This window comes from Taudactylus pleione, unplaced genomic scaffold (assembly GCF_031769625.1).
Source record: "Taudactylus pleione unplaced genomic scaffold, aTauple2 ptg000987l, whole genome shotgun sequence".
Lineage (NCBI taxonomy): Eukaryota > Metazoa > Chordata > Amphibia > Anura > Myobatrachidae > Taudactylus > Taudactylus pleione.
In genome coordinates, this window is record NW_028285388.1 from 2610655 (window position 1) to 2754833 (window position 144179).

Consider the following 144179-nt stretch of genomic DNA (forward strand, 5'->3'; position numbering starts at 1 on the left):
GTGGCTGATGCCCAGACGTGTACCATATGGAGATTCCAGCACATCTGAACGCCAACGCTTCATGTGCGGACAGATAACTTTACAAAGAATAAAAATATAACTAAACTGTTTAATTCCAAGACCAAAGAAAGTTGGGAGTTCTGCTACAGTGCCCATCGTTATGCCAACATGACTGCTGGAGAAAACCCGGAGCGCTCAGTGATGGTAGCAGCCGCTGTTTCTGCATGGCGGACAGGACTGTGTCGTCCCAGTGCTGGGCATCTTCATTATACAAAATGTTACAGTTTATACTTCTAAGGGCCGTATTCAATTAGTTTCGCACCCACAGTACTTTTCCGCCTGCTGCACTTTTCGCCTACTTATAGTGTTTTGTACGCGAAAACTTTTCGTGCACGCCCCCGCTATTCGCCGTATTCAATTCCAAAGGACGCGAAAACGCATCCCGGCGAGACTCAAACATGCAAAAAGTGCTGTCAAAAATGGGGAAATCAGCCTGACACCCCCCAAAAGATGCACTAACATTGGGGATCAGTATAGATGTCCCCGATTAGCCCCCCTGAAGCTATTTGGGGTACTTAAGTGCTTTCAATTGCCTCTATATAGCGTCTTTGAACAAGTGGTGAAGAATAGCATTAAGCAGTTTTTTTTCGTAAAAATAAGTAGTCCTGTCAAATTTGGGGTACTTGAAAATTGGTGCTAGCATGGTTTAAATTCGCTAAAGTGAAGTGACGTCAAAAACGCACCTGCAATAAAAAAAAACACCTCCCCCATACTTGCAGACCCCCCAAAAGTCAATTTCGCTACTTTTTGTGTGTGTACCTCCACTTTGTACTTTTTCGCCCCCATTTTCAAATTTTTTGGGGTGTTCCTCTTTTTATATTTAGTTTTTTTTATGCAGTTGTCCTTTGTGGGACTGTCCCAAGGGTGCAGAGTGGTTTCCGCACCTTTGCACCCCAAACTGCAATTCTGCACTTTTTTCCGCGTGCTATTCATAGGCAAAACTTTTTCACCTATTACGTTGACTTTCCGCGTATGCGAAAATTCTTTGCAATTGAATACGACAAAAAGCTTCCACCTGGCGAAATGACAATCCGCGATACTTTTTCACAGATTACGGCTTTTCGCCTCTAATTGAATGCGGCCCTAAGTAGGAAACTTTCCACACATTTCCAGAAAATTCATATTAGTTGGTAATGGAAAATAAATTGTATGTTAAAACTGTTTATAACCAATCTACTTGTGAGCTGGAGCTTTCAGCCGATGTTTATAAAGTGAAAGTCAAAAGAAATAGGTCCCCAATCACTGTATTAGAAGCAGGCAGCAATAATGTCACACTCTCTGTAAAACCTTTGGTCATTACCTGCCAAATCATCACAGCTTCCAAACCGACCGTCTAAGATTTTCGTGAAATTTGGTAGGATGATAGACGGTATAAAGTAACTTTCATATGTAGAATTTTAGCCCTCGGTGATGCTACAGGATTGCAAACATTGCAAAAAATTATGCTTGCAAGGTCAACAAAAACGAATCATAACTTTGCTTCTAATTGTGGTAGAACCACAGTTTTTATAAAAAAATTGTTTTATATTTAAATATTGACTTTTACATTTCAAGGTCACATGTGACCTTTGACCTTGAATATCTAAAAAAAAAAGTGTATGTTTCATTTTTTTTGTACATAAAGTATGTTATACACTTAAATACAATCTCTCTTTGGTATAAGTTTTATTTTGGGAAGCCTTGGGGAACAGGAGTAAAAAAAAAAAAAAGTATTAAGTACAGCAGTTGAACCCTTGCACTAACCATGCATCTGGCAAGTTCAGACCATACTTACCGTATTTTAGCTCGTTCCTTCCTGGATGGAGCTGTCGGTCTTTCACAGCGGGGGGCTTGTCGTGTCAAAAGGGGCGGGTCATGGGGTGGAGCCGCACAATCATGTCATCGTAGCCGCACCCCTTTTCACAATGCCGCGATTAACGGCAATGCAAAGGGGGCACGATTCAGCGCGAACCGTGTCACCGGTCTCTCCTGCTGCCGAGGTTATTGTGGAAGCGCAGGGGGAGGGGGGGGGGGGCGCGCCGGTGGCCAGGAGGCTTGCCTGCCTTTCCGGGGGGAGGGGGGGAGCGGCCGAATCGGGAGGGTAGGCAAGTACGGTTCAGACTGTCTTGTAGTGTGTCTCTCTGTGTTCTAGGGGTGGACATCGGTGGGTTTCCATCGATGGTCACCATCAATGACGCTATCGGTGATAACCATCTATGGTACAATATCAGTCTATGGTGAACCATTGATGGTTTGCACCACTTAGTCTGGCTGCAGCTTCTGCATTGAGAACTAGCGATACGGATCGATAAGTACATTAGGACTCAGTGTTGTAGCCCATTTGATATTAAAGGACACAGCAGCAGTATAAAACAATTAAGGAAGATGCTACCATGGATGATTCAAATACAGTCACATGTGATCAAATGATTTGTGATAACTGTAGGAAACCAATTAAAAAGTATTATTTAACTGCTGAGGAAGGACCAAGCACATCAATTGATGAGGAAAGGGAGACAGAAGTGACAACATGCAGGACCGAGTCATTAAATGAAAGTGTAAGCAGTGAGGGAGCATCACCTATCAAGAGGAAAAGAATGAAAGAAGAAAACTATTGCAACAGGAAAGCTGTAAAAATTGCAAAAGTTCTAAAAAAAGGATATATTCCATATTCCAGCTGATGAACCTGTGCCTGATAATGGTTCCTACTACTGCTGTGTCCTTTAATATCAAATTGGTTGCAGCACTGAGTCTTAAAGGCCCCAAACACGGTGCGATATGCACCTTGCGATGCGTTGGCCGATATAATGGGCGATCCTCACACACGGAGCGATAATGGCCGAACGCCCGATATGCCGACACCCCCCTCCCCCACCGAGCTGCATGAGATCGTTAGTCGATCCCCCAGATCAATTGAACAAACAGAAAGATCTGGAGGAGCGACGGATGACCCCACGGGAGCACGCAGCGGGCGATGTCATGCCCACACACGGAACGATATAGCGGCGATATCGTTCAAAAGCGTCGGATCGGCCGCTATATCGCTCCGTGTGTGGGGGCCTTTAATGTACTTTTTATCCATTTGTCACGCTCTTGATCTAACTACCACTATTCACTGATAAACTGTATTAGGGCCTGATTCAGAGATGGTCGGAATTACACAGCCACACACAAGTGCCTCTGCGATTCCGTCCATTTAAAACGCAAATGCAGGAGGCGTCACACACCTCCTTGCTGCATCTGATTGGTTGCAGCCTGGGGTCACCATCAGAACAATCGCGATCATCGGTCGCGATTGTTGTCGATGTCCCTTTGGCAAGGCTACGGGAGCTAAAGTTTCCCTGGAAGCTTGCAAGGCCATGAAGTCTGTGTGCACATACGCCAGGCTTGCCTACCCTTCCGATGTGGTCGGGAGCCTCCCGAATAATCGGGTGCCGCTCCCGACCCCCCAGAAAGGCAGGCAAGCCTCCCAGCTGCCGCCTGCCCCCCCCCCCGACTACAGCTAGAATCCCCCGCAGCGGGGGGGCCCGAAGACGCGATTCGCGCTAAATCGCGTCATCGTGGCTCTGCCCCCTGCTTCACAATGCCTTTTTTTCCGGCATTGTGAAGAGGGGGCGGGGCCACGATGACGCAGTCACGCCCTGGCCCCACGCCCATGTGGAGTCAGTGCACGGCCACGCCCTCCGGTGTGTGCAGGCATTCAGCTCCCGGAAGGAGGGAGGGAGCTGAATGTCGGCACCTATGACCTACACAGACTCTGGCCTTGCCCCTCATGGAAAATGGGGGCGATACGCCCCAGTTTCCGGGAACGCTGCCAGGGAACGCCCCCACTCCGCCTCCCAAATACCGCAGCCTACCAATCAGGCTGAGGCTGGGAGACACTGCGAGCGGACTTGCAGACAGAGGTCTGCACATGCACAGTACACCACCTGCGCATACACAGTCCTCCCACCATCGGAGATGTGCGCTAACCATCGGGTTAGCGTACATCTCTGAATAAGGCCCTTAGTCCCTTCTATCACTAGTTCTCAATGCAGAAGCTGCAGCCAGACTGAGAAGAACACAGCAGGGATGGCCGTCGATCATCAATAGTTTACAAATATCGATGGTTTACTACCAGTGGTCGATGGTCTTGCCATTGATGGCAGAGAGCCAGTTATTTTATGCCATCGATGGTAAAGTGGAACCCGATGAGCTTTTTTTCAGTTCATGACACAGAACTTAGCCCTGTCCCCTGGCTGTCTGCTAAGCCCCGCCCGCAGTTTTTTGATTAGCACGCAGTTTGCCAGACACCCGGCAAAGGTGGCCATCGAGTGGCGGAAACCATGGATGGTTCACCATAGATTGATATTGCACCATCGATGATTCTCACCGATGGTGCAATTGATAGTGACCATCGATGGAAAATCACTGATGGCCATCCCTAGAACACAGAGAGACCATAGTTGCCAAGTCCGCTTATAACAAGCAGAATTGGTCTTCTTTTTTTGGAAGTAGCTTGTTTTTGGACTTATTTTTTTGTGTGCATTGCCGAGGCAACCCTAGAGGTAAGTAAATGTCTGTGTGTGTGTGTACGTGTGTTTTGCACTGGTAGTGACTGAGGGAGGGGGGAGGCTGTGTCTGGGGAATAGAGGGCAGTGGACAAGGTGAAGTTGGAGGGGGCAAGGAGGAGAGGAAAACTAGATGATAGAAATGAGGCAGGTACATGGGGGCGAGTTAAAATTACTGAGGCTGTTAAAAAGAGGAGATAATGGAATTAGACAGGTGTCAGGAATGAAGGAGGTAAGGAAGGGGTGAGAGGAATGGGGAGAAGAAGAGTCAGGTAAAGGAAAGTTGGGTACACACTAGACTATATGTCGCCTGATCCTGCTGATTGGGCTGACATATCCTTCACATCAGCTAGTGTGTACCCACTATGCGTGACCCTGCGCACTCCTGTGGGTCGTCCATCGGGGTCGTTCCATCGGCCTGCATGTAGGGCCGATGGAACGACCCAGATGCCGACGCTGGCATAGTGGATGGAGCCGGTGCCCGACATATCAGACGTTTGGACACCACATCGTGCAGTATGTATTGACCGCCCGATATATATTGCATACTTGCCTACTCTCAGGGGCTGGCTGGCAACTTTCAGCCTGGGGGGCAACACAAGCAAGTGGCCCTGGTGTTGTTAACCCTGACTAGAGGTTGCACTTAAAACACAATAGCCCTCACAGGAAAAGAATAAAACACATTGGGGCAGATGTATGAAGCTCTGGGAAGTGATAAAGTGGAGAGTGATAAACGACCAGCCACTCAGCTCCTAACTGTCATTTTGCAAACACAGCCTGTAACATGACAGTTAGGAGCTGAGTTGCTGGACATTTATCACTCTGCACTTTATCACTTTCCAGAGCTTCATACATCTGCCCCATTGTCCCCTACAGGAAAAACAAATCAAACGCAATGGCCCTCACAGGAAAAAAAATAAAACACATATTCATTGCCCATGCCGCCCTACAAAAGTTTGACCTGACCTGTCAGACTCACACAGCGGAACTACCAGTTGCTGCCACTTCAACTTGCAGGCGCTGAAGAGCGGAATAGAGAGAGGAGCTCCCAGTCTCCCCCTTGCCCTCAGCCGCGGGCAGCACCGGCACACAGCAGCATCAGTGACTATCAGTCACTGCAAATCACAATGCACAGTACTAAGCACTGGAGAGAGTTAAAGTGAATGAAGATAAAGTACCAACCAATCAGCTCCTGTCATTTCAAACACAGCCTGTAAAATGACAGGAGCGGATTGGCTGGTACTTTATCTCAATCCACTTTATATCTCTTTAAGGCTTAGTACATAGACCCCTTAGTGTTGATCTTGCGTGTGTGTATGTGTATCCGCCTTCAGTATACTTAGAATGGATTCGGCTATTATACTCTTCCAAAAATACAACATTACATGAAAAACAATATCCACAAAAGGACTGACATTTAAAAACATACTGCACATAATATATACACTGTATTTACACACACTAGATATAATGTCCGGCGTTGCCTGGCTTTCTTTTTAATTCTTATAAACTCTCTTTCTTCTCTCTCTTCCACCCCCGTTTCTTCTCCCCACTTTTCCCTTCTTATTCCATCTTTCACTTCCCGCTCTGTCTCTTCTCCATATCTCCCTTCACTATTTATTTTTCTCCGATCCCACTACTTTGTCTCTCTCTCTTCAATCCCATCTTGGTCTTTTTCCCCTCTTGCTCTCCTGCCCTTCTCTGCCTGTCTTTCCTGCTCGTTCTGTGTGATGGAAAACATCGAGAGTGATTTTACAGTGTGTTACTATTGCTGGGCATGCACTGCCAGATAAAATGTCTGTCAGACCGATAGACAGTGTATCTGGCAGCCTGACAACCAGCAGATATCGCAGGTTTACACTGTAGACATCTCACAGGGTATTGGCCCGAGATCTGCGCTCTGCCCCTGGAGATGCGACATTTCCTTGTTCCTTCACTGGGAAGGAACAGGGGAAATGTCTGTCAGTCGGCCATGGCTGGGCATACACTGCCTAATGCAGCCGACATTTAACCTACAAAATATCACATTGGAAGGGCATGCTGGACGATCTGGCATGCCCGACCGATCAATATTTTACTCTCGGTTGCCCGCACACACAGTACAATTATTAGGGTGATCCGCTGATATCAAGTGGATTGCCCCAATAATTGTATAGTGTATTCCCAGCATTAGCACCAGTGTTAGTGTGTGACAGTAACATTTTGGGTAATTGTGTGGTGCTTAGCATTAGGGAAAGGGCGAGTGTATGGTGCTTAGCATTAGGGAAAGGGTGAGTGTGTGTTGCTTAGTGTTAGGACCAGGGTGAGTGTGTGGTGCTTAGCGTTAGGACCAGGGTGAGTGTATGGTGCTTAGCATTAGGGAAAGGGTGAGTGTGTGGTGCTTAGCGTTAGGGCCAGGGTGAGTGTGTGGTGCTTAGCGTTAGGGCCAGAGTGAGTGTGTGGTGCTTAGCGTTAGGGCCAGGGTGACTGTGGTGCTTAGCGTTAGGGCCAGGGTAAGTGGGTGTTGCTTAGCGTTAGGGCCAGGGTGAGTGGGTGTTGCTTAGCGTTAGGGCCAGGGTGAGTGGGTGTTGCTTAGCGTTAGGGCCAGGGTGAGTGGGTGTTGCTTAGCGTTAGGGCCAGGGTGAGTGGGTGTTGCTTAGCGCTAGGGCCAGGGTGAGTGGGTGTTGCTTAGTGTGAGTGATAGTGTGCCTGGCAGGAATACAGTAAATGATGAGTGTAGGCAATATGAGGATCAGTGAGAGTTATACAAGGGTGAATGTGACTGAGTGACAGGGAAATGAGAAGCAATGACAGTGACAGGCAGTATAAGTGGTAGGAATATTGAGTGTGTGTTACAGAGGGGCTGATGGCAGGGACAATAAAGGGAAGTTACAGCCACTCGCTGCTTTGAAAAAAAGTCAAACTGTATTGAAATATATATATAATAGTCAATGTTTTGGGTCCCACACACCCCTAAACAAAACAATTGGTGTGTGTATGTGTATATATATATATATATATATATATATATATATATATATGGGATCTACAGGTATCTAGGACTTTAGATGGCCACCTGAGAAAATTTGCCCCTGTCTATGAATGCCCGCAGATTGTGGATTTCTCTCTCTCCCTCCACATTTTTTTTATTTATTTATACACACACATATATATATATATATATATATATATATATATATATATATATATATATATATTATACAGACCACAGTATTCACTCTAATATATTTATGTATATATAACTGCTTCCAAAAATGTTTCTGTCGGTGCTTGCTTACCTTTTGGAGTTTAGAGAAGCACTGCCTGAGGCTCAGTGTTAAGCAACAGCCAACAGCATGCAGGAGGTGACATCCAGACAACATCAGTCAGCCCCGAACAGCCTACACGGAGCTGAGCTCCGAGTGGGGTCAGCACCTATGTGACGTCATGAGAGGTGCCACAGCCAAGATGCTAGTATTCGGCGCAGGGAGAGGGCTACCAGGGACTGGCAGCAGTTAGATGCACTTCAGCAAGCGGCTTTGCACTGTGCGCCGCACCTTTGTCCTCCCCAGGGCTGAAGGTGTTCCTGCTGCTACGGCTGCTGCATGTGCTCCCGATCACTTGCAGTACTGACAGCGGCCACTAGGTGGCGCTGTGCTGCTATAGTCAGTAAAAAAGAAAAATGCATTGATGGCCCTGAATTGAACCGGCCCGGGGGGCAGATGGCACCCTGCCCCAGCCCGCCACTGCCTACTCTCCCGGGACTGTACGGAGCCTCCCGAAAATCGACTAGACTAGACAAGTCTCCCGGAATGGATGCCGGCACCCCTCTGTCCCCCGCGCCATCCGCAAAAGTGGGCGGTGCGGGGGTGTGATGACACGATTCGCGCTGAATCGCGTCATCGTAGCCCCGCCCCCTGCCTTATAATGCCAGTAATATTGGCATTAAAAAGCGGGGGGCGGGGCCACGATGACGCGGTCGCGACGGCACGCCCCCGCTCCGCCTCTTAGACCCGCCCCCATCCTCCCTGGACGGACCTGCCAGCCCCCTCCCGGATTCCCCTGCCAAAATGTCGGCAAGTATGATATATTGTGTGGTCGGGCGTCACATCGCTGGGTACACACATCGGTAAGTGTGTACCCAGCTGAAGACTGGCAAGGGAATGAGGTATGAAAAGAGGAGGTAAAAATATGGCGGCTGGTGTAGAGGGAGAAAAGCAATTCAGGCAGATAAGGCTGTGCATACACTAACATATTTAGGTTAGAGAAGAGGAGGAATAAGGGAAGTCAACCAGGTAGAGAGTGAGGAGAAAGAGACACCCCCATAAATTGAGCTTTTTAGGATTGGGTTGGGCTTGTTTTTTGCTTATAGGTTGCTTGTTTTCCATTTCAGAGTTGGCAACACTGAGAGAGACATGCTACAAGACAAGTCTGAACTTGCCAGTTGCATGGTTAGTGCAAAGGGTTCAACTGCCGTACTTAATATTTTTTTTTTTACTCCTGTTCCCAAAATTAAACTTATACCAAAGAGAGATTGTATTTAAGTGCATCATATTTTATGTACAAAAAAATTACATTCAAGGTCAAAGGTCAGATCATGTGACCTTGAAATGTAAACGTCAATATTTAAATATAATTTTTTTAATGAAAACTGTGGTCCCTCAGCTTCAATACAAGACCAACGTGAAAGTTCTAACACAATTAGAAGCAAAGTTATGATTTGTTTTATGTAACCTTGCAAGCATAAATGTAACATTTTTTTTGTCATGTTTGCACCCCTGTAGCATGAACACAGTGTATCACTGAGGGCTAAAATGTTATATATGAAAGTTACTTTATGCCATCTATCATCCTACCAAATTTCATGAAAATCTGAGATGTTCCGGTTAAAATGTTACTTTTTATGTGATGATTTGGCATGGAATGACCCCTTTATTGCTGCACAGTGTGTCTCGTTTTCAAGCATCAGGTAACAGCAAATGAATGAAAATCACCTTAGTAGCGATTGCAAGGTAGAGAAAAAAAATCAGACAAGTGAATGTTTCCTTTAGTAAACTTGTCACCTACACAAAGCTCCAGACCAGCTCCATATTCCACAAAAGATGCTCATTTAGCTCAAATACAAAGACAGGACGGTCTTAGCTAGGAGATCCCCAGACATCTGTACAGTAATAGAAGGGACCGTCCACTGACACCCATCTGTGTTCTTCAGCCAGGTTTAGGTAAAGAGGCCAGGGAGAGACATGGGAATATCACAGATGATTAGCACCATAAGGGGGCATGTCTATATGCGGTGTTCAGATACTATTTCTGCTGAAGGAGTAAGTAGGAATATTGGGTCTCATTCAGACCTGGTCGCAAGCGCCGATGCGCTCGCAACCGGGTCGATGGTGGTCGTAGCTGGGCGCGTGCCCGACCAAACGGAGGCGTTCCAGTCGGAACGCTTGCCGTTTGGGGGCGACCCCACTGACGATGTCAGTGGGCAACTTCCTGCTCAAACAGAGCAGGAAGTTCTCTGGGGCTTACGAGAGCCCAGACCCAACCTTAGGGTCTGGTCGTAAGCCCCAATGGTCGCGATGGTGATGACCATCGCGACCATCACTCTGGTCGGTCGCTAGAGCTGTGGGTGGTAACCCACAGCCTAGCGATCGACCAGAAGGCGGCACTTAAAAAAGTAAGTGGCCGCCCTCATTCAGAGCGATCGCTTGCAGCAAGCGATCGCTCTGAATGAGGTCCATAGTACACCTTCAACAAATATCATGTACTTGGAGATAACAGGTCATGTAAAATTGTAGTGAAATAGAACTACCATTGTTGAATCCACCTACATCGCTCATAAGTATCGGTATCAGCAGCACCGGTGGGCTGACTCTGTACTGCCTCCCTTGTAACCAGAAGGGAATTACTCAGTAATTCAGGGGGGCTGCAACTAGGAGTGGGGGATAAGGGGGCATATGCCCTGGGCGCTGGACTTGCGGGGGTGACGAGGAGAGGCTGCCAAGGTGGGGTAGGCCCAGGGTTTGGGCCGCACACCGGAAACCTGCAGGCAGTTGCCTGCAGCCCGGCCTTGAGAGACACAGTGCAGCCATCAGTCTGATATGACGCCGGTCGCAAGCCAAGCAGAGTTTGCGGAACAGCAGTCAATCAGCAGTGGCTGCCGGTCCGCGAGCTCCAATCGGTTTGCAACCGGCGCCACATTAGAATGACAGTGGCGCTGACCGATCCCCAGCATGTGGCATCTCCGACCCGTCCCAAGCCACCCGAGCTCACCCACCACGCAGCCCCGGAGGGTAAAAGGAGGGAGCTGGCTTACTGGGAGATCCCATTTTAGTATGAAAGTCCAATTTAAATAGTGTTTCATCTGTCAGGTCTGGGGGCGGCTGCTGTCACTGGGGGGCATGCGGCATAATGTGTAAAGGGGCACTACTGTGACAATGTGTTGTAAGGGGCATTACTGTGTCACAAAACCACACATCCTTTTTGTGCTGTTTTTTTTTTTTTTTTATTGGGAGGGGCGCCAAATTACTGTCTTGCCCGGGTGACAGAAATCCTAGTTTCGCCCCTGATTACTGATCATATTCAGAAAACACAACCCTGGTGCTCTCTGTATAGGACAACTCACACTGCGGTACAGACATCAACATCCAGCACGGATCCCGAACACATTGTCACACTGCGCTGTATACACATTCATAACTACTATGCACTGCTCCAGCCTTATGTCTGGTGTAAACATCTTACTGTAAGTACCGGACTCACAGCAACGACAGAGTCATGAGCGAAGGTGCCAATCATCACACTGAATTGTTAAGAGTTCATCCATTTTGTGGACTGAAGCCAGAGAGAAGAATGCAGGCTATCAATTCGGGGAACGAATGACATCACTGAGGCATGCGACAATGAGGTCACTACTTCATTGAAATACTGATCATTGACTCAGCAGACAATACGGCTGCTTCCACAGAGGGCAAAAGACAGGTGCAGAAAAACATCAAAATTAAAAATAGGAGGAGCAGCACAGTACTGCATGGCGCGACGCACAGTTGAATGCAAGTCAGGCGTATCTGCACGGAACTAAACGCGCATATGCGCCCGTATGTACAGTTGTACACATACCTGAAGCCAAATGACCCCATCCACGCTTTTTATTGTTTATTTAGTGTGCGCTTATACCAGCACCTATGCCTGGCGCAAAATATCTGAAAACAGGTTTAATTACGTGCAGGTCTGGCTCCAGGGGTCTGAGCACCCTGTGCTGGCCCGGTACGTGCAGCAAAGCAGCCAAAATTGGAGGTGTGGCCTCATTACCATAGGCCACGCCACTAAGTGACGTTATTTGGAGGCGTGCCTGCATGGCACACCGCCAAATAGCGTCAGGTTTGGGGTAAAGCCCTGCCCTCCGTCACTGGCTGGGCTTCCCCCAGCACTCTCCTGTCAGTGAATGGATGCCGCGCTCGAATCCATTCACATTTCATGGGTCCGGGAACCACCGCACAGCTGCGGCGGTGGGGGTCCCCAACCTCCCGATTTGACCACCCGAAGACCACTTCGGCCCACGAGTGGAACAGCCAGCAGGATAGTAGTGTCCCGCTGAAATCGGGATGTTGGGGAGGGGTGCGCCCTCTATGGGTGGCGCCCCTGTTCGACCGCACTGGTCGAACACCTCTAGAGCCGGCTCTGATTAAGTGTACTCAGAACTCCTCAACACGCAGCCTGGCTAAATCTAGCATATGTGCACACGCCCCGTAACAGCCTGAGGAAACAGTCAGCTGACTGTGACATGTGCTGATGGGCAGATGGGACACATTCTAGATCAAAGGTATTCAACATGTGGCCTTCCAGCTGTTGTAGGACTAGTTCCACGACAGCTGGAGAGGCTCATGTTGAATACCCCCCTTCTAAATAGTATTTCCTGGACTCTGCTTCAGTTACCTGCTTTCCACTTCATTACACACATCTCTCCTTTATCTTCAATTTTCTCCAGGGGGGGCTGATTCTAAGTCACAGGCCAAGCGACTGGGGGGGGGGGGGGAGACAAGTGCTGTAGCCTGATTTACCATCTTGTGCTAATGTGAAAATTGATAGGGCTACTGCGGTGGTCCATGCATCTGCGAGTGGAAACCAGCTCTGCCCATTCATTAGATGCCAGATGCTGCAGCCGTTACCATCAGTATTGGCACTTGCACGAGCTGGGAGCAGGAGGTACGTCACAGAGGCTTCACTACAGTGTACGAGCAAATCAGAAGCGTACAGAGCATTAGATACACGCCCATGTCACTCCCAGAAGGATTACATGCGATCGGATTGTCACCAATCACTTCCCGCCCCAAAACGCCTTATTTCCCGAAAAGACAGATCAAGCCACGTTCTGTCCGATTCAGAATAGGATGGAGGAGATACTTAAATAAGTGCATCAATTTGCATCTGTGCATATGTTGTATGCAAAAACTCACTATTTGCGTCTGTAAACAGAGACCCATCTGAGTAAGAAATCAGACCCTTGGCATCACTCGCTCTCATCACATGCTTGGTAGGTCTTCTCCACAAACTTCCACTGACCTGCGTTTGAAACATTTACTCCCACAATCCCATTTCTCAATATCTCCAAGTCCGAAACTTCGTTACCTCATCTCTTCCATCCCTCGTTTCTCTACGCAATCCCACAGCGATGGAATGCCTTTGTATCTATGCGCCTGCAGATAAATGTGGGAGGTGGTGACTCTATCTCACTATTCTAACCCAGGACCACCCATATCGGGGCTAATTGGATAACCCCCATAGAATAGTGACAACTGAAACACACTTGATTCCTAAAAATAAAAAGGAGAGTTAAGGCTCTTTCTTCAAAGTCCATAGGGTCCACAGTGGAGACAATGGGGTCTAGGTGGGACCTGGAGGACCATACACCAACAGAAAAGCTTTTCAATCCCAGAATGCTTCGGTCCTTCCCCCTATACCCACCCACAGCCTGAGGGCAACTCAGTTTTGATAACAAGCCCAAGGCAGGAGCAGGATAGGAGAGAAGGAAGACTGGTACACTGAGGAATCACACTCTCACACAGAAAAGGAAACACGTGAACAAGAGAAGAAACCCATAGAAGCCAGGTGCATCAGGGCAGGTGCCCTGTGGACCCTATGGACTTCGAAGAAAGAGTTAACAAGGGTACGTTTTACCATAACTCTCCTTTTCTTCTTCAGGGTCCATAGGGCTCCACAATGAGACATTGGGGTGTTTCACAGCAGTTGTTCAAGAGCAGGAACACTCCTGAGCTGAGAGGAGAACCCTACGCCTGAAGGAAGCATCCTGAGAGGCAATTGTATCAAAGGCATTAAACCTAAGAAAGGTGTGCACAGAAGACCATGTAGCCACCTTGCATAGTTGTTCAGCAGAGGTGCCACGCCAGGCTGCACACGAGGGACCCACAGAGCGAGTAGAATGAGCAGATACTGTAGCCAGCACAGGAAGGCCGGTCTGAGTGTAAGCCTGTGAGACAGTTTTGCAAATCCATCTGGCCAGAGTCTGTTTGTTAGCTGGCCATCCCTTCTTGTGGAATCCATATAGGACAAAGAGGGAGTCCGATTTCCTGACAGAAGTAGTACAGTTCAAGTAGATCTTCAGAGATCGGACGACATCCAAAGGGGCCTCACCTGCCGAGAGGTCTGGTGATTGAAAAGCCGGAACCACAATTTCCTCATTTAGGTGAAAAATAGAAACCACCGTGGGAAGGAAGCCCAGCCGCGTTCTTAGAACAGTCCTGTCTTGATGAAAGATTAAAAAAGGGGGAGCTACATGAAAGCGCCCCTAAATCAGATACCCTACGGGCAGATGCTATAGCCAGAAGAAACAGTCTTCGCAGTGAGCCACTTGACATCCGCTGACTCCAAGGGTTCGAATGGAGGTTCCTGAATGCATGGAGCACCACTGACAAATCCCATGGAGCCACAGCAGGAACAAAGGGAGGTTGTATACATAGAACACCTTGCTGGAAGGTGTGAACATCTGGTAGAGGAGCAATTCTGCGCTGGAACCAGATGGACAAAGCAGAGGCCTGCACTTTCAGCGATGATAGGTGAAGGCCTAGATCCAATCCAGTCTGAAGAAAGGCAAGTATTCTAGAAACTTTAAAAACTTGAGGGTCATAGTTTCTCGAAGCACACCATTGGAAATATGTATGCCAAATTCGGTGATAACTTCTGGCTGAGGCCGGTTTATGCGCTCTGAGCATGGTCTGGACCACAGAGCTGGAAAATACCCCGTTAGGAGGGATTAAAGACAGACTGGCTAGGTTCAGGTGTAGACATGGACCCTGACACAACAGGTCTACTGGAAGGAGTGCTGGCCAGTCACTGCGCCCCACCCTCAGAGACTTGCATCCATGGTGAGGAAAGCTCAGTCCAGGAACCAAAAAGAGCGACCCTTGTCTAAATGGGATGTCTGTAGCCACCAGGCTAGGGACAGGAGAACCTCCTGGGAGAGGCCCATCATCTGGGATCTGAGCAGATGGGGTAGTCCATTCCACCTGGAGAGGATCATGTGTTGTAGGGGCCTGGAGTGAAACTGAGCGAACTCCACCATGTTGAAGGTGGACACTACTGATCCTAAGGTCTGCATGGCAGAGTGAATTGACACTTGGCAACTGCGGAGCAGTCTGTGCACTCGGTGCTGTATTATTGAGATCTTATCTGGTGTGAGGAAGATTCTCTGAACCTGCAAGTCCAGGAGGGCTCCCAAATATACCATTCTCTGAGAAGGTGTCAGGCAAGATTGTTTCCAGTTGATCAGCCAACCATGCTTTTGAAGAAAGGCAATGGTTACTTGCAGATGGCAGTGAAGAATCTCTGGGGAGCTGGCCAACAGCAAGAGATCGTCCAAGTATGGAGCAGTCTGATCCCTTGACGATGAAGAGAGGCTGCCATAACTGCAATGATCTAGGTAAAGACCCGGGGGGCCGTTGAAAGGCCGAACAGCAGAGCCTGAAATAGTTAATGTTGCTGTAGTATAGCAAACAGGAGATATTGTTGATGAGAAGGCACTATAGGTACAAGTAGGTATACGTCTTGAATGTCTATGAGACACCATAAAATCCCCAGTCTCCATATATAGGATAATAGAGCGGAGCGTTTCCTAACCTGGGCACCCCGATAAACTTGTTCAGAGATTTGAGGTTGATAGGCAAATGAGACCCATTGGGCTTCTGAACCAAGAAGAGGGTAGAATAATAGCCCTTGCCTCGCTGTGAGGAGGGGACCGGAATTATTACTCCTGAGAGCAGTGAGTCGTCAATGGCCTTCTGGAGCAGCCGGGTCTTGCTTGGATCCAATGTAGGTCCTGTGCAAAAGAACTACTGGGGGGGGGGGTCGCTTCAGGAAGGAGAGGCCATATCTGTGGGAAACCACTTCTCTTACCCAGGTGTCTGATATGGTCCTTCGCCAAAACTGGGCGAATTGAAGAAGTCGGCCTCCCTCGCTGGGAGCCCGCAGGGAGAGGCCCGCCCAGTCAGGCTGAAAGCTTGTCCTCAGATTTGGTAGGTGGACGTCTAGAACCCCAGGTCTGTTTGGTCCTAGACTTGGAGGCCTTAGCTGATGCCTTCAGCTTTTCCTTGAGGACGAAAGGCTGACGTCCGAGGTTTTGCATTATATGCAGGAACACTGTTTTGGAAGATGCAAATGTAGTCACAATTTTATCCAATTCTGGGCCAAACAGGATATTCCCAGAATCAGGCAGAGACTCCAGAGCCCTTTGAGAGTCCGAATCTGACTTCCGGGACTGGAGTCAAACAATATGCGGGCTATTACAGAAGTGCCAGATGGCTTGGAGGCTAATTGAGCCGTATATATAGCTGTTTCACCTAAGCAGGAGGCTGCATCTCTAATGTTAGATATGCAGGACAGATGTGAAAAGGTAGCCCAGGGTGGGTCCTGAGGACAAGACACAGGGGCTGATGGGGCAGTATAACAAGTTGTACAAAGACCATCCTGAATGAGGTCCTCTGGAGCTAAGCCCGCTGAGCGGGACTTACAAGACACCAGAGTAGGAGCAGCAGCATCAGGCTGCTTGTTATTCTTTCCTCTGCCAGACATAGCCACAAGAATACTACAATACACAATCTGACACAGTGCAGTGGACAACCCAGATTTATGTGTAATATGGCAGTGTAGTGTGTATAGTATGTGATAGCCCTCACAAATATAGGGAGATGTGAGGTGCAATGAACCCCCTATAACCATACTTGCCTTCTTTTAAAAAAGCATTTCAGGGAGATTGTGAAAGCAGCACCTATGAGCACGTGTTACAGTGGGCGTGTACTGATAAATCTGAGAGGCGTTTCCTAAACCTGACTTACATCCAAATGTAAACCAGCCCAAAAGCAGTTAGTAAGATCTTTGCAGAAATTCATAGGGATCATTGTGCCTTATAATAACCAATCAAGGAAATGACACTAATGATCCCATTTGAATGTCTAGATCTCTGTTTTTTAATATAACAGCTTCATAATGGGGGTAAGGATGAAATGAGGGAGATTGCTAGACTCTTCAGGGAGACTGGGAGATTGCTACTATTTCAGGGAGTCTCCCTGACAATGAGGGAGAGTTGGCAAGTATGCCTATAACTTAGTATGATGCCAGGATATAGTAGAATAAAGGAAAGGTATACGCTGGACAGTATAAAAATTAGAGATAAGCGCTAGCACAAGTCACATACAAACGCAGAAAAAAAACAAAGCTGTAGTGGGCACTTAAATCTACTACACAGACCGCAGTGGCTGGTAGGATATAGCGCTGTATAACCTGGCCCTTGGGAGAGGTATACAGGGAGACTGGACCCAACGTTCCCGGAGACCTGCTTGCAGAAAATGGCTGCCACGTGTCTCTCAGGGTTCGGAGGGTGAGGGAGGAGCAGCTCAGGGTACGGCGCCCTGAGCTCGGGCAGCAGGGAGAGCGCCTTCTCCGCCTTGCTGACGTTAACCACCGGGTCCCCTGTCCTGTAAAATATGCCCCGGTAGTCTAATGGAGTCCTGGGCAAACCAGTGTCCACATCAGCGCCTCCGGTCTGTCTCCTGAGACCGGAGGCAAGACTGCACAAACGCGGGTCCCCGCAAGCGGGGATCCACCTTACCTGTCCCCTGGATTCCGGGCTGCAGTCTGGGAAGCCTGCTAGCTAGTCCCCCTCAGAGACCCACCGGGAGTAAATTAACTAGAAATTAAAATAAATCAAAATAATAAGCTTGGGCTGCTTAAAGCAGCCCCACTGTTAAAAATGGTGATCCAAGCTCCTGCCGGACACCAACCAAACTGAGTTGCCCTCAGGCTGAGGGCGGGGTATAGGGGGAAGGACCAGAGCATCCTTGGACTGAAAAGCTTTGCTGTTGGTGTCCGATCCTCCATGTCCCACCTACACCCCATTGTCTCCCCTGTGGAGCCCTATGGACCCTGTAGAAGAGGAGTACCCTTACCCTGGATACAACACATTATTATGCAGGTACACAACACGTTGGCTCAATCCTCTCTGAGTGATGAAACTGGAGTACGCACAGGAGCAAGTCCATTTGCTGACATACATCTGCCGCAGGACGACGGCTATGAATTGTCCAACGATAATATTTTGTCACATTTCTCTCTTCTGGAGTACCCTTTAATGACCCTCAGAGGGAGAACATACAGGTTATAGAAGCGGTTTCACCAACCCTAAAAAGCAAGCAGTTACATATTAGGGAAAGCCCCAGGTCATCCAGCATATCTCTCACCTACGCAGCGGAGGCGTTGTAGCCCGGATCACCACCGGTATACCGTTACTATCCAGTTACATCCCTTCTGTCCCAAGCGTAGATGCGAGAGAGCTGCCCATGACTCAGCATTACCATATCTGCATATGCTCAGCTACACAGCGGGGAAAGCCAACTTACGTTCAACTCTGGATCAGCGCCCTAATCGCTAAGTGAAAATAAAATAAAATAAAAAATCAGGACTATGACACAGTCACATCAAGTGTACCTTTTAATATCCACATGGTTGGATGTAAAGAGTTGCCTAATGGGATATGTAGGAGTATAATAATTCCCATTTGTACAGTTATATTGTAATCCACAATTCTGTCTCTGTAAGGTCCTCAGCTCATTAGTGCAAAGTGTTACTTCTGCAGATTTCGTCTGACCATCCCATTTCGGAATAAAAAAAGGTTTCTCTCTACCCCCCAACTCCCCTCAGTCCATGTCAAGAACTGGCTTGCAGGGAACCATTACAACATGTCTTTCCTTTCTCCGACATCACTGGGTCTCAGTAATCCCTACCGCTCAGGAACGGCAGAAAGTCTGCAACAACACGAGCAGCGATAGTGTGTGTGGAATGTCTGACTGTGTTACTAAATCATCCATTCAAAGATGTAATCCAGTAACGGGAGCTGAACCAGCTTCACACGTCAATCTCCTTGAGGGGCACGTTACATCCCGCCAATGACTCCTGCAACAACTGCCAGTCCTCTGGGTTATTGCCACTGATGGCCTTGGTGTATAGCGCCACCTGCTCCTGCAGTCTCTCCAGCTGGACCTGTGTGGCTTGGTTGAGCCTTGCCAGTTCTTTAGTCTTCATGGCAATGCTAAACAGGCCTGAGCGGTGCAGAACATCCAGGGTGTTGTGGAAACGGCGGCTTCTGTTCTGCGGCGGTGGAACAGACAGTTCAGAGCTGTGCGAGACGTCATGTAAGAAAGTCGCTCTGGGTTCGCCTACATTTGTGCTTAAATTCTCACTAGGTCCGGTGTCATTTTGCAGGGGGTTCAGCTGTGGCTCGGAGAAAGCTGCCACCACGCTGAGCACCTGTCCCTCCCGTTCTTTCGTTTCTTGACCAACTAAGGGTATTTTTTTCTTGGCATCGGAGCCTTGTATCTCTGAAAGAAGCCTCTTTGCCTGGCTGTGGCGTAATTTATCAGCCCTTCTCTTGTTTCCATGTGGAAAGATGGAGCCGGCGGTCAGCGGAGATGGATACGGTGCTATCTTGGTATAAGAGTTCAGGATGGGCAGGTACTTGGTAAGAGGAGGCTTAGTAGAAGGTATGGATGGAGGGAATACCAGCACTTGAGAAGATGATGGAAACAACTGAAAGGAAGGGTGAACGTTCCAGGAGTGGACATGTGGGTCCGGGACGGACTTCTGGGAAATATAAGAAAACAAGAGTCAGTAGTGGCCCCCTCTTATTATGTCCGCGTGACTGGAACTGTCTCTCAGCACTGTGAGCACAGAGAAGACTAATAAGCAGAAGAGACCGCTTGGGATGTGACAGTAACTGCGGCTGACAGGTGGATTACGCAACGTGTGCTGGGATTTACCAGACCTGGAGACAACACTGAGAACGGAAAGCTTTCTAGTCTCTTTCCAGTCACATCTCCGCATACACAATATAAACTGCTCTTCCTAATCCCCTGCCTGCAAAAGGTCTCACTCGCTCTATATTCAGGGACTGAAATAGCAAAAAAACAAACCAAAACACAATACTGTGTTCTTTTATAATGTACTTCTGGTTTCTTTATAAATGCTGAAGACAAACCGCAACTAAATATATGAGCAATCCGCATGCAAAGTGTATGGAGACAGTGGTGAGCTGGAATGAGGATCATAGAATCTATATTTTCTAGATACCCCAGGCTATAATACGCTGTCACTTTGATATATGGGAACAAAGCAATAATGCTGCCAACGTGGGAGTTCTCATTTGGAACCTGGGATAAACACACATACATGGTCCAAACACAATCCCATTATGGGGTCAATTTACTAAGCTGTGTTAGGAGACAGAGTGAAAAGTGATAAGGTGCCAGCCAATCAGCTCCTAACGGTCATCTCACAGGCTGTGTTTGAAAAAACAAGAGATATGGTAAGAACTTACCTTTGTTATCTCTGTTTCTACAAAGTGCATTGTGTCAGCAGGGTTGACCTTGGGGTACAGGTTGGGAACCAAATCCGGGCACCACGCAGTTAAAGCTTTTAGCTCCCAGGATGCACTTGGGTCCACTCTCCCTATAACCCCACCCCCAAGCCAGAGGCACCTTAGTTTGTAAGTAGCCAAAGGCCGGAGGAGTAGAGAAAAAGAGAGAGAAAACTGGAGCACTCAATAACCATACTCACAGAAATGGGAGACGGAAAACCGGTGACCAGCCACACAGCCCATATGAAGCCAGGTGCGTCAGGGCAGGCGCTCTGTGGACCCTATGGACTTCGTAGAAACAGAGATAACAAAGGTAAGTTCTTACCATATCTCTTGTTTTCTACTTCAGGGTCCATAGGGGGTCCACAGGGTTGACCTTGGGGATGTCCCAAAGCAGTTCAACCAAGGGTGGGACGCTCCTGTGCTGAGAGGAGAATCCGTCGCCAAAAAGGAAGCATCCTGAAAGGCAAAGGAAACCAATGCCTAGAACCTTAAAAAGGTGTGGACAGAAGACCACGTGGTCACCTAGCAAGGCAAAACAGCCGAGCGAGCCGCCCACGAGGGTTACATGGCCCGAGAAAAAACAAGCCTCAACGACAAAAAGGCCTACCCCCATGGGTAGGCCCCTGAGGAAGACATACGAGGCCATCCAGCCAACATTTGATTATAGGCCGGCCATCCCTTCCTGTGAAAACCAGAAATCGCAGACCACCAATAAGGAGTCCGATTTCCGTAAGGAACTTGAACGGATCACATAAATCCAAAGAGGCCGGACCACAGTCAATGAGGCCACACCAACCGAGAGGACTGGGGACTGAATGGCCGTACCATAAGTTCCAGAAGAATATGGAACCTAAAAACCACTTTAAGAAGAAACACAGGGCGAGAGCAACTCACACCCTGACATGATGCCCTCCAGAAGAGGGAGCCACATGAGAACGCTCCCAATTCAGACACTCTCCTGGTTGATGGAACCACCCTGAGAGAAAGAGAGAGCCTAAACAATAGACCTTGTAATGGCTATCACAACCAGCGGTTCCATTGACTGTCCCTGGAGGGAACGAAGAACCACTACTAACTCCCAAGGAGTCCCTAGAGAGGACAAGAGGAGGCATAATCCATAAAACACTCCAAAGGATGAACTGGATACCAGAGTGGAGCAATTCCATATCTTAACCATACTGACAATGTAGAGATCCGCACTGTCAGGAAGGCCAGGCCGAGGGAGAAACCCAAGCCAGCCGAAGGAATGCCAGAATATCTTGAGATCCTGGACACCGGAGGATCGTATCGACTGGTACAATACCATAAGAATTATGGCTGCCACAGTTTGTGGTAGGTCCCAGCAAAAGCTGATCTATATGCTCTAATCATTCCAACGATGACAAAGCCAGGGAAGCCATAAGACCACTGTAGGGACGCAGTCAAAGACAAACGACCCAGGTCCAAGGCAAAACCAAGGACCCTGAGACAACAGGTCCGGGCAGTGAAGCATCAGGAATGGAGTATCGATGTAGAGACTCCGAAAATCCAAGTACCCCTGACATCTGGGGCAATCAGGAGCCACCAGCAGGAAAGCATCTCCGTCTCGATTGAAACACTTCCCTCGAGGAAGAAGGGAGACCGGAGAACACAGGTACGCAAAGTGGAAGGACCACTTCACCGACAAAGAGTCACTGAAAGATGCTTCAGAATCCCGAGAGCTGGACTGTAACACCATAGTGTGATAAAGTCAGAAGGCCATGAGGGTCACCTCAGGGGCCCCCCCTGCTCACCAGGAGATGAAACCTCTCTTGGGAAAGAGACTAGTCCCCGGGATGCACGTCTTGACGGCTGAGGACTCCCGCTTCCCAATGGAGAGCTCCTGAAATGAACGTTGCCGAGATGGTCGGGAGGAGACCCTCGGACTATGGGGGTCATTCAGACCCGCTCACGAGCGGCAGTACGCTCGCAAGCGGGTCGATGTTCCCCACTGCGCATGCGCGAGACCCGGGGAGCAACAGGCTTTCCATCGCTCCGGGCCTCGCACCAAAGGGGGCGTGCTGTCGATGTTGATTGACAGCACGCCCCCTTTGGTGGGCGTGCCTGCCAGACGGAGGCGTTCCCATGGGAACGCCTACCGTCTGAAGCCGGCCCCACTGACATCACTAGTTATGTCAGTGGGAGTGATTTTGGCTCTGATAGAGCCAAATTCACTCCAGGGCTTGTGGCAGGGAGACCCTACTGCAGGGTCTCCGTCGCAAGTCCGATGGTCAAGACCATCGCGACCATCTTTTTGGCCGCTCGCATATGCTGTGGGTGGTCACCCACAGCTATACGAGCGGCCAGGAGGCCGCTCCATTTTCATGGAGGAGGGCCCTGATTCAGAGCGTTCAGCTCTGAATCAGGCCCTATGTCCGAATGTGTGACATACCGGTCATTGCCACCCAATGAACAGTGTTGCTAAAAAGGAAGCCACTGTCCTGACCCTGTCGGACTGAAGCTTTTCAGGTTCACCGGGAAACAAGAGTTATGCCAGAGTGAGGCCCAAGACAGGCTAAAGTTCCAACAAGTTAATTGACAGGGTGAAATCGACAGACGTCCAACTGCACTGAAATGGATGCGAACCAGACACTGTTCATAGCAAAGAATACCCTGGACGAGATGGCCATAGCCACCCGGAAAGGGACCGACGCCTCCGGAGAGAGCACATCGTTTGAACAGTGATCAGAAAGAAAAAACTCGTTCCATCTGGAGATAAGCCAATTATGGAAAGGCTTGGAATGGAACTGAGCCCATTCCACCCTTCCAAAGGCAGACACTGAATATTTGACCATGCATCCCAGAGTGTAAAGACATATGTCGACTGCGTAGACATCCATGTACTCCTAATGGAAGAGTGGAGAATCCGTCTTATGTCAGAAGAATTCTCAGATTCTGAGAATCCAGCAGGGCTCCTAGATGAAGAATACCCAGAGAGGGATGCAGGGAGGAATTATGCCCCGTTGATTAAACGTCTGCAACCTGAAGAAGCCACGGTCATCCTGACCTGGCTGTAAAGTACCCCGGTGATCCTGCTAAGAGCAGGAGGCTGTCCAGGTACAGGAGCATTGGGATATACTGAACAGGAGAACTGTCAGAAAAACCAAAACGCTGGTAAACCCCTGTGGGGCTGAGGACAGTCCCAACAGGCAGAGCCCGAAAAATTGGATACAGCAAGCCTCAGTCCATGCTGAGGAAAGGTCTCTGGAAGTACCCGTAGGCAAGCGTCCTGTATATCCAGTGATACCATAAAGTCCCCAGGTTCCAAACATAGTATGATGGAGCATAAGGATTGCCTCCTGAGCCCAGGTAGCTTTAGGAACTGGTTCAGGGAATTGAGACAGAGAATAGGCCAAAGAGCCGGACTCTGCGGGCGCCCAGGACTTTTGTCCAGGAATGATGATGTTCATCCATGCAAGATGACGTTTTGCCTCTTTCTGAGTTCCGTTTTTTGGGAGGGAAAAATCCGAACTCCACGTGCAAACTCGAACCTATCCGAGCCTGCACATCCTTAATAATATGAGATATGGTAAGAACTTACCCTTGTTATCTCTATTTCTACGAAGTCCATAGGGTTCCACAGGATACCTTGGGGTATAGGTGTGACGTCAGTCGCAGGGCACCAAAGAGTTAAGCTTTCAGCCTCCCAGGATGCACTAGGTCCCCCTCCTATACCCCGCCCCCGGGCCAAGGCACCTCAGTTAGTTACCAAGCCATAGGCCGGAGGAGGAGAAGGAAGAGAGAGAACAAAGATCTGGACACATACAAGAATCACATTCTCACCAGAGGGAGACGGAAAACCGGTGACCAGAGCAAAGCCCATCTGCAGCACAGGTGCGACAGGGCGGGAGTCCTGTGGAACCCTATGGACTTCGTAGAAATAGAGATAACAAGGGTAAGTTCTTACCATATCTCATATTTTCTACTTCAGGGTCCATAGGGTATCCACAGGATACCTTGGGGATGTCCCAAAGCAGTATCCTTTAAGGGTGGGGACGCTCCTGTGCAGAAAGGAGAATCCGCCGCCCGAAGGAAGCATCCTGAGAGGCGAAGGTGTCAAACCTGTAATACCTCACGAAGGTATGGACAGAAGACCACGTAGCAGCCTTGCAGATCTGAACTGCCGAGGCACCACGTCGAGCTGCCCACGAAGGACCCACAGACCTAGTGGAATGAGCCTTCAGAGAAGGAGGGACCGGTAGGCCTTCATGAAGATAAGCTTCAGAAATAGCCATACGGATCCAGGCTGCCAAAGTTTGCTTTGAAGCAGGCCAACCCTTTTTACGGAAGCCAAAGAGGACAAACAAAGCGTCCGACTTCCTAAACGAAGAAGTGCGGTCAACATAAGTCCTTAAGGCCCGCACAACATCCAAAGAGGCCTCACCCACGGAAAGACCCGGTGAGTTAAAGGCCGGAACAACTATTTCCTCGTTAATATGAAACTGGGAAACAACTTTGGGAAGAAACTCGGGCCGAGTGCGGAGCACTGCCTTGTTCCCATAAAAAACCAAGAAAGGGGGTCTACAAGAAAGAGCCCCTAACTCAGAAACACGTCTGGCCGAAGCAATAGCCAGAAGGAAAACAGTCTTAGCTGTTAGCCATTTAAGATCCACTGAGCCCAGTGGTTCAAACGGCGGTCCTTGGAGAGCCCTCAGGACCACAGCCAAATCCCAAGGCGCCACAGGTGGAACAAAGGGCGGCTGAATGCGGAGAACACCCTGCATAAAGGTGCGCACATCCGGGATTGTAGCAATCCTACGGTGAAACCAGACAGATAGGGCCGAAACCTGTACCTTCAAAGAAGCAAGGCGAAGCCCATGATCTAGTCCCGCTTGCAGGAAGGCGAGAATCCGAGACAGACGAAACTCCCGCGGTGCATAACCTCTCGGTCGACACCACTGGAAGAACGTATGCCACACGCGATGGTATATCCTCGCGGAAGACGGTTTCCGAGCTCGTAACATGGTACGCACCACAGAGCTGGAAAACCCCCGGGACCTCAGCATGGCCGTCTCAACAGCCACGCCGTCAAAGACAGCCGAGTCAGGTCCGGGTGAAGGCAAGGACCCTGAGACAGAAGGTCCGGTCGTAGCGGCAACCGCAGAGGAATGTCCACGGACAGACCCTGAAGGTCTGAGAACCAGTGCCGTCTGGGCCACGCGGGAGCTATCAACAGGAGCGTCCCTCCTTCCTGTTTGAATTTCCGGATTACCCGTGGAAGAAGGGAGACCGGAGGGAACAGGTATGCGTACCGTAACGTCCACCGGACGGACAGAGCATCCACCAGAGACGCCCCTTCGTCTCTTGTGCGAGACCCGTACACTGGCAACTTGTTGTTGTGCCGGGACGCCATGAGGTCGATTTCTGGAAGACCCCACCTGTCCACCAGTAGTTGAAAAACGTCCGGGTGCAGGGACCATTCCCCCGGATGAACGTCCTGGCGACTTAGAAAGTCCGCCTCCCAATTGAGCACTCCCGGGATGAAGACCGCTGATATGGCCGGAAGATTGCGCTCCGCCCAAACCAGGATCCGAGAGACCTCTACGAGAGCCGCCCGACTGCGAGTTCCTCCTTGCCTGTTTATGTAGGCCACGGTGGTAGCGTTGTCCGACTGGACCTGCACCGGGCGACCCTGGAGAAACCGCTGTGCCTGCTGGAGAGCATTGAAGACCGCACGGAGTTCCAAGATATTTATTGGAAGCTCCGCTTCTGTCGGCGTCCACCTGCCCTGGAACAAGTGTGGACCCGAAACTGCTCCCCAGCCCCGAAGACTGGCGTCCGTTGTCAACAGGACCCAATTTGGAACCCAGAACGGACGTCCCTTGTTGAGGTGGGTCGTCTGTAACCACCACGTAAGGGACAGGCGAACCTCCTGGGTGAGCACAATCGTCTGGGACTTCAGAGACTGAGTCAGCCCGTTCCACTTGGACAGGATCAGGTGCTGCAGAGGTCTGGAGTGAAACTGGGCGTATTCCACCATGTCGAACACCGACACCATGGAGCCCAGTAACCTCATCGCCGAGTGTAAGGACACCCGGCGGCTGTGCAGACAACTGCGCACCCTTGACTGTAAAGCAGAGATCTTGTCCTCCGTCACGAAGATCCTTTGCTGTCCCGAGTCCAATAAGGCTCCAAGATGCAGAATCCTCCGAGACGGGATTAGAGTGGACTTCTGCCAGTTGATTAGCCAGCCGTGCCGTTGCAGCAGTGCAATGGTCAGGTCCAAGTGGCGTAACAGGAGCTCTGGAGATCCTGCCACCAATAACAGGTCGTCCAAATACGGCAACATGCGGACTCCCTGCAGCCGCAGAGAAGCCGCCATGACCGCCATCACCTTGGTGAAAACACGTGGTGCTGTTGCCAGGCCAAAAGGTAACGCCCGAAACTGGAAGTGGTCGCTGCTGATTGCAAACCTGAGGAACTGTTGATGGCGCCAAAGAATAGGGACATGCAGGTAAGCGTCCTGTATGTCCAATGACACCAAGTAGTCCCCAGGTTCCAGCGCCAGAATGATGGACCGTAGGGTCTCCATCCGAAACTTCGGGACCCGCAAAGACTTGTTGAGTGCTTTGAGGTTGAGAATCGGACGATATGACCCATTGGGTTTCTGTACCAAAAATAGATTTGAATAGAAACCCTGGCCCCTCTGGGAGAATGGAACCGCCACTATAACTCCAGCCTGGAGCATAGTGTGCAATACCTTCCGCAGCTCCGTAGCCTTGTTCCGGTCTGATGGGAGACCCGTGGTGAAGAAGCGAGCCGGGGGTCTGTGCCGGAAGGAGAGGGCGTATCCGTGGGAAACCACCTCCAGAACCCAAGTGTCTGTCGTAGTGGTCGACCAACACTGGGCGAACTGTAGCAGGCGGCCTCCCACCCTGGGATCCCCCAAAGGGAGGCCCGGACCGTCAGGCCGCAGGCTTGTCATCTGGCTTGGGGGCCGGACGTCTGGTACTCCATGCCTGCTTCCGGGGCTTGACCGATTTCTTAGGGCCAGCCTGTCGAGGAAACGACTGTGGTTTGGGCCTGCCCTGGGCCCTAGATGACCGAAAGGACGATGGTCCCGAACCAGAAGGAGCAGCGGCCGACGGGAGACAGGCAGATTTGGCTGCCGCCAGCGTGGCCACAATCTTATCCAGATCCGGACCGAAGAGAACTTCTCCGGTAAACGGCAACGCTTCCAGACCTTTCTTGGAATCTGCGTCCGCCTTCCAGGATCGCAGCCACAAGGTGCGACGAGCAGCTACCGCTGCTGAAGAAATTCTAGACACCAGAGTACTAATGTCTAGAGCCGCCTCGTTGATGTAGGTGGCCGAATCACGGAGATTGCCAATCAACTCCGCCTGATCGGCCGGACAATCGGATTCAAAAGAAGCCTCTAATGAATCCGCCCAGCGCTCCATCGCTCTGGCAACCCAGCAAATGGCCATAGCCGGCCGTGCTGCCCCCCCTGCAAGGGAATAAGCGGACTTCAGGCAGATTTCTACCTTGCGGTCCGTAGCATCCTTAAGGGAGGACATGGATGGCATCGGCAATGTGGCACTACGGACAAGACGGGTCACGTGAGAATCCACCTGTGGAGGGGATTCCCACTTCGCAAAATAATTATCCGCGAACGGATAAGCCACCGCCAGGCGTCTCTGCGGCTGGTATCTTTTGCCAGGTTGTTTCCACGCCTCCTCTAAATGGTCCACTAACTGACCCGAAAGAGGAAAGACTGTGGCATCGCCCTTCACATCTTTGAAAAAGGCATACTTAGATTTAGCCGCTGGGGGAACTTCGTCCTCAATCACCAAGGCTGTGCGGACCGCCCGAATAAGTCCAGGAATATATACTTTGGACTTAGCATCAGCGTCCTTAGTATGGAGAGGTTCCTGATCGTCAGGATCTAGAATCTCCCCATCATCAGACGTCCCTTCGTCATCCTCATAAGGAGCGGACAGAGACGCCACCGGCCTTTTATGAGACCGCATCACAGACTCCCCTTGCAACACATCCGACAAGTGCTGTAAAGAACTCGTCAGGGAGTTAACCCACGCTGGCTCCTGAGAACCCGGGAGCGGGGAAATAGGGAGACTGTGGGGTACCACCAATTGTCGTGGGAACCCCTGCATGGGTGACGACACCACAGACTGCTGGGACAAACCCATCGGAGTAAACGCGGGCTGCGGAGCTAACTGGCCCACTAAAGCTGTTAACGCCTGAGCGAAACAAGCCCAGGGCGGCTCCTGTACCGGTGCTGTAACCGTAATAGGCCGCGCCATGGACAAACACTGCCGGCAAAGGCCCTCCGCGCTACCCTCCCCCTCCGCTAACGGTACTTTGCACGTGGTACACTGTAGCCGGAGGGGAAAATCACTTTCAGACATGATGGCACCACGTATGTGACCTCTCTCACCAATTAAGTATTAAATAGGCGAGAGACCACCCTGCAGCACCGCACCGCAAGGGCTTTAGCAGAAAGAACAGGGACAGTAATAAAGCTGACAGTTTAGAGAAGAAAAGATTACAGGCAGCAGCGCTAGCACAGTCACATACAATGCAGAAAAATAACAATTCCTGCACTAACAGCGCTGATCACTCAACTACACAGACACAGGGCCTGGTAGGACACAGCGCTGCATACACAGACCTGACCACAGCGGAGGAGAGGTATGCGGGGGGACCCAGACCACGATGCTTCCGTCCAGCGCTTCCAGCAGCGTTCACCATGCGTTCTGGAGAAGATGGCCGCCGAGGAGCAGAGAGGAGGCTGGCCTGGGGGAGGAGCGCTGACACAGGACCAGTCGGCAGCATGCAGAGAGGGCTGTGTGCAGCGGGGGAGGCGCCGGCTGTGAGACAGGGAAGGCGCGCTCCCCTGGCATGCATTTAACCCCTGGGACGCCGCAGCGCTACCGCTCTGCTGCGGTCCGCTGTCCCAGGGGGTAGTGGAAGCGCAGGTTGGTCGCCTGGCTCCACGCTGCAGCCAGTCCCCAGGGAGCCCCCTGCCTGGGGACTTAGGACCATGTGATCAGCGGGGACCCACCGCGGGACCCCGCTGCTTACCTCTGTCCCCCTTGAATCCGGCCATGGTCCGGAGCATCTGGGGTCACCGCTAGCTGTGACCCCAGACGCCCACCAGCATCCCCGGATCAGTACCGGCGTTCTGGTACCGGCGGGGTGTAGGGAAGACAGCATGGACGTCAGGACTGACTGTCCATGCTGTTCATCCAGTTGTGCAGCCACAGCTGCATGAAGAATAAGCTTCAGGGGCTCTTCTAGCCCCCACTCCAACAGGTGCACCCGACTCCGGCCGGGCACCAAACTAAACTGAGGTGCCTTGGCCCGGGGGCGGGGTATAGGAGGGGGACCTAGTGCATCCTGGGAGGCTGAAAGCTTAACTCTTTGGTGCCCTGCGACTGACGTCACACCTATACCCCAAGGTATCCTGTGGATACCCTATGGACCCTGAAGTAGAAATATATATATATATATATATATATATATATATATATATTAGGGATGAGCGGGTTCGGTTCCCTGAGAACCGAACCCACCCGAACTTCGGGGATCCGGGGCGATCCGAGCCCAAGCTCGGATCTCCCTGTCTGCCCCGGATCCCTCTCCCGAGGCAAAACCTCGAGATCTGCTGTCGGATCTCGAGGTTTTGCCTCGAGCGGCCATTTAAAAAAAAATGCCTTTGCCTTTAATGGGCAAAGTGCTGATTGGCTGACAGAGCCGTCTGTCACGGCTCTCAGCCAATCAGCATTATGGTGCTCATTTGCATGTAGCACGGACTCGTGAGATCCGTGCTACATGCATCTGTGTGATTGACAGTGACACAGAGCACAGATGGGTCAGTGAGACCCGTCTGTGCTGCTGTGTATTTCAATGACACAGATGCACGCACGGACCAGGAGATCCGTGCTACTTGCATCTGTGTCATTGACACAGAGCACTAACGGGTCCGTGAGACCCGTCTGTGCTGCTGTGGTAAAAAAAAAAAAAAAACCTGTGTAAAAAGAGAAAAAAATGGCGTCCTCCCCCCCAAAAAAAGAGCAACCAGCCCCGGGCATTAGTGACCCAGTGCTGGGTGTGCTTAAATACAGGGGACAAACGACATAGGGGTCCCCTGTACTTAAACACAACCAGCACCGGGCTAGTCAGAACCAGAGCTGGTTGCCAAAATACGGGGGACAAACGACGTAGGGGTCCCCCGTATTCTGCGCAACCAGCTCTGGGCTCTGATCCGGTCCTGGTTCTGGAAATACAGGGGAAAAAAATGAGTAGGGTTCCCCTGTATGTTCCAGAACCAGCACTGGACTTTTTCTAGCGGGGGGCTGATGCCACAGCCAGGGGAGCCCTTTCACCGGGCCCCCCAGCCGCAGCATCAGCCCTGACCGCTAGTCAGCCCAGGCCGGGGATCCCTGGAGAGCTGGGGACCCCCCCAATAAAGGGGTCACCCTCTCCAGGGCACCCCAGGCCCAGGCTGATAGCCCGGGGCTATCCCCGCCACCCCTGGTGGCGGTGGGTGGCGGGTTGATTGTGTGGTGTGGTGTAAATAAAGAATATCAAACATTGTCTTTACAAGTAGAACTGCAAGTCCCAGCAAGCCTGCCCCGCATGCTGGTACTTGGAGAACCACAAGTACCAGCATGCAGGGCATTAAGGGCCCACTAGTACCTGTAGTTCACCTGTAAAAAAATGTTTAAAAAAAACACAGGACACACACACCGTGACAGTATAAGTTTATTAAACATACATACACACACACACATGTACACATACTCACCTATGTAACCTGTAGCATCGGTCCACTTGTCCGGTAAAGTATCCCTAGGGGACCTGTGAAAAAAAACATACTCACCATCTCCTATGCGAGGTTCTGTCCTCTTCGTTCCAAAGTAGGCATCCCCGGACTTGGCAAAAAAAAAAAAACGAAAACGCGATCCACGAACTTAGTACCGTTCTATAGAACGGTACTTCCCGAATGAGAGCTTAGCGGCGGGGTATCACCATGGAAACCCCGCTGCTAAGCGTTCATTGGCTGAGAGAGGCCATCTCCCGTCTCTCAGCCAATGAACGGCTCCCTCCATTGTAGTCAATGCTGGGAGCCGCAAGGTTATTAAAGTTTACCCTGCGGTTCCCACCATTGACTACAATGGAGGGAGCCGTTCATTGGCTGAGAGACGGGAGATGGCCTCTCTCAGCCAATGAACGCTTAGCAGCGGGGTTTCCATGGTGATACCCCGCCGCTAAGCTCTCATTCGGGAAGTACCGTTCTATAGAACGGTACTAAGTTCGTGGATCGCGTTTTCGTTTTTTTTTTTTGCCAAGTCCGGGGATGCCTACTTTGGAACGAAGAGGACAGAACCTCGCATAGGAGATGGTGAGTATGTTTTTTTTCACAGGTCCCCTAGGGATACTTTACCGGACAAGTGGACCGATGCTACAGGTTACATAGGTGAGTATGTGTACATGTGTGTGTGTGTATGTATGTTTAATAAACTTATACTGTCACGGTGTGTGTGTCCTGTGTTTTTTTAAACATTTTTTTTACAGGTGAACTACAGGTACTAGTGGGCCCTTAATGCCCTGCATGCTGGTACTTGTGGTTCTCCAAGTACCAGCATGCGGGGCAGGCTAGCTGGGACTTGCAGTTCTACTTGTAAAGACAATGTTTGATATTCTTTATTTACACCACACCACACAATCAACCCGCCACCCACCGCCACCAGGGGTGGCGGGGATAGCCCCGGGCTATCAGCCTGGGCCTGGGGTGCCCTGGAGAGGGTGACCCCTTTATTGGGGGGGTCCCCAGCTCTCCAGGGATCCCCGGCCTGGGCTGACTAGCGGTCAGGGTTGATGCTGCGGCTGGGGGGCCCGGTGAAAGGGCTCCCCTGGCTGTGGCATCAGCCCCCCGCTAGAAAAAGTCCAGTGCTGGTTCTGGAACATACAGGGGAACCCTACTCACTTTTTGTCCCCTATATTTCCAGAACCAGGACCGGATCAGAGCCCAGAGCTGGTTGCGCAGAATACAGGGGACCCCTACGTCGTTTGTCCCCCGTATTTTGGCAACCAGCGCTGGTTCTGACTAGCCCGGTGCTGGTTGTGCTTAAGTACAGGGGACCCCTACGTCGTTTGTCCCCTGTATTTAAGCACACCCAGCACTGGGTTACTAATGCCCGGGGCTGGTTGCTCTTTTTTGGGGGGGTGCACGCCATTTTTTTCTTTTTTTACACAGGTTTTTTTTTTTTTTTTTTTACCACAGCAGCACAGACGGGTCTCACGGACCTGTCATTGCTCTGTGCCAATCACACAGATGCATGTAGCACGGATCTCCCGGGTTCGTGCTACATGCAAATGGGCACCATAACGCTGATTGGCTTCCTGTCTGCCACTGCAGTGCCACTCCTAGATGGGCCACGTGTTTGTGCCGCCCCCTTGTGTCGCTTAGCATAGTCATCCAGCTTCCTCGGTACAACCTTTTGGCCTAAAAACAATATTGTGAGGTGTGAGGTGTTCAGAATAGAGTGGAAATGAGTGGAAATTAATGTTATTGGGGTTATTAATAGCGTAGGAACAAAAAAAGGCCCATTTATGTGATTTTAGCGTTTTTTTTTTATTTTTTAAGAAAAAATCCAGATCCAAAACACAAAACCCAGAACCCAAAACACGGAAGGGTGGTTTTGGCAAAACCAATCCAGATCCAAAACACGAAGAAAGATCCAGATCCAAAACCAAAACACAAAACACGAAAAGTGTCCGGTGCACACCCCTAATATATATATATATATATATATACACACACACACACACACACGTCATATAATATACTGCACTGTGTCACTGCATTCAACTGCCCAGATTCAGTGTCTGGGAAGGCTACAGCGCTGTATACACTGACCTGATGGTGAGGTACGCAGGGGGACTGCACCAACTGCCATCCTGAGAGATTTCTGCTGCACCACAGAGATAAAATGGCCGCTGGAGACCTCAGAAGAAGCGTGGCCCACGGAGGAATGCAGCTCAGCGACGCTAGACTATGGATACTGAAAGGCGCGCTGAGCTGAGGGGAGGAGCCGCTGTAACAGGGAAGGCTGCCTCCCCTGGCCCGCTATTAATCCCGGGACGCCAGCTCCCTGCGCCGATCGCTAAGTCCCTGGTGGTCTAGTGGACACATGGAGTATGGGGGGCCCGCCGCCACTGCCGGCGCCTCCGATCTGTCCCCAGACACCGGAGGCACAGGACTGAATTTCAAATGCGTGGATCACTGCAAGCGGTGAAACGCGAACTTACCTGCTCCCCGTGAATCCGGCAGCAGTCCTGGGCGCCCGCAGAGTCCGGCTAGTACAGACTCTGGGGTCCCGCTGAGATCCCCAGATCTGTACTGGCGTCTCAGCGCCAGCGGGGTGACGGAGCGGCAGCTTAGACGTCCTATGGACAGTCTGACGCTGCCGCTCTGAAGAGTCCAAAGTAAATATAAAAACTTTGTCCTTAAAGCTTAGGGGCTGCTAATCAGCCCCCACTGCACTAAACGGTGACCCGACTCCGGCCGGGCACCAACTTAAACTAAGGTGCCTCTGGCTTGGGGGTGGGGTTATAGGGAGAGTGGACCCAAGTGCATTCTGGGAGCTAAAAGCTTTAACTGCGTGGTGCCCGGATTTGGTTCCCAATCTATACCCCAAGGTTAACTCTGTGGACCCCCTATGGACCCTGAAGTAGAAATGACAGACGGGAGCTGATTGGCTGGTACCTTATCACTTTTCACTCTGTCTCCTAACACTGTTTAGTAAATAGACCCCTTTGTATTGTACCAGCTATGCTAAAACATTTTCGATTATGTTTAAGATTGTTATTGAGCATTATGTTAATGAGAATATATGTCATGCTAGCCGAAGCTCCGCATGTTCATGTAATATATCCTAATCTAAGTATCATCGTCCCTGTAATATGTTTTATGGTTATTCACTGGTATAAATATATATCAGAGCTGTGTGTACCTGACATATGATAGAAACTGTATGCAGTCGGGATGCCGACGGTCTAAATGCCGACCGTCGGCATCCCGACTTTCTAATACCGGCAAGGGTCTAATGACAGGCGTTGAAATCCCGATGCCTGTCATTTTACCTACACCGGGTGCCCGACGCCAGGAATCCCGATCGAAGGTAAGCCCGGGAGGGGACTTGGGGTTAGGCACCCCCCAGGAGGGTTAGGCACCCCCCAGGAGGGTTAGGGTTAGGCACCTCCCCCGGGAGACTTGGGTTTAGGCTGTGGGGAAGGGGGGTTAGGGTTAGGCACCCCTAAGGGAGGGTTAGGGTTAGTTAGTACTTACCTTAGCTGCTGTCGGGATCTTCGCTGGTGCCGGTCTTCCGGCGTTGGGATTTGAACAGCCGGACGTACGTCCGGCTGTAAATCATACCGATCCCAATAGAAACATCTGCTGTGGTGTGTATGTGACTAGTATATATGTAGTGACACGTGTCTGGTGCAAAGAGCACAACAGGAGTAGTATTAATGGGTAAGCTGGACAGTACCTTTGTGTAATTAGATTATGTGTTAACTGGTAATTAAGTATTTGCCTTAACATTAGTCCTACGTCAGACACACTGACAGGTCCAGCACAGAACAGACTCTGCAGGACACAAAGGGAAACATAAGATTGTTTAAGTTATGTCTATGTATTGGCCTAACATACTAAATAGAGAGAAGGAGAGACCTGGCACTGTGACTTGTACCAGTAAGAGATAACTGGAACTGTGACTTGTACCAGTAAGCCATACCTGATCAGCAAGCAAATTCTTCAGGACAAGAACCGGGGCAGGGCAAGGCTGGGTACACCCTGGAGGGTTCTCTCCTGTGTTCCAGGGCGATGTTGGGGGGCCCTCCTCTGTATCAGTCTGCTCCACAAAGCTCAGGCACTCCGATGCCACATCTAAGGGACAGAGCACACAGTATGACAGTAATGGCTTCACAGGTTCCTCCTACATATGCTCCATAAACATTTCTGCTTTTACAACTATTTGCTAGCTAAGTAACTGCAAACCAACGTTAAGGGCAATATTATATTATATTTGCTGCAGTTTGTCAAACTTGCTGACAGTTTTAAAATGACAATAGCAATGAATGCTAAACCGTGCTGTGACAAATCGCAGAACAGTAAATATAACCCTAAACCTTACAGTAGCAATATGCGTTTCACATTAGAGCCATCCACATATACTGTATCAAACATATCAAATGTGTGCAGCAAGGTTATATACAAACACTGCACATAACATAATAAATGTAATCAGTACACACACTGTCAGAGATGGGGATTATGTGGAGTTATAGACGTGCGCAGGATATAATAAATGTAATCAGTACACACACTGCACACTGTCAGAGATGGGGATTATGTGGAGGAGTTCTAGACGTGCGCAGGATATAATAAATGTAATCAGTACACACACTGTACACTGTCAGAGATGGGGATTATGTGGAGGAGTTATAGACGTGCGCAGGATATAATAAATGTAATCAGTACACACACTGTACACTGTCAGAGATGGGGATTATGTGGAGGAGTTCTAGACGTGCGCAGGATATAATAAATGTAATCAGTACACACACTGTACACTGTCAGAGATGGGGATTATGTGGAGGAGTTATAGACGTGCGGAGGATATAATAAATGTAATCAGTACACACACTGTACACTGTCAGAGATAGGGATTATGTGGAGGAGTTATAGACGTGCGGAGGATATAATAAATGTAATCAGTACACACTGTCAGAGATGGGGATTATGTGGAGGAGTTATAGACGTGCGCAGGATATAATAAATGTAATCAGTACACACACTGTATACTGTCAGAGATGGGGATTATGTGGAGGAGGTATAGACGTGCGCAGGATATAATAAATGTAATCAGTACACACACTGTACACTGTCAGAGATGGGGATTATGTGGAGGAGTTATAGACGTGCGGAGGATATAATAAATGTAATCAGTACACACACTGTACACTGTCAGAGATGGGGATTATGTGGAGGAGTTATAGACGTGCGCAGGATATAATAAATGTAATCAGTACACACACTGTACACTGTCAGAGATGGGGATTATGTGGAGGAGTTATAGACGTGCGCAGGATATAATCCATGTAATCAGTACACACTGTACACTGTCAGAGATAGGGATTATGTGGAGGAGTTATAGACGTGCGGAGGATATAATGTAATCAGTACACACTGTCAGAGATGGGGATTATGTGGAGGAGTTATAGACGTGCGGAGGATATAATAAATGTAATCAGTACACACGCTGTACACTGTCAGAGATAGGAATTATGTGGAGGAGTTATAGACGTGCGGAGGATATAATAAATGTAATCAGTACACACGCTGTACACTGTCAGAGATAGGAATTATGTGGAGGAGTTATAGACGTGCGGAGGATATAATAAATGTAATCAGTACACACACTGTACACTGTCAGAGATGGGGATTATGTGGAGGAGTTATAGACATGCGGAGGATATAATAAATGTAATCTGTACACTGTCAGAGATGGGGATTATGTGGAGAAGTTCTAGACGTGCGGAGAATATAATAAATGTAATCAGTACACACACTGTACACTGTCAGAGATGGGGATTATGTGGAGGAGTTCAAGACGTGCGCAGAATATAATACATGTAGTCAGTACACACTGTACACTGTCAGAGATAGGGATTATGTGGAGGAGTTCTAGACGTGCGGAGGATATAATAAATGTAATCAGTACACACACTGTACACTGTCAGAGATAGGGATTATGTGGAGGAGTTCTAGACGTGCGGAGGATATAATAAATGTAATCAGTACACACTGTACACTGTCAGAGATGGGGATTATGTGGAGGAGGTATAGACGTGCGCAGGATATAATAAATGTAATCAGTACACACGCTGTACACTGTCAGAGATGGGGATTATGTGGAGGAGTTATAGACGTGCGCAGGATATAATACATGTAATCAGTACACACTGTCAGAGATAGGGATTATGTGGAGGAATTATAGATGTGCGGAGGATATAATGTAATCAGTACACACTGTCAGAGATGGGGATTATGTGGGGGATTATGTGGAGGAGTTCTAGATGTGCGGAGGATATAATAAATGTAATCAGTACACACACTGTACACTGTCAGAGATGGGGATTATGTGGAGGAGTTATAGACGTGCGGAGGATATAATACATGTAATCAGTACACACTGTACACTGTCAGAGATGGGTATTATGTGGAGGAGTTATAGACATGCGGAGGATATAATAAATGTAATCTGTACACTGTCAGAGATGGGGATAATGTGGAGAAGTTCTAGACGTGCGGAGGATATAATACATGTAATCAGTACACACACTGTACACTGTCAGAGATAGGGATTATGTGGAGGAGTTCTAGACGTGCGGAGGATATAATGTAATCAGTACACACTGTCAGAGATGGGGATTATGTGGAGGAGTTATAGACGTGCGGAGGATATAATAAATGTAATCAGTACACACACTGTACACTGTCAGAGATGGGGATTATGTGGAGGAGTTATAGACGTGCGGAGGATATAATACATGTAATCAGTACACACTGTACACTGTCAGAGATGGGGATTATGTGGAGGAGTTCTAGACGTGCGCAGGATATAATACATGTAATCAGTACACACTGCCAGAGATGGGGATTATGTCCATAAAAACAAGAGATATGGTAAGAATTTACCTTTGTTATCTCTGTTTCTACGAAGTCCATAGGGTCCACAGGGTTGACCTTGGGGGTTATAGCTGGAACAGGATCCATGGGCACCACACAGTTAAGCTTTTAGCTCCCAGGATGCACTTGGGTCCTCCTCTATACCCCGCCCCCGAGCCACAGGCACCTCAGTTGGTAAGCAGCCTAGGCCGGAGGAGAATATGGAACAGAGAGAAGGAAGACTGGAACACACAAGAAACCATACTCACAGAAATGGGAGACGGAAAACCGGTGACCAGCCACACAGCCCATTTGAAGCCAGGTGCGTCAGGGCGGGCGCCCTGTGGACCCTATGGACTTCGTAGAAACAGAGATAACAAAGGTAAGTTCTTACCATATCTCTTGTTTTCCACTTCAGGGTCCATAGGGGGTCCACAGGGTTGACCTTGGGGATGTCCCAAAGCAGTTCAACTAAGGGCGGGGACGCTCCTGTGCTGAAAGGAGCACCCGGCGCCCAAAGGATGCATCCTGAGAGACGAAGGTGTCAAACGCATAGAACCTCAAATACGTTTGAATAGAAGACCAAGTGGCCGCCTTACACAGCTGAACAGCAGAAGCGCCACGTCTAGCAGCCCAAGAGGGACCCACAGAACGAGGGGAATGAGCCTTAACAGAGGCTGGCACAGGTAAACCCTCCTGTGCATAAGCCTCACAAATAACGGAACAACGCCAACGGGCTAACGTTTGTTTGTTGGCAGGCCAACCCCTCTTGTGAAAACCAAAGAGGATAAACAAGGAATCAGACTTCCTAACCGAAGCCGTCCGGTCCACATAGATTCTAAGCGCCCGGACCACATCTAAGGAAGTCTCACCAGCTGAAATATCAGGGGACTGAAAAGATGGCACAACAAGTTCCTGATTAATGTGGAACTTCGAGACCACTTTGGGCAAAAACTCAGGACGAGTGCGGAGCACCGCTCTATCCTGGTGAAAAATCAGGAAAGGAGGGCGACAGGAAAGCGCCCCCAATTCAGACACCCTCCTGGCCGAAGCAATTGCCAGGAGAAAGACGGTCTTAAATGTCAGCCACTTGAGCTCCACCGACTCAAGAGGCTCAAACGGAGGACCCTGCAGGACCCGTAGAATCACCGCCAAGTCCCAAGGAGCCACAGGAGGCACAAAGGGAGGCTGGATCCTGAGAACACCTTGGAAAAAGGTGTGAACGTCCGGCAGCATTGCAATCCGCCGTTGAAACCACACAGACAAGGCGGAAACCTGAACCTTCAGAGATGCAAGGCATAAGCCGAGGTCCAATCCTGATTGAAGAAATTCCAAGACCCTAGAAACTCGGAACACCTGAGGATCATAATTTCTGGACTCACACCACTGAAAGTAAGTGTGCCACACCCTGTGATAAATCCGTGCTGAAGCAGGCTTGCGTGCCCTGAGCATGGTACCAATAACCGAACTGGAGAAGCCCCGAGACCTCAAGACGGCTGTCTCAAGAGCCACGCCGTCAAAGACAGCCGACCCAGATCCGGGTAAAGACAGGGCCCTTGAGACAACAGGTCCCGACGCTGAGGAAGAAGGTACGGAGCGTCGATGGAGAGGCTCCTGAGATCGGAGTACCAAGGACGTCTGGGCCACGCCGGAGCTACCAGCACTAGCGTGCCGCCGTCCTGCTTGAATTTCCGCAGAACCCGAGGAAGTAGGGATATCGGAGGAAACAGATACGCCAGGTGAAACGTCCATTGCACCGACAGCGCGTCCACCAGACTTGCGCCTGCGTCTCTTGTCCTTGACCCGTAAACGGGCAACTTGTGATTGTGACGGGAGGCCATCAAGTCCAGCTCCGGCAGTCCCCACCTGTCCACGAGTAGCTGAAACACCTCTGGGTGAAGCGACCATTCCCCGGGATGCACGTCGTGACGGCTGAGGAAGTCCGCTTCCCAATTGAGGACTCCGGGGATGAAGACCGCCGAGATCGCTGGAATGTGACCCTCCGCCCAAGTCAGGATGCGAGACACCTCCGACATCGCTGCCCGACTGCGAGTTCCTCCTTGGTGGTTGATATACGCCACCGTGGTGGCGTTGTCGGACTGCACCTGTACCGCCCTTCCGTGAAGAGCGGGGCCGGACGACTGCAGGGCCCTGTATACAGCCCTCAGTTCCAGGATGTTGATGGGAAGAAGAGTTTCTTCCGCAGACCAACGACCCTGGAGAGACAATGAGCCGGTCACTGCCCCCCAACCCAGGAGACTGGCATCCGTCGTGAGCAGGACCCAGTCCGGGATCCAAAAGGGGCGCCCCTCGACCAGATGAGCTGTCTGAAGCCACCAAGCCAAAGATTGCCGAACGTCCGGAGACAACACCAGCACCTGAGAGCGGATCCGGTGAGGTAACCCGTTCCATTCCGATAGAATCAGCCCCTGCAGGGGCCGGGAATGGAACTGGGCAAATTCCACCATGTCGAATGTCGACACCATGGACCCCAGAACTCTCATAGCCGAATGGACCGACAGGCGGCAACGGCTCAGGCAACTGCGTATCCGCAGCTGTAGGGAGGCGACCTTCTCCGGAGTCAGGAAGATCCTTTGCTGACGCGAATCCAGCAGGGCTCCCAAATGAACCATCCGCTGTGATGGAATCAGGGAGGACTTTTTCCAATTTATCAACCACCCGTGTGCTTGCAGGCAAGCGATCGTCAGGTGGAGATGTTGAAGCAGTACCTCCGGGGAGCTCGCCAGCAACAGGAGGTCGTCCAGATACGGCAGCAGCCGTACATTCTGGTTCCGAAGATGTGCGGCCATGACCGCCATAATCTTCGTGAACACCCTCGGCGCCGTGGAGAGACCAAAGGGTAGCGCCCGGAACTGATAGTGGTGTTGAAGGATAGCGAACCTCAGATACCGCTGGTGCGAAGGTGCTATCGGAACATGGAAGTAGGCGTCCTGGATATCCAGGGACACCATGTAATCCCCCGGTTCCATCGCCAGAATGATGGAACGTAACGTCTCCATCCTGAACTTGGGAACCCTGAGGAATTTGTTCAGAGACTTCAAGTTGAGGATAGGGCGATGAGAACCATTGGGTTTCTGCACAAGAAACAGAGACGAATAATACCCCGTCCCTCGTTGTGATTGAGGAACGGGAACAATGACCCCTGCTTTCAGCAAGGACTCTATAGCCTCCTGAATCCGTAACGCCTTGGTCTTGTCCTGAGAAGGACTCATGCAGAAAAACTGGTGGGGTGGTCTGTGCCGAAAAGACAGTGGGAGACCACTTCTCGAACCCAGGCATCCGTGGTGGTATTGTGCCAGCACTGGGCAAATAGAAGAAGTCGGCCTCCCACTCTGAGGTCCCCCAGAGGGAGGCCCGTCCCATCAGGCCGCAGGTTTATCTTCCTGCTTGGAAGAAGGGCGCCGTGCACTCCAGGCTTGCTTCTTGGGCTTAGAGGCAGTCTTACTCGCAGATTGTCTCGGGAAGGACTGACCTTTCGCCTTCCCCTGAACCCGAAAGGAACGAAAAGCCGAACTCCGAACCTTAGCAGGCAGTGCCGCCGAAGGGAGGAAGGCTGACTTGGATTTAGCCAGGGTATCCACAATTTTGTCCAAGTCCGGACCAAATAGTAATTCCCCATTGAAAGGTAAGGCCTCCAGGCCCTTCTTTGAATCAGAGTCCGCTCTCCAGGACCGCAACCATAAGGATCGGCGGGCAGACACCGCTGCAGCCGATACCCGCGAAGTCAGCAGACTAGCATCTAAAGAAGCTTCTCCAATGTAAGAAGCAGCGTCCCTCATCTGTCCCAACAACGCCCGCTGGACATCCGGAGCGTCATCCGAGAAGGTATCTTCCAATGCATTGGCCCACCCCTCAATGGCCTTGGCCACCCAGGAGATGGCCATGGACGGTCGGGCCACCGCCCCGTAGAGGGAGTAAATAGACTTTAAACAAGTCTCAACTTTCCTGTCCGTGGGATCCTTCAGCCAGGATATCGACGGTAATGGTAAAGTAGCGCCCCGAGTTAAACGGGTGACATGGGAATCCACCGCCGGTGGAGTTTCCCATTTTTTACAATGTGCCTCAGGGAAGGGATAATTAGAAGCCAACCGCTTCTGAGGAAGGAATCTCTTACTGGGCGCCTGCCAAGCTACCGCCATATGATCTGTCAACTGATCCGACAGGGGAAACACCGCAGAAGCCACCCTAGTTTTTTTGAAACTAGGAAACTTCGACTTAGGAACCGGTGCCTCATCCTCTAGAAGAAGAATAGCTCGCACCGCCCTAACCAGTGCTCGCACATTAATGGACGACTTGGTATCCATTTCCTGGACCGAGGCGTCCGAGTCAGTGTCATCAGGGACCTCCCCATCATCTGAGGAACCCTCTGAGTCCGATACCTGAGCAGCCCGTGCCATGAGTGAGTGTTTTGAAACCCTCGGAGGCATGTCAGTCTGCAACATTGACTGAAAAACCGAGGAAGCGGCCGCCAAATTTTGTATTGAGTTGGAGAGCACATCCACCCAGGGTGGAGGAGTCACCATAGGGGCCTGAAAAGGTACCACAGGCTGCTGCGGCACAGGGGAAGCCTGTATATGCATAGGCAACCCTGCATAGGGACCCACCGACTGAGACCCAGGAGGACTCCGCAATAACTGCGGGACACCCGGGGAATGGGGGATGGTCAGCTGGGGTAACGCCCTAGTAGGGAGAGCAGTCGGGACCGATAGACGGTCCGCAATAGACACCAGCACTTGAGAAAACATCGCCCACGGTGGTTCCTGCGTCAGAGAAGGTCTGGATGGGCCAGGAGCCACCTGGCACCGACTACACAGACCCTCCTGTGACAAATCCTCCCTATCCACTCCTGCAGAACAGCGTCCGCAGGAGGCCAACATCGGAGCCACTGAGCGCTCAACCTCCTCGTCTGACATGACAGAATATATTATATATCTGGCACCAGGGTAGAAGTAAAACGCACTCACCGGTGTGCTGAACAACAGCCCACAATATGGCACTGAGTAGCACACAACTGTATGTGACGGACCTCACAAATACGTGATCTATATAAGTGAGGTCAGTAGAAACGCCCCTCCCCCGCACACCTGTAGGGCTTGTAGGAGAAGTAAAGGGATAGGTATAAGCTGACAGTAAGCGGTAAATAAGCACAGACAGGCAGCACTAGCAAAAGTCACATACCATGCAGAAGTAATACTCACTGCACCTTTACACTACAATCAACCTGCCCAGATTCAGTGTCTGGGAGGGCTATAGTGCTGTGTACACTGTCCTTAATCAGGGGAGAGGTACACAGGGGGACCGGTCCGCATGCTCCCTGAGAGATCTGCGCTGCCACTGTGAGAAAATGGCCGCTGGAGACCTCAGAGGAGGAGTGGCCGAAGAGTCTGCAGCTCAGCGACGCCAGACTGCGTGCTGAAAGGCGCGCTGAGCTGAGGGGAGGAGCCGCTGAACAGGGAAGGCTTCCTCCCCTGGCTGGCCATAACCCCAGGGATGCTGGCTTCCCGCTTGCCCCTTTATCCCTGGTGGTCTAGTGGTCCCATGGGTTATGGGGGGGGCCCGCCGCCACTGCCAGCAGCCTCCGGTCTGCCCCCAGGACCGGAGGCTAAAGGACTGCATTTAAGGCATTCCGCGCGCCGCCGCTAGCCAGCGACGCGCGGCTCACCTGCATCCCCGGCGACTCCGGCAGCAGTCCTGGGAGGTAGACAGAGTCCGGCTAGTACGGACTCTGCCCTCCCGCCGCGATCCCCAGATCAGTACTGGCGTCGCGGCGCCAGTCGGGGATCAGAGCGGCAGCGTGGGCGTCTGTACAGACAGCCCTTCGCTGCCGTCTGTAGTAAAAGAAACTAAAATAAATAAATAAATAAAAAAGCTTCTGGGGGCTGCTCCTGCAGCCCCCCTGCGCGGTGACCGACTCCGGCCGGGCACCAGCTTACACTGGGGTGCCTGTGGCTCGGGGGCGGGGTATAGAGGAGGACCCAAGTGCATCCTGGGAGCTAAAAGCTTAACTGTGTGGTGCCCATGGATCCTGTTCCAGCTATAACCCCCAAGGTCAACCCTGTGGACCCCCTATGGACCCTGAAGTAGAAATATAGGACACAATTATTATTTTTAAAATGTTGAATTCATTTTTGTGTGTGGTGCATTTAAATTTCTAAAACTTAACATGAAATGTAACATGAGTCACATGGAATAACCCAAATATGTATGTATACAAACACTCACACAAACTCCTAGGTCAGTCAGATCTCTCACTAATACCATGTAAATGCAGCTGACAAATGGGCAGTATAAAAAGAAACAGAAAGTAAACAAAAAACTTGTTTTGTGTCTTTACCTGATGAAGAATTTGCGTCGCAGACCATTTTGGAACTTCTGTGCTTACATTCCTTTAACCACTTTATTCTTGAAATTTTATTTAACAAATGCCCTTTAAAATGTCTTATAAAAAAATATGTAATCAGGTTAAAAATATATTTTTAAAAATTAAGTAAAAAGGGGAAAAAAAAAAAATGTGCCTAGGGAATATCTTACACCTCCCTTACCCCCCACTGTAACATTATCTCCCACCATTTCTGAGTGACTGCTATAATCAATTTTACTATTATACACCCTCCTCTCCTACAAGCTCCAGTGCCAAATGACCTTAATGAGCAATTAACCCCTCGGGGGTATTATGCCCCCATCCTCATGGGGCATTACCGTTTCCAGCATATGCAAAGCGCAGCAGAGCATGTGTCAGTGGGGACAGATGATCAGTTCCCCCCCCATGCTGCGGATGATCTCTGCACTTGCAGAGATCGGCCAAATGGTGCTCCGAGGAGAACTAAGGGGGCGATTCAGACCCTGACGCAAAGCAGCGCACTTTCGCTGCCGTCATGGGCAGAGTATGCAAATTTTGCGATTGCACGGCCAGGCATAAGGACGGCCCCTATGTCTTACAGAGCGACGGCAGAGTGAACGCACGCCGGTATAAAGACGTCCACTTTTCTTTCTTAGCACACGTCATCTCCAGGAAGTGTGTGATTAATCAGTAACATCGAGAGCCATCGGAGCTGCATGCAGCGCTTGAGGTAGACCCTACCTCGCCGCAAGCACTGCGATCACTGCAGGCTGAAATCTAACCAGGTGACGTATACAATGACGCTTCCATGCTAAATCATGGACGCCCATTAAACGCTGTTCTGACGTCCAGACACGCCTGCGTTCGCAGCACCGCTCCCCCGTTCACAAGCACCTTCCCCTGTTACCACCCACAAATGGCGCTGTCACTCAAAGTAGCGTCCAGTCTGTGTACTACGAGTGCGCGATTCCCAAGTGCAGTGAGTGACTTGCACATGCGCATATTGACGCATACGTAGACGAGCAACAATTGCCCGCAGTGAGCGAACGCGGCTTAGCGTCCGGGTCTAAATCAGGTCCTAAGTGTCTCTCCTCGCACTTTTGTCCCTGGCGCATTCGCTCCAGAATGCCATTCACTTGGCATGCTAGGGTGTGAGACATCACTGCCTGGGGAGCCAGAGGAAATCCGTTATCGACATGTGCAGAATGGATTTCCTTTTTAAAAGGCGGAAGCAGCGTGTTGGCACGGTAGTATCGGATTAAGAGGTGAAAGGCAGCGCATAAACCTGGCACTAATTTTTCCTATACACCAGAACGATATAGTTCCAGCCAAATAGTTAGCTGGTTGGAACGATAATCTATTAGTGTATGGGAGCCAACAATTTGCCCTTTGCTCCCAAATGCTAAAAAAAAGATGTCCGAATGAAGTCGCGCCAACCAGCTGGAAAAACCAAATCGTCTGATATTTCCCAACTAGCTGGACAATTATAAAATGTCAGTGTAGAAGGAAAGTTGGACACACTCCCCTCAACTGAATGATTAGCTATCAGAACCAAGTGAACAAGGGGCCTGAATAATTACGGATCGCTATTGCGATTACGCGCGCAGACGGCAGATTGTCTGCATGTGATTGACAGGAAGTGAGCGTTTGGGGGATGTTGACGGGGGGAGGGGGTGGTCAGCGAAACGTTGGCGTGTCAGTATGTTTGAACACAGTTACAGGGGCGTGCATAAATTAGCCACTGCCACGGTAGTACTGACTGCGTGCAACGATGTTAGCAATTTCTGTGTAAAGACATACCTGTTGTAATCATGCGTGAGGGGCCGATGTTACTGGATGTTCCAGATGTATATACACAGGATTGCAAAGTATTACGGATGTGCGAAAGCGGTAGTGGGTGTCTCTATGTTGGCCTTGGGCGTCTCTATAATAGCTTTGCGAATGCAGTCATTAGCATATTTTCGTAATGGACCTGCATGTGTCATCGCAGCTGCGATCTGTGAATCATGGGCGCCCCCCACAATGATTCCAGATAGCCATAGGCCAGATGGCACCATGGATGGCTTGCCCAGAGGAGTAGAGCCCGCAAAAAACCCCAATATGTTGACCTGAACAAAGCAAAAAGCTAGGTTATACAGGATTGTGTGATTTTATCTATCTGGAATACAAGCCAAAAATGTCTTCATAAATATTCAGAGTGCCGCTTGTGTTATATCTTGAAACCTGTATATTTATGTACACGGGTGTTTTAAGAGAGGAGATGGCTGTGTGCAAACTCCGTGTGGGCACCATCCTCTCAGGCTTTGTGCCAGAGTCTACCTCGCATGACCAAGACACCGGGAACTACTTATGCCCCAGGTTTTTAGCTTCTGTCTGGCAGACAGAAGCTGATTAGCAACCTTGAATACCACCTGTGAGAGAGGCTGATAAAGGGTGTGTCAGTCTGTAGTCAGTCTCTCATTGCCAGGGGAACAGATCAGATGCCTGATGAGACATTGTGATTACTGAAAATAAGTGCTGTGCTAAAGAATCTGTTTTGTGAGAGGGATGTTCAGTCCCTCCACTCTGAGAGGGATTCATTTTGTTTTTCTCTGCCCGATGTGAACGCAAAAATATATGTTAGTAGTGCCTATCCGTCGTTAGTGAGTATTACTTTTATTCATTGACAAGGGACAGCACCCCTGGCACTCCTGATATCTGCTCCTCTCTGCATGGTCTGATGTTTCCAGTAAAGTTTCCTGAGTAAGTTTCAGATAATGGGATTTTGGTAACTACCGGTAAATCCTTTTCTCCGATTCCACAGGGGACACTGGAGGTGCTTACGCTGGGGTATAGAGGCGTGGATAGCTGGAGCCGGCACTTTAAATTATTTAGAAGTGTGAAGCTCCTCCCCCTCTATGCCCCATCAGCCCTCAGTTTAGAAAATGAAGACCGAGAGGAGATGGAGAACAAGTGGAGTGAAACGGAGAGAAGAACACAGAATAATCAAAACATACAACATATGGAACAAACCGAACAGGCAGGCTAAGAGCGATGAGGTGGGCGTCCAGTGTCCCCTGTGGAATCAGAGAAAAGGATTTACCGGTAGCTACCAAAATCCCATTTTCTCTTTCATCCACTAGGGGACACTGGAGGTGCTTACGCTGGGGACGTCCCAAAGTTTTCCCCACGGATGGGAGCGTTCTGCGGCACCTGCAGAACTAGGTGGCCAAAATGGGATGCCGAAATAGCCAACGTATCAAATTTGTAAAACTTGACAAACGTGTGAACTGAAGACCAAGTGGCTGCACAGCACAACTGTGACGTAGTGGCTCCCCTACCGGCCGCCCATGACGCACCCACAGAACGTGTGGAATGAGCCGAAATGGATGAAGGAGGCCGGCGGTCGGCACTAACATAAGCCTGCTGAATAGTCAGCCGAATCCAACGTGCCAAAGTCTGCTTAGACGCTGGCCAACCCCTCCGAACCGCATCATAGAGGACAAAAAGCGACTCAGACTTACGGAGGGAAGCAGTCCTGTCAACATAGATGCGGAGAGCTCAAACCACATCCAAGGTAGAAGAACCACCAGAATCCTCCACCAAAGACGGTACCACAATAGGCTGAATAATATGAAAAGCCGACACTACCTTGGGAAGGAAGGCGGCTACCGTCCGGAGTTCCGCCCTATCAGCATGAAACACAAGGTAAGGTGGCTTATAGGACAGAGCACTCAATTCTGAAACTCTACGAGCCAATGCTAGAGCCAGGAGGAGGACCGTCTTCCAAGACAAGTACTTAATATCAACCTCTTCCAAAGGTTCAAACATGGACGACTGAAGAAACAGAAACACCAAGTTGAAGTCCCAGGGCGCTATCGGAGGTACAAAAGGAGGCTGCACACGCAAGACCCCCTGAAGAAACGTCTGCACCTCAGGAATGAGGGTCAATTTCCGTTGAAAGAAAATGGAAAGGGCAGAAACCTGCATCTTTAAAGTTCCAAGACGAAGGCCAGAATCCAGACCCGTCTGAAGAAAAAACAGAAACCGGGACAACCGAAAAGTCCTAGAGGGAAGATCCCGACTGGAACACCATGAGAACGCCAGATGCGATGATAATGCGCAGCCGAAAATGGTTTCCTGGCGCGTAGCATGGTGGGAATAACAGAGTCTGGGATTCCTCTGCGTCTTAGGATATCGGGTTCAAGAGCCACCCCGTTAAACGCAGTTGCGCTAGGTTGGAGTGTATGAAAAGACCCTGCTGTATCAGATCCGGGCGCAGAGGAAAGAGCCATGGATCGTCTGCCAATAGGCACCGAAGGTCCGAGAACCAACTTCTGCGAGGCCAGTTCGGAGCCACGAGAATGACAGAAACTGACTCGTGTTTTATCCTTTTTAGCAGTCGAGGAAGAAATGGAATCGGAGAAAAAAGGTAAACGAAGTTGTAGATCCACAGAACTGTCAGAGCATCCACTGCCTCTGCCTGCGGATCTCGAGTTCTTGACACATATACCGGGAGCTGACGATTCAATAGTGATGCCATGAGGTCCACCTGAGGACATCCCCATCGACGTATCAGCGCGTTGAATACGTCTGGATGAAGCTTCCATTCCCCAGGATGGATATCCTGGCGGCTTAGGTAATCCGCTTCCCAGTTGTCCACACCAGGGATGAATACCGCCGACAGGATTGCTGACTGGCTCTCGGCCCACCGGAGTATCTGAATTACTTCTCGCATGGCCATGCGACTCAGAGTCCCTCCTTGGCGGTTGATGTACGCGACGGCCATCGCATTGTCGGACTGAACTCTTACCGGACGAGTCCTTAGAAACCCTGTTGCTTCTATTAGAGCATTGTAATTGCTCTGAGTTCCAACACATTTATTGGCCACTTTTGTTCTAGAGGGGACCATCGACCCTGAAAGTGATAATCGAGGACTACTGCTCCCCATCCTCGAAGGCTGGCATCCGTTGTTACGATGGTCCAGTCCCACACTCCGAATCTTCGGCCCGCTATAAGATTGTTGGATTGTGTGCATCAGAGAAGGGCCACTCTGGTAGCTGGGCTCAGACAGATCTGTCGATGTAGAAGCAGATGAGACCCAGAGCCCTGTGATAGTGGGTCCAGCTGAAACACCCTTGAGTGGAACCGGCCGAACTGTAGTGCCTCGGAAGCAGCTACCATCTTCCCCAGGAGACGCAGACAAAGAAGTATAGACCTTCCTTGGTCTGAGTACCAGCCGAACTAACAACCGGATATCCCAGGCTTTGTCTATTGGAAGAAAGATCCTCTGTGATGCCGTATCTAAGATCATGCCCAGAAGCAGGAGCTTCTGGGAGGGACTGAGATTTGATTTCTTGAAGTTGATTATCCAACCGTGTTGGATTAGAGTCTGATATGTCAGTAAGGCATGACTTGTTAGAAGAGATACCGATTACGCTTTGAGTAACAGGTCGTCCAAATAAGAGACTATGTTCACTCCCGATGACCGAAGGAGAGCAATCAAGACTGACATGAGTCTGGTGAAGATACGGGGAGCCGAGGCAATGCCCGAAACTGATAATGATCTTTCAATATGGCGAAACGCAGAAAGACTTCGTGTGGTTCCCAGATGGGAACATGGAGATAGGCATCCTTGATATCCATGGATAATAGGAACTCTCCTGGTTCCAAGCTCGGAATAACGGACTGCAGAGACTCCATTTTGAACAGATACATCTTCAGATACAGGTTCAATGACTTGAGGTTCAAGATGGGCCTCACCGATCCATCCTGTTTGGGTACTACAAATAGATTTGAGTAAAACCCCATACCTCGTTGATGTTCTGGAACCGGAAATAGCACAGATGATATTACTAGAGACTGGATAGCCTCCTGTAGAACCATGGCCTTGTCTGCAGATATTGGCAGACTTGTAGTGAAGAACCGAGCTGGAGGGGGGACCTCAAAGTCTAATCGGTACCCCAGGGAAATTAGTCTGCGGATCCACGGTTCTGGAGAGGTCTGGTTCCAAACCTGTTGAAATCCTTGCAGGCGGGCTCCCACTGTAGGTGGTCCCAGGTGGGACGGAAGACAGTCATGCCACCTGTTTCTCAGTTGGTTTAGGCTCCTTTCTACGTGCAACCGTGTGTGGGCGACCTCTACCTCTGCCGCCTCTTGCTTGTGAGGGAGCACCTCTGGCTCTACCACGAAAGGAATTTGGCGCACGAAAGGAATGAAACGAAGGTCCAGTGTAAGATCTTCTGGGAGCCGGTGCAGTTGACGGGAGAAAGGAAGACTTACCCCCCGTGACCTGGGATATCCATTTGTCTAATTCCGGGCCAAACAGCATGTCGCCATTGAATGGTAAACCCTCCACCGCATGTTTGGATTCTGCGTCCGCATGCCAGGCACGTAACCAGAGGGCTCTGCGGCCCGAAATAGCAGAAGCAGATATGCGAGCACTAAGCTGACTGATATCTTTTAACGTTTCTCCCAGGTAAACTGCAGACTCACGGATGTGTTCCCCCAAGCAATAACAAGGGTGGGCCTAAGTTGAGCACCCGTTGCGGTATAAATAGATCTTAGCGTTGTCTCCAATTTACGAATCCGAAGGATCCTTTAGTACTATAGCGCACGGTACTGGGAGTGCTGTTTTCTTAGAGAGACGGGAGACAGACGCATCTACTGGAGGGGGCGTTTCCCACTTTTCCCTCATGGATGATGGAAAAGGGTAGCTAGACTGAAATCGGCGTGGAATTTGGAACAGTTTATTCGGTTGTTTCCAGACCACTGATAGTTGCTGTTGAAGATGCAGTGAGAACGGAAAAACCGCTTAGCTCTTTGGTTGTTCACGAAATAATTCACACTCCTGGGATGCAGTAATTACATTCTCAGGTAAGTTAAGGATTTTTCTGACCGCCAAAATTAGAGATTCCACCCCAGGAGAGGTGGACTCTAACTCTAGAGGGGTCTCGTCCTCTAACGCTTCCTCCAATTCCCCTTTGTCAGTCCTTGTAAGGAAGTGGAGGGTGTGGACACAGCTGTACCCATTACCTGTATCAGGGTGTCTAGAGACTTGGTTAGCCCAGCAACCCAGGGAGGCTGAGACTTACGTGCCTCTGCCAACTCAGACGTTAAATCCGTCATTACTCCTACCATGTCAGCGGCCCATGTAGGCGCAGGTGAGGCAGTAATAGCCATAGGTGGATGAATTGCTATACAAGCATCACATAACGTGGACCCAGTGGCATGAGGCTTAAGGGGGGTATCCACTAGACGATAAAGTTGAACGATTGAACGATAATGATAAAATCGTTCGATAATCGTTCAAACATCGTTTGAACATCGTTTGCAAATCGTGCAGTAATTGTTTCTAACGATGTACGATGCGCGCTCCCGCTGGTCGTTTGATCGTCTCCTCCATCGACTGAACATGCAGGTCAATTTCACTTGATTGCTTACAAATCGTTTACACATCGTTTACACATCGTTCACACTGAACGATCAAACGATGAACCACTATCTGCCCACTATAGCTGAAAGCTCTCAATCACAGATTAAAACAACATAGTTTATTGTTAGATCTTTTGCAAATCGTTTGCATATCTTTTGCAAATCTTTTGCAAATTGTTCAGAGTGGAAGATCATATTTCAAGGGAAACTTCAAGGGAAAATCGTTAAGAGGTTGGACAGGAATAAAATCGTCTAGTGGATGCCCCCCATTAGATAGTTTGTTGTTACACCTAGAACAGACAAACATCTTTTGAGCAGCTTTTGTTCTGTTTGACATGGATACACACAGTCACCACACACAGAGGGACAGAGTATAAACAGAAATAACGAAAACAGAAGGCTGGCTTGGGACACAGAGGAGGAGATACACCCCACTCCCTTCCCACAGATCAGATTCCCTGCACCCCCAATGTATTATGCACAGCCTCTGTACCAGAGCCTTCTGTACCTAATTTGTATCTGCACACTGTAGCCAAGTTGGGGAGCAAGAGAATCCAGCCCCTGTAGCTCTGCTGCTCACTTCCTGAATAAGGGAGAGATGCAGTGTATTAGTTAAAAAATGGCAGCCACGCTGTTTAACACAGCCGCTTGCCGCGTATAGAAGAGAGAGAGCCCGCGCTGATTAGGCTCCGCCCCCTTCTTCATGCCCTAAGGGCTCCAATTATGGCTGCTATGTGGCCATTACCTCCCCCTCCGCACTACACCACGTGTATCAGCGGGGAGAGGGGAGCCGCGTGTAGCGCTGTGTACATGCAGCTTCCCTAACACAGCGCAGTGTAGCGCCTACAGCGGGACAGGAGCCACGTGTAGCGCTTGTTAAACTGCGCTATGTACACACCAGCACAGCGCAGACATGCTGTGTTAGTGCTGTTGGCAGCGGGGCAGGAGCCGGGGGATGCGCAGCATGTTACTCACTGCGTGTCCCCGAAGGTCTCTCTCGGCAGGTCAGCAGAGTCTTCTCTTCTTGTGTGTGAAGACTCTGTTGCGGCGATGAGGAGCTGTCAGGAGCTCTTTTGGAATGAGCCCTGCGCACTCCTTCCTGATGTTCTAAAACACCAGGGCGCCAGGTACCTTTTAGATAGGTGGCGAAGGTTACCTATAGGAATGTAAAAGATGTATAAAATAAAAAATAAAGAAGTGTCTTGCTGGAGCACAGCATAATGTGACCAGCTCCTAGAGGCACATTTTCTAAACAGAGGGCTGATAGGGCATAGAGGGGGAGGAGCTTCACACTTCTAAATTATTTAAAGTGCCGGCTCCAGTTATCCACGCCTCTATACCCCAGCGTAAGCACCTCCAGTGTCCCCTAGTGGATGAGAGAGAAACAGAAGTTTCCCCGGATATGCTAAGCAGGTAGAGCTCAGTGGCGGCGATGTGTCTGTTGCTCAGAGCGGCTCACTCTCCAACCAGCAGATGGGGAATCAGCAGCAGCAGTGGCGGTCCCGGGGACTTATGCTTGGTGGGAGGGAAGGACGGTACACATGGGTGGGGGCTGGGTTGATGCAGTTCCATCAGCGGTCTGTAAACATCCAGATAGAAAAGGCTGATGGGGGGCACAGATCTTGGGCGGCCGGCACCAGGAATGAAACAGTCAAAAGTGATATAATGAGACCGCTGAGCACCAGGAGCACCCCTCCTCCGCCTCCTTGGGCACAGAGAACCAGAGCCAAGCAGCGCAAACTTCTCCCACCACAAAGTGGTGTCATATATTTGTAGTATATGACGGACACTAATGCTGTCTGTATTATATGGCTGCCATTAATGCATGTAGTTTACGGCGGTCACTGATGCTGCCTGCCCTATACGGCTGTCACTGATATGTGTAGTATATGGGAATCACTGATGTTGTGTGTAGTATATGGGGGTCACTGATGTGGTGTGTAGTATATGGGGGGGGTCACTGATGTGTGTAGTATATGGGGGGGGTCACTGATGTGTGTAGTATATGGGGGGGGTCACTGATGTGTGTAGTATATGGGGGGGGGTCACTGATGTGTGTAGTATATGGGGGGGGTCACTGATGTGTGTAGTATATGGGGGGGGGGTCACTGATGTGTGTAGTATATGGGGGGGGTCACTGATGTGTGTAGTATATGGGGGGGTCACTGATGTGTGTAGTATATGGGGGGGGGGGTCACTGATGTGTGTAGTATATGGGGGGGTCACTGATGTGTGTAGTATATGGGGGGGGTCACTGATGTGTGTAGTATATGGGGGGGGTCACTGATGTGTGTAGCATATGGGGGGGTCACTGATGTTGTGTGTAGTATATGGGGGTCACTGATGTTGTGTGTAGTATATGGGGGTCACTGATGTTGTGTGTAGTATATGGGGGTCAATGATGTTGTGTGTAGTATATGGGGGTCAATGATGTTGTGTGTAGTATATGGGGGTCAATGATGTTGTGTGTAGTATATGGGGGTCACTGATGTTGTGTGTAGTATATGGGGGTCAATGATGTGTGTGTAGTATATGGGGGTCAATGATGTGTGTGTAGTATATGGGGGTCACTGATGTGTGTAGTATATGGGGGGTCACTGATGTGTGTAGTATATGGGGGGGGTCACTGATGTGTGTAGTATATGGGGGGTCACTGATGTGTGAAGTATATGGGGGGGTCACTGATGTGTGAAGTATATGGGGGGTCACTGATGTGTGCAGTATATGGGAATCACTGATGTGTGCAGTATATGGGAATCACTGATGTGTGTAGTATATGGGAATCACTGATGTTGTGTGTAGTATATGGGAACCACTGATGATGTGTGTAGTATATGGGGGTCACTGATGTTGTGTGTAGTATATGGGGGTCACTGATGTTGTGTGTAGTATATGGGGGTCAATGATGTGTGTGTAGTATATGGGGGTCAATGATGTGTGTGTAGTATATGGGGGTCACTGATGTGTGTAGTATATGGGGGGTCACTGATGTGTGTAGTATATGGGGGGGGGTCACTGATGTGTGTAGTATATGGGGGGGTCACTGATGTGTGTAGTATATGGGGGGTCACTGATGTGTGAAGTATATGGGGGGGTCACTGATGTGTGAAGTATATGGGGGGTCACTGATGTGTGCAGTATATGGGAATCACTGATGTGTGCAGTATATGGGAATCACTGATGTGTGTAGTATATGGGAATCACTGATGTTGTGTGTAGTATATGGGGGTCACTGATGTTGTGTGTAGTATATGGGGGTCAATGATGTTGTGTGTAGTATATGGGGGTCAATGATGTTGTGTGTAGTATATGGGGGTCAATGATGTTGTGTGTAGTATATGGGGGTCAATGATGTTGTGTGTAGTATATGGGGGTCAATGATGTTGTGTGTAGTATATGGGGGTCAATGATGTTGTGTGTAGTATATGGGGGTCAATGATGTTGTGTGTAGTATATGGGGGTCAATGATGTTGTGTGTAGTATATGGGGGTCAATGATGTGTGTAGTATATGGGGGTCACTGATGAGTGTAGTATATGGGGGTCACTGATGTGTGAAGTATATGGGGGTCACTGATGTGTGAAGTATATGGGGGTCACTGATGTGTGAAGTATATGGGGGACACTGATGTGTGAAGTATATGGGGACACTGATGTGTGAAGTATATGGGGACACTGATGCTGTCTGTAGTATGAGGGAGTCACTGATGCTGTCTGTAGTATGAGGGAGTCACTGATGCTGTCTGTAGTATATGGTGGTTATATAGGTAAGGCGTGACTACTATCTACTGGGGGGGGTGTCACAATGAGTCTTTGCCCTGGGTGACAGAAAGACTAGCTTCACCCTTGATGGGGGATGCGGTTAACATACCGCTGCCCGGAATGCCGCCCTTCGGAATCCCGATGCTGGAAGCTCAACCAGGGACTAAAGATGGGCTTGGGGATTTAGACACCTATCTTTAGCCCCATGCTGAAATCCCGACATCCTGAACGAAGGTAAGCCGGGGCTTTCTAGTTGTTAGCCACTGGGAGGGGGGGGGGCAGGGTTAAGTTTAGGCACTCCCGGGGGGACTTACGGTTAAGCCCCTGGAGAGGGTTAGGCTAGGGAAAGGGGGGGTTAGGGTTAGGCACCACTGGGGGGTAAGTTAGGGTTAGGCACCCCCCTTGGTGGGTTGGGTTTAGGGTGCGGGAAAGGGGTGGGGGGTGAGGTTAGGGTTAGGCACCAAGGGAAGGTTAGGGGGTGGTTAGGGTACTTACCAGCCCTAGTCGGGCTCTTCATTGTTTGGGCTTCTGGCGTCGGTATTTGGTCCGCCGGGAATAGATCCGGCGGTATTACATACCGATTCCCTTGAAAGGTAGGGGATATTACTAGACTTACACAAAACAATCTATATGCCAAAATATTTTATTCCATATGGTTAGAAGACATTCAGCCACAATTAATAAATAATTTGTGTAGCAATGCAAATTGTATCATTCCTTCCAATTTTGAAGTTCGTCCCCACCTGACCGGAGGTTGTAATATATCTCACAGTGTGCGCCATACCGTATGCCGCTGCGGGTAATCGCATGGCACGATGCGCGCGCACGTTTGTAGCGCGATCGGCAAGGATGCAAGAGGACACATCTGTACATTAATGGTATCTGTGTAAGTTACACAGTCTGCACTACAATAGGCCACTTAGGGCTGTATTCAATTAGAAGTGAAAAGTCCGTTTTGGTGATACTTTTTCGCCGATGATGTCACTTTCGCCGGTTTCAACTTATGTACAGCGCTGCGGAATATGTGTGCGCTATATAAATAACTGGTAATAATAATAATAAATCCCCGTATTATATTGTAGCATCTTCTCACCGGCGCCTATTAATACCCGGCGGAAAAAAGTGCAGAATTGGGGTTTTGGGGTACAATGTTTCAGGAACCACCCTGCACCCTTTGGACACCTCCCCTGACGCTAACCGTCAAAGAATGCAAAAAAACCCCACAAAGGACACCCCAAACAAGCAAACATAGGCGAAAAAAATCACAGTGGGGGTACACATTCAAAAACTAGCGAAATAGCCTTTTGGGGGGGGGGGTTTGGAGGGTGCAAGTATGGGGGAGGTGTATTCTTGTTACAGGTGTTTGCAGAAAGTGCGTTTTTGGCGTTTTTTAATCCTTGACTTTAGCAACTTTATAACATGCTTGCACCCATTTTCATTTACCCCAAATTTGATGGGAATACCTATTTTCCCCCCAAAAAGTAGCAAAATGCTATTCCTCACCACTTGCTGGAAGATGCTAAATATCGCCTATTGAGACCATTTAAAAACCCCAAATACCTTTAGCAGGGCTATTTGGGGGTATCCATAGTGATCTCCCATGTCAGTACATCTTCTGGGTGGTGTCAGGCTGATTTCCCCAAAACTGACAGAACTTTTCACTGGATTTCATTTTCGCTGGGTTCCGTTTTCGCCGACTTGGAATTGAATACGGGGATAAGCGGGGACGAGCGTGATACTTTTTCGCACCCTAAACCAGCGATGACGGCAAAAGGTCCGGCAACGGGCTTTTTGCTTCTAATTGAATACGGCCCATAGTGCGGTAACACAGCCTTCTCTACAATATACCACATAATGAGGTCACACATCCTTCTCTACAATACACCACATAATGAGGTCACACATCCTTCTCTACAATATACCACATAATAAGGTCACACATCCTTCTCTACAATATACCACATAATGAGGTCACACAGGCTGCGCTACAATATACCACATAATAAGGTCACACAGCCTTCTCTACAATATACCACATAATGAGGTCACACAGGCTGCGCTACAATATACCACATAATAAGGTCACACAGCCTTCTCTACAATATACCACATAATAAGGTCACACATCCTTCTCTACAATATACCACATAATAAGGTCACACAGCCTTCTCTACAATACACCACATAATAAGGTCACACAGCCTTCTCTACAATATACCACATAATAAGGTCACACAGCCTTCTCTACAATATACCACATAATAAGGTCACAGCCTTCTCTACAATATACCACATAATAAGGTCACACAGCCTTCTCTACAATATACCACATAATAAGGTCACACAGCCTTCTCTACAATATACCACATAATGAGGTCACACATCCTTCTCTACAATATACCACATAATAAGGTCACACATCCTTCTCTACAATACACCACATAATGAGGTCACACAGCCTTCTCTACAATACACCACATAATGAGGTCACACATCCTTCTCTACAATATACCACATAATAAGGTCACACAGCCTTCTCTACAATATACCACATAATAAGGTCACACATCCTTCTCTACAATATACCACATAATACGGTCACACAGGCTGCGCTACAATATACCACATAATAAGGTCACACAGCCTTCTCTACAATACACCACATAATGAGGTCACAGCCTTCTCTACAGTATACCACATAATGAGGTCACACAGGCTGCGCTACAATATACAACATAATAAGGTCACACAGCCTTCTCTACAATACACCACATAATGAGGTCACACAGCCTTCTCTACAATATACCACATAATGAGGTCACACAGGCTGCGCTACAATATACAACATAATAAGGTCACACAGCCTTCTCTACAATACACCACATAATAAGGTCACACATCCTTCTCTACAATATACCATATAATAAGGTCACACATCCTTCTCTACAATACACCACATAATGAGGTCACACAGCGTTCTCTGCAATATACCACATAATAAGGTCACACATCCTTCTCTACAATATACCACATAATAAGGTCACACAGCCTTCTCTACAATATACCACATAATAAGGTCACACAGCCTTCTCTACAATATACCACATAATAAGGTCACACAGCCTTCTCTGCAATATACCACATAATAAGGTCACACAGCCTTCTCTGCAATATACCACATAATGAGGTCACACAGCCTTCTCTACAATATACCACATAATAAGGTCACACAGCCTTCTCTACAATATACCACATAATAAGGTCACACAGCCTTCTCTACAATATACCACATAATAAGGTCACACAGCCTTCTCTGCAATATACCACATAATAAGGTCACACAGCCTTCTCTGCAATATACCACATAATAAGGTCACACAGCCTTCTCTACAATATACCACATAATGAGGTCACACTGCCTTCTCTACAATATACCACATAATAAGGTCACACATCCTTCTCTGCAATATACCACATAATAAGGTCACACATCCTTCTCTACAATATACCACATAATGAGGTCACACAGCCTTCTCTACAGTATACCACATAATGAGGTCACACATCCTTCTCTACAATATACCACATAATAAGGTCACACATCCTTCTCTACAATATACCACATAATAAGGTCACACAGCCTTCTCTACAATATACCACATAATAAGGTCACACAGCCTTCTCTACAATATACCACATAATAAGGTCACACAGCCTTCTCTACAATATACCACATAATAAGGTCACACATCCTTCTCTACAATACACCACATAATGAGGTCACACAGCCTTCTCTACAATATACCACATAATAAGGTCACACAGCCTTCTCTACAATATACCACATAATGAGGTCACACAGCCTTCTCTACAATATACCACATAATAAGGTCACACAGCCTTCTCTACAATATACCACATAATAAGGTCACACAGCCTTCTCTGCAATATACCACATAATAAGGTCACACAGCCTTCTCTGAAATATACCACATAATAAGGTCACACAGCCTTCTCTGCAATATACCACATAATAAGGTCACACATCCTTCTCTACAATATACCACATAATAAGGTCACACAGCCTTCTCTGCAATATACCACATAATAAGGTCACACAGCCTTCTCTGCAATATACCACATAATAAGGTCACACAGCCTTCTCTACAATATACCACATAATGAGGTCACACTGGCTGCGCTACAATATACCACATAATAAGGTCACACATCCTTCTCTACAATATACCACATAATAAGGTCACACATCCTTCTCTACAATATACCACATAAGGTCACACATCCTTCTCTACAGTATACCACATAATGAGGTCACACAGGCTGCGCTACAATATACCACATAATGAGGTCACACAGCCTTCTCTACAATATACCACATAATGAGGTCACACAGGCTGCGCTACAATATACCACATAATTAGGTCACACAGCCTTCTCTACAATATACCACATAATGAGGTCACACAGGCTGCGCTACAATACGAAATGTAATGCGGTCACACATCCTTCTCTACAATACACCACATAATGAGGTCACACAGGCTGCGCTATAATACAATACGAAATGTAATGTGGTCACAGTCTGCCCTATAATACAATATGTAATGAGGTCACACAGTCTGCGCTATAATACAATATGTAATGAGGTCACACAGTCTGCGCTATAATACAATATGTAATGAGGTCACACAGTCTGCGCTATAATACGATATGTAATGAGGTCACACAGTCTGCGCTATAATACGATATGTAATGAGGTCACACAGTCTGCGCTATAATACGATATGTAATGAGGTCACACAGTCTGCGCTATAATACGATATGTAATGAGGTCACACAGTCTGCGCTATAATACGATATGTAATGAGGTCACACAGTCTGCGCTATAATACGATATGTAATGAGGTCACACAGTCTGCGCTATAATACAATATGTAATGAGATTACAGTGTCTGCACTACGATATCTTATACATGGACTGTACCTGAATATCCAGAGTCCTTGTCGGATTCCACAGTCGTGTGCGAGTTCCTCGGCTGGGCTCTTTGTGCTGAACCCCGGCATGTTGTGGCCGGCTGCCTCCCCTGAGCGGCCATGTCTGTACATCGATTCCCTGGAAAGGAAAAATGAATAAACCAATTATTGTTCAGAGACCTGTGAAAGTGATACGTTCCCTAAAGGAAGCAGCAGATGTAACACATGATGATAAGACCAGGCCAGCTCATTAATGCACCACATCTTATAGTATAAATACCCCGAAGAAGGTTCCACAGAGAGTGTACATTGCTTTGTGGTGGTCTGATCATTTCTGCATAGATTACATGATACAGATGTACATTACCCACATAAGGACAACAACAGCATAGTGAGCTCTCATCCCTCGCGTGCAGGGTAAGCAGTGACCAGAGGGGTATTCAATATGGGTGTTTTTTGCGTTAATATCACTTGTTTTACTTTTACACCCTATTCAATTTCAAAGACTTATCGCAGTTTTGACAAGTCTTTGATAAAAAACGGTGATAACTTTTCACCATTGAATAGGTGTCGAAAAAAAGTGCAGAATTGGGGTTTAGGGGTGCAGGCTTAAAAAAAATAGCCTGCACCCCTGAGATTGACATTTAAAAAAGAGCTGTGTCAAAAAAAGTTTTAAAAAAAAATAGGGACACCCCAAAAAAATAATAAAAAAATTGGGGTGCAAAAAAAAAAAAAAAGGGAAAAAATTGTTAAACAATAGGGAAATAGGTTCAGGACTATTCTGCAAGTATGCGGCACGTGTTTTCTAGAATAGAATTATAGCGGCAGGTGCACAAATGCAGAATTTTTAAAAAATTACTTTAGGGACACCAAAATATACTAGTACCCATTTTCATGTACCCCAAATTTGATGGGACCACTTAAAAAAATAACCTAAGTGCTCTTCTGCATCACTTCTTCAATGTCGGGAAAAAAACACATGCTGCGGCTATTTAAAGCCCCGACTTTCAATTAAAGGCTAAAACAGGGGTACCCATAGTGTTCCCCCGTGTTTTTACAACTTTTGGGGGGGTCTTACAATTATTTTAAGGAAAAATTCGTAACTTTACGCAAATCCAACTTCGGAGTTTCCCGTTTTCGTTAATTTGATATTGAATACGGGGATAAGCGGGAGCGCGCACCATACCTTTACGCAGAAAAAAACTCCGATACGAAACGTTAACTTCGCCAGGGAAGTTAACCTTTCATATTGAATACCCCTCTAAAGGAGAAAAAGGTATATCACTCTCTGTGCTGCAAGCGCTATGGCGATGCCCATGTAACCCAACACTAGAAGCACAGTGGCCTGAAAAAACAACGAATATCAGCGTATAAACAGGACACCTGCTCGCTCTAGGGCAGTTTCAAGGGCACACAACCAAAACATATACATACATACACACATATATATAACAGGCGCTAGTCAATATAAAAATTTATTACAATACATCAAAATAAACAGGTAAAAAGACAATAGGAAAAAAAAAAAAGAGAAAAAAATATATATTTTATATATTAATATGTATATAAATAAACAGGAAAAACAATATAATCAGTAAAAATAAAAAAAATCACAATTCACAAGGCTAGCACAATTAATACACAATATCCAACAGAAAATTATTATATATATATATATATATATATATATATATATTTTCATCTGCCTAAGACTAAACAGTTATCCTACTTATACACTTGATTCTTAATGGGGTCTATTAACTATACAGATGGCAGCCTACCCAACACTCGCAGTACAGTGGCCTGAAAATACAACGAATATCAGTATATATACAGGACACATGCTTGCTCCAGGACAGTTACAAGGGCACAGTTGTGCCCTTATATTAAGGCTAACAGAAATGGCATTCCGCCATGCTAGTTTTGTGAGTAGAGGGAAGACATGGCATTTGAGGGGCTACATCTCAAAAGGTATTGGTCATATTGAGCTGACATTTCTGCATAGGTCTCAAATGCTTGCATTCGCCACCATAGAGTGACATTCTGGGGATTTTTTTGATCAGTAGAGTGGTCAGTGGTGCAGTATTTGGGTGCACAAATAAGGGTCACCATACAGCTTATAAGGGTTAAAAGTTTAAAACAAACAAAATTATATTTTAATATCATCCAACAGAAAAAAAAGAAGCAACCTGGCTCCCTATGCGGTGCACAAGCTCATTTCTCCAGCCCTATCAAGGGCAGGTAGTCTGCGTACAACTTCATACTCAATGCCCCATACATCAGAGATTGATTGCAGCAATCGTGCAATTTGCAATCGATTGTGTATAATAATCTTTCCCTTTTTCAATTGATTGCAGAATTGCCACAATCGACTGAAAAAGGGAAAGATTTTTATACACAATCGATTGCAAATTGCACGAGTGCTGCAATCAATTGCTGATGTATGGGGGCCTTCAGTCCTGTCTGCTGCTAGCGGGTGTGGTCACAGGCCTCCTGGCCTGCCACCCGCTTCATTCTGCCACAATACCAGGTGTGGCTATTACAGAACGAGACTGTACTTGTAAAAAGTAAACCATACTGCGTGAGTAAAAAGGGAGTAGAGGGAACACTGACCTTGGACTATCCCAAAATGGTTTTGCAAGTTTCACCCCTCTCGCATAGATAGTTTGCTGTCGCAGCGTTCGAAAAAGTTGTGTTTTTTTCCTGTGCGTCGTAAGAATGATTAATTCAAAAGTACAGCAAAGTCTTAACTTACAATCTGTAGTTAAACTGAACAAAACGCCCACCAAATTTTTCCGTATGCTACCTGAGGCTTACGTTGCAAATTGTACGTCACGTGCATGTGTGTTTGAGTGGCACAAAAGATTTAGTGATGGCGCTGAGGAAGTTGAAGATGATGAACGGGACGGAAGGCCTTGCACATCACAAACAAATGAAAATGTGGAAAAGTTTGAGAAAATTGATGAAATAGACCGTCCACTCAGCATCCGAATGATAGAAGTAATGGTAAACACGGACAGAGAAACGGTTAGGCAAGTTTTGCATCAATATCTTAACATGACAAAAGTTTGTGCTAAGATGGTTCCAGGCTCCTCACTGCCGAGCAGAAAGAAAATCGAAAGCGAATTTGTACAGACATTCTGGAACTAATTCAAGCGGATTCGCATTTCTCAGATAAAGTTATCACCTGTGATGTAACCTGGATCATCCAGTACGATCCTGGGACAGAACGCCAGTCCATGCACTGGAGAACACCATCATCACCAGGAATTAAGAAAGTGCGTCACAGCAAATCCACATACAAAGCCATGTTAATTGTTTTCTTTGATATAAAGGGTGTTATTTAGGAAGACTGGATACCAGAAGGCGCAACAGTGACTCAACATTACTACAATAATGTTCTAGCAGCTTTGTAGGGAAGAATCAGAAGAAAGAGGACAGGGTCATGGAAAATTGTTCCGTCCTCCATCAGGACAACGCACCAGCTCACACATCTCTATCTCTGTGATGCAGTTACTGGCAGAGAAACATATTGCAGAGCTAGAACACCCTCCATACTCGCCAGACCTAGCACCGTGTGACTTCTTTCTTTTCCCTAAAGTCACATCTGTACTCAGGGGAACCCGTCATGCATCAGTTACTGAGGTAAAGAAGAAAACAACGGAGCTATAGAGACAGCTGACAGATAATGAGCTACATACTGGCTCTGACCAATGGAAAATAAGAATGCAGCGGTGTGTGGATGCAGAAGGGGAGTACATAGAAGGGGAACAGAGTTAAAATGTATGAATATAATTAAATATAAGTTATAGCATCAGTCTTGTTATTTAATAGCCATACCTCGTATATATACACACATACATACAAGTAGGATGGTCATCGGTATATTAAAGAAAGAGGTAATAGTCACAGGTGCTGAAAATTAGTACTGGCTTTTCAGCGAGGACGCGGTGAGATTAGATGGACAGCGCATTGCACGGGAGACCGGACCCTCTGTGTATTGCCTACTTGCTGGAGATTGAGTGAGAGAAGGCGGACACTGCCACTCTAGGAAACGGGATTGCCCGTACTTCACTGCCTTACTGGGGACCAAGCGAGAAAGAATCTCTCCGGCCAAATTGGGAGCTCCCGGCCGTCCCAAGTGACACTAATCTCCTACTGCTGCAGCGGTGAGCGCAAAAAGTTTTTTACAACCATTCCAATAGCCCGTAGTAAAAATACGGAGCTCAATAACTGTTACCATTTAACACTGGAATTGTTACATTATTGCACCTGTTGATGTACCTGGATGCTGCACTTCTCCAGCCATATATTTAGGCATCATTCTGACTTGCATTTAGACACGATTTTTTTGGTGACTCCCACTTCATTGTGTGGATCAGAATGGAGTTAATATAGTTGAATGTGGACTATTTGTTTCATTAAGAACATCTCCCATACTTTGTGGTGTCCTACATACAAAACACCTTTCTTCATTTCAGTGTTATTATTTTAATTTATTTTATAAGTATTCATTGATCATATGTAATAAATTGTTATATTTATTTTTATTAATATTATTTGGCATAATTGTCTTTCATATGCATATCATCCTTTTTATACATTATTATAAATAATTTTTATTTTTATATATCATTATTAATCATTGTCGACATATATTTTAAATTTTTTTGATATATTAGCTCTGGTCAATTGGTATCTACACCATTATGACATATTTCTAATTAGTAAATTTGGGTTGTCCACAGCGCTGTTACTTTCTTTTTTGTTTTTCACCATCGGTAGATTAACCATCGATGGTCGCCATAGTTAGGACCATTGGTGGTTGACATTGATGGTATGAAATCATTGGCTGTGAAGCATCGATGGTTTCATACACCGATGGTCATCCCTGTTTTATTACTAGCCGGGCAGCAGGCCAATCAGGGAGTGGGGGTGGGGCGTGACGGGGGACAGAGATAAGCTCTGTGTCCTGGCACATGGAGGGGGGCGGGAGGGGACCATCGCTTGGCTCTGTGACCATCAATGGCAGTGAATCATTGGATCTCCGGCATAAATGGCAAAACCATCGGCCATCAATGGTTATCCATCGATGTTTGTTAACCATCGATGGTTGATGCCCATCCCTACATGCAACTTTCTAAAAAAAGAAAACACTTGTAGCTCCCGTCTGCAAGTTCAGACAGCAAATTTACATCAATACAGGTCCCACATCATTTAACCTATTTCCTGCTTTTTAGAGAAAATTACATGATTTTTAGCCATATTTACACACCTCTAAATACATTATTATTCACAGGGAGCGGTGTACCAGATGTACTATACTGTGCCCTGACATTTTAACGTTACCATAAGACCTTTTCTGAGTTTGTACCTAGCCTGGAGGTGCGAATGAAAAGCTGCATAATCTCCCATTGAAACCCATGTTAACTTAATGCAGATTTATCATTAAAGAGCAAAAATGTGCTACCATGGGTTTTACCCACATGACCTACTTCACAGCTAGTTAAAATGGGCCTAAGGCGTGCACTGAGCTGCCCTGTAGATATATTACACTGAATGCATTCTAGGAAATGTGTGGTTAAGTAATCATGTTGAAAGCTAAATAGGCTGCTGTGAGCAATACTAATGCATGGAAGCTGATAGCCTAATGCTAGGTACAAACAGAGGATCAGTCAGAAGACCGATCCACCGTCAGAGCAGCTGGTTGGGAAGCTATCCAATAGGCCGGTCGATATATGTCTGGGCTGGCATTTAAATTTGTCAGCCCAGTTGAGATGTCAGTGTCGGCGGCCCATGCATGCAGCAAGTGTATGGTCGGTCGGCAGGTCACCTGTACACACATGCAGATGCACCGATATAGCTTTCAAGTATACCGGCATTGCCTGTGCTGCATGGCCGACGTGATATGTCTGCAGGGCCTAATTAAGGTTTGTGGGGGCCCCAGGGCAACTAAATTGTGGTAGCCTCCTTTAAACCACGCAGAGCTCCCCCCACCCCCCCTTCGCTTACCGCCCTCCTACCGCCAAAGCCTATTGTTCCGCAACCAACATACCTTGGGGACGGCGTGCAGGCGTGACCTCCCGGCACAGCTGGTCCTCTCATCGGCGTCGCGGATGTAATGTGTTACGTGGCGCCAGTAAGAGGACTGTGCCGCTGCATACAGTAACACCGGATCGCGGCAGTGAGCCTCCAATCTGGGAACAGGTGTCACTGGACACCTGTTCTCGGCAGGGTCACACCGACCCTGTGTGGGGGCCCCTCCATGTGTGGGGCCCAGGGACGACCGCCCCTGTTGCCCCCCCTTAATCCAGCCCTGTATGTCTGTGAACGACGTAGATAACAGACAAATCGGCTATACACTCCCACAGATGCACTCTCAATATATCGTTCGTCAAAGTGTGTACCCAGCATTACACAACAATTCTTATGCTGTGAGATGAGAAGCACCAGAAACTGTGGGCCTGATTCAGACCCGCTCGTGAGCGCACAGCGCTCGCATGCGGGTCGATGGTCCCCCACTGCGCATGTGCACGCTGGAGCCGGCTCCGGCGTGCGCGATACCCAGCCAGCGACGGACGCTCCGTCGCTACGGGTCTCGCACCAAAATGGGGTGGCTGTCGATTGTGATTGACAACTTGCCCCGTTTTGGAGGCGGGCAGGGGAAGTGGCTGGCCAAACGGAGGCGTTCCCGAAGGAACGCCTGCCGTTTGGGGGCGGCCTCAGTAGAGAGTTTCCGGCTCTATTAGAGCCGGAAGCTCACTGGGGCTTGCGATGGACGAGACCCTACCCACAAGGGTCTCGTCGCAAGCCCGATGGTCGCGACCATCACCTGGCCGCTCGCAAAAGCTGTGGGTGGTCACCCACAGCTTAGCGAGCGGCCAGCTCTCAAAAAAAAATAAAAAAATGCCGCCCTGATTCAGAGTGAACGCTCTGGAAGAGCGTCCGGCTCTGAATCAGGCCCTGTATCCTTTATTCACAGAGAGATTGCTAGAAAAAATGAGACACTCTGTTAAGAACTTACCTTTGTTATCTCTCTTTCTACGAAGTCCATAGGGTCCACAGGGTGACCTTGGGGTATAGGTGATGCCGCGTCATCCGGGCACCTTACGCAGTAAATTTTTCTTCCCAGGATGCACTTGGGTCTCTCTGTATACCCTGCCCCCGGGACAGAGGCACCTCAGTTTCGTAGCAAGCCAAAGGCCGGAGGAGGATAAGAGAGAGAAGAAAGTCTGGAACACACTAGAATCACATTCTCGCACAGAAGGAGACGGAAAACCGGTGACCAGAGCGAAGCCCATCTGAAGCACAGATGCGGCCCGCTGTGTGCCCTGTGGACCCTATGGACTTCGTAGAAAGAGAGATAACAAAAGGTAAGTTCTTACCATCTCTCTAATTTTCAATCTTCAGGGTCTATAGGGGGTCCACAGGGTGACCTTGGGGATGTCCCAAAGCAGTACTCTCAAGGGTGGGGACGCTCCTGTGCAGAGAGGAGAATCCGCCGCCCGAAGGATGCATCCTGAGAGGCAAAGGTATCAAAAGCATAATACCGTAAAAAGGTCTGGACAGCCGAGACGCCACGGCGAGCTGCCCACGAAGGACCCACAGACCGAGTAGAATGAGCAGTAGCAGAGGGCGGCACTGGAAGGCCCTCATGAGAGTAAGCCTCAGAGATCGCCATGCGAAGCTACCTAGCCAAAGTTTACTTATTGGCTGGCAATCTCTTCTTGTGGAATCCATAGACAACAAACAAGGAGTCTGACTTCCGAAGGGAACTAGTACGGTCCACATAAATCCTGAGTATTCGTACCACATCCAATGAGGCCTCACCTGCCGAGAGGTCTAGAGAATGAAAGACCGCCACAATTATTTCCTTATTAATGTGGAAACTAGATACCACCTTAGGAAGGAAACCAGGGCGAGTCTGAAGCACCACCCTGTCCTGGTCAAAAAACAGAAATGGGAGAGAGAGCCCCCCAAATCAGACACTCTTCTGGCAGAAGCAATAACCAGAAGAAAAATGCTCTTAGCAGTAAGCCATTTGAGGTCCACAGAGTCCAGGGGTTCAAATGGAGGGCCCTAAGGACAACATGTAAATCCCAAGGCACCAAAGGAGGAACAAAGGGAGGCTGAATGCGAAGGACCCTTGAAGGAAAGTGCGGATATCAGAAAGAGGAGTGATCCTTCGCTGGAACCACACTGAAAAAGGGCAGAGACATGCACCTTCAGGGAAGCAAGGCGGAGACCAAGGTCCAAACTCGCCTGAAGGAAAGCCAAAACTCTGGATACCCTAAACACTTGGGGGTCGTAACCTCTGGGAAGACACCATTCAAAGTGGGTATGCCACACAGTGGGGTAAATCCTAGCAGAGGCAGGTTTCCGCGCTCTGAGCATGGTGTTAACTACAGAGCTGGAAAACCCCTTGGACCTTAGGAGGGATGTCTCAAGAGCCAGGCCTTCAAAGACAGATGACCCAGGTCCGGGTAAAGGCAAGGACCTTGAGACAACAGGTCCGGACGTTGAGGCAACAGCAATGGAGTGTTGATGGAGAGACTCTGAAGATCTGAGTACCAGTGACGTCTGGGCCACGCTGGAGCCACCAGCAGGGCAGTGCCTCCTTCTTGTTTTAACTTCCGAATTACTCGAGGAAGGAGGGAAATGGGAGGAAGCAGGTACACAAACTGGAAGGTCCACTTGACCGACAGAGCATCTACCAAGAGAGCCTTGACATCGCTTTTCCTGGACCCGTACAGAAGCAGTTTGTGATTTTGTTGAGAGGCCACGAGGTCCATGTCCAGAAAGCCCCACTAGTTCACTAGGAGCTGAAACACCTCTTGGTGTGACGGCTGAGGAAGTCTGCTTCCCTATTGAAAACTCCTGGAATGAACACTGCCGATATGGCTGGTAGATGGCCTTCCGCCCATGTCAGGATGCGCGATACCTGTGACATAGCCGCTGGATTTCGAGTTCCTCCCTGATGGTTTATGTAAGCCACTGGCATAGAGTTGTCCGACTGGACTTGCACGGGCTTTTGTATGAGTCTTGCTTGTTGTAGGGCACTGAAGACTGCCCGAAGTTCCAATATGTTGATCGGTATCAGTATCCACCTCCCTTGAAAGGAGTGTGGACCTGTCACTGCGCCCCAACCCCGGAGACTGTCGTCCGTTGTCAGAAGGACCCAGGCCGGAATCCAAAAGGGGCGCCCCTTGGTGAGGTGGACCGACTGCAGCCACCAAGTCAGAGCTAGACGCACCTCCGGAGAGAGTACCATCGTTTGTGTCCTTATCCGATGTGGTAATCCGTCCCACCGGGAGAGGATCAATTTCTGCAGAGGCCAGGAATGATTGAACCATGTCGACTGTCGACACCATGAATCCCAGTAACTGTATGGCTGAGTGTATGGACACTCGGCAACTGTGGAGGTATCTGCGCCCTCGCGTCTGCAAAGTAGAGATTTTGTCTGCTGTCAGAAAAATCCTCTGCTGTTGGGAATCCAACAGAGCTCCCAGATGGAGCATCCCTTGAGATGGGATCAGGGAGGACTTCTTCCAATTGATCAACCATCCGTTCATCTGTAGTACAGATATTGTCGGCTGTAAGTGGTAGTGCGGTACCTCTGGAGATCCTGCCAACAGCAAGAGGTCGTCCAGGTATGGTAAAAGGCGGACCCCCTGGAGCCGCAGATACCATTACCATCATAACTTTTTTTAAACACCCGAGGTGCAGTAGAAAGGCCAAATGGCAGGGCCTGAAACTGGAAATGCAAACCTGAGAAAACGTTGGTGAGCCGAAGCAATCGGAATATGCAGGTATGCATCCTGAAAATCCAATTTTTTAAAAAATCGGGGTGAAAAAAAAAAAATGGAAAAAAGGGAAATAGGTTCAGGGCTATTCTGCAAGTATGCGGCAGATGTTTTCTAGAATAGGCTATTAGCAGCAGGTGCATTTTTGCAGAATTTTTTTTAAAATTACTTTAGGGACATAAAAATATGCTAGTACCCATTTTCATGTACCCCAAATTTGATGGGACCACTTAAAAAAACGAGAAAAAAAAAAACCTAAGTGCTCTTCTGCATCACTTCTTCAATGTCGGAAAAAAAACACCTGCCACAGCTATTTAAAACCCCGACTGTCAACTGCAGGCTAAAACGGGGGTACCCATAGTGATCCCCCATGTTTTGCCAGCTTTAGGGGGGTTCTACAATTTATTCCAGGTAAATCCCGTTTGTTTTTTTCACCGATCCTATTTCGCCGGCTCCCGTTTTCGTAGCTTTTATATTGAATACGGGGATAAAGCGAGAGCGCGCCCGATACTTTATCCCAGGAAAAGCTCCGATATGGAGCGAAAAGTCCAGCACGGACTTTTTGCTCCCATATGGAATACCCCTCATTGTGAAGAGGATAGCAATATAATGTATGTGACCCCCTGCACAGAATTAACAGACTGTGAGGGTGTACCCCGACAACACCTGTGTTAGGGCTCAGAGAGAGAGAGAACAGGTACAGGGAAAGTAAAATGGCTGACAGTAAGAAAGCGATACTCAGACAGACGCGCTAGCATACAGTCACATACAATGCAGAATAATAATAATACCTGCACTAAATCGCACTTTACTGGTCAACTACGCAGACTAGCGTCTGGTAGGACAAAAGTGCTACATACACTGACCGCTGTCCAGGAGGAGAGGTATGTAGGGGAACCCGGACTCCGCACCACCTGCCTGCTTTCTCAGCCAGGAAGATGACCGCCGGAGATCACGGAGCCGGAGGAGGGAAGCTCCCACAGCCCAGCCAGACCGCGGTGGAAAGGCGCACTATGCAGCGGGGAGGAGCCGGTTGTTAGACAGGGAAGGCTGCCTCCCCTGGCCAGCGTTTAACCCCTGGGACGCTGGAGCGTTCCGCAGAACTCCAGCCCAAAGTCCCAGGCGGCTTAGGGGAGACGCAGAACTCAGTGCCTGGCCCCACTTGCTGTCATCCTCAGGGAGTCCCCCGCCTTGGGGGAAAAGACTGTGACTCAGGGCGCACCACCGCAGTGACACGCCGTTTACCTGTGTCCCCGTCGAGTCCGGTCGCAGTCCAGGGATCCTCCGGGGACCTTGCAAGCCAAGATACCCAGAGACCCACCGAGATCCCTGGATCAGTACCGGCGACTCGGCGCCGGTGGGGTAACGGAGCGACCCCAGGACTGTCCTTGCTGTCGCTATGTAGAAGCAAACTTCTTTTAAAATAAAAGATCGGGGGCTGCGTCAGTGACCCGACTCTGGCCGGGAACCCAACGAAACTGAGGTGCCTCTGGCCCGGGGGCGGGGTATAGAGGGAGACCCAAGCGCATCCTGGGAAGAAAAATTTACTGCGTAAGGTGCCCGGATCACTCTGCATTACCTATACCCTAAGCTCACCCTGTAGACCCCCTATGGACCCTGAAGTACAGGGCTCGACAAAACCTGGGGGCCAGGTCGCCATGGCGACCAGATTTATCTGCCTGGCGACCAGGTTTTCAGCAACCCCCAGGCCCTGTAGTGCAGACCGCGATCCACACTACAAAGTAACAAACATACAGCCGTCAGCGGTGGCTGTATGTTTGTTACAGCAGCCGATGAGAGTCTGTCAGACTCTCATTGGCTGCTGCATCGTTCACGGAGTGAGCCGGCTGGAGCTCACTCATGAGCTCCACCTTCCGGCTCATCCCGCAGCAGGTTGGGAGAGAAATCACGTCATGACGTCTCTCCCATAGTGCAGAACGGCCAGGAGGAGCGGACGGCAGTGGTTGTCGGTAAAAGCAGGGATCCGGTAAGTTGCGTTTTTTTTTTCTTTTAAGGGGCACTGCATAGGTGGGGGTGGGCGCTACTGTAGGGACACTGCATAGGTGGGGGTGGCAACTACTGTGGGGGCACTGCATAGGTGGGGGTGGCCCCTACTGTAGAGACACTGCATAAGTGGGGGTGGCCGCTACTGGGGACACTATGGGGGGCTACTACTAGGGGAAATGCATAGTGGGGTCTACTACTGGGGGCACTGCAGAGGGGGGATTATTACTGGGGCACTGCAGAGGGGGGATTACTACTGGGGGCACTGCAGAGGGGGGGGGATTACTACTGGGGGCACTGCAGAGGGGGGGGATTACTACTGGGGGCACTGCAGAGGGGGGGGATTACTACTGGGGGCACTGCAGGGGGGGGGGATTACTACTGGGGGCACTACAGAGGGGGGGGGATTACTACTGGGGGCACTGCAGAGGGGGGGGGGATTACTACTGGGGGCACTGCAGAGGGGGGGGGGGGATTACTACTGGGGGCACTGCAGAGGGGCGGGGATTACTACTGGGGGCACTGCAGAGGGGGGGGGGGGATTACTACTGGGGGCACTGCAGAGGGGGGGGGATTACTACTGGGGGCACTGCAGAGGGGGGGATTACTACTGTGGGCACTGCAAAGGGGGATTACTACTGTGGGCACCCCGTTAGTGGGGGTGGCCGCTACTGTAGGGACACTGCATAGGTGGGGGTGGCCCCTACTGTAGGGGCACTGCATAGGTGGGGGTGGCCGCTACTGGGGACACTATGGGGGGGCTACTACTAGGGGAAATGCATAGTGGGGTCTACTACTGGGGGCACTGCAGAGGGGGGATTACTACTGGGGGCACTGCCGAGGGGGGATTACTACTGGGGGCACTGCCGAGGGGGGATTACTACTGGGGGCACTGCCGAGGGGGGATTACTACTGGGGGCACTGCAGAGGGGGGTTACTACTGGGGGCACTGCAGAGGGGGGATTACTACTGGGGGCACTGCAGAGGGGGGATTACTACTGGGGGCACTGCAGAGGGGGGATTACTACTGGGGGCACTGCAAAGGGGGATTACTACTGTGGGCGTTAGTGGTGTGGCCATGGAGGTTGGTTGTCAGGGGCATAGATGCTCAGTAATGGTTCCCGGGGGTAAGGGGGGGTCTGGCTCCTACACTTTCATCCTGGCTCCTAAGTTTTAGAAAAATCTGTCAAGCCCCACTGAAGTAGAAAAACAAATCTAGGGAGCCATTCATTTATTTAGCTGGAGCCTATTTTTTTTTTTTTATATTAAATTGTTGCTCCATCTGAGCACGATAGCCACCGGCGCTGGCATTCCTGCTTGCACCCTCAGGAGGATGTGAGCAAAAATGGGCGAGAAACTCTTGGTTAGGGCGCCCTAACCAAGACTTTAGATGGGTGTAGCCGTTTCAGACAGTTAAACCCGGTCTAATAGATGTGAAGAGGGCGATAATTAAAGAGCGCCCACAACAATTGAATTGCAAAACTGGGCGCTCATTAACTATCTCCGCCCATGCAACAATTGAATCGCCACCATAGACTCATTGTTAACATTAATTTACACGGTGAAGGGGTACATTTACTACAGATTGAGAATCGGCAGCTTTGAGGGCTGGATTTAAAAGGTCAATTGCAATACAGTGTATATCTACAGTCCTTTTAAATCCAGCCCTCGAATATACAGCTTTTTTTTTTTTTTTTTTTAAAGATCTTTGATAAATATACCCTAAATGTGAATCTGCTAAGCTGACACTATCTGGCATAATCACGGTCAGAACTAGCCTAGTTTTGACCAGATCTACATCGCTCACATGATATATATCGGCCGTTCAATTGATAGGTCGGTCAGTATGTACCCAGCGTTAGCGCTTGTGATTTCATCGCTTCTTGTAACATGAGCAGTAGAGTTTCAATAGATTTCCAAAATGTTAGATCATGTGCAAGAAGCCCTAATTACACATATTAAACACCATTAGGTTTGTGTTCTCCGGGTATGTACGAGGTCCACTATATCCAGGAATGTGTTCAATCAAACGGTTTAATCACCCAGACCACTGAGCAATCTCATTTACTTGCTGGGCCTATGCTTATGTAGCCTGTGAACAAATCCCCAAAGATCCTTTATTGGGAAAATAAGGCATTATTTATTAACGTTTATGTAGAGGACATCAGCTTTATAATTGGGAACAAAAACAGTAATAAAAGAAAGACTTGGAACTAATGGAGCGTACACACGGTCAGATTTGTCAGACTTGTCAGATTTGTCAGATGAACGACTGAACGATTAAACGATTTGAACGATTTGGACGATTTGACCAAAGTTTTGAACGATTTGAACGATTGAACGATTTTTGACTGCATTAAAATGAATGGAATCGTCCAAGTCTGACTGCAAACCCATCAGATGTCAGATATCGTTATCTGACAAACGGGAACGCGCATCGTTGATCGTCCATCGTTCAGGCATGTCAGATATGAACGATTTTCCATCAGATATGAACGACTGAACGATTTTTAAATCGTTATCGTCCATATCTGAAGAAAAAATCTGATCGTGTGTATGCACCATAACAGAAAGATAAAGCGATAAGAAGGATAGTAAGGGGGCGATTCAATTATATTATCGTGTCCTGTCTCCCGTCTAAAGTGGCTGGAAATTGGAGGGTGACACTCAATTGTTTTGGGGCGCCCATGCTATATCGTACCCAAAGAGACGGGTTTTAGCCACATAAAGCAGCTAACCACATCTAAAGCCCTGGTTAGGGCGCACAAACGGGATCCCAAAACCAGGATTTATTGCGCATTGCTGCTCGCCACCTCAGGAGTCTGCCATCAGAAACGCCGGTGGCGATCGCGTCCGAACGGAGTAACAACTGAATCGGGTGCCCACAAGTAGGATAAAACATTTAAATTGCTACAAGTTACATATGGGTGCAGCCACAATACAATAGGAAAAAAGTGTCACGTAGGTATATATGATCCCAACACACAGCAATGATGGTCTGATGGTCAGAGGACATAGGATCTAGGTCATTGACAAATATATATTAATGGGTTTCTTAATTATATATGATCTAAGGGGAAAATCTTATATTATAGAAATGCTTCATATAAAAGGTAAATGGACTGACAACGTCACTCAGTACATCATGCAGATGTGGCCATACAGTGCCCTGTGCCCATTTCCCCGCTTATAGGAGATGAAGTTGCATTCAGACTATGATCATACAGGTATAATATTAGAGCAGCCCTCCCCATGTTAGGTACACCAAAAATAAAATTTCATATACAGCAACTCTTACTATAGATCCTAATGATAGACACCTTTCCCCTGCTGCTGAATGATCATCGAGATGTAATTACATACGTCACATTCAGTCATTATTCATGTACCATGATGAGCTGCTCCAAAACACTATAAACAGCTCATTTATCCACTAAAATGTATTATGCTATTCCTCCGTACACTGCAAACCATTACCCAACTGTCTGTAATAATCACACTAACATAGGAATAACAGACATCACTCTCCCATTATCCATATTACTGTAACACATTAATTAGGGGATGCGGTTAATTTACTGCCGCCCGGAATGCAGTCTGTCTGAATCCAGAATATGGAATCACGACCCAGGACTAAAGGTAGGCGTCAAAATCCCGACACCTATCTTTAGCACGACGCCGAAATCCTGACGGTCGGCATCCCGAAAGAGGTGAGCCGTGGATAGTTTGGTTGTTGCCACGGGGTGGGAGTGGGGGAGGGTTAGGTTTAGACACACCCGGGAGGATTTAGGGTTAGGCATCCCCCTGGGGAGGGTTGCAGTTAGGCTAGGGGAAGGGGAGGTTAGAGTTAGGCACCCCTCCCTGAAGGGTTAAGGTTAGGCTAGGGGAAGGGGGGGGGTTAGGTTTATGCAGCCCCGGGGGGGGGGGGACTTAAGTTAGGCGCCACCAAGGTAGGGTTAGGGTCTTTGGAGAGGGGACAGGGGAGGGTTAGCATACTTATAAGCCAATGTCGGGATGTCCTCCATTCGGGCTTCCGGCATCAGTACTGGCAGCTATTCAGCCATCAGTATTTCATACCGGTTCCATTAATTACATTACTGTAAGCAAATTACTCTGTTATCCATATAACTGTAATAATAACACTAATATAACAGTAACGCATGTTATTCGAGTGCAAAGTAAAGGGGGCGTGGTCATTAGAAAATGGGCGGGTCTTTAAGACACATGCCTCCCTTTCATGGCTCTTGTGGGCGTGCCCAGCACTTAGGGACATGCCGGGCTGCCCCAAGCTCTCCCCTCTCTGAATAGATGCTGTGTGCATGCGCACAGCATCTATTCTCCGGCGGTGAGCGCTGCACCAAAATTTTTCCAACCCGCGGGATACTGCAGCCCACGAGTGGGGACAGCATCCGGCATGTTTTAGATGGGCTCCAGCAGGGCTCCGCCAAAAAAGGCAGGGCGTATACTGCGGTGCCCCGCTAAAACAGCCTAGCGGGAACGCTATAGAACTGTGGTAATCTATATAATAAGCGGCATTGTATATAACAGTAACACGTTACTCATTACAACTGTGAGAATAACACTAATATAACAGTAACACGTTACCCATATTTAACTGTGGTAGTAACACTAATATGTTACTCCCCGTTACCCATATAACTGTGGTAATAACACTAATATGCTACTCCCCGTTACCCATATAACTGTGGTAATAACACTAATATAACAACACCAATATAACAGTAACATGTTACTCCCCATTACCCATTCAACTGTTGCAATAACACTAATATATCAGTGACATATCACTCCCCATTACCCATATATAACTGGTAATAACACTAATACATTACTCCCCGTTACCCATATATATAGCTGTGGTAATAACACTAATATAACAGTATTACTCCACGTTACCCATATATATAGCTGTGGTAATAACACTAATATAACAGTATTACTCCCCATTACCCATATATATAGCTGTGGTAATAACACTAATATAACAGTATTACTCCCCGTTAACCATATATAACTGTGGTAATAACACTAATATAACAGTATTACTCCCCGTTACCCATATATAACTGTGGTAATAACACTAATATAACAGTATTACTCCCCGTTACCCATATATAACTGATTATACCACTATACCACTAACATAACAGCATTACTCCCCGTTACCCACATAGAACTGTGGTAATACCACTAATATAACAGTATTACTCTCAGTTACCCATATAGAACTGTGGTAATAACACTAATATAACAGTATTACTCCCCGTTACCCATATATAACTGATTATACCACTATACCACTAATATAACAGCATTACTCCCCGTTACCCACATAGAACTGTGGTAATACCACTAATATAACAGTATTACTCTCAGTTACCCATATAGAACTGTGGTAATAACACTAATATAACAGTATTACTCCCCGTTACCCATATATAACTGTGGTAATAACACTAATATAACAGTATTACTCCCCGTTACCCATATATAACTGTGGTAATAACACTAATATAACAGTATTACTCCCCGTTACCCATCTATAACTGTGGTAATGACACTAATATAACAGTATTACTCCCCGTTACCCATATATATAGCTGTGGTAATAACACGAATATAACAGTATTACTCCCCGTTACCCATATATAACTGTGGTAACAACACAAATATAACAGTATTACTCCCCGTTACCCATATATAACTGTGGTAATAACACTAATATAACAGTATTACTCCCCGTTACCCATATATAACTGTCATTATACCACTAATATAACAGTATTACTCCTCATTACCCACATATAACTGTGGTAATAACAATATAAAAGTATTACTCCCCATTACCCACATATAACTGTGGTAATAACAGTAATATAATAGTATTACTCCCCGTTACCCATATATAACAGTGGTAATAACACTAATATAACAGTATTACTCCCCGTTACCCATATATAACTGATTATACCACTAATATAACAGTATTACTCCCCGTTACCCATATATAACTGTGGTAATAACACTAATATAACAGTATTACTCCTCATTACCCATATATAACTGTGATTATACCACTAATATAACAGTATTACTCCCCGTTACCCATATATAACTGTGATTATACCACTAATATAACAGTATTACTCCCCGTTACCCATATATAACTGTGGTAATAACACTAATATAACAGTATTACTCCTCATTACCCACATATAACTGTGGTAATAACAATATAAAAGTATTACTCCCCGTTACCCACATATAACTGTGGTAATAACAGTAATATAACAGTATTACTCCCCGTTACCCATATATAACTGATTATACCACTAACATAACAGTATTACTCCCCGTTACCCACATAGAACTGTGGTAATAACACTAATATAACAGCATTACTCCCCGTTACCCACATAGAACTGTGATTATACCACTAATATAACAGTATTACTCTCATACCCATATAGAACTGTGGTAATAACACTAATATAACAGTATTACTCCCCGTTACCCATATATAACTGTGATTATACCACTAATATAACAGTATTACTCCTCATTACCCACATATAACTGTGGTAATAACAATATAAAAGTATTACTCCCCGTTACCCATATATAACTGATTATACCACTAATATAACAGTATTACTCCCCGTTACCCATATATAACTGTGGTAATAACACTAATATAACAGTATTACTCCCCGTTACCCATATATAACTGTGATTATACCACTAATATAACAGTATTACTTCCCGTTACCCATATATAACTGTGGTAATAACACTAATATAACAGTATTACTCCCCGTTACCCATATATAACTGTGATTATACCACTAATATAACAGTATTACTCCCCGTTACCCATATATAACTGATTATACCACTACTATAACAGTATTACTCCCCGTTACCCACATAGAACTGTGGTAATAACACTAACATAACAGTATTACTCCCCGTTACCCACATAGAACTGTGGTAATAACACTAATATAACAGTATTACTCCCCGTTACCCACATAGAACTGTGATTATACCACTAATATAACAGTATTACTCCTCATTACCCACATATAACTGTGGTAATAACAATATAAAAGTATTACTCCCCGTTACCCACATATAACTGTGGTAATAACAGTAATATAACAGTATTACTCCCCGTTACCCATATATAACTGATTATACCACTAACATAACAGTATTACTCCCCGTTACCCACATAGAACTGTGGTAATAACACTAATATAACAGCATTACTCCCCGTTACCCACATAGAACTGTGATTATACCACTAATATAACAGTATTACTCTCAGTTACCCATATAGAACTGTGGTAATAACACTAATATAACAGTATTACTCCCCGTTACCCATATATAACTGTGATTATACCACTAATATAACAGTATTACTCCTCATTACCCACATATAACTGTGGTAATAACAATATAAAAGTATTACTCCCCATTACCCATATATAACTGATTATACCACTAATATAACAGTATTACTCCCCGTTACCCATATATAACTGTGGTAATAACACTAATATAACAGTATTACTCCCCGTTACCCATATATAACTGTGATTATACCACTAATATAACAGTATTACTCCCCGTTACCCATATATAACTGTGGTAATAACACTAATATAACAGTATTACTCCCCGTTACCCACATAGAACTGTGATTATACCACTAATATAACAGTATTACTCCTCATTACCCACATATAACTGTGGTAATAACAATATAAAAGTATTACTCCCCGTTACCCATATATAACTGATTATACCACTAATATAACAGTATTACTCCCCGTTACCCATATATAACTGTGGTAATAACACTAATATAACAGTATTACTCCCCGTTACCCATATATAACTGTGATTATACCACTAATATAACAGTATTACTTCCCGTTACCCATATATAACTGTGGTAATAACACTAATATAACAGTATTACTCCCCGTTACCCATATATAACTGTGATTATACCACTAATATAACAGTATTACTCCCCGTTACCCATATATAACTGATTATACCACTACTATAACAGTATTACTCCCCGTTACCCACATAGAACTGTGGTAATAACACTAATATAACAGCATTACTCCCCGTTACCCATAAATAACTGTGATTATACCACTAATATAACAGTATTACTCCCTGTTACCCATATATAACTGTGATTATACCACTAATATAACAGTATTACTCCCTGTTACCCATATATAACTGTGGTAATAACACTAATATAACAGTATTACTCTCAGTTACCCATATGGTATTACTGTGGTAATAACAGTAATATAATAGTATTACTCCCCGTTACCCATATATAACTGTGGTAATAACACTAATATAACAGTATTACTCCCCGTTACCCATATATAACTGTGGTAATAACACTAATATAATAGTATTACTCCCCGTTACCCATAAATAACTGTGATTATACCACTAATATAACAGTATTACTCCCTGTTACCCATATATAACTGTGATTATACCACTAATATAACAGTATTACTCCCTGTTACCCATCTATAACTGTGGTAATAACACTAATATAACAGTATTACTCCCCGTTACCCATATATAACTGTGATTATACCACTAATATAACAGTATTACTCCTCATTACCCATATAGAACTGTGGTAATAACACTAATATAACAGTATTACTCCCCGTTACCCATATATAACTGTGATTATACCACTAATATAACAGTATTACTCCCTGTTACCCATATATAACTGTGATTATACCACTAATATAACAGTATTACTCCCTGTTACCCATCTATAACTGTGGTAATAACACTAATATAACAGTATTACTCCCCGTTACCCATATATAACTGTGATTATACCACTAATATAACAGTATTACTCCTCATTACCCACATATAACTGTGGTAATAACAATATAAAAGTATTACTCCCCGTTACCCATATATAACTGTGATTATACCACTAATATAACAGTATTACTCCCTGTTACCCATATATAACTGTGATTATACCACTAATATAACAGTATTACTCCCTGTTACCCATATATAACAGTGGTAATAACACTAATATAATAGTATTACTCCTCGTTACCCATAAATAACTGTGATTATACCACTAATATAACAGTATTACTCCCTGTTACCCATCTATAACTGTGGTAATAACACTAATATAACAGTATTACTCCCCGTTACCCATATATAACTGTGATTATACCACTAATATAACAGTATTACTCCTCATTACCCACATATAACTGTGGTAATAACAATATAAAAGTATTACTCCCCGTTACCCATATATAACTGTGATTATACCACTAATATAACAGTATTACTCCCTGTTACCCATATATAACTGTGATTATACCACTAATATAACAGTATTACTCCCTGTTACCCATATATAACTGTGGTAATAACAATATAAAAGTATTACTCCCCGTTACCCACATATAACTGTGATTATACCACTAATATAACAGTATTACTCCCTGTTACCCATATATAACTGTGATTATACCACTAATATAACAGTATTACTCCCTGTTACCCATATATAACAGTGGTAATAACACTAATATAATAGTATTACTCCTCGTTACCCATAAATAACTGTGATTATACCACTAATATAACAGTATTACTCCCTGTTACCCATCTATAACTGTGGTAATAACACTAATATAACAGTATTACTCCTCGTTACCCATAAATAACTGTGATTATACCACTAATATAACAGTATTACTCCCTGTTACCCATCTATAACTGTGGTAATAACACTAATATAACAGTATTACTCCCCGTTACCCATATATAACTGTGATTATACCACTAATATAACAGTATTACTCCTCATTACCCACATATAACTGTGGTAATAACAATATAAAAGTATTACTCCCCGTTACCCATATATAACTGTGATTATACCACTAATATAACAGTATTACTCCCTGTTACCCATATATAACTGTGATTATACCACTAATATAACAGTATTACTCCCTGTTACCCACATATAACTGTGGTAATAACAATATAAAAGTATTACTCCCCGTTACCCATATATAACTGTGGTAATAACACTAATATAACAGTATTACTCCTCATTACCCACATATAACTGTGGTAATAACAATATAAAAGTATTACTCCCCGTTACCCACATATAACTGTGATTATACCACTAATATAACAGTATTACTCCCTGTTACCCACATATAACTGTGATTATACCACTAATATAACAGTATTACTCCCTGTTACCCACATATAACTGTGATTATACCACTAATATAACAGTATTACTCCTCATTACCCACATATAACTGTGGTAATAACAATATAAAAGTATTACTCCCCGTTACCCACATATAACTGTGATTATACCACTAATATAACAGTATTACTCCCTGTTACCCACATATAACTGTGATTATACCACTAATATAACAGTATTACTCCCTGTTACCCATATATAACTGTGATTATACCACTAATATAACAGTATTACTCCTCATTACCCACATATAACTGTGGTAATAACAATATAAAAGTATTACTCCCCGTTACCCACATATAACTGTGATTATACCACTAATATAACAGTATTACTCCCTGTTACCCATATATAACTGTGATTATACCACTAATATAACAGTATTACTCCCTGTTACCCATATATAACTGTGGTAATAATATAATACCCGGGTCCACCCTCCGAGCTGTGTTTGCACCGTCTCAGGCTCTGACTCTCCCCCGGCCGGTCCCAGGCTCAGCCCTCTCCCGGTCACTCCCCGCGGTCTCGGACTGTCAGGCAGGCTCCCGGGGCGGCTCAGGGCTCAGGCCGCGGTGACGGTGTTGCTATGACAACCCGCTGGTGACGGAGAACGTTTCTCTCGCGGGCGTAACCGGAGCGTCCTTTCCCATCCGGGCCGCCATGTTGAGTGTCCCGCGCTTAGTTACCCCAGTACAATCAGACAGAGGTGTGTTATATGCGGGGAACACACACAGGTCAGCACTATGCCGGGCCTGCCTTATACTGTATAACTATATGCTGGTAATCATAGCATAACCCACCCGGAGGGCAGTCCGTGTGCAGGAGGGTATATGTACCCACCTAGAGGTCAGTCACTGTAAGGTGGGTGCAAGAGGGTATGTACCTACCCGGAGGGCACTCTGTGTGAGGTAGGTGCAGGAAGGTATGTGCCCACCTGGTGGTTAGTCACTGTAGGATAGGAACATGAGGATATATACCCACCTGGAGGGCAGCCGGTGTGAGGTAGGTGCAGGAAGGTATGTGCCCACCTGGTGATTAGTCACTGTTGGATAAGAACATGAGGATATATACCCAACTGGAGGTTAGGCATTGTGAGGTAGGTGCAGGAGGGTATATGTAGCCACCTAGAGGTCAGTCACTATAAGGTGGGGGCAAGAAGGTATGTACCCAACTGGAGGTTAGTCATTGTGAGGTAGGTGCAGGAGGGTATATGTACCCACCTAGAGGTCAGTCACAATAAGGAGGGGGCAAAAGGGTTTGTACCCAACCGGAGGGCAGTCACTGTGAGGTAGGTGCAGGAGGGTATATGTACCCACCTAGTGGTCAGTCACTGTAAGGTGGGGGCAAGTGGGTATGTACCCAACTGGAGGTCAGTCAGTGTGAGGTGGGTGCAGGAGGGTATGTAGTAGGTACCCACCCAGAGGTCAGTCATTGTGAGGTGTGTGCAGGCGGTTATGTACACACATGGAGGTCAGTCATTGCAAGGTGAGGACAAGAGGGTATGTACCCACCTGAAGGTCAGTCACTGTAGGATAGGAACATGAGGTTATATACCCAGGGAGGTCAGTCAGTGTAATGTGAGGGCAGAAGGGTATGTACCTAACTGGAGGTAAATCAGTGAAAGTGGCTGTAGGAGGGTATGTACCCTCCCAGAGGTCAGTCAGTGTGAGGTGGGAGCATGATGATATGTACCCAACCGCAGGTCAGTCAGTCAGTGTGAGGTGGGAGCATGAGGTTATGTACCCAACCGGAGGTCAGTCAGTTTGGGGTAGGTTCAGGAAGGTATTTTTCCCCCCACAAGGTCAGTCAGTGGGATTTATCTATCAATCAGTGAGAAGCGTGGAGAAGTTGCCCAAAGGAACCAATCCGCTTTGACGTAGCATTTATCAAGTTCAGTCTATAAAATAATAGGAGCCACGGGCGTTTTTAGAGAGGAGAGGGCCAGTGTGCAGTCTCCGTCATGGAGCCTCTCCATCCGGCAGCCGGCTATGCACTGAGCGGTGCGCGGCCAGCTCTAGTGCCCAGAGTCTATAAAGACTCTGGGCACTAGAGTGTGCCCAGAGTCTATAGCGCATGTGCAGGTCACCATGCAAATGTACTGTACTGCGCAGGGTAAATGGCCGCGGCGGCCATTTTACATCCGTTTTTTACAGGCGCAGACACAGGATCCGACGTGAGACTCCGGAGAGGGAAGTTTTATGGGTGCAGGTTGTGCACCCATAAATAAATACGCCCCTGGTAGGAGCTGATTGGTTGCTCTTGGGCAACTTCTCCGCTGGTCTACTTCTCCACGCTTTTTACTGCTTGATACATAAACCCCAGTGTGTGGTAGATGCAGCTGTGGTCAGTCAGTGTTTGGTATCAGGGTATGTAACTGCCCAGTGGTCAGTCAGTGTGAGGTAGGTGCAGGAGAGTGTGTATCCACCTGGAGGTCAGTCATTGTGCGGTGGGAGCATGAGGGTATGTACCCACCCTGAGGTCAGTCAGTGTGAGGTAGGTGCAGGAGAGTGTGTATCCACCTGGAGGTCAGTCATTGTGCGGTGGGAGCATGAGGGTGTGTACCCACCCTGAGGTCAGTCAGTGTGAGGTAGGTGCAGGTGTGTATGTACCCACCTGAAGGTCAGTCACTGTAGGATAGGAACATGATGATATACCCACAGAGGTCAGTCAATGTAAGATGGGGGCAGGAGGGTATGTACCCAAGCCAGGGCCGTACCTAGGATGGTGCGACCTGTGCTATGGCACCGCAGGGCAGGGGGCGCTGTTTGGGCTTGTCAATTTTCCTGTTTATTATCATTCTCACTTGTAGCTTCCTCTTTTATCCCCAGCATCTCCTGACCTCCCCATCTCTTCCCTGGCCCTTCCCAATGAAGCCATGGCTCTTTTTCATGTGCACTATCTTCTGTTACTATTAAAAAATGGGGGGGGGAGGCGCCAATTCTCTCTTTGGCGCAGGGCACCAAAAAGTCTAGTTATGGCTTTGACCCAAGCGGAGGTCAGTCAGTGTGAAGTAGGTGCAAGAGGGTATATACTGACCCAGAGGTCAGTCATTGTGAGGTAGGAGCAAATGGGTATATACCCACCCGGAGGTCAGTACCTGGTGCTAGCAGAGTCTCACTGGACCTGGCGCGCCAAGAGGGGCTTTTAGCATGACTGCAGCAAAGATTTATAAGGACACATCTGTATGTTCATTTTTCTCCAAGAGACCTTGTTGGTGGCCATTTTAAGCTTATTATTATCATTTATTTATATGGCGCCACAAATGTTCCGCAGCACCTTACAAAGCACATAAACAAGTTGTAGACAAGCGACTTACAGAACAATACAATACAGGACATGGATAATATATATTGCTACATTAGTGACCATAACACCCAGATAAGCAACAGAGCATAAGCAGCCAAGTGTTAGGTGCTCTAGTTAGGTGCCCTTATAACTTCATAAGTTTCTAGGAGCCATTTTAAATAACTTTCTAGAATGTAATCAGATATCTTACATTATATCTGTATTTTCCCATTCCTCAATATCTATTCTTTTATGAAAATATGTTATGTTTAAACAGACAAGAAATTATTTATTTTTCTCATGGTTCTCTTATTTTTGTAGTACACGCTACATTATAATACTGTATTTATGTATGGTTCTTCATCCTAGTTGTCCCTATCACACAAGCATTTACAATTCTATCTGTCTATTAAAACACTAATGGTGCATACACACTAGACGATATGCTCCCTGAGCGATATCGTCTAGTGTGTCCCCGGCAGGCTGTGCTCAATGTCGTTCATGACATTGAGCACAGCCGCTGAACGATATCATTAGCGATATCGTTCAGCGCCGGGCTCTCTCACCCATTCCCTGACATGCAGCAACCTGACGAGGTCGTCAGGTTGGCCTGCATGTCAGCCCGATGAACGAGGATGACGAACGACCCGCGGGAACGCGCGTCGTCGTCATCGTTCATCTTTTTTGTGTTAAAAATGGACGATAAAGTGGACGACTGAACGATAACGATATCGTTATCGTTCAGTCGTCCACTTTAATCGCCCAGTGTGTACGCACCATAAGGGGCACCGGCTGGCAGGCTATTACATTTAGCCCCGTATATAGAAGGACTAAAGAGATGCTGTTCGCTATTAATCTTTGAAATCCATTTAATATTTTTTTTTTGTGTATAAATAAGTAAAGGCATATTTCTACTTTATCATAACCTTCTAGTATAACCTATAATTTGTCTTGTTAATGATTGTACGTTCTTTATTACAGTATTTTGCCTCCCCTGGTTTCTACCGACCCTCAATTACTATGTTTTTATATTGTGTCCCTTGCATGTGCTTACTTCATGTTCATTTACCAGACAATTCTCCATGCTACTTGCAATCTTTATCTACACTATGTAGACAAAACTGATTGGACACCCCGCGTAATCGAAATGCATACCATTGCACACGGGGTCCAAATGTCACCTAATGTGGTGGTTTCGATAAGAACACTTGGTAGGGAGGCCCATGCACCTGCAGTTCTAAGGAAACAAAAAATGTTTTTTTTATCAGGATGGCAATGTCACCTGTCATGTTTCCAGGGTGATATGGTAAACAGAAAATTCGGTCACCCGGATGGACTGGCCAGTTCAGAGTCCAGATCTTAACCCCATTGAGAACCTCTGGGATGAATTGGAGCGATGGGTGCGTTCTAGGCTGACTCGACCTCCTTCAGTGTCACAGTTAGTCACTGTACATAAGGCAGAATGGTAGAACATAGTGCCTGCTGCTGCTGTCCAGGGACTTGTGGACAGTTTGTCAAGAAGGGCGTCTGCAGTAATCACTGCACGTGGTGACCTACACAGTACTGACGCCAATAAAATCTCGTTGATCTATTTACTGTCCAATCACTTTTGTCTACATGGTGTATGTATTGTATGGTGTTCCACCTCATTTGCCTCACTGCAAAATATTTGTCTTTTGATGACACTTTCTTGTTTTATTTTTCCCTTGGATGTATTGTATATATTAGAAAAATCTCTAATAAAAACATTTATGGAAAAAATAGGCCTCTAATCAACCGACTGGCTTAAAGTCATGAGACCTAGAGCAGATAATGCAGGAATCATCCTAAGGGACAAAGTGAATTGCTAATGGTAGAAGAACTATGGATGGTTTTCAGCACTTAATCAGCCACAGTGAGCATATACTATTAAAACACAGTAAAGAAGGCTAGTTGCTAAATTCTTATGAGATGGTCCAAGATAAAGCCCGATATCGCTATTCCCTTACCCTTAGGGGAGGCCAATGAAAATTAAGTCATTACTCTTGGTGTATTTTCTTTAGAACTTATAAAAACAGGATTTGTATACTTGTGTTAGATTGGTGATATAGTGGTTGTACAGGCACTTAAAACTTGTCCATACATCCTCCCCCTCTATACCCTGCATCTACAAGAAGCTCCTTAATGGTTCACCAAGTCCCAGGGTTGGAGAGAAACGAACAAGCAGGTGCATAAAAAAAACAAGTCTTCTTACAGCATCAACCAACAAGATCTCATAGTGGGAACGCAGAATGTTCCCCAATGGCAGTATTCCCAAGCTTTGTCCTTAAGCAATGTAACGGTCTAGTTTTTTAAGGATATCAATGCTTGAGGACAGATGTACCTCAGTCATTTTATATAATCTTTGCTTAATTATGGTTAGCCTTAAAACCTGGATTGTTGGGGTGCCTTCAAGACCAATTAGTGAACCACTGCCCAATAGAGTAGAAAACAAAATAGGATTTAACATACTGTGATGTTCTGGGGCATTTTGCTCAGTAGAGTGGTCAGTGGTGCGTATTTGGGTGCTTAAATAAGGTTCACCATACAGCTTGTTCAGGTGTTATGCTTTAATATCGTCAGCATATAGCAACAGAAAATAAGAAGCAACCTAGCCCCCATTCAGGGCACAACCTCACTTCTTCATCCCTAGCTATCAAATGCAGCTAATCTGCGCACAACTTCACCCAAAGGGGTCAATCCTATTAGGTGCGAATTGCGAGGTGCAGTTGTGATTTTACTTCGAATTCGAATAGCGAATTAATTTTCCAATTCAATTAGCAGCTCACACTGATCAGTCAGACTGAATTCGTAACTTTCCACTCGCAGATAGAAAGGAAAATCTTTATTTTAAGGTTAAAATGTGGGGACACTGTGCTGAACTCCTTGGACACCCCACCTAATGACCAATTAGGAAATTGCAAGTTTCTAATTAGTTTATTTAGTCCAATAATTACATGTCATTTTTTGAGGTAAAAAAACCCCCAAAAACTCAAATTACCCCAAAATCAACTTTTTTGTTAGTTTAGGCACCCCAAAGTTAATTACAATAATTTTTATAGTTAAAAATAATTGTTTTTATATTTTTTTCCCATTTTTCAAGGTGCCCTCAAAGTACCCCAAAATCACCCTTTTTCCTAATTTTTTTTTGCATTTTTCATTTAATTCATTTGAGATTAAACAAATTAATCATTTTAATCATTTTCTTGCATTTTCTTTTTAAAGAAGCACAAATCAGCCATTTGGCTCCATTTAAAAACCTACAGTAACTTCCTAATGGCCACAAACAGTCTTCTATAGAGTCCTGCTAACAAAATTATCCATTTTGGTGGTTCCAGGATGGTCTCCTCACATTTCCATGCATTTCTCGCAAATCTCATTTGGCAGTCAATTTGCACCCCTCCGCTGCGAGTAGTGCGAATAGGCATTTTTAATTGGATTGGAGAATTCTCGGGAGTGCGCTTCGCGACGATGTGTGCGAGTTTAGCAAAACCAACTCGCTACTTGCAATTCGCACCTAATTGGATCGAGCCCAAAGTCTCAGTCCTATCATGTCTGGCCTAGCTTGGTTGCCATAGCCCCACCTGGGCTGTATACCCTGGGCAGTCAGTAGAGGGTGGGCACATCCCTTTGTAAAACAGTTTAGTCGGAGCCTACCATCACCACACAGATTCAGTGGCTCACAAATGCCACCTCCCTTCATTTTACAACAATATGCATAAAAATCTTTTCTTCATTTTTGGAGCACATTGGAGATGTTCCAATGCTGCCACAATGGATGGGTTAGTTCAGTGGAAACTGTAAGACGCTCCTTCCTTTAAAAACTGGAATCCCTGAATGAAACCTATGTAATCTGTTGAATGTTTCAAACAGACCACCAGGTGGCAACCTACACATCTGCTTAGCTGAGGCCTGTGCCATGCCATCCAAGAGGTACTCACTGATCTAGTAGAATATGTCTTCACATTTTCAGGAACTTGCTGCAGGGACCCACTGAAAGCCTGATGAACTAAGTAGTAATCCACCTATCAATGGACTGCTTGGAGGTCAGCCAACCCAATCTCTGAATATCATAGAAGAATAAAAGAGCCTCTATCTTACAGATGTCATTCCCCCTCTGAATATAAGTCCTCAAAGTACTGACCATATCCAGAATCACAAATATCCTGATTAATGAAAAAATGGGAGGCCACTTTGGCTGTAAGAAGGTTTGGGTCAAAGGACAGAGCAGTCCATATGGACACAGGGCCCTATTCAGACCCTCTCGTGAGCGCACAGTGCTCGCAAGCGGGTCGATGGTCCCCCACTGCACGCTCCGGCGTGCGCATGCGTGAGACCCGGCCAGTGACGGGCGCTCCAACGCTATGGGTCTCGCACCAAAGCAGGGCAGCTGTCGTTTGTGATTGACAGCTTGCCCCCTTTTGGAGGCGGGCAGGGGGAGGTGACTGGCCAAACGGAAGCGTTCCCGAAGGGACGCCTGCCGTTTGGGGGCGGCCCCACAGACATCACGAGTGATGTCAGTGGGTGAGCTTCCGGCTCTATTAGAGCCGAAAGCTCACTGGGGCTTGCGGGAACGAGACCCTACCACAAGGGTCTCATCGCAAGCCCAGATGGTCGTGACCATCGCGACATCACCTGGCCGCTCGCTAAAGCTGTGGGTGGTTACCCACAGCTTAACGAGCGGCCAGGAGGCCATCTTTAAAAAAAACAGGGATGCCCTGATTCAGAGCGAGCGCTCTCAAAGAGCGTCCGGCTCTGAATCAGGTCCACAGTTACAGGACAAAGCGCCCAGCCCCGAAACTAGCAGTTGAAATAGCCACAAGTAAAATGGTTTTCCAGTTGAGCAATTTAGAAATTACCATATGTAACGGTAGGGGCATATATGCAGTATATCCTGTAAGTTCGTTAGCAACTTGGCCAACCTACAGGAAGAAGTAGGAGACCCCTGCTTCTAGAACACCTTCCTAGACAGGCACTTTGTTCTAAGGATCATTTACTCAACAGCCACAACATTAAAGCCAGTGGCTGTCAACTCAGTTGTAGAATAGGACCTGGTTTCATCAGTCTTGCCTTGGCAGCAGCCACATCCGCTGTGATGGGAATGTCTATATACCAAAATCTCTCTAGAATGACTGGCACCTCTCACATTTTACTCTCTTTAGCACTCTCAGAAGCATTGCCACCAGATGAATGAAGTAAATGAGACAAAAGTCCCATAGCAATGACATGTCATGCACCAGAAATACCCTTGGATCCTCTCCCATGGAGCAGTTTTCCAATTTGTAGTTGAATCGAGATGCCATTATATCAATATCAGGCTGACCCCACCTTTCCATCAGCTGAAGAAAGACCTCTGGGTGAAAAGACCATTCCCTGGGATAAGGTCTGTGCAGAGAATATCTACTTACCAGTTGTCTGCACCTGGATTGAAAACCGCCATGATAACCAGAATGTTGTTCTCTGCCCAGTGCATTATCCTGCGACTCATGGTGCCCCCTGGTTATATAAATATATCATTGCTATAGCACTTTCAAACTGGGTTTTTACAACTTATCCTCTCAAGAGATGATGTCCTCATACTGAGGCATAAAACATTACCTAAGTTCCAGCAGACTAATTGGAAAGAACCTGGATATCAAGACCAGCATTCAAAATTTAACAGACATCTGGTGGTGAGCCAACAAGAATGTCACCAAACCGAGTATTGAGAGAGTCTTGTCCTTCCACAGAAATAACTGCTGCTGCCAGGTGTTGAACAGAAGCTCCAGGAAGACCATAGTCTGGGAAGGAGTCAAGTTGGACTTCTTATACTTGATACTCCACTGGAATTCCAGTGATTTATGCGGTTTTCTGCACATGGGTTAGAAGCAAAGGCAGGGAACTTGGTAGTGAACGATTGTCATCCCACGGGCCACAGAAGAGCCACTATCACAGCCATAATATTTGTGAACACTCTTGGAGCTGTTGCCAAACTAAACGGAAACACCCTGAGCTGGTAATGGTTCTGAACAGGATACCATAGAAGGCTTTTATGTCCCTCCCATTTTTGAATGCATAAATATGTGTCAATAATGTTCATAGACTCCATGAGCTCACCTTGCCCCATACTTTTTATTATATACCTCAGAGACTTCGTCTTGAATCTGTCCATTGAGCTGGACATTCAAGGACTTCAAGTTTAGATTGGGTCGAAAAGACCCATCTTGTCTCTGAACAAGGAAGAGATTTAAGAAAATCTCCATCTTTTGTTCATCAAGAACTGGAAGGTCTACTCTGGAGGGTCCGTTACGGGAAGACGTATAGAAAAACCATCTGGGAGGGTTTCCCAGGAGATCTCTGAAATATTCCCTGTTCACTGTAAGGTGGGGGGTTTGGGTCTACAAACTTTCACAAATACTATTTGGCTGTCCACTTAACTCAGGCCGTCCTGGCACATGCTGCGTCTCGCACTAGGGGATGGGTAGACCTAGAAGCTCAGCTACTTACCTTTCATTCCCCTTACTCTCTCTTCTGGATAGATCACAAGTTTAGGCCGCCCTCCCTTACTATTCCTCCAACTCTTCGCTTCTCTTGGTCTATCTGGGACTACTGCGATAGAACATTTGCCTTGATTCAGAATCGCCCTGCTATGACTCCATTATGGAATAACAGGGACTTTGTGCCTGGATTGGATCCTAAATCTTTCTCTCCTTGGACGGCAAATAATGTAACATTTTTGAGAGGTATTGCTCCTGTTTGCCTGTTTCCTGAGTTCTCCAATCTACAAGACAGATTAGGAATACCAACAAGATACTTCTACCAATATCTCCAGATGCGTCATCTTTTTACCACAGTAATTGGTTCAGGGTCTCACCTGTCTTATTCTCTTTTGGAGTCCCTCTGCTTACTCCGCTCCGGCTCTAATGGGCTTATCTCCGCTGTCTATAACCTTCTCTTAGGTCATAATCGGCCCCTAAAGGAACTGGCCTGGGAAAGAGACATGGGAGTGTCCATGGATCCTAAAGAATGGATCAAGATCTGAGAGATGACTGGCGAAGTCTTCCATATTTGTCAGAATTAAGGAAAACACATACAAGAGAATGTATAGGTGGTATCTTGTCCCTACACGAATTCAGGACATTTTCCCTCAGTCCTCGGATAGGTGCTGGAGGGGCTGTGGAGGAGAGGGGACTCTGGCTCACATTTGGTGGCATTGCCCTAAAATTAAAGGCTATTGGGAGAAAGAGCATAGGTTGATTGTACAGGTCACGAGTGTCTCCATTCCCCCGTGCTTATCCTTTTCCCTCTTCCCGCGATCTGTCAGTAGTTGTCATAAACTCACCCAATCTCTTATTAGGCACATTCTCAAAGCCACTAATTGTGCGATTGCATCGTCTTGGAAAAAAACTGGACCCTCCGTCCATGGCTGCCCTGCAGGGCTCGATCTGGCATACATATAATCTAGAATATACTGTATCACTATCCGACTCCATGAAAATGTTGCTAAGTGTCCGGACACTTGGGCTCCTTGGCTAGCCTATCAGGAGACGCATCCCTAGCCTAATATGGCCTCTCGGAGGCGAGTCCCCATGCCAACTCTTCCCTTTCTGCCCCTTACCCCCCTTATTGTTCCTCACTAACACTTCCTCGCTTCCCCTCCTCTTTGTTTCCCTTTGTCTTTCTTTCCTTCTCTTCTGATAGTGATATTTCTTATCACCTATGAAATAATGGGGGTTTGTTTCGTTTTATATCCGCGAAGCCCATTTGTGCTCTTATCATTTCTCATGTGGCTTGGAATATTTAGCCATTTTGTGTCTTTTGACTATTCTATGCCATTGTATATGCAGTTATGCCTTACTTACTGTGCCCTGAAAAATCCAATAAAATCATTTAAAAAAAAAAAGAAATATTCCCTGTTCACAATATCGATAACCTAGCAATCTACACTGGAATCGATCCACTGGTCCTGGGAGAGAAGCGAGGAGCTCCAATTTTAGGAAATCATTGGTGGGACTGATGCCCTTCATTCCAGTTTCTTGTTAGGGTACTTGTAAGATGGATGACATGTTATACAAGTCTATCTGCCTCTCTTCTGAACTCCTCTGTCACAAACAGTACTCACCCAATCAGGTGCTCCCCTGCAGTGATAAGATAGAGGTCAAGTATGGGGGATCTTCAGGGCAATTGCTCCTGCGGTCTGCCTGCTTTGGATGGATGGCTCACAGATGGAGACTGTGATGTTTTCTACAGACACCTCTTGCTGTCTTAGCATTGTACACTAGTGGGCAAAATTGTGGAAACCTTTTGAAAAAATTTAAATTTCTACTTCAGGGTCCATAGGGGTCCACAGGGTGACCTTGGGGTATAGCTGGATCCTCGGGCACCACAGAGTTAAAGCTTTTAGCTGCTCCCAGGATGCACTTGGGTCCATCCTCCTCTATACCCCGCCCCCGAGCCACAGGCACCTCAGTTTAAGATGGTGCCCGGCCGGAGTCGGGTCACCCTGCGGGGGGGGGGGCTGCAGGAGCAGCACCCTAAAGCTTTTTTTAACTTCGTTAAATTTATTTATTTTTTTGACTACAGTTTTTTTCTCCAGAGCGGCAGCGATGGGCTGTCTGTACAGACGCCCACGCTGCCGCTCCTTCTCCCTGCTGGCGCCGCGACGCCAGCACTGAACTGGGGATCGCGGCGGGGGAAGCCAGGGTCTGTACTAGCCGGACTCTGGTTTCCCTCGGGACTGCTGCCGGAGACGCCGGGGAGATCAAGGTAAGCCGCGCACCACTGATTAGCGGCGGTGCGCGGGTTCCTTTTAAATGCAGTCCCATGCCCCCGCTCTAGGGGACAGACCGGGGGCGCTAGCGGTGGTGGTGGGCTCCCCCTCCATTGGAGGCATACCCCGCCAGACCACTAGACCACCAGGGTGAATAACGCGGCAAGCGGGATGCCGGCAACCCGGTGGTTAATATGCTAGCCAGGGGAGGAAGCCTTCCCTGTCTAGCGGCCCCTCCCCTCAGCTCAGCGCGCTTTTCAGCTAGTAGTCTGGCGTCGCTGAGCTGCAGATACTCGGCCACTCCTCCTCTGAGGTCTCCAGCAGCCATTTTCTCCAGTGGCAGCGCAGATACTCTCAGGGAGCACGCGGACCGGTCCCCCTGTGTACCTCTCCCCTGCAAAAGGACAGTGTACACAGCGCTATAGCCCTCCCAGACACTGAATCTGGGAGGTTGATTGTAGTGGAAAGGTGCAGTGAGTATATTTTCCTGCATGGTATGTGACTTTTGCTAGTGCTGCCTGTCTGTGCTAATTTCTACTTACTGTCAGCCTATACCTATCCCTTTCCTTCTCCTACAAGCCCTACAGGTGTGCGGGGGAAGGGTGTTTCTACTGACCTCACTTATATAGATCACGTATTTGTGAGGTCCGTCACATACAGTTGTGTGCTACACAGGGCCATATTGTGGGCTGTTGTCCAGCACACTGGTGAGTGCGCACGTTTTCTTCCTATGTCATAACTGTATATTTAATTATATAGTCTGTCATGTCTGAGGAGGAGATTGAGCACTTCGTGGCTCCGGTATTGTTCTCCTGCAGGCGCTGTTCTGCAGGAGTGGATAGGGAGGATTTGTCACAGGACGGCCTGTGCAGACGGTGCCAGGCGGTCCCTGGTACGTCTAAACCTCCTATGTCGCAGGAGCCACCATGGGCGATGTTTTCCCAGGTGCTGGTGTCCATCGCGGACCGTCTGTGGGTCCCGACTGCCGTCCCTACTAGGGTGTTGCCCCAGTCTACCATCCCCCATTCCCCGGGTGTCCCACAATTATTGCAGACTCCCCCGGGGTCTCAGCCTGTTGGTCCCTATGCGGGGTTGCCAATGTATATACAGTCCACCTCTGTGGCGCAGCAGGCTGTGGTGCCGTTTCAGGCTCCTGTGGCAGCTCCTCCACCCTGGATGGATGCGTTTTCCCACACTGTCCAAGATTTGGCGGCAGCATCTTCGGCTTTTCAGTCGATGTTGCGCAGTGACGTGCCCTCCAGGGCGTCTAAACGCACAGTTATGGCGCAGGCTGCGCATTTTTCGGACTCTGAGGGGTCCTCGGATGATGGTGAGGTGCAGGATGACTCAGCCTCAGATGCCTCAGTCCAGGAGGTAGACACTAAGTCTTCCATCAATGTGTGGGCTCTGGTTAGGGCGGTGCGGGCAATTCTTCTGATTGAGGATGAGGCACCCGCTCCCAAGTCGAGGTATCCTAGTTTTAAAAAAGCTAAGGTTACTTCTGCAGCGTTCCCCTTGTCTGATCAATGGACGGATCACATGGCGGTGGCCTGGCAGACGCCCAGTAAGCGATTCCTGCCACAGAAGCGGTTGGCGTCCAATTATCCATTTCCGGAGGCGCATTATAAGAAATGGGAAACTCCGCCTGCGGTCGATTCCCATGTAACACGCCTCATCAGGAGTGCTACTTTGCCATTGCTGTCTGTATCCTCGCTGAAGGATCCTACGGACAGGAAGGTGGAGACTTGTCTAAAGTCTATTTACTCTCTCTCAGGGGCTGTAGCCCGGCCGTTCATGGCCATCTCCTGGGTGGCCAAGGCCATTGAGGGTTGGGCCAACGCCTTGGAGGATACGTTTACGGATGAAGCTCCGGATGTCCAGAGGGCGTTGTTAGGACAGATGAGAGATGCAGCTTCCTACATTGGAGAAGCATCTTTTGATGCTAGCCTGCTGACCTATAGGGTTTCGGCGGAAGCAGTGTCTGCTCGCAGATCCTTGTGGTTGAGGTCTTGGAGAGCAGACGCTGATTCAAAGAAAGGCTTGGAGGCCTTACCTTTTAATGGAGAGTTACTATTTGGTCCGGACCTGGACAAAATAGTAGATACCCTGGCAAAATCCAAGTCAGCCTTCCTCCCTTCAGCTACGACACCTGCTAAGGTCCGGAGCTCGGCCTTTCGCTCCTTTCGGGTTCAGGGCAAGGCAAAGGGTCAGTCCTTCCTGAGGCAGTCCGCAACCAAGACCGCCTCAAAGCCAAAGAAGCAAGCCTGGAGTGCTAGGCGCCCTTCTTCCAAGCAAGAAGATAAGCCTTCTGCATGATGGGACGGGCCTCCCTCTGGGGGACCCCAGAGTGGGAGGCCGACTTCTTCAATTCGCCCAGTGCTGGCACAATACCACCACGGATGCCTGGGTGCGAGAAGTGGTCTCCCAGGGGTACGCCCTGTCTTTTCGGCACAGGCCGCCTCGCCAGTTTTTTTGCACGAGTCCTCAGGACAAGACCAAGGCCTTGTAGGTTCAGGAAGCCATAGAGGCCTTGCTGACGGCGGGCGTCATTATACCCGTACCACAATCTCAACGTGGGATGGGGTATTACTCTACGTTGTTTCTGGTGCAGAAACCCAATGGCTCTCATCGCCCCATCATCAATTTGAAGTCCCTGAACAGGTTTCTCAGGGTTCCCAAATTCAGGATGGAAACTTTGCGTTCCATCATTCTGGCGATGGAACCGGGGGATTATATGGTCTCCCTGGATATCCAGGACGCCTACCTCCATGTGCCTATAGCAACATTGCACCAACGGTTTCTGCGGTTTGGTATTCTCCACAACCACTACCAATTCAGGGCTCTACCCTTTGGCCTCTCCACGGCACCAAGGGTATTTACCAAGGTGATGGCGGTCATGGCGGCTCACCTTCGGAGCCAGGGGATACGGTTGCTACCGTATCTAGACAACCTCCTCTTGCTGGCAAGCTCCCCGGAGGTACTGATCCAGCATCTCCACCTGACGGTCGCTTGTCTACAGGCGCACGGGTGGTTGATCAACTGGAAGAAGTCCTCCCTCATCCCATCACAGCGGATGGTTCATTTGGGGGCCCTGCTGGACTCTCGTCAGCAACGGATTTTTCTGACTCCAGAGAAGGTCTCCTCCTTACAGCTGCGGATTCACAGTTGTCTGAGCAGGGGCAGAGTGTCGGTGCACTCAGCGATGAGAGTTTTGGGGTCCATGGTGTCGGCATTCGACATGGTGGAGTTTGCCCACTTCCATTCCAGGCCCCTGCAGAGGCTGATTCTTTCAGAATGGAACGGATTGCCACACAGGATCCGCTCTCAGATGCTGGTGTGCGTCTGTCCCTGGCCTGGTGGCTACAGACGGCTCATCTCCTCGAGGGGCGCCCCTTTTGGATCCCGGAATGGGTTCTGCTCACGACAGATGGCAGTCTCCGGGGTTGGGGGGCGGTGACAGGCTCCTTGTCACTTCAGGGTCGTTGGTCGGCAACATCAACATCCTGGAACCGCGGGCAGTGTACAGAGCCCTGCAGTCGTCCGGCACCGCTCTTCACGGAAGGGCCGTTCAGGTGCAGTCAGACAACGCCGCCACGGTGGCGTACATCAATCACCAGGGAGGGACTCGCAGTCGAGCTGCGATGTCGAAGGTGTCCCGCATCCTGGCTTGGGCAGAGCGCTATCTTCCAGCTCTCTCGGGAGTCTTCATCCCGGGAGTCCTCAATTGGGAGGCAGACTTCCTCAGCCGTTACGACGTACATCCCAGGGAATGGTCGCTTCATCCAGAGGTATTCCAACTACTCGTGGACAAGTGGGGGCTGCCAGAGCTGGACCTGATGGCGTCCCATCACAATCACAAGCTGCCCGTGTACGGGTCAAGGACAAGGGACGCAGGCGCAAGTCTGATAGACGCGCTGTCGGTGAAATGGCTGTTTCACCTGGCTTACTTGTTCCCTCCGATATCTCTGTTGCCTCGGGTCCTGCGCAAGTTCAAGCAGGACGGAGGCACACTCATCCTGGTGGCCCAGAAGGCCGTGGTACTCCGATCTGCGGAGCCTGTCCATCGACGCTCCGTACCTCCTACCTCAACGGCGGGACCTGTTGTCTCAGGGGCCCTGTCTTCACCCGGATCTGGGTCGACTATCTTTGACGGCGTGGCTCTTGAGACAGCCGTCCTGAGGTCTCGGGGCTTTTCTAGCTCCGTTATTACCACCATGCTGAGGGCGCGCAAACCTGCTTCCGCGAGGATCTACCACAGAGTGTGGCACACTTTCAGTGGTGCGAGGTAAGAAAATATGATCCCCAGGTGTTCCGGGTTTCGCGTATTCTGGCTTTCCTTCAGTCGGGTTTGGATTTAGGAATACGTCTTTCCTCACTGAAGGTGCACGTGTCTGCTCTGTCGGTGTGGTTCCAACGCAGGATTGCTGCTACACCGGACGTACACACACCTTTTTCCAGGGTGTTTTAAGAATCCAGCCTCCCTTTGTGCCACCTGTGGCCCCGTGGGATTTGGCGGTGGTTCTTCGGGCCTTACAGGGTCCTCCTTTTGAGCCCTTGGAGTCAGTGGAGCTCAAGTGGCTAACTTTTAAGACTGTTTTCCTCTTGGCAATTGCTTCTGCCAGGAGGGTTTCGGATTTGGGGGGCGCTTTCCTGTCGTCCCCCTTTTCTGGTTTTTCATCAGGACAGAGCGGTGCTTCGCACTCGTCCTGATTTCCTGCCTAAGGTGGTTTCCAGGTTCCACATTAGTCAGGAAATTGTTGTACCAGCCTTTCAGTCGCCTGATCTTTCGGCTGGGGAGGCTTCCTTAGACGTTGTCCGTGCACTCCAGGTTTATGTGGACCGGACTAGTTCTGTGAGGAAGTCGGATTCTTTGTTTATCCTCTTTGGTTTTCACAAGAGGGGTTGGCCTGCCAACAAACAGACTCTAGCCCGTTGGCTTCGTTCTGTTATTATTGAGGCTTATATGCAGGAGGGTTTACCTGTTCCAGCCTCTGTTAAGGCTCATTCCACTCGGTCTGTGGGCACTTCTTGGGCTGCTAGCCGTGGCGCCTCTGCTGTTCAGCTGTGTAAGGTGGCCACCTGGTCTTCCATTTAGACCTTTTTGAGGTTCTATGCGTTTGACACCTTTGCCTCTCAGGATGCATCCTTTGGGCGCCGGGTTCTCCTATAAGCACAGGAGCGTCCCCGCCCTTAGTTGGACTGCTTTGGGACATCCCCAAGGTCACCCTATGGACCCTGAAGTAGAAAACAAGAGATATGGTAAGAACTTACCTTTGTTATCTCTGTTTCTATGAAGTCCATAGGGTCCACAGGGCACCCGCCCTGACGCACCTGGCTTCATATGGGCTCTGTGACTGGTCACCGGTTTTCCGTCTCCCATTTCTGTGACTATGGTTCTTGTGTGTTCCAGTCTTCCTTCTCTCTGTTTCGTCTCCTCCTCCGGCCTGGGCTGCTTACCAACTGAGGTGCCTGTGGCTCGGGGGCGGGGTATAGAGGAGGATGGACCCAAGTGCTTCCTGGGAGCAGCTAAAAGCTTTAACTCCGTGGTGCCCGAGGATCCAGGATCCAGCTATACCCCAAGGTCACCCTGTGGACCCTATGGACTTCGTAGAAACAGAGATAACAAAGGTAAGTTCTTACCATATCTCTTGTTTTTTGAAGTTTAACAGCTTAAACCACTAATATATTTTAGTATTATAACAAAAAGCATAAATCATTACAATGGTCATTTCATTTAGAACATAATACCACATAATATAATGAACTTTATTACAAATTTTGTTGAAAACAGTTGTACACATTTCAGTACGTATATTTCTTTGTTTTGCACAATATCCATTAGTACTTTGTTTGGAAGCCTTTTGCTGCAATTACATTCCTCCCAACGTTGGTGGCCAGTGGGATGGGACCCTTGGCATGCCTAAGGCGCGCCCACGTCAGAAAAAGGGTGGAGCCTAGGGAAAAGGGAGTGGAGCCTCACAGCACCCCCGTTTTACATCACTGGGGGGTGCCCGGCACTCTCCGAGATGCTGGGCTGCCCCCAGGCTCTCTATTTACCCAGTGCTCACCTCAAATGCCTCCCCCCCACTGCGGGACACTGATGTATTTGCTGCTATTTAAAGTGTCATTGATCACACAAATTTGCCCCACACCTTTTGCTGTCATACATCCCCACAGTATAACACTAACTGGATGTTTCACTGCAGGTGTTGTGCACTCAGGTAGCACATCTTCTCCAATTCTTCTGCGGACATATTTCATTCCATCACTACCAAATAAGGATATTCTGGTTTCGTCACTCCAGATGACACTGTTCCGTTGTGCTTATGACCAATTAATGTGCTTTTTAGCTCATTCTAATCCTTTCTGTCTTTGTTTGAGAGATAAAAGTGGCTTTTTCCTTGGAATTCTGTCGTGTAATCCAAAATATTCTGCATGGAACAGTCCTGGCACTGATGTTTACACCACATTCACGTAAATCATTTTGAATTGTCTCAGATGATTTTCTTCTGTCACTCAAGCACAGTTTTGTCCTTCTTCTATCACAGCATGGTGTTGTGGGTCTATTCCTACCTTTACCAGTTTGGTTTTAAATCGACTGAGTCTGTTGATACTCACTCCACAGTTTCGAAATGCCTCCTTTGCTTACCTTATTCACTTAAAGTAATTATTTTGTATCTTTCTAGATGACCAGTCAACTCTTTTTACTTTGCTTGTCACCTAAATAAGTTACACAGTTTACTTCAAGAAATTAAAGTAACAAACCGCATAAAAAACAGCGAACAATCAAACAAGATGTTTTACTATCAAATCTGGTAGCAAGAAATGTGCTCCTTATCTTTATTTAGCTATAACTTTTTATGGAGTAAAGATAATTATTTGCTGTGAACTGCATTATATTGTGTATAAAAGTATCTGTCCTGTGATATATACCTTCATAGGAACTTTGAACTTTTTCACCCCCAAAATGAAAGTACTTTTTTGGGGTGTTCTAAATGTTTTTTATAATTTTTTGACACAGTTTACCTTTGGGGGACTTCACGGGGGTTCCCGCAACATTGCACCCCAAAACCCCAATTCTGCACTTTTTTCCGCCTGCAATTCATAGGCGAAACTTTTTTGCCAGGTCCATTGCATTGACTAGGCGAAGAGTTTCACTCTGGCGAAATGACGTCACCCGCGATACTTTTTGGCCGAAACTAACTTTTCAGTTCAAATTGAATACGGGCCTTAATCGTAAAAAAACACACGCTTGTGTGCAGTTCTGCAATTCCGTCCCATCTCTGAATCAGGGCCACAGTCTCCAGCTAGTTTTCCTTTTGTGAATCCTGATTGTAGCCCTGACCTTGAATTGTCTTTTGACCACCTTTATCTCTATTCCTCCAGATCAACACCAAGGGAGGGAGTACTCATCCTTGTGGTGCCATATTGGAGAGTTTCTGGGTACCTCCTGGTAAGTTAGCTATGATTTTAAAAACACATGAATGTATGACCCAATGTAGGGGCTCTCATTGTCTTGAGTTAGTACCACTCAGCAGAAGCCCCTTGATGTGGCTTATCGTATATTTGTAAATGTGTGTAAGCCATACTTCCCGACATAGGCGCCGGAACAGTTTGAGAAGCACCAGTCAATGTACTGGGTCGCAGGGCGCAGTGCGGCTGCTGTCTAGGGTTACCATGGGCCCGGAGATAATCCCCTTTCTGGCTGCTCCACCACAGCCCTTCTATGCCTGCCTCCTCCCTTTGCCTTGCTCCGACCCCTACAGTGTGTGGCTAGTAACTGTGGGCTGGCTCCTTCTCTGGGACTAATCCTACGCCCTTCTCCTCTCCCACTTCATATCTGGAGTTCATCTGGGGCTCCAAGATGGACAGAGGGCCTGATTCAGAGACGGACGCTCTGAAAGAGCGCTCGCTCTTAATCAGGGCGGTTTTTTTTTTTGTGCAGCCTCCTGGCCGCTCGCATAGCTTGATGGTCGCGATGGTCTTGACCATCGCGGCCATCGGGGCTTGCGACGAGACCCTTGTGGTAGGGTGTCGTGGCCGCAAGCCCCCGGAAGCTCTACCACTGACATCACTGGTGATGTCAGTGGAGCCGCCCACAAACGGCAGGCATTCGCTTGGGAACGCCTCCATTTGTGAAGCCACCCCCCCGCCACACCTACAAAACGGGGCGAGCTGTCGATCAACATCGACAGCCGCCCCTTTTGTAGTGAGCCACGGAGCGAGAGAATATCTCTCTCGCTCCGAGGCTTGCGCACGCGCAGTGCGGCCGCTGCACGTGCGCAGAGCACACTATCGACCCGCTCGCGAGCAGGTCTGAATCAGGCCCAGAGTTAAGTGGTCAGTTATGTAGATGGGAAGGGAATTCCTAACATCCCAATCATGCTGCAAGCCTTCTTTGTTTGTAACTGTATCCACAGGCGGTCATTGGTTGACCAGAGAGGACGGGAGGGAGATGTAGGGAGCAGTGGAGTTGGAGAGGGCCTTGTACGTGATGGTGAGGAGTTTGAGGAGGCTTCTGTAGGGGAATGGGAGCCAGTGGGGGGCTTGGGAGATAGGGGAGGCAGATGTGGAGTGGTGGGAGAGGATGTTCAGTTGAGCTGTAGCATTGAGTACAGATTGAAGAGGAGCAAGATGGGAGCATGACTTAGATGCATGCGTAGAAGAAAAGAAAAAATCGCTCCACTATGTCAGATATCACTGCTGCTTCTGACTCAGAATCAGGCCCATTAAATTCATAAATATGAGGATGGTTCATTAAGTAAGGTAACAAGACCTCTCACGTGCGTGTGTAATGTTCTCTGTTTCATTCTAATTTCTGGCCAGGCCGGAGCAGGTAGACCACTGCTTCCCCTCATGGCCATTAAACTGCGCCTCATATCAGTCATACTGTCCCAACATCAGCTGTAAGATGGCGGGGCTGGCAGACACATGGTCACACATTGAGGTGCGTAGTGTGATCAGATTTCTGCATCTAAAGGGCACATCAGCAGCTGAAATTCTTTGCCAACTTGTCGAAGTGTATGTGTTATGACACAGGGGTATCTCCAACAAGAAAAGTCCAGCAACAGCCTTGGGGGCTGGTGACGCTTGGCTAGATGCGGCCGTGAAACAGCCTTGAGGGCTGGTGGATGCTTGGCGAGGTGCGACCTTTGGGCCGTGTAGCAGCCTTGAGGGCTGATGAAGAACAAAGTCCAGCAACAGCCTTGCAGGCTGGTGAAACTTGGCAAGATGATGCTGGAGTGCGACTTGGGATGCCTGGTTGACACCAGTGGCAGTACGCAGGTTTGAGTACAGGATGACGCTGGCGTGCGACTTGTGCCGCCGAGTTGACACAAGCGACAGGGCGCTGGATTGTGGCCTGTGCCGCCTAGATGACACAAACGGCAGGGACACTGGTGACACTGGTGTGCGTCTTGTGTCGCCGAGTTGACACAAGCGACAGGACGCTGAGGTGCGGCCCGTGCAGCCTAGGTGGCTCAAGTAGCAGGATGCAGAGGTGCGGTCCGTACCGTGGTGTCAAACTCGGGCCCTTCAGCTGCAGTGGAACTACACATCCCAGCATGCACTGCCAGAATTTTGCTATTAGGTCATGCTAAAACTGTGGCAGGGCATGCTGGGATATGTAGTCCCACAGCAGCTGGTCTAGATGATACAAGCGGCAGGAGAAATACAAGATTGGCAGGGGTAATGGACACTCGACTAAACAGGAACTAACCACCAAAACCGTAAACACGTGAAAATGCCATCACCGGCACCTGAGCAACCTTCGGACAAGATAGAAAAAGCCACAGGAGCCATTCAGGTTAGTTCAGGAATACAGGCAGGAGATAGGAGGAGTTCAGTAATTGATAGCCCGGCGTTCGCATCTCCTAGCAACGCAGCGGCTTGTGACAGTACGGTGATCATCTTTGATAACGGCAGGACAGACGTTCAAGGTGAGCAGCGGTCCGGCCGGCCAAGCACGTCCACCACAGATGATCATTTGTGCACCATTGAAGGTCTGATCCAGGAGGACAGACGCATTTGAAGTAATAATATTAATGACAAAACTGAACATTTCAATGGATGCTGTGCACAACATCATTCATTAGGAACTGGGGTACAGGAAAAAGTGATCACGCCGGGCACCAAAGCAACTCACAGAAGTTCACAAAACCAATAGGACGGGATTGTCTCTTGTGCACTTGACGCGGTACCATGAGGAGGGAGCGCAGTTCCTGCAGCGTAGTGTTACATGCGATGAAACGTGGGTGCATCATGTGACACCGGAGGCGAAGCAAGCACCCATGACATGGAAACACGCATCGTCCCCGCCTTCATAGAAATTCAAAACAACCCCGCAAAGAAGGTCATGGTGACCGTGTTTTGGGACCACAAGGGCGTGCTTCTTGTTGATTTCCTCACCAAAGGAGATACTGTGAGTGCTGTCCGTTATTGTGACACACTGAGCCAGTGGCAGAGGGCAATTTGTCAAAAGCGACCTGGGTTGCTGCAAAATGGTGTTGTATTGCTGCATGATAACGCCAGGCCGCACTCGGCCAACCACACGTGCAAGATGTGACCGTGCTACCATTGGGAGATACCAGACCATCCTCTCTACAGCCCTGATCTGGCACCGAGTGATGTCCATCTCTTTGGACCATTGAAGAAGCACCTAGGAGGAAGGTGATTTGCCACCGACAGTGAAGGTCAGCAAGCCGCCATGTCCTGGCTTTAGGCGCTTACCACTGATTTCTTCCATGCCGTGATAGATGCCTTGGTGCACCATTGGAACAAATGCTGAGATAAGTATGGTGACTATGTGGAAAAATAATCTGTACCATGGCCATACTATTGATGATACATATTTTTACGAGTTAAATAAAGTGACGCAATGAGAGGTCTTGTTACTTTATTTATTGAACCACCCTCGTACATTACATACATAAATTCATTGCATAACAACATTACATTTATACAGGACTCTCTCACCTCATGTGCCCTGCCTTAACTCACTTACACCTTCATCTCCTCCCCACTGCCTACAATGACACCTACCCCTTGGGTATTATGACGCCTGTTGCAGCAATGTTTATAAACCATGTCCACGTCCTGCAATGTTCTGTCCTGTAAGTGACTTTGTTCTTGTTTTGCTCATACTGTTTCTGTCTGTGTACTATGTAAGGCGAGCGGACCCCGTGTTGCGCCATATAAAGGATATTAATAATAATACAGATATTACATATGGTAAATTACATACACGGCACGTATTCATTGCAAAATCATAGCTGTGACTAGCATATGTCACATGATATATGGTTGGCTCTGTATGTTTCTGATGTATGTATCAGGATTGTAATTTTTTGTTTCATTTGTAAATCGTGTCTCTCTCGTGGTGTCACATCCGACACTGAGACCTGGATCCAGGACCTGTAGCTCTGTTTCCTTTTTATCTTGCATTTTAAGTACAGATATCATCTGCAGTAGTGACACAATATAGGAGACATGAATAGTAATATTAGTATGGGAAACACACATTACATGTGTGTTGGCGTTTATTGGGCCTGATTCAGCAAGGATCGCTATTCTGCTTTTACGCACGCAACTGTGTGCATTCACATTGCGAACGCAGCCTGACATAAGGACGCCCACTTCCCCTTACTCACATCCGTATACTAGGGCAACATAGCGAAACAATCGGTAACATCGGACCCGTACGCACAGTTAAGGAAACCCAGACCTCACTCAGGAATTGCTAACTTCTGCGCACGCTATGAGACGTCAGGAGGCAGCAGGTATCGCAGTAGCTAATTTAGGCACGCTCATGTAACGGCATTGAAGCGCATCGGCGCGCCTGCGTTCGCCTGACCACCCCCCCGTCACCACCCACAAACTGCATTTCCTGTCACTCTGCTCTGGGTCTGCGTAACCTCTGCAAACGCAGTTTCCATCGCAATCGCATGCGTCTTTGCAGTTGCGTTCCTTGCTGAATCAGGCCAATTATCCAATAATATACAGGTAAATCTAAATAAGTATATTCTGTACTACGCTGCTCCAGAGAGATTTAAAATGAAAACATCATTGTTATGAGGGTGTTACTGTATACTGTACAGGTTATACACATACACCCAACACACGCTACTGTCACCAGCGGACTTGTCTTTTTAACACCACCAGGCCACTCTAACTAAGGGCCTGATTCACAGTTGTCCCATATTCCGATGTTTACGGAGTTGAACAATTATCAGTAGGCCGTGCATGCGTCTAAGTCGCACTATGCATGCGTCAAGGACCATTACCGTCGTCACTTGCGGTGACTTTTTGCTCGCAGTGTGATTGACAGGGAGCGTTTTAGGGGTGGTAATGTGAAGTAGCAGGCGTGTCTAGGGTGTGTCACACCCTGCGACTGTGATCCCATAGGCAAGGAATATGGGTGCTGTGTCTCAGTTCCCATGGCCATTCCGTGGGATCATAGACTTGCTCAGGGCTGCAACAATCCAATGATCTTTGACCGATGCTGGGTCTAATTCAGACCTGCTCACGAGCGCATAGCGCTCACAAGCGGGTGGGTGGCCGGGCAGTGCGCAAGCGTGGCGTGCACGTGCGCGAGCCCCGGAGCGAGTGAAAACTTCACTCGCTTTGGGCTCGCAGCAAAACGGGGCGGCCGTCGATGTTGATCGACAGCTCGCCCCGTTTTGTAGGCGGGTCAGGGGGGTGGCTGGCCAAACGGAGGCGTTTGCGAATTAATGCCGTTTGGGGGCTGCCCTACCGACATCACACGTGATGTCAGTAGTGAGCTTCCTGCTCTATTAGTCACCCACAGCTTAGCGAGCGGCCTGGAGGCCGGCCCACAAAAAAAACCAGGCCGCCCTGATTCGCTATGTGCGAGCGCCTCTGAATCAGACCCTGTACGCAGATGTTTGGATTTGCAAAGCCGCCGGTGGGCGTCACATTTCATAACATAACACAGACGACTTGAAACATTTATTTTAAAAGTCAACAAAATACTATAATTTTTTTTTTCACTTAGGGAGGATGGGTGATTGCTGTAGATATTACATCCAAAATATGCTGCAAAATACTCTTACATCCCTATTGTAGTCACAAGGGGAGGATATACTGTATATGTCACACACCCCTCTCTATAACTCTCTGTTATCAGAAAACAAGCACGTCCCAGCCTGCACAGCGAGCGGATGGGGATTATCGCAGTCATTCATATAGTACCTATTTGTCCAACGCAGTGTTATTTTATTTTTTTGACCTAGAAACTGCTGACAACCCTTCTGGAATTTTCCCTATTGGTGTAGGCTGCTCCGCCAGCAGCCAATCAGCCGACAACAGGTAAGAGACCTCTGCTAGCAATGACTGGGTAAACAGCCAGCACAGCTTTCACGCTGTTTTAAAGGGGCCTCATTGTAACAATTGTCTATAAATTATACTATTGCTTAAATAGGGTGAACTATTTTGCGTTTTTTTCATAATACTGTACATTTATTGAGTAATTGTCCCCCCAAATGACAGAGCTGCAGTTTTCATTTATGTACCTTTGCTTTGTGCCGCAGTATCACTACGTTTTATTCTAGTCTGTACCCAGTCAAACACGTGGGCCATAAATTAGAGGCAAATGCCAACAGCAAGTCTAATAAAACAATTACACACAGCTGCAACAACACACCGACAAAGCATATCAATCCAGCGACACAACGATACATATCACATATAAATCACACACAGATATAGGACCTCATTCAGAGCCGCTTGCAGAAAGTGAGTGCTCGCTCTGAATGAGGGCGGACGCTTTATTTTTTTTGTAAGCCGGCCTCCTGGCCGCTCGCTAAGCTGTGGGTGACCACCCACAGCTTTTGCGAGTGGCCAGGTGATGGTCGCGATGGTCTCGACCATCGGGCTTGCGACGAGACCCTTGTCTGCCGCAAGCCCCAGTGAGCTTCCGGCTCTAATAGAAGCCGGAAGATCGCTACTGACATCACTGGTGATGTCAATAGTGCCGCCAACAAATGGCAGGCGTTCCTTCAGGAACGTCTCAGTTTGTCCAGCCACCCCCCCCCTCCCCGCCTACAAAACGGGGCAAGCTGTCGATCAACATCCACAGCCGTTCCATTTGTAGCGAGCCCCGGAGCGAGTGAATTTCTCACTCGCTCCGGGGCTTGCGCATGCGCAATGCCCCACCATCGACCCGCTTGCGAGCGGGTCTGAATTAGGCCCATAATCCAAATATCAGTCACACCCTGGGCCTGATTCAGAGCTGTACGCGAATCTCGTTGCGGCTGCTTCATTTTACGTAGATACTGTGCGTTAATATACAAATGTCGCAGCCACCAGGATTTGTATTTAGACGCCCGCCAGCAGCTTTGTAAATCCAAGCGGCGTAAAATGTTGCAGCATCTGCAAACAAAGATGCAGCATGAGACGATCGTCAGCCTTCGAGGCAACCCCCGGGCTACTCAGAATGAGCGACAGGATTAAGATGCCGGCACCGGTAAAACTGTGTACAAAGTTGCTGGATCCGACATGCCTTTAAAATAGCTGCGGCATGTCCGTGTTTTTCTATCCACTCCTCCGTTAACACCCACAAGTGGCCCCTAGCTGTCATTCACTATGCGTTTAAATCCTTTCTGTGAGCGACATCGCAGAGGCATCGGGCAACTTAGTAATAAATACATCAATCAACTGCGTAAATATCGGCATAAAGTACAACTCTGAAACCCACAGTTACACAATGACACAGCACAAATATCAGTAACACACTGACACAGGCTAAATATCAGTCACACACAGGAACACACTGACACAGGCTAAATATAAGTCACACACAGGAACACACTGATACACTCCGAATATCAGTCATACACCGGAACACACTGACACTGGCTAAATATCAGTCATACACAGAAACACACTGATACAGCCCAGATATCAGTCACACACAGGGACACACTGACACAGGCTAAATATCAGTCACACACAGGAACACACTGACACAGGCTAAATATCAGTCATACACAGGAACACACTGATACAGCCCAGATATCAGTCACACACAGGAACACACTGACACAGGCTAACTATCAGTCACACACAGGAACACACTGATACAGGCTAAATATCAGTCACACACAGGAACACACTGACACAGGCTAAATATTAGTCACACACAGGAACACACTGTACACTCCAAATATCAGTCACACACAGAAACACACTGACACAGGCTAACTATCAGTCACACACAGAAACACACTGATACACTCCAAATATCAGCCACACACAGGAACACACTGACACAGGCTAACTCAGTCACACACAGGAACACACTGACACAGGCTAAATATTAGTCACACACAGGAACACACTGATACACTCCAAATATCAGTCACACACAGGAACACACTGACACAGGCTAAATATCAGTCACACACAGGAACACACTGACACAGGCTAAATATCAGTCACATACAGGAACACACTGATACACTCCAAATATCAGTCACACACAGGAACACACTGACACTGGCTAAATATCAGTCACATACAGGAACACACTGATACACTCCAAATATCAGTCACACACAGGAACACACTGACAAAGGCTAAATATCAGTCACACACAGGAACACACTGATACACTCCAAATATCAGTCACACACAGGAACACACTGACACAGACTAAATATCAGTCACACACAGGAACACACTGACACAGGCTAAATATTAGTCTCACACAGGAACACACTGACACAGCACACATATCAGTCACACAAAGGAACACACTGACACAGTACAAATATCGGTCACACACCGGAACACACCACTTATTTAAGGTTTATGATCACTAATGCAGCAATGTTTATATGTACTGTTAATAACTGTTTTCTTTTGTGCTCATTTGCTTTTGTACTTTGTAAGGAACTGCGGAACCCTTGTGACACCATATAAATAAAGGATAATAATAATAATACAGCCCAAATATCAGTCACCACCTCACACACAGGAACACACCGATACAGCCGAAATATCAGTCACACTCGGGAACACACCAATACAGCCCAAATATCAGTCACACACAGGAACACACTGACACTGGCTAAATATCAGTCACACACAGGAACACACTGATACAGCCCAAATATCAGTCACACACAGGAACACACCAATACAGCCCAAATATCAGTCACACACAGGAACACACTGATACAGCCCAAATATCAGTCACACACAGGAACACACTGATACAGCCCAAATATCAGTCACACACAGGAACACACTGATACAGCCCAAATATCAGTCACACACAGGAACACACCAATACAGCCCAAATATCAGTCACACACAGGAACACACTGATACAGCCCAAATATCAGTCACACACAGGAACACACTGATACAGCCCAAATATCAGTCACACACAGGAACACACTGATACAGCCCAAATATCAGTCATACTCAGGAACACACCAATACAGCCCAAATATCAGTCACAAACAGTAACACACTGATACAGCCCAAATATCAGTCACACAGGAACACACCAATACAGCCCAAATATCAGTCACACACAGGAACACACCGATACAGCCCAAATATCAGTCACATACAGTAACACACTGATACAGCCCAAATATCAGTCACACACAGGAACACACCGATACAGCCCAAATATCAGTCACACACAGGAACACACTGATACAGCCCAAATATCAGTCACACACAGTAACACACTGATACAGCCCAAATATCAGTCATACTCAGGAACACACCAATACAGCCCAAATATCAGTCACACACAGGAACACACTGACACAGGCTAAATATTATTCACACACAGGAACACACTGACACAGGCTAAATATTAGTCACACACAGGAACACACTGATACACTCCAAATATCAGTCACACACAGGAACACACTGACACAGGCTAAATATCAGTCACACACAGGAACACACTGACACAGGCTAAATATCAGTCACATACAGGAACACACTGACACAGGCTAAATATTAGTCACACACAGGAACACACTGATACACTCCAAATATCAGTCACACACAGGAACACACTGACACAGGCTAAATATCAGTCACACACAGGAACACACTGACACAGGCTAAATATTAGTCACACACAGGAACACACTGATACACTCCAAATATCAGTCACACACAGGAACACACTGACACAGGCTAAATATCAGCCACACACAGGAACACACTGACACAGGCTAAATATTAGTCACACAAAGGAACACACTGATACACTCCAAATATCAGTCACACACAGGAACACACTGACACAGGCTAAATATCAGTCACACACAGGAACACACTGACACAGGCTAAATATCAGTCACATACAGGAACACACTGATACACTCCAAATATCAGTCACACACAGGAACACACTGATACACTCCAAATATCAGTCACACACAAGAACACACTGACACAGTACAAATATCGGTCACACACCGGAACACACCGCTTATTTAAGGTTTATGATCACTAATGCAGCAATGTTTATATGTACTGTTAATAACTGTTTTCTTTTGTGCTCATTTGCTTTTGTACTTTGTAAGGAACTGCGGAACCCTTGTGACACCATATAAATAAAGGATAATAATAATAATACAGCCCAAATATCAGTCACCACCTCACACACAGGAACACACCGATACAGCCGAAATATCAGTCACACTCTGGAACACACCAATACAGCCCAAATATCAGTCACACACAGGAACACACTGATACAGCCCAAATATCAGTCACACACAGGAACACACCAATACAGCCCAAATATCAGTCACACACAGGAACACACTGATACAGCCCAAATATCAGTCACACACAGGAACACACTGATACAGCCCAAATATCAGTCACACACAGGAACACACTGATACAGGCTAAATATTAGTCACACACAGGAACACACTGATACACTCCAAATATCAGTCACACACAGGAACACACTGACACAGGCTAAATATCAGTCACACACAGGAACACACTGACACAGGCTAAATATCAGTCACACACAGGAACACACTGACACAGGCTAAATATCAGTCACATACAGGAACACACTGATACACTCCAAATATCAGTCACACACAGGAACACACTGACACTGGCTAAATATCAGTCACATACAGGAACACACTGATACACTCCAAATATCAGTCACACACAGGAACACACGGACAAAGGCTAAATATCAGTCACACACAGGAACACACTGATACACTCCAAATATCAGTCACACACAGGAACACACTGATACACTCCAAATATCAGTCACACACAGGAACACACTGACACAGACTAAATATCAGTCACACACAGGAACACACTGACACAGGCTAAATATTAGTCTCACACAGGAACACACTGACACAGGCTAAATATTAGTCACACACAGGAACACACTGATACAGCCCAAATATCAGTCACACACAGGAACACACTGATACAGCCCAAATATCAGTCACACACAGGAACACACTGACACAGGCTAAATATCAGTCACACACAGGAACACACTGACACAGCACACATATCAGTCACACAAAGGAACACACTGACACAGTACAAATATCGGTCACACACCGGAACACACCGCTTATTTAAGTTTTATGATCACTAATGCAGCAATGTTTATATGTACTGTTAATAACTGTTTTCTTTTGTGCTCATTTGCTTTTGTACTTTGTAAGGAACTGCGGAACCCTTGTGACACCATATAAATAAAGGATAATAATAATAATACAGCCCAAATATCAGTCACCACCTCACACACAGGAACACACCGATACAGCCGAAATATCAGTCACACTCTGGAACACACCAATACAGCCCAAATATCAGTCACACACAGGAACACACCGATACAGCCCAAATATCAGTCACACACAGGAACACACCAATACAGCCCAAATATCAGTCACACACAGGAACACACTGATACAGCCCAAATATCAGTCAGACACAGGAACACACCAATACAGCCCAAATATCAGTCACACACAGGAACACACTGATACAGCCCAAATATCAGTCACACACAGGAACACACTGATACAGCCCAAATATCAGTCACACACAGGAACACACTGACACAGGCTAAATATCAGTCACACACAGGAACACACTGACACAGGCTAAATATTAGTCACACACAGGAACACACTGATACACTCCAAATATCAGTCACACACAGGAACACACTGACACAGGCTAAATATCAGCCACACACAGGAACACACTGACACAGGCTAAATATTAGTCACACACAGGAACACACTGATACACTCCAAATATCAGTCACACACAGGAACACACTGACACAGGCTAAATATCAGTCACACACAGGAACACACTGACACAGGCTAAATATCAGTCACATACAGGAACACACTGATACACTCCAAATATCAGTCACACACAGGAACACACTGACACTGGCTAAATATCAGTCACATACAGGAACACACTGATACACTCCAAATATCAGTCACACACAGGAACACACTGACAAAGGCTAAATATCAGTCACACACAGGAACACACTGATACACTCCAAATATCAGTCACACACAGGAACACACTGACACAGACTAAATATCAGTCACACACAGGAACACACTGACACAGGCTAAATATTAGTCTCACACAGGAACACACTGACACAGCACACATATCAGTCACACAAAGGAACACACTGACACAGTACAAATATCGGTCACACACCGGAACACACCACTTATTTAAGGTTTATGATCACTAATGCAGCAATGTTTATATGTACTGTTAATAACTGTTTTCTTTTGTGCTCATTTGCTTTTGTACTTTGTAAGGAACTGCGGAACCCTTGTGACACCATATAAATAAAGGATAATAATAATAATACAGCCCAAATATCAGTCACCACCTCACACACAGGAACACACCGATACAGCCCAAATATCAGTCACACACAGGAACACACTGATACAGCCCAAATATCAGTCACACACAGGAACACACCAATGCAGCCCAAATATCAGTCACACACAGGAACACACTGATACAGCCCAAATATCAGTCACACACAGGAACACACTGATACAGCCCAAATATCAGTCACACACAGGAACACACTGATACAGCCCAAATATCAGTCATACTCAGGAACACACCAATACAGCCCAAATATCAGTCACACAGAGGAACACACTGATACAGCCCAAATATCAGTCATACTCAGGAACACACCAATACAGCCCAAATATCAGTCACACACATGAACACACTGATACAGCCCAAATATCAGTCACACAGGAACACACCAATACAGCCCAAATATCAGTCACACACAGGAACACACCGATACAGCCCAAATATCAGTCACATACAGTAACACACTGATACAGCCCAAATATCAGTCACACAGGAACACACCAATACAGCCCAAATATCAGTCACACACAGGAACACACCGATACAGCCCATATATCAGTCACACACAGGAACACACTGATACAGCCCAAATATCAGTCACACACAGTAACACACTGAAACAGCCCAAATATCAGTCATACTCAGGAACACACCAATACAGCCCAAATATCAGTCACACACAGGAACATACCGATACAGCCCAAATATCAGTCACATACAGTAACACACTGATACAGCCCAAATATCAGTCACACAGGAACACACCGATACAGCCCAAATATCAGTCACACACAGGAACACACCGATACAGCCCAAATATCAGTCACACACAGGAACACACTGATACAGCCCAAATATCAGTCACACACAGTAACACACTGATACAGCCCAAATATCAGTCACACAGGAACACACCAATACAGCCCAAATATCAGTCACACACAGGAACATACCGATACAGCCCAAATTTCAGTCACATACAGTAACACACTGATACAGCCCAAATATCAGTCACACAGGAACACACCGATACAGCCCAAATATCAGTCACACACAGGAACACACCGATACAGCCCAAATATCAGTCACACACAGGAACACACCGATACAGCCCAAATATCAGTCACACACAGGAACACACTGATACAGCCCAAATATCAGTCACACACAGGAACACACTGATACAGCCCAAATATCAGTCACACACAGTAACACACTGATACAGCCCAAATATCAGTCACACACAGGAACACACTGATACAGCCCAAATATCAGTCACACACAGGAACACACTGATACAGCCCAAATATCAGTCACACACAGGAACACACTGATACAGCCCAAATATCAGTCACACACAGGAACACACTGCCACAGGCTAAATATTAGTCACACACAGGAACACACTGATACACTCCAAATATCAGTCACACACAGGAACACACTGACACAGGCTAAATATCAGCCACACACAGGAACACACTGACACAGGCTAAATATTATTCACACACAGGAACACACTGACACAGGCTAAATATTAGTCACACACAGGAACACACTGATACACTCCAAATATCAGTCACACACAGGAACACACTGACACAGGCTAAATATCAGTCACACACAGGAACACACTGACACAGGCTAAATATCAGTCACATACAGGAACACACTGACACAGGCTAAATATTAGTCACACACAGGAACACACTGATACACTCCAAATATCAGTCACACACAGGAACACACTGACACAGGCTAAATATCAGTCACACACAGGAACACACTGACACAGGCTAAATATTAGTCACACACAGGAACACACTGATACACTCCAAATATCAGTCACACACAGGAACACACTGACACAGGCTAAATATCAGCCACACACAGGAACACACTGACACAGGCTAAATATTAGTCACACAAAGGAACACACTGATACACTCCAAATATCAGTCACACACAGGAACACACTGACACAGGCTAAATATCAGTCACACACAGGAACACACTGACACAGGCTAAATATCAGTCACATACAGGAACACACTGATACACTCCAAATATCAGTCACACACAGGAACACACTGATACACTCCAAATATCAGTCACACACAAGAACACACTGACACAGTACAAATATCGGTCACACACCGGAACACACCGCTTATTTAAGGTTTATGATCACTAATGCAGCAATGTTTATATGTACTGTTAATAACTGTTTTCTTTTGTGCTCATTTGCTTTTGTACTTTGTAAGGAACTGCGGAACCCTTGTGACACCATATAAATAAAGGATAATAATAATAATACAGCCCAAATATCAGTCACCACCTCACACACAGGAACACACCGATACAGCCGAAATATCAGTCACACTCTGGAACACACCAATACAGCCCAAATATCAGTCACACACAGGAACACACTGATACAGCCCAAATATCAGTCACACACAGGAACACACCAATACAGCCCAAATATCAGTCACACACAGGAACACACTGATACAGCCCAAATATCAGTCACACACAGGAACACACTGATACAGCCCAAATATCAGTCACACACAGGAACACACTGATACAGGCTAAATATTAGTCACACACAGGAACACACTGATACACTCCAAATATCAGTCACACACAGGAACACACTGACACAGGCTAAATATCAGTCACACACAGGAACACACTGACACAGGCTAAATATCAGTCACACACAGGAACACACTGACACAGGCTAAATATCAGTCACATACAGGAACACACTGATACACTCCAAATATCAGTCACACACAGGAACACACTGACACTGGCTAAATATCAGTCACATACAGGAACACACTGATACACTCCAAATATCAGTCACACACAGGAACACACGGACAAAGGCTAAATATCAGTCACACACAGGAACACACTGATACACTCCAAATATCAGTCACACACAGGAACACACTGATACACTCCAAATATCAGTCACACACAGGAACACACTGACACAGACTAAATATCAGTCACACACAGGAACACACTGACACAGGCTAAATATTAGTCTCACACAGGAACACACTGACACAGGCTAAATATTAGTCACACACAGGAACACACTGATACAGCCCAAATATCAGTCACACACAGGAACACACTGATACAGCCCAAATATCAGTCACACACAGGAACACACTGACACAGGCTAAATATCAGTCACACACAGGAACACACTGACACAGCACACATATCAGTCACACAAAGGAACACACTGACACAGTACAAATATCGGTCACACACCGGAACACACCGCTTATTTAAGTTTTATGATCACTAATGCAGCAATGTTTATATGTACTGTTAATAACTGTTTTCTTTTGTGCTCATTTGCTTTTGTACTTTGTAAGGAACTGCGGAACCCTTGTGACACCATATAAATAAAGGATAATAATAATAATACAGCCCAAATATCAGTCACCACCTCACACACAGGAACACACCGATACAGCCGAAATATCAGTCACACTCGGGAACACACCAATACAGCCCAAATATCAGTCACCCACAGGAACACACTGATACAGCCCAAATATCAGTCACACACAGGAACACACTGACACAGGCTAAATATTAGTCACACACAGGAACACACTGATACACTCCAAATATCAGTCACACACAGGAACACACTGACACAGGCTAAATATCAGTCACACACAGGAACACACTGACACAAGCTAAATATTAGTCACACACAGGAACACACTGATACAGCCCAAATATCAGTCACACACAGGAACACACTGATACAGCCCAAATATCAGTCACACACAGTAACACACTGATACAGCCCAAATATCAGTCACACACAGTAACACACTGATACAGCCCAAATATCAGTCACACACAGTAACACACTGATACAGCCCAAATATCAGTCACACACAGGAACACACCGATACAGCTGAAATATCAGTCACACACAGGAACACACTGATACAGCTGAAATATCAGTCACACACAGGAACACACTGATACAGCCCAAATATCAGTCACACACAGGAACACACTGATACACTCCAAATATCAGTCACACACAGGAACACACTGACACAGACTAAATATCAGTCACACACAGGAACACACTGACACAGGCTAAATATTAGTCTCACACAGGAACACACTGACACAGGCTAAATATTAGTCACACACAGGAACACACTGATACAGCCCAAATATCAGTCACACACAGGAACACACTGATACAGCCCAAATATCAGTCACACACAGGAACACACTGACACAGGCTAAATATCAGTCACACACAGGAACACACTGACACAGCACACATATCAGTCACACAAAGGAACACACTGACACAGTACAAATATCGGTCACACACCGGAACACACCGCTTATTTAAGTTTTATGATCACTAATGCAGCAATGTTTATATGTACTGTTAATAACTGTTTTCTTTTGTGCTCATTTGCTTTTGTACTTTGTAAGGAACTGCGGAACCCTTGTGACACCATATAAATAAAGGATAATAATAATAATACAGCCCAAATATCAGTCACCACCTCACACACAGGAACACACCGATACAGCCGAAATATCAGTCACACTCGGGAACACACCAATACAGCCCAAATATCAGTCACCCACAGGAACACACTGATACAGCCCAAATATCAGTCACACACAGGAACACACTGACACAGGCTAAATATTAGTCACACACAGGAACACACTGATACACTCCAAATATCAGTCACACACAGGAACACACTGACACAGGCTAAATATCAGTCACACACAGGAACACACTGACACAAGCTAAATATTAGTCACACACAGGAACACACTGATACAGCCCAAATATCAGTCACACACAGGAACACACTGATACAGCCCAAATATCAGTCACACACAGTAACACACTGATACAGCCCAAATATCAGTCACACACAGTAACACACTGATACAGCCCAAATATCAGTCACACACAGTAACACACTGATACAGCCCAAATATCAGTCACACACAGGAACACACCGATACAGCTGAAATATCAGTCACACACAGGAACACACTGATACAGCTGAAATATCAGTCACACACAGGAACACACTGATACAGCTGAAATATCAGTCACACACAGGAATAGACCGCTTATTTAAGTGTCATGATCGCTAATGCAGTAATGCAGAGAGCATGGCGAACTGTAGCTGCAAGCTACTGATGACTGATTAGCACAAGTAGTGCTGAGACTTTTATGTTTGTTTGTTTGTTTATTTTGTGTTATGTGCCTGTGTGTGTGCAGGCTAAGGTGCAGTGTTTGCTGCTATTGAAAAGACCGCTGCTTTACCAAAAATACCTACCTGTCTGGAATCCTCATTTCAACACCCTGTGTTACATGTGGTGGCCCGTACGGGGAGCTTCACTGCTTTGTCGCAGCGCATACGCCAGCCGCTTCCAGCATGGCAAAGGAACGGACAAGGCAGAACGTTCGGTATACGTGAGTATGGTTGGCGAACCAGAAAAACCGCTGTTATATTAAGGACACTGTAACTTGCTACGCATTGTGCAAAAGCTGTGTGTACTGAGAAAAAAAAAAGTTCATTTGCTTTGTTTTTACTAAGGTGCTTGAGATATAACAAATGCAGATTAGTATCTTCACCAGCTAGTATGCTCTCTAATTAAATTCACCTGTTGACTGAACAAGAGCAAGACACACACATTACTGAGGTCTAGTTAAGCACTGCAGTGCTGGAAGAGGAAAAGCCATTTTGTTCCCAGTGTTCTGTTTAACCCCTGCATTGCTGGAGAAAAAAGCAGCAGTGTTTTCTTTTTCTGTGATAAACGTGATATACAATTGCTTTGCTGAAAGAGATATATTTATTTGTGTAAACTGGCTTGTCATTGCTCTTATATCAAAGCCGCTAAGTACTTACATACAGGAAGTTTTTCGCACTGTAGTAACTTTTGTTGGCCTCTCATCAAAAGACAGAGGAACAAATGTTGCAGCTGCTGATCCAGTCAGTGGGCACAACAGGTGCAGGGTATCTGAATAAAATGTCTGCCTCAGATGACCCAGAGCCATATTTGCTGATATTTATAACGGGTGGCACAGCGCTTAAAGTGGCCAGCAGATACTTGGGCTGATAGACTTGTCCCCTATCTCACTGGCGAGGCTCACAAAGCCTATGCTGATTTGTCCTCTGCTGATGTAGAGAAATATGTCCTAGTCAAAAGTGCTATTCTCGATAGGTCAGGTCTCACTCCTTCTGGGAAAGCGCAGCGCTTCCACGAATGGGCCCTACTACCGGTAGTCCCTATTCGGAAGCAGGTTGCAGAACTCGCCAGACAGGGGCGAAGTTGGCGCCAGCCAGAAGACCGCACTGCCGCTCAGATTGTAGAAATGGTGGTTGTTGACCAGTTTATAAGAACCCTAGTGCGGAATATGCAGCGCTGGGTCATGCACGCTGATCCTCAGAATTTAGAGGAATTAGTTACAGTATTGGAGCGGTATGGAACCACAGGAAATATGACAAAAATGCCCGAAAAGAAACCAGGGAATGAGCGACCCGTGAAGATGGCACTCCATTGGCCTGTGACCCCGACTGTCACCCTTCCTCAAGGAAACACAGCTGGAGATGCCAGGGTCGTTTGCTATGAGTGCAGAGAGCCAGGTCATATAAGGCGGGACTGTCCCTGAAAAAACAGAGCCTATGGAGTGTGGGGTTGCTAGTATGGGCACGTAGCGTACCCTGCTTTTTGCATGATGGTACCCCTGGATTCCAGAACCTTGTTAATGTGGGAAACTGTGTTACTGAATGGCCGAGAACTCCCAGCTATTGGAGTGAGCCAACCCTGATCTCAGAGGCTGTCCTGACAAGGCCCGTGGAAAAGATGCCAGGTTTAGTTGAAGTGCTCTGCGTTCATGGATCCACAGAAAACTTCTCCCGGGTGCGAGTGAGCCTCACCATAAAGGGGCGCACTTATGAGGTGGTTGCCGCAGTTGGTCCTAAACTCTCCTATCCTAACATATTGGGACGCAATTTCCCAGGATTTGTTGAGCTCTTAAAGGTTCCAAAGAGTCAACGCCAATGTAAAGTCTCCAAGACCCTACCTCAGAAAAGGGAGAAGAGTGGAAAAGCACGGCCAGTCCTCTTTGGAGAGAGAACCTCTGCGCAATTAATGTCTGAGGAAAGAAATCCGCAACACTTTGCCCGGTTACGGCCATACAAAAATATTTGCAGAGATGTAATACCCAATACAGATGTTGCCATGGATGTGCTGGAAACCGCCATACCTCAGCTCCAGTTCACTTGGCCCTACAGAAGTTCCACTGGCGGACACCTTGTCAGCAAAACAGCGGTAGCCTTAATTTGCAATAGTCAGGATGTGTTTTTTTTCCCTGCCAGGGCGTGCTGCCTTAATAAAGCACGGGATAAATGCACCTGAAGGAGTGAGCGTAAAGCAGCAACCGTATCGCATTCCTGAGGCACGGCGGCAAGCTTTCCAGCAAGAAGAAAGGAACGGTCCCTGTACCTCTCGCTAGACCGCTCAGATGTCGCACTGGCTCTTTGAGGGATACTTTGTCTGCGGGGCAGTGGAAAAGAGCAGAACTCGGTGTCTGAAAGAAAAGGAGGATGGTTTCTCCTCTACCAGAACACACCATGTTCAGGGGGTATGAAGAGACACCTGGAAAGGTGGTTCGGGAAGGCTGAATGGTCTCTGCTGTCGCGAAAGAAAAAGTGCGCTTCCTCAAGCTTGGAAAAGCGAAAAGGGGGTATGTGTGATAAGAGGGCTTGTCTCTCACCTGAATTGTCCACATTCTGGTGGGATAAGCGCCCCTCCAAGGGAGAGGAAAACCAGACCAGCACATTCTGCAGTCACAATAGAATTTGGAATTCTGGGTTTTCTGGGCTGCACAGCTCAAAGTGGCGATATGGAACTCCTTGTTTTCCAGGTTGCCCAGAGCCAGTAGGAAGTCAGCAGCACAGGAAGGGTTTAAAACTTTCACACCTGTTGCTCATTGCCCTGAAGCTGATTAGCAGCCAAGTTCTAGGGACAGTGTTGTAGTGCCAGGGTCCGGGGGCTATGCTGGGAGAGCATGGCCAACTGTAGCTGCAAGGTACTGATGACTGATTAGCACAAGGAGTACTGAGTCTTTTATGTTTGTTTATCTATTTTGTGTTATGTGCCTGTATGTGTGCATACAATACAGCCCAGATATCAGTCACACACAGGAACACAACGATAGAGGCCAGATATCAGTCACACACAGGAACACACTGATATATCCCAGATATCAGTCACACACAGGAACACAACGATAGAGCCCAGATATCAGTCACACACTGGAACACACTGATACAGGCTAAATATCAGTCACACACAGGAATACACTATTACAGCCCAGATATCATGTACACACAGGAACACACCGATACAGCCCAGATATCAGTCACACACAGGAACACACTGATATATACCAGATATCAGTCACACACAGGAACACACCAATACAGGCTAAATATCAGTCACACACAGGAACACACTGACACAGGCTAAATATCAGTCACACACAGGAACACACTGATACAGCCCAAATATCAGTGAAACGCAGGAACACACCAATACAGGCTAAATATCAGTCACACACAGGAACACACTAATACAGCCCAGATATAAGTCACACACAGGTACACCCTGGCACAGGCTAAATATCAGTCACACACAGGAACACACCAATACAGGCTAAATATCAGTCACACACAGGAACACACCAATACAGCCCAGATATCAGTCACACGCAGGAACACAACGATACAACCCAGATATCAGTCACACACAGGAACACACCAATACAGGCTAAATATCAGTCACACACAGGTACACCCTGACACAGGCTAAATATCAGTCACACACAGGAATACACTATTACAGCCCAGATATCAGTCACACGCTCCAATGATACAGCCCAGATATCAGTCACACGCAGGAACACAACGATACATCCTAGATGTCAGTCACACACAGGAACACACCATCGCCAGGCCGCTCGCACAAGCTGTGGGTTGTCAGTCACACACAGAAACACACTGATACAGCCCAAATATCAGTCACATACAGGAACACAACGATACAGCCCAAATATCAGTCACACACTGGAACACACTGATACAGCCCAGATATCGGTCACCCACAGCTGTGCGAGCGGCCTGGAGGCCGGAATAAAAAAAAATAGGGACGCCCTGATTCATAGCTGTGCGCCTCTGAATCAGGCCCTTAGATCTGTAGTGCAAGTGACAACAGGCTGCAACAATATCTTTATCTATTTTCAGAATGGCTGGAAAGATATATAAAACTCTAAATCCTGTCACTAGAGGGCGATGCTGACCTGCTGTTTTCTTGTATGGAAATAAATGGAATGGTTCCCTTTTACCTACAAACAGAGCAGGACAACAGCCAGAGAACACAGTTCTCACATCTGCAGCATTACAAGCTGTACAAGTCTAACAACTCACATGTCAGCCATGTGGGGAAGAGGCCTCTTATGTAATGACAGAGAAAAGAGGCCAAGTTTTGGGATGGGGAGGAGGGGCGGGGTGGAGATGGGTGCCTATGTTTGGTGTTTATTACTATAGAGATAAGGAGGTTTAATGCAGGGTGTGTTATCGCTGCACGGGGGTTATAGATGATTGGAGAGGGTTAATGGGAATACCCCCAGAGGTCACATTTACCTAGGTTTGTCTTCTGCAAAATTATGCTAATGCCGCAGGAGGCATCACAGAGCCGAGGGCTGCGTCCAATCTACTTCGTGACCATCGATCGCAGCATCGCCCATCTGAGCAAGCCTAAGGCTACTCAGAACCACCGCCTCATCCCCCGCTGCAGAGGACAGTAAATCTGCGCCGGAAGACGCAGTCACCGTCCTCTGCTCTCCCACAAAATGGTGGCGACGTGCCTCCATTTTGGGAAACAGACCCCGGCTCCGCCCCATAAAAGCCTGCAGCCTGTCAATCACGCTGCAGCATCCAGGGCACTGCGAGCGATGGCGCAGGACGAGATCTGCACACGCTCAGTGCGGCGTTGGCAAATACGCAGATCTCAAATCGTCAGTCGATGTACACGAACATCGGAGTTCCGTACATCTCTGCATTAGGCCCTGTGCGCGCAGAACACTGTCTGCTTCCTCGGAATATTACTCCATGTTATGTCATGGCTGCCTCCGCCCAGAGAAATGATGGATGAAAGTGTCTCTAGTAGGTCGATACATGATCTGTGCGGGAGATCTGCACAGTCAGGTGGGACCATTTCACCTAGTATCATACTGTGCGGTAAGGATGCTCTGATCAAACTCGCGTTGCCATGGAGATAGCATCGTTAGGATTAATTAGGTCGGGTCCCCAGTGAGTCCGGGTCTCTCTGTTGCTAGGTTACTGGCTCCCAGGAATCTCTCGGATTTAACTCCTTGCATGTTTCTTAACATGTCCAGCGCTAGGATGCTCTTATCGTGTACAGTTGCGGTGCCACCATCTGAGGTGTCCCTCGAGTCATTGTGTTCCATAAAATACAGAAGGTGTCACCATTGTGGTACCTATGTTTGGCATAAGGTGATAAAATGAGAGATAAATTATTCCCAATCCTTAAATTAGCTCTGAGCAGGGAATACCGCAGTGCAAGATGTGTGCTTAGGCCCTACACGAATCCTGTGAGGTGGGGGCAGGTTGGACCATATGATGTAAATGGAGCTTACTGGGGGGGCTATACAAAAATAGTAGGCCTCTGGCCAGAAGTTCACTTGTCCTGAGGCGTTCAACCCTTGGGTCCATTGTACTCCTGTATAGACCAGACGTGGCGGGTTGTGCAGGGTCAGCTGATCCGCCATTTCCTTTCTGCAGACCGGGATGTACAGAGAACACAAGTTGCCGTGTTTTCCTATCTATATGTATCTTATTAATTTCAAGCGTTCGCTTTAATGTAAGAGCAATGTGAGTGTGTGTGGCTAACCAGCCATAGGGGAGAAGATATACAGTAGTAGGTAGAGAAGTCATCCCCTCTCCGTTCTCTGACAGCTTAGGAAGACCCATGAACTGCTGCTTTTAAATTGTTGGAGCAATATTCCTACAATTCACAAACCCCATAAAGAGAAGCGGATAGGTTTGTACGTTGTTTTTCTCACCATACAGCAAAATAAAACTGCTTTTGAGTTTTTATTTGCTGCCCACTGTAACCTGTGCAGCTGTGCCCAAGATGGCTGCCTCACCTGGTATTCTTGTAGGTAGAAGGACCAATGCATGAGTGATGATTTTGTAGGGATCATGTATCTCAATTTAGTATTGTGTAGCTCCCCCGGGGCTGCCATCAGAAATTGTGGGGCCCGGGAGTTGGCAAAATAGGCAGGGCCCCCCTACGGCCGTTCCTGATTGCCTGCCATTCCGCGAGCCAATCAAAGCTTGCGGACTGGCAGCCAATCAGGAGAGGACTCTACGGCCGTTCCTGATTGGCTGCCGTTCCGCGATCTCACTCAAGCTGACTTGCAGCGCTTGTATTTACGTCTGGCCATCACTTGCTACTGCTGCTGCAGCTGTGCTGCTACCCGGGCCCCCCTCTCTATCCCCTCCCTCCGGGCCCAGCGGTGCCCCCCTGATGGCAGCCCTGAGCTCCCACATTATGTGTCATCCCTTACAGACATTGCCTATCCCGCCAAGTGTAGTGCTCCCAAGATGGCTGCCTTCAAGGGTAGGATGAATAACCCTTGGAACTGATGGTTGCCTCATCTATGTATTATGCTCATGGTTCCTGTATTTTCTGTGAAATCTAAGCCTCTGGGACCCATTTATCAGTAATCGCATACTAAGGACCTGATTCAGACCTGCTCGCTAGCAAGCGCTTGCTTGTTGCTGGCGGTGTTTGCTATTGTGCGCATGCGTATAGTTCGCAGTGCTCGTGCGCAAACTAGTATGAGCGACTGGGATGCGCTCACACGCCCAGCAAAGACAGCCCAGTGGTATGAGTGACAGGAGAGGCCGTTTGTGGGTGGTAACAGGGCCAGGGCAGTATTAACGGGGGAGTGGAGTTGCGGACGCAGGCATACCTGAGTGTTTCAGAGGCGTGCATAATTAACAGGCAGCATCATAGTACATATCACCTGGTTGAATTTTACACTGAAGTGCTCGCAGTGCTTGCGGTTGAGTACAGTCAACCGCAAGCGCTGCGGTCAGATCCGATGGAACCCGATGTACCGATGGTTGTATATACTTCCTGGAGATGACGTTTGCTAGTGGGCGGCTAAAGACAGGCTGGTGGGCGTCTGTAAACACAAAGTAAACGCTCGCCAAGACATAGTGGGCGTGCTTATGCCTTGCCGTGCGAGCGCCTGCTTGACGTCACTTAGATGAATTTGCATACGCTGGGAGCGAGCGGACACATCTTGCGAGCAGGTCTGAATCAGGCCCTAAATGCGATCTGTGTTAGCGCCCATGACCGCATTGCAGCATGCGATGGTATGCAGCACAATGATCGCATTGTAGTATGCGAGGATAGCACTGGGATGTATAAAGTAGCACCATTGATGATATGAAGTATTCGATGATATGTATGTATATATATATATATATATATATATATATATATATATATATGATATTCAGTATACAATGTGCTCGAAGTGAAGAGACCGCATCATCTCTTCACCCCCCACTCAGAAGTCCTGCACATATGCGGTCTACAGAGCACGCATGCGCAGTGGCCATTGCTGGGGGAGATTCCGGAGGGGCCCTCTCTTGGTAAATCTGACAGCTTCGCAAACCCTAAAGAAACTTATGGGGGTGAAAATAGCGGAATATCATTGGTGGATACTTAATATTTGCCGGTAATATGCTGCAAATATTTAATGATAGATAGGCCCCTCTTTATTCCTTTCACAGATTCTGCATTTAATGCAAATGTAAAGTCCTATTGGAGAAAAGTGCCATATAAATAAAATTATTATTCTAATAATTTTGGATCAGTTGGGGATGTGAATTGAAATAACAGGGAAATCTTCTTCAGGACATCCTTTGGTTTGCGTGATTCAGGATTTCCCTGCTGTATTAGTGTGCATGACACATAGTAATCACTTACAGCAACTACATCAACAAAGAGGATTGTATCATTCAGTCCCGCCTGGTTCATTATAATATGCAAATCTGCATAAAACTGATCTATATGCCTGGGTGAGACCGAGCGACTGTATATATCTGCTGACGATGTCAGATATGTTTTTGGGGTGTTTGGATAGGTCTGTGCAGTTACAGGAAATGTATAGTGAGAATGGTTCCAGACGCTCTGCATACAGCAACTGTGTGACTTGTTTCTATTGGAAGTGAGATGGTTAATAACTCAAGAGTTAGCATTCTTTGGGGAGGGGGGGGAGTATTTTGGGTGGGGCGGATGTCAGTGTAAGTGATACCATGGAGGGGGCTGGAGAGGAAACACAGATAGTAACAGACTGAGGCTTGTCCCACACAGGGGCCTGGTTACCGGCAGCTCTCTGATCTATCATGTCTGACTCCCCTCCACTCAGTCCTTTTAAACACAAGGGAGGGGGGGAGTTATATATAATAATCACTTCTCCACTTATCCCTGTCCAGAACCTCTGTCCTTTCCTCCGTCTCATCACCCCTTGCCCTATATACATCCCGTATCCACCCCTCTCCCTGTCTCCACTGCAGCTTCTATAACCCTCTCTCCACATCCCTTCTCCCCTCTGTCCACCCGTCTTCATGTCTACTCTCCCCCATAGTCCAGCCTTCCTCCATGTCTCTTCTCCCCTCTGTCCAGCCTTCCCTTCATGTCTACCTCCCCCTTAGTCCAGTCTTCCTCCATGCCTCTTCTCCCCTCTGCCCAGCCTTCCTTTCATGTCTCTTCTCCCCTCTGCCCAGCCTTCCCTTCATGTCTACTCTCCCCTTTGCCCAGCCTTCCCTTCATGTCTACTCTCCCCCATAGACCAGCCTTCCTCCATGTCTCTTCTCCCCTCTGTCCAGCCTTCCCTTCATGTCTACTCTCCCCCATAGACCAGCCTTCCTTTCATGTCTCTTCTCTCCTCAGCCCAGCCTTCCCTTCATGTCTACTCTCCACCTTAGTCCAGTCTTCCTCCATGTCTCTTCTCCCCTCTGGCTGGCCTTTCCTTCATGTCTACTCTCCCCTTAGTCCAGTCTTCCTCCATGTCTCTTCTCCCCTCTGTGTAGCCTTCCTTTCATGTCTCTTCAATCCTCTGTCTAACCTTCCCTTCATGTCTACTCACCTTAATCCAGCCTCTCTCTATGTCTCTTCTCCCCTCTGTCCTGCCTTCCCTTCATATCTGCTATCCCCTTAATCCAGCATTCTCTTCTGGTCCCACCCATACCGCATCCAGCATTTCCCCCATTTCAACATTACCCCTGTCCAGCCCTATGTCCCTGTCTCTTTTCCCCTGTCTAGGCAGTGGCGTATCTATAATGGGTGCCAGGGGTGCCCCGCACCGTACACACTGCACCCATATTATTTTAGACTTACCTGTCCGTGGTCCCATGTCGGGTGCCTGTGCTGCTCAGAACACCGGAAAATGGCCGCCGCTGCCATTTTCCGGCGTTCTGCGCATATACAGTAGACTCCAGGCACACTGTAGTGCCCGGAGCCTTCTAAGGCTCCGGTGGCTGGCTAGTTGCATCAGTCGGTTGCCGGCCACCAGAGAGAGAGGAGGGGGCCCCGCACGGGGAGTGCACACGGGCCCCCTCCTTTCTTAAAATGCCCCTGTGTCTAGGCATCTGTCTATTGTCCAGACCTCTCTTTCTCTCTGTCCCCTCCTTTTCAGTCTTCCCTCTCTGTCCATCTTTTTCCCCATCCAGTGTTCCCTACCATCTACTCTCCCTTCTGACTAGCCTTTCCTCCCTGTCTCCCTCCTTTGCCTTATCTCCGTCTCCTCCCCCAATGACTATCCTTCACCTTCTTTGTCTGACCGCTCTCCCTGTCTTCTCCCCTGTTCATCCTTCTATAACTGTCTCCTCTTCCCTTTCTTACCATCTGTCTCCTCTCACTCCTCTCCAGCATTCCCTCCCTCCCTGTCTCCTACCCCACTTTATAGCCTTCTCTCCTTGTCCAGTCCTCTCTCTCCGCTTCCTCCCCTCGCTGTCCAGCCTTCCCCCTGTCCATTCTTCTCTCCCTGTCTCCTTTGTCCAGCCCTCTCTCTGTCTCCTTTCACCCTATCCACCCCTCTCACTCTCTTGTCCAGACCTCTCTCCATGTCCCCCCTTCCTTTTACACCAGCTCCACCTGTCTCCTCTCTCCCTATCCAACATTCCCTACCTCCTCATCTTCTTTCGAACCTATCCAGCCTTCTCTCCTCCCTGTCCATCATTCTTTCCTTCTTATCTCCCTCCTACCATGCCCATCATGCCTCCCTTCCTTCCTGGCAAGCCTCCTCTCCCGTCACCTCTCCCCTCTATCCATCCTCCATCCTGTCCAGCCTTCCATAGTCATTTGTCCCCTGTTGTTTAACCTCGCTTCCTTCCTCCATGTCTCCTCTCCTTCCTCTCCACCCTTCTCTCCCTGTCACCTCTCCCCTTTATCCATCCTTCTCTCCCTGTCCCTTCTCATCTTGTCCAGCCTTCTCTCGCTGTCACCTCTCCCCTTTATCCATCCTTCTCTCCCTGTCCCTTCTCATCTTGTCCAGCCTTCTCTCCCTGTCACCTCTCCCCTTTATCCATCCTTCTCTCCCTGTCCCTTCTCATCCTGTCCGGCCTTCTCTCCCTGACAACTGCCCCGTCAAACCTCCCTACATGTCTCCTCTCCTTCCTCTCCAGCCTTCTCTCCCTGTCACCTCTCCCCTTTATCCATCCTTCTCTCCCTGTCCCTTCTCATCCTGTCCAGCCTTCTCTCCCTGTCACCTCTCTTCTTTATCCATCCTTCTCTCCCTGTCCCTTCTCATCTTGTCCAGCCTTCTCTCCTTGTCACCTCTCCCCTTTATCCATCCTTCTCTCCCTGTCCCTTCTCATCCTGTCCGGCCTCCTCTCCCTGACATCTGCCCCGTCAAACCTCCCTACATGTCTACTCTCCTTCCTACCCAGCCTTCTCTCCCTGTCACCTTTCCTCTTGCTGAATCTCACACCCTCTCTCCCTATGCCAATCCTTCTCTCCCTGTCTCCTCTCTTCGTTCCCTACCTCTATTCTCTCCCTTTTTAGCACCCCCCAACAGCATGTTCTCCCTACCTCTCCTCTCTCCTCTACCACTTGTCTTGCATTCCCTACTCCCTAAGTCCTCTCCACTTTAGAAGCCTTCTTTCCCTGTCTCCACTACCAGCATTCTGTATCCTCTCCCCCGTACAGCCCTTTCTCATCTTCCCTCCTTCTCTTCCTTTTTGTCTGCACTCCATGTCCAGCTTTCCCTTGTGTCCTCTCCCTTCTGCCCAGCCCTCTCTCCCTGCCCCCCCCCCCCCATCCAGCTTACTCTCACTGTTTTCTCTCTCTGTGCCTTCCTGCCCAGCATTATCTGGGTCTCCTCTCCCCCTTGGCCATCCTTCTCTCTATGTCTTCTCTCGCCCCTATCCAGCAATGTCTCCCTTCCTGTCTCCACCCCACCATCCAGCCTTCTCTCCATATCTCTTCTCCTTCCTGCCCAGCACTCTCTCGGTGTCTCCTCAAACTTCCTGCCCAGCATTATTTCTCTCCCTGTCCTCTCCCCTCTGCCCAGCATTCTCTATGCCTCCTCTCCCCCCTGTCCAGCCCTCTCTCTCCCTGTTTCCTCTCCCTCCTATCCTGCATGCCTTCCCTCCTTGTATTCTCTTTTCACTGTCCAGCCTTCTCCTCTTGCCCCAATATCCAGCATTCTCTCCGTCCCTGTGCTCTCTCCACACTGTCCACTGTTAAATCCGTCTCTCTCTCCCAGTATAAACCTTCTCTCTCTGTCTCTGCTCTCCTCGTCCACCGTTCTCTGCCTTCCTATATTTTTTCTCTGTGTATAGCCTTCTCTCCCTCTCTTTCTCCTCTACCACCTGACAAACCATCTCTCTTTCTCTCTCTCCATCCCTCCTCTCACCCCTGTCTATTCCTCTGTCATCGTCTCTGCTCCCCTCTGTCTAGCATTCTCTCCCTCCCTGTCTCCTCTCCCCACCATCCAACATTCTCTCCCTCCGTGTCTCCTCTCCCCCCTGCCCAGCCTTTCCTCCTGCTCCTCTCCTCCACCCCTCTCATTTCCTTCCCCTCTAACTGAGGCCACAACTGTGGAATTCATTGACGTAAGCAGATCTATTCCTGGACAGGACTTTAGATTCTGTTTATTTATTTCCTGACAGCTTCCATGAACACTGTGACCCCCCCCCCCATCCTTCCTCCTCTCCCTGCCCCCTATGTAACTCCCCGTTCCCCTGATCTCCAACAGTTTCTATATACTCTTAACAGTTTATCTCCATGGTTGTGGTTATAATAAATAAATACTATTCTTTCCTTCAAAAATTGATGCAAACTGCACACAAATTATATGTATAAATATATTGCATTTATCTGAGAATACACCCGCAGCATTGTGTTACTAGGCCAGGCACAGTCTCATCTGTAAATTACAGACTAAGGGCCTGAATCAGTAAGGATCGCGATTGCAATAGCAATTACGCACGCAGTCTCACTGCGAAGATATGCTAATCATTGCAATCGCATTGCCATACGCAGTCTAACATAAGGACGCCCGCCTTACTTTACACACATCCGTAATACTTAGCAAGACTACGACACCATCAGTAACATGGAGTACCATCGCAGCCTCACGCACACTTACACAGGCTCTGACCTTACTCAGGAATTGCTAACCTCATCGCACGCAGTGAAAGCTCAAGCTGCATAGGGAATTGCAATGGCTAATTTATGCGCTCCCCTGTAACAGTGTTCAAACGTACTGGCACACCTGCGCTTCGCCAACCCCCCCCACCGTCACCTCCCCCAAACGGCCACTTCCTGTTAATTCTCTGCGATGGGTCTGCGTAGTCACTGCGATCGCAGTCCCAAATGCAGTAGAGTGTTCCCGTACGCGCACTGCGATCGGCCGATTGAGGGCCTGATTTAGACCCGCTTGCAAGTGGGTCGATGGCTGGGCATGTGCGCACTGCGCGTGCGCGAGCCCCGGAGCGAGCGAGAAATCACTCCGGCGCTCGAATCCAAAAGGGGCGGCTGTCGATGTTGATCGACAGCTCGGCCCGTTTGGTAGGCGGGTCGGGGGGGGGGTGGCTGGCTGGCCAAACAGAGGCGTTCCCCAAGTAACGCCTGCCATTTGGAGGCGGACCCACTGACATCACGAGTGGTGAGCCGGAAGCTCACTGGGGTTTGCGGGAACGAGACCCTACCACAAGGGTCTCGTCGCAAGCCCAATGGTCGCGACATCACCTAGCCGCTCGCAAAAGCTGTGGGTGGTCACCAACAGCCATGCGAGCGGCCAGCAGGCCGGTTTTAAAAAAACAAACGGCCGCCCTGATTCAGAGCGAGCGCTCGCTTTTTGCGAGCGGCTCTGAATCAGGCCCTGAGTGCGTCATCGCAACAGCGATCCTTGCTGAATCAGGTCCTAAATTACTTTTGTAAACAAAAATAATAAGTTATTTAAAATGAATACCATTATTATCTAAATATAGGATATTTTTTTATTTTACCAACTTTCAAAGCTAAAAAGATCCTCCTAATAACAGTGATTCAATCACCTAGGAATCTCTGAGCATGGGCCCAACGCTACTGGCTGGTGGCAGTGCTGGTCCACAAGCATTTAGTCACATATCGGGACCTTATAGTATGTGTTTTATGCCAGAACTGTCTGGAAGTGCCATCTCTGACACTGGTGGGAGTGGTCAGAGCTCCTGCCAACATGATGACGACATATTTATCAGCAGTTGATTGTATTATGTTGTTTATAATTATTTAAAAGCCATTTATTTATGCATAATCCCAATCCTCCATAAAGACTGAATGCTGCTTCATAATGGAAGTGACATAATGTATAGAGGGCCTCATTCAGAGATGTACAGTACAGCGCAGTCGCTACGTCTTTGCTAAAATATGCAAAAGCAGCAGGAGGTGACGCCCACTGCCGGGCTTTTCTGATCTGCCTGAACATCGGTCATCTGAGTGACCCTTAGGATGGCCGGGGGTTTCATGCTGCCGGAGCCAGCGAACCTGTGTCGAACCAGAGAACTTGCCACGGCACGCTTACAAAAAGGGGCTGACACGCCCCCATTTTGTAAAACACTCTGCGTCCCCGCCCCCAAATGGCTGCAGACTGTCACTCACCTCAGCCGCACTGCATCTGACGAGGTAGGACTCCATCTGCACATTACAACAAACACTGGAGATGTACGCAGACCATCTCTGATTTCTGCACAGAGGCCCTGATTCAGAGCCGGACGCTCTGACAGAGCGCTCGCTCTGACACAGGAGACGGCCCTGATTCAGAGCGCTCGCTCTGAATCAGGGCCGTCCCCCCTACCTTTTGGAGCGGCCTCCTGGCCACTCGCATAGCTGTGGGTGACCACCCACAGTTATAGCGAGCGGCCAAAATGATGGTCGCGATGGTCTTGACCATCGCGACCATCGGGCTTGCGACGAGACCCTGCGGTAGGGTCTCCCTCCTGCACGCCCAGGAGTGCTTTTGGCTCTGTTATACCTGTGCCTCCTGTGACATCACCTGGCACAGTGTTATAGCTGATGCCTCCTGTGACATCACCTGGCACAGTGTTATAGCTGATGCCTCCTGTGACATCACTTGGCACAGTGTTATAGTTGATGCCTCCTGTGACATCACCTGGCACAGTGTTATAGCTGATGCCTCCTGTGACATCACCTGGCACAATGTTATAACTGTGCCTCCTGTGACATCACCTGGTACAATGCTATAGCTGTGCCTCCTGTGACATCACCTGGTACAATGTTATAGCTGATGCCTCCTGTGACGTCATCTGCAACAGTGTTATAGCTGTGCCTCCTGTGACATCACCTGGCACAATGTTATAGCTGATGCCTCCTGTGACATCATCTGGCACAGTGTTATAGCTGTGCCTCCTGTGACATCACCTGGCACAGTGTTATAGCTGATGCCTCCTGTGACATCACCTGGTACAAAGTTATAGCTGTGCCTCTTGTCACATCACCTGGCACAGTGTTATAGCTCAATGCCTCCTGTGACATCACCTGGCACAATGGTATAGCTGATGCCTCCTGTGACATCACCTGGTACAATAGCTGATGCCTCCTGTGACATCACCTGACACAGTGTTCTAGCTGATGCCTCCTGTGACATCACTGGGCACAATGTTATAGCTGATGCCTCCTGTGACATCACCTGGCACAATGTCATAGCTGATGCCTCCTGTGACATCACTTGGCACAATGTCATAGCTGATGCCTCCTGTGACATCACTTGGCACAATGTCATAGCTGATGCCTCCTGTGACATCACCTGGCTCAATGTTATAGCTTTGCCTCCTGTGACATCACCTGGCACAGTGTTATAGCTGATGCCTCCTGTGACATCACCTGGCACAATGTTATAACTTATGCCTCCTGTGACATCACCTGGCACAGTGTTATAGCTGATGCCTCCTGTGACATCACCGGGCACAGTGTTGTAGCTGATGCGTCCTGTGACATCTCCTGGCACAATGTTATAGCTGATGCCTCCTGTGACATCACCTGGCACAGTGTTATATCTGTGCCTCCTGTGACATCACCTGGCACAGTGTTATAGCTGATGCCTCCTGTGACATCACCTGGCACATTGGTGTAGCTGATGTCTCCTGTGACATCACCTGGCAAAGTGTTGTAGCTGATGCCTCTTGTGACATCACCGGGCACAATGGTATAGCTGATGCCTCCTGTGACATCACCGGGCACAGTGTTATAGGCCCCCATTTTGTAAAACACTCTGCGTCCCCGCCCCCAAATGGCTGCAGACTGTCACTCACCTCAGCCGCACTGCATCTGACGAGGTAGGACTCCATCTGCACATTACAACAAACACTGGAGATGTACGCAGACCATCTCTGATTTCTGCACAGAGGCCCTGATTCAGAGCCGGACGCTCTGACAGAGCGCTCGCTCTGACACAGGAGACGGCCCTGATTCAGAGCGCTCGCTCTGAATCAGGGCCGTCCCCCCTACCTTTTGGAGCGGCCTCCTGGCCACTCGCATAGCTGTGGGTGACCACCCACAGTTATAGCGAGCGGCCAAAATGATGGTCGCGATGGTCTTGACCATCGCGACCATCGGGCTTGCGACGAGACCCTGCGGTAGGGTCTCCCTCCTGCACGCCCAGGAGTGCTTTTGGCTCTGTTATACCTGTGCCTCCTGTGACATCACCTGGCACAGTGTTATAGCTGATGCCTCCTGTGACATCACCTGGCACAGTGTTATAGCTGATGCCTCCTGTGACATCACCTGGCACAATGGTATAGCTGATGCCTCCTGTGACATCACCTGGCACAGTGTTATAGCTGATGCCTCCTGTGACATCACCTGGCACAGTGTTATAGCTGATGCCTCCTGTGACATCACTTGGCACAGTGTTATAGTTGATGCCTCCTGTGACATCACCTGGCACAGTGTTATAGCTGATGCCTCCTGTGACATCACCTGGCACAATGTTATAACTGTGCCTCCTGTGACATCACCTGGTACAATGCTATAGCTGTGCCTCCTGTGACATCACCTGGTACAATGTTATAGCTGATGCCTCCTGTGACATCATCTGCAACAGTGTTATAGCTGTGCCTCCTGTGACATCACCTGGCACAGTGTTATAGCTGATGCCTCCTGTGACATCATCTGGCACAGTGTTATAGCTGTGCCTCCTGTGACATCACCTGGCACAGTGTTATAGCTGATGCCTCCTGTGACATCACCTGGTACAAAGTTATAGCTGTGCCTCTTGTCACATCACCTGGCACAGTGTTATAGCTCAATGCCTCCTGTGACATCACCTGGCACAATGGTATAGCTGATGCCTCCTGTGACATCACCTGGTACAATAGCTGATGCCTCCTGTGACATCACCTGACACAGTGTTCTAGCTGATGCCTCCTGTGACATCACTGGGCACAATGTTATAGCTGATGCCTCCTGTGACATCACCTGGCACAATGTCATAGCTGATGCCTCCTGTGACATCACTTGGCACAATGTCATAGCTGATGCCTCCTGTGACATCACTTGGCACAATGTCATAGCTGATGCCTCCTGTGACATCACCTGGCTCAATGTTATAGCTTTGCCTCCTGTGACATCACCTGGCACAGTGTTATAGCTGATGCCTCCTGTGACATCACCTGGCACAATGTTATAACTTATGCCTCCTGTGACATCACCTGGCACAGTGTTATAGCTGATGCCTCCTGTGACATCACCGGGCACAGTGTTGTAGCTGATGCGTCCTGTGACATCTCCTGGCACAATGTTATAGCTGATGCCTCCTGTGACATCACCTGGCACAGTGTTATATCTGTGCCTCCTGTGACATCACCTGGCACAGTGTTATAGCTGATGCCTCCTGTGACATCACCTGGCACATTGGTGTAGCTGATGTCTCCTGTGACATCACCTGGCAAAGTGTTGTAGCTGATGCCTCTTGTGACATCACCGGGCACAATGGTATAGCTGATGCCTCCTGTGACATCACCGGGCACAGTGTTATAGGCTATAACACTGTGCCCGGTGATGTCACAGGAGGCATCAGCTATAACTTATAGCTGATGCCTCCTGTGACATCACCGGGCACAGTGTTATAGCTGATGCCTCCTGTGACATCACCTGGTACAATGTTATAGCTGTGCCTCCTGTGACATCACCTGGTACAATGTTATAGCTGTGCCTCCTGTGACATCACCTGGTACAATGTTATAGCTGTGCCTCCTGTGACATCACCTGGATCAATGTTATAGCTTTGCCTCCTGTGACATCACCTGGCACAATGTCATAGCTGATGCCTCCTGTGACATCACTTGGCACAATGTCATAGCCGATGCCTCCTGTGACATCACCTGGCACAATATCATAGCTGATGTCTCCCTCAATACCCCTCAATATAGGGGATTTTGTGACAGATCCTACTGCTGACTGAGGGTCCCTGTTGTCTTAGAGATCCCTCCCTCCTCCTACAATCTACCCCTCCACTTAAACTTGCCTCCCTGAAGTTCTCCACGGACTCGTGGCATGGAAGGCGGCCACATCCATGTTCCAGCACTCACCACTTATTATGGGGCCTGTTGGGGTTAGAGGTCTCCCCACAACAATAAAGGACACAGAATACAGGGCCTGATTCAGAGTTTGGCGCAATGCTGATGTCTCTGCAGTTGAGCAGCTATTGGTGATCTGCGCATGAATTTGAGTCGCCCTGCGCATGCGTCGTTTCTCTACCGGCGGTCACAGCGAGGTTTTGAATACAGTATGATTAACAGTCAGGGAGAGTTTGTGGGAGGTAACTGGGAGTGGCAACGATTATGCAGCCGTGTCGTGACCATTTCAATGGCGATCCCATATCCAGTTGCAAATTGCGTTCGCTAATCTGAGTATCCATAGGGTTACTCAGAACTTCGATAATCGACTGATCTGTGTCCAATCCTGCATCTTTCTATGCAATTGTTGGAATTTGCGAAGCCACCGGTGGGCGTCTCAATACAAATCCCGGCAGCTGCGTCATTTGCATACTTTCACCCAGCCGTGGCGTACAAACTCGCAGCAGAGGTGGCATTAGCGTCCGTCTCTGAATCAGGCCCACAGTTGTGATCAATGAAACACAGAGGAGACTGAAAGGCAATGTACAGTACAAGCACTTTGTATCAGGACGAGGGACACAGGGGACCCTGCAAGCTCACGCGGTCGGAGATGTGGCCTTGTTGGAATACGGATAAGCAGCTGTCACGTCTATATATAGATCTGCTGCTTAGTCCTCTGAGCTGCTCAAAACATCAAAATGGCTCTTGCTCTGGGGCCGGGGAAGAATTAGACCATTACCCTGCCAGACTTAACATCTGCCAACCATATCATTATCACTTGTGCTCTGCGTGCTTCATGTTACACAACTTCTTCACCCAAACAGGTTTTGTTTGACTCTGGTGGATCTGGATCCGTCTTAGTTTGCTACTATATTTTCCTATTTATTTCTCCAGTTGAGGCACATGTAGCCCCTGATACCACAGGACGATCCAGGGGTTAATCCAACATGTTAAACTAGGATGTAGCAATAACTGAAATATATACGTACAATTTAAGATTTAATAACCCTTTGCTGACATTATTCATACGTCATTACTCACACTAAAAACACAAGTAACCACCACTGCCCTACCTAATTTGTGTTACATACCCTCGGTAACAGATTGAGAAAGCCTACTTTTGCTGACAATCAAGAATATCATCTCTCCTAAATTGTGTGTATATCTGTGTGTGGAATTAGGCGATATAGGACCTCATTCAGAGCCGCTCGCTCTGAATGAGGGCGGCCGCTTTTTTCTTTTTTTTAGCCGGCCTCCTGGCCGCTCGCTAAGCTGTGGGTGACCACCCACAACTTTTGCGAGCAGCCAGGTGATGGCCGCGACCATCGGGCTTGTGACGAGACCCTTGTGGTAGGGTCTCGTCTGCCGCAAGCCTCAGTGAACTTCCTGCTCTAATAGAGCAGGAAGCTCACTACTGACATCACGAGTGATGTCAGTAGGGCCACCCACAAACGGGAGGCGTTCCTTCAGGGACGCCTCCGTTTGTAGCGAGCCCCGGAGCAAGTGAATTTCTCACTCGCTAAGGGGCTTGCACGCGGCACGTGCGCCGTGCCCCACCATCGACCCACTTGCGAGCAGGTCTGAATCAGGGCCATAGGCTATTTGCAAGCGCTCGCTCTGAATCAGGGCAGGCCGTTTTTTGTTTTTTTTTACACCACCCTCCAGGCCGCTCCCTAAGCTGTGGGTGACCACCCACAGCTTTAGCGGGTGGCCTGGCGATGGTCGCGATTATCGTGACCATCGGGTTTGCGACGAGATCCTTGTGGTAGGGTCTCGTCCACCACAAGCCTCAGAGAACTTCCTGCTCTAATAGAGCAGGAAGTTCACTACTGACATCACGTGTGATGTCAGTAGGGACGCCCACAAACTGCAGGCGTTCCTTCGGGAACGCCTCTGCTTGTGCAGCCACCCCCCCGACCCGGCCTACAAAACGGGGCGAGCTGTCAAGCATAGCGATCAACATAGACAGCTGCCCCGTCATGTAGCGAGCCCCGGAGCTCGCGCGTGCGCACTGCCCGGCCATCAACCTGCTTGCGAGCGCTATGCGCTCACGAGCGGGTCTGAATCAGGCTCATAATTAGTAAACAGTGTAGTAACAGCCAGTATTATACAGAGTGACTGTAAATTAATATATGGGGATAGGAGCAGGTATGTGCAGTCAGGGTAGGCAGAGCCTCCCCTGTCATACTCCTGAGATTTAATATAAAAGTTATTAGAATAATACAAAGAAGATATTTATAATTTATAATCTTTGATTATAGTATTAATTTTTATAGTTAACACTCACCAGATTTGTAAAGCTTCCTGGGATTGCAGGGAGATGAGAGATGAGGCAGAAACAGGCTCAGTCTCGCTTCTGTATAGTCAGACACTGCATGCAGAGCTGGGGGCGATGCCACACCACGGGCAGTAAGCTGCACAGGAAGAGAGCTATAGAGGCATGCCTCTGTGTGTGGGGGGCGTGCCTTGAGCGCTGATGGACATCTTGGATGTGTCAGGTGACCAGGAAGTGCATTGCAGTGTTTAGGGATCGGAGCTCAGTCAGCAGCAGCAAGAGGAGACACAGTGAGGCAGATAGGAGAATCAATGGACATTGAAGCTTAGCGTAGTGAGGGGAGAGGTACAGTGGGTAGGAGGTATAATATCAGATAGTATGGAGGTCAGTAAGCAGTGTAGTAGCAGGCAGTATAATACATAGTTACTGGTAATGTAATGTATGGGGATAGTAGGTATAATATCAGATGATAGAGAGGTCAGTACGCAGTGTAGTAACAGGCAGTATAATACATAGTTACTGGTAATGTAATGTATGGGGATAGGAGGTATAATTTCAGATAGTATGGAGGTCAGTAAGCAGTGTAGTAACAGGCAGTATAACACATAGTTACTGGTCATGTAATGTATGGGGATAGGAGGTATAATCTCAGGTCAGTAAGCAGTGTAGTAACAGGCAGTATAATACATAGTTACTGGTCATGTATGGCGATAGGAGGTATAATATCAGATGACATGGAGGTCAGTAAGCAGTGTAGTGACAGGCAGTATAATACATAGTGACTGGTCATGTAATGTATGGGGATAGGAGGTATAGTCTCAGATAGTATGGAGGTCAGTAAGCAGTGTAGTAAAAGGCAGTGTAATACATAGTGACTGGTCATGTAATGTATGGGGATAGGAGGTATAATATCAGATAGTATAGAGGTCAGTAAGGAGTGTAGTAACAGGCAGTATAATACATAGTTACTGGTAATGTAATGTATGGGGATAGGAGGTATAATCTCAGATAATATGGAGGTCAGTAAGCAGTGTAGTAACAGGCAGTATAATACATCGTTACTGCTAATGTAATGTATGGGGATAGGAGGTATAATATCAGATGATATGGAGGTCAGTAAGCAATGTAGTAACAGGCAGTATAATACATAGTTACTGGTAAAGTAATGTATGGGGATAGGAGGTATAATCTCAGATAGTATGGAGGTCAGTAAGCAGTGTAGTAACAGGCAGTATAATACATAGTTACTGGTCATGTAATGTATGGGGATAGGAGGTATAAACTCAGATAGTATAGAGGTCAGTAAGCAGTGTAGTAACAGGCAGTATAATACATAGTTACTGGTCATGTAATGTATGGGGATAGGAGGTATAATCTCAGATAGTATGGAGGTCAGTAAGCAGTGTAGTAACAGGCAGTATAATACATAGTTACTGGTCATGTATGGGGATATGAGGTATAATATCAGATGACATGGAGGTCAGTAAGCAGTGTAGTAACAGGCAGTATAATACATAGTGACTGGTAATGTAATGTATGGGGATAGGAGGTATAATCTCAGATAGTATGGAGGTCAGTAAGCAGTGTAGTAACAGGCAATATAATACATAGTGACTGGTAATGTAATGTATGGGGATAGGAGGTATAATCTCAGATAGTATGGAGGTCAGTAAGCAGTGTAGTAACAGGCAGTATAATACATAGTTACTGGTCATGTAATGTATGGGGATAGGAGGTATAAACTCAGATAGTATAGAGGTCAGTAAGCAGTGTAGTAACAGGCAGTATAATACATAGTTACTGGTCATGTAATGTATGGGGATAGGAGGTATAATCTCAGATAGTATGGAGGTCAGTAAGCAGTGTAGTAACAGGCAGTATAATACATAGTTACTGGTCATGTATGGCGATAGGAGGTATAATATCAGATGATATAGAGGTCAGTAAGCCGGGTAGTAACAGGCAGTATAATATATAGTTACTGGTCATGTAATGTATGGGGATAGGAGGTATAATATCAGATAATATGGAGGTCACTAAGCAGTGTAGTAACAGGCAGTATAATACATAGTTACTGGTCATGTAATGTATGGTGATAGGAGGTATAATATCAGATAGTATGGAGGTCAGTAAGCAGTGTAGTAACAGGCAGTATAATACATAGTTACTGGTCATGTATGGCGATAGGAGGTATAATATCAGATAGTATGGAGGTCAGTAAGCAGTGTAGTAACAGGCAGTATAATACATAGTTACTGGTCATGTAATGTATGGGGATAGGAGGTATAATATCAGATGATATAGAGGTCAGTAAGCAGTGTAGTAACAGGCAGTATAATACATAGTTACTGGTAATGTAATGTATGGGGATAGGAGGTATAATCTCAGATAATATGGAGGTCAGTAAGCAGTGTAGTAACAGGCAGTATAATACATAGTTACTGGTCATGTAATGTATGGGGATAGGAGGTATAAACTCAGATAGTATAGAGGTCAGTAAGCAGTGTAGTAACAGGCAGTATAATACATAGTTACTGGTCATGTAATGTATGGGGATAGGAGGTATAATATCAGATGATATGGAGGTCAGTAAGCAGTGTAGTAACAGGCAGTATAATACATAGTTACTGGTCATGTAATGTATGGGGATAGGAGGTATAATCTCAGATAGTATGGAGGTCAGTAAGCAGTGTAGTAACAGGCAGTATAATACATAGTTACTGGTCATGTAATATATGGGGATAGGAGGTATAATATCAGATGATATAAAGGTCAGTGAGCAGTGTAGTAACAGGCAGTGTAATACATAGTGACTGGTAATGTAATGTATGGGGATAGGAGGTATAATATCAGATAGTATAGATGTCAGTAAGGAGTGTAGTAACAGGCAGTATAATACATAGTTACTGGTAATGTAATGTATGGGGATAGGAGGTATAATCTCAGATAATATGGAGGTCAGTAAGCAGTGTAGTAACAGGCAGTATAATACATAGTGACTGGTAATGTAATGTATGGGGATAGGAGGTATAATATCAGATAGTATGGAGGTCAGTAAGCAGTGTAGTAACAGGCAGTATAATACATAGTTACTGGTCATGTAATGTATGGGGATAGGAGGTATAAACTCAGATAGTATAGAGGTCAGTAAGCAGTGTAGTAACAGGCAGTATAATACATAGTTACTGGTCATGTAATGTATGGGGATAGGAGGTATAATCTCAGATAGTATGGAGGTAAGTAAGCAGTGTAGTTACAGGCAGTATAATACATAGTTACTGGTCATGTATGGGGATAGGAGGTATAATATCAGATGACATGGAGGTCAGTAAGCAGTGTAGTAACAGGCAGTATAATACATAGTGACTGGTAATGTAATGTATGGGGATAGGAGGTATAATCTCAGATAGTATGGATGTCAGTAAGCAGTTTAGTAACAGGCAGTATAATACATAGTGACTGGTAATGTAATGTATGGGGATAGGAGGTATAATCTGAGATAGTATGGAGGTCAGTAAGCAGTGTAGTAACAGGCAGTATAATACATAGTTACTGGTCATGTAATGTATGGGGATAGGAGGTATAAACTCAGAGAGTATAGAGGTCAGTAAGCAGTGTAGTAACAGGCAGTATAATACATAGTTACTGGTCATGTAATGTATGGGGATAGGAGGTATAATCTCAGATAGTATGGAGGTCAGTAAGCAGTGTAGTAACAGGCAGTATAATACATAGTTACTGGTCA

The 144179-nt window shown here is 47.6% G+C and overlaps 1 protein-coding gene across 1 annotated transcript; it reads right to left on the bottom strand.

The window, feature by feature from the left end:
* Nucleotides 1-18550: 18550 nt before the first annotated feature.
* CIPC (CLOCK interacting pacemaker) lies at nt 18551-83596 on the bottom strand. The gene is made up of 4 exons (XM_088460830.1): nt 83324-83596; nt 60743-60871; nt 35268-35419; nt 18551-19712 (listed from the first exon to the last, which is right to left on the bottom strand). Exons 2-4 carry the CDS (start codon nt 60852-60854, stop codon nt 18978-18980), a joined length of 999 nt encoding a protein of 332 aa, XP_088316956.1. The 5' UTR covers nt 60855-60871; nt 83324-83596; the 3' UTR covers nt 18551-18977.
* Nucleotides 83597-144179: the final 60583 nt, after the last annotated feature.

Excerpts from the sequence above, each read along its gene's own strand:
- CIPC (XM_088460830.1), bottom strand. The coding sequence starts at position 60,854 with ATGGCCGCTCAGGGGAGGCAGCCGGCCACAACATGCCGGGGTTCAGCA. Across the intron at positions 35,420-60,742 it reads CAAGGACTCTGGATATTCAG|ATGTGGCATCGGAGTGCCTG; the intron begins GTACAGTCCATG and ends TCTGTCCCTTAG. Across the intron at positions 19,713-35,267 it reads AGAATTTGCTTGCTGATCAG|AAGTCCGTCCCGGACCCACA; the intron begins GTATGGCTTACT and ends TATATTTCCCAG.